At 41.4% G+C, this 121896-nt stretch overlaps 2 protein-coding genes across 2 annotated transcripts in view; both read left to right on the forward strand.

Moving 5' to 3' along the window:
* Positions 1–19406, forward strand: part of LOC308038616 (elongin-A-like) — a gene marked incomplete at both ends in the record, with an annotated part of 19582 nt that extends 176 nt beyond the window's left edge. Inside the window, 10 exons of the mRNA XM_080341394.1 lie at positions 7138–7194; positions 9338–9450; positions 10515–11211; positions 13017–13116; positions 13954–14118; positions 14707–14804; positions 15609–15789; positions 16276–16399; positions 19087–19205; positions 19345–19406. Of these exons, the coding sequence (XP_080197520.1) occupies positions 7138–7194; positions 9338–9450; positions 10515–11211; positions 13017–13116; positions 13954–14118; positions 14707–14804; positions 15609–15789; positions 16276–16399; positions 19087–19205; positions 19345–19406 (1716 nt within the window). The remainder of the gene's footprint in view (positions 1–7137; positions 7195–9337; positions 9451–10514; positions 11212–13016; positions 13117–13953; positions 14119–14706; positions 14805–15608; positions 15790–16275; positions 16400–19086; positions 19206–19344) is intronic.
* A 29518-nt stretch (positions 19407–48924) lies between these two features.
* On the forward strand, positions 48925–118384 carry LRRC1 (leucine rich repeat containing 1; the record flags this gene model as incomplete). Its single annotated transcript, XM_080341897.1, has 14 exons — positions 48925–49083; positions 63424–63541; positions 79356–79434; positions 82601–82690; positions 95581–95637; positions 97227–97290; positions 98050–98124; positions 100520–100664; positions 103563–103681; positions 104766–104849; positions 112529–112644; positions 113548–113720; positions 115250–115386; positions 117294–118384. 14 exons carry the CDS (start codon positions 48925–48927, stop codon positions 117450–117452), a joined length of 1575 nt encoding a protein of 524 aa, XP_080198023.1. The 3' UTR covers positions 117453–118384.
* Between the last annotated feature and the right edge of the window lie 3512 nt (positions 118385–121896).

Here is a 121896-nt window from a genome sequence, read left to right on the forward strand (position 1 = left end):
TGCACTCTTTATGTTTACGTGTATGATGTAACGCAGTAGCGGTGCGAGTGGCGCTGCGTGTGGCCGTGCCGTGGCGGCAGCAGCCGAGCCGCTGTCGCAGCCGCGCTGAGGGGCCGGGCCCCGCTGTCCCCCTGTGGCGGCGGGTGCCGGGCCCTGCCCAGCAGGAACGGGTGTCTGAGCCGGCTGGGCCGCCGAGGGAGAGCCTGTGTGAGAGACTTCGGCCCTGGGTCTCTGTTGTGTTTCCCTCCATCGCCATGGCCAGGAGAGGCTGGGGAGCGGTTTGGCCACGCGTGGTTATTTCGCGGGCTAAAGCTTTGTTAGGGTGTCCGAGAGGCCCTGTGTGCAGTCAGGTGAGGAGGACAAGGGCAGCCAGAGCTGTGTGTCATGTCGTTACATCTGACAGGTAACGCTGATTGTGTGAGGTCTTGTCAGCCTGGCCAGGAGGTCAAAACACAGCAGATGGAGAGCTAATTTCTGTGTTTGTAAACAGAGCTTTTTCTCAGTGAAATAGGTGTTTCAGCTTTGTTTTAATGGTGCGCAGCAAGAGCAGTGGGAGCTGTCGCACCCTATGCATTTGTTATTCCTGGTGCAAGAAGAACAAAGCTGCTCTTATCTCTGAAAGAAATTAACAATCTCTGTAGGATAGCGGGGCTGCTCTGTTAGCTGCAAGGACTAGATAAGGATTACTGGAAGCAGGAAAACATCAGCGGGGAGATGGATCAGAGCAGCCTACAGAAGCTGTGCTCAACACTCGAGGTACTGAGACAGATGGGGAGATAAGCACGGACTCCAGGGTGCAAAAGACATCCTTGTGCTTTGAGAGGCAGCCCAGGCTCTGAAGAGCCTGGCTCCATCCTTGTGACACTCACCCTTTACCTATTTATAAATGTAAGTGAGGGCACCCCTCAGTCTACTCCAAGCTAAAGAGCCCCAGCTCCCTCAGCCGTTCCTCATAAGGGAGATGTTCCAGTCCCTTAAACAACTTTGTGGCTCTGTGCTGGACTCTCTCAATCAAATGCATTCTGTACTTTCAAAGTGAATTCAACCCTCAAAAAAAAAATCTCACCGTTTTCAATACACCTTCTTCAGTCAAATGTGATTCATTGGTTTGTAAAATGCTGAGGCCAATTTGGCTTATATTGCTTTGCTTCTGCTTCCTTCAGAGCCTGGGCTGCCCCTCAAAGAATGAGGATGGTTGGTGTTGATATGCTGTTCTGAACAAGAGATTGAAAGGGGAAAGAAAGAAAAAATTCTAGAGGTAATTAATTTTTAAGTGATCCCAAAAGAATAAGTTTCAAGTGAAAAATGTGAATAGCCCTGGCAGATTTGGCTTTGTGCCAAGTGGTGCAACTGAGATGCACAGTTTTCATGTAGCAGGACTGTAAAGCAGGTGCTGCATAAAATGGGACTAATGGTGGTGCTGCAGCACTTCTGCTGGCTCTGGTAAAACTGTGCCTAGTGAAACAGATGTATTTATGGATAACAGGGTCTAAGGAGTGGTAGGGGAAGTGAGAAACTGATAGCAAGAAATTGGTGGTCATGAAATGCACTGCTAATAAAAGGTAAATCTAGTCATAGAAAATATGTGGTTATGTTTAAAAACAAAGAGGAAAGTTTTAGGTATGTGTGGAAAGAATAAGTCAATATTACAGATGTGTATGTAGGTAAGTGTTGGTGTTGTCAAATATTTCTGTTCCATACATCAGAGTAATATTTGTGTTAGCACTCTTTAATAGTTGCTAAATACTTTTTGATTTGATAGTAACCGCAGAAGATGTGGAATATTGATCATTCATGTCAAAAGCTTCTTAATGTGTGAGGTTTGATAGCAATCCCATTAGGTTTTCAAAGAATTGACCAAAGAATGAACAGAACTAATGATTTAGGTTTTGAACTATGTTCCAGATGCTAGGGAAGTTCAGCAAGAGGGGGGAAAAAAGTACTGTGCTATTGTTCTTATAGGTAAATGAAATAGGCTTCTTTCACATTGATCATGAAGGAATGTATTGAGCAGCTGCATGATGTTGCATATAAGATGTAACTGATGTAGAGTTAAAGGATGGTGCTATGATCCATGCCACTCAATGAGGCTTTATCTAGATATGTACTGCCCAATTTATCTCAAATTGTATTCAGCTGACACTAACTGTCATAAATACATGCAAATCTCTTCCACATTTGACTTCTGTATGATGCTGATTACAGTAGCAATGTTATGGGCCCGATGCAATACATAAAATGGATTTCAGTTGCACTCACCTAAAATCAGTGCCAGACTTTATCAGGAAAAAATGTTGATCTGTGGTTTTGGTTGTGGGTTTGTGGTGTGTGTGGTTTTTTTGTTTTGTTTTGGTTTTTTTCTGGAGGGGGTGGGCGTGGTGATTACGTATCTATTCTTGACATGATGCTGCTCAAATCTTTCTTAGTTTAGAAGACAGCAAGCATTCTAGGGAAGTGCTACAACTACTGAAGTAATTTGTGTAGATGGAGAGAGACTCTTCTAGAATCCAGCTTTGATCATGTGCTGGCTACAGTCATTTGAGCAACACACATTTTAGCATGGCTCAGTGGAAAGTCACAGCTAGGAGCTATGAATATAGGTCAGTCAGGATAGGAGACTGTATTTTGGAAAGCATTGACTCAGAAAATGATTTGGAGCTCTGATGTATTACCAGTTGAGCATGAAATTGCAGTACAATGCAGTGGCTCATGGAATAAATTCTCTCTTTGGGTAGCTTAGTGGGGTTATGTTATTACTGCTATATAGCATTAGAGGGACAGTTACAGGAATATTATGTCCTGTTCTGGGGACTGTTTTTAAAAACAACACTGCCAAGCTGGAAAGACAGTAAGACAGCCAGAGAATGGCTATAGGTCTGGCTAGCATAACTTACTGAAACTAAAAAAAACAAGGTAAAGTGTGTGAGTAGTGTTTACATTTCTCTGTTGTACAAGGTGTTTGAAAGAAGACTCTTTAATTAAGAGATCACTGGATTTATTAGCTGAAAACAAAGTTAGACAATTTTTTTAGGCAAATAGTTGTGTGTGGGTTGTGTGTTTTGTTTTTTTTGTTTTTTTTTTTTTTTTTTAAACTGAGGGCATATGAATGACTTACTTGGATATGTTGGGTTTTTCTGACATGTTGTCTTGAAAGTCTTGATGCTCTTTCAGATGAGATGTCTAGTTCAGCCAAAAGTTATGGACTTGGTGAAATTTCATGGGCTGCATTATAGAAGAGAATGAGCTAAAGAATCGTGGGGGATTGCTTTGAGAGATGCAGCTAGTGAGTGAGCAGCGAAGGAGAGAAAGCAGGGAAGAGTGACTGTGGTGAAATGTTGAGTCAATCCCTTGACCACATGTGACCTGGGGACCTGCTAATGGGTCTCATCCTGAGGGTCCAGGCTCAGCTAGAAACAGTGAGGAGATGTTACAACACTTGTTTAAGGGATAGTGGAGCAAAACTGGTCCAATGGGAAGAGACCAAACTTAGCACAGCTGGGATCTGTTGTTATTGTCACTTTGCTTTCAGTTTTACTCTGGAAAATTTTGTTTGCTCACATGGCTCTTACCCATTGCTCATTACCATTGCTCTCAGCTTTGCATACCTGCTTTCTCTCCTCTCCTTCATCTTAGCTTGCTCTAGCTCCTGTTGTCACCTTTGCTTTCCTCTCACACGGGTATGTATGTGCCAGCTCTCTTTGTCTATAAGGCTCTGACTCTTTCTGTTTACATTTCATAAAGATATGTATCTTGGGCTTGCTTGGAAAGTCATTTATTGGAAAAACAACAATCCTAAGGGCTTTGGATCATTCTTTAGAAATCAGTATTTAGGAATTATATAGAATAGCTCAGGGTCTCTATATAGAGGTAGCTTCTATGTTCCTCAAAGTTTTTTTATAAAGTTTGCCTTCTCTTTTAAAGTCAGAGTTTTTCCATGAGGGTATAGCTGATAGTGATATGTGAGGTTAAATACTCTGAAAACCGGTGGAAGGTTACATATATATTCTGTGTATATGGAAGGACTTGGCGGGGGTGGGAAATTACAGGATACAGTCCAGCAAGATAAGAAATGCCCGATGGGCTACAAATGCTATTGTACATGATGTGGTTAGAGCAAGGCAACTCAACAGTCAATCTTCATTTTGTTTTAGAAGGCTTGCTCATATAAATGACTTTTTTTGCCTTATTTTATGTAATAGTTGTAAGGGTGCACCATATAAATATAATGACACCAAAGTTAGTGTTTCTAACAAACTTTAGTTTCAGTGACAAGCTTTACTCTGTCTTACTCCTCACAGTTTACCTTTCTGGGGCCTTCACCAAAGTCTGATACATAGGGGAGCTTGGTATTTGTGCTTTAAGAAGCAAACAGCCCTTCTCAGTCTTAGATAGAGAAATCAGAACTCTCTAACAAATAGAATAAATACAAAGTTTCTCTGCTGTTACTGATGTTTGCTACAAATAAAATTTGCTTGTTTCTTGATTGTGCCTGTAAGTAGATTTGGTTCTAAATGCCAAGGGCTCGGAGATGGACGATTCCTACCAGCAGCCTGGAGGCTGCCACTTACACTGTCAGGTTCCAGCACAAGGCAGCTGGAGGTCTCTCTGCTTTGGTAGTCCTGTGTATACAGAGCTGCCCATCTCACTGCAGCCTGAGCTGTTCCCTGCTTCCCAGAAATCAGGATCACTCCTCCTAACAGGCTTGTCAGAGTGGTTGATCAATGCTTTCTGTCTTGTTTGTCTGAATTTGCTAAATGTGATATACAGGGTGTTTCAAGAAGATGGACCCAACATGTTAAAATTACACAAAAATTTACAAATGGTTAAATGAGTTATCAAGTTTTATTAGCATTTTTATAAATGCTCTAAGTTCCCTCTTCCTGCTGTATGGACTGTAGGAGTTTCATTCATGAGATATAGTGATTTTGAATTGGGTCCATCTTTTTGAAACACCCTGCACATTTCAAGGAAGCGAAATGAACAATGTGGTGTTTGGTGTAGAAAACTTTGAAAGTTTTGTCTTTTATTAAAATGTGTTGACTGCTTTTGGACATGCTGATGGTCTAGGTACTTTTGTGATTTAGCCTGTTGGTTTGAAGTTGTATGAATAGTAATTGCCTGCTTCCTGAATCTGTTCTTCTGAAATGAACTTGGCTTTATGCCTTAGTGCAAAACCATCAAGAGGAAACACTCAAAACCCCTATTCTCTTTGTAGCTTGTTTAAAACATCTTTTAGCATTCCACATGTAGGTTTGTCTCTGGCCTATGTGTTTTATTCCCAGTGGCTCGCACTGCTTTGTTATCTAGTCATCCTATATAGCACAACAGAACTTATCAGCAGTGGGCTACTTCATTTTTCATTGCAAAATAAGTTAAATGAGTGGAGATATATTTTTTTTTTTAGATTAAGTTAAGAAATTAACCTGACACTGATAACTGATAAATGTTGGAAGCAATTTTTTGGTTTTCCTACATAAGTATGTTTGCAATACATTCTTTCCCTGATAGGATTATTTTTAAAAAGTCTTAAGCTCATGAAATGTGTAGGCTGTACAAGTGAAGCATCTGGCAAAAGTTGAATGTTAAGCTTGTATTGTTCTCAGAAGGAAGAGTAGTTCTCTTGAGATGCAAAATTTATTTTTAGCTTCATTGCCTATACTGTTAGTTTGCTGGCTCAGTGAGTGTCTTACTATTAAATAGGAGATAAGCAGAACTTCTCATGGCTTTCATATTGGTTCTGAAATTTTGGTCAGGAAGCCTTTTTTGCAGGTGTCCTGCCATCTTGTAGTTAGCTGAAATTTTTGGCTGAGAGTTGATTTGCTACCTCTTGCCCTAGGTGTATGTCTTGCTGTTACAGCTTTTCTCATGTTTTCCCAGGCTGTGAAGCGTTTCTCCGGTACTTCTCTAGGTCTCAGAATCACCGCTGCAGGGTGGATGATTTACAGGAAGAAACGCATGCCAGGCATGTAGTTAGAGCCCACTATACACAGTGAAATTCAGTGTCAAGTCTGGGATTCCACTACTAATGCATTATAGGAACAGTGAAACTTCAAACAGTAGAGAAAAATATCCCACCAGTGCAATGTGTAAATTGTTTCTTCAAGTTGCTACTCACTTACTTTAGTGTCTCTTCCACCTCCTGCGACACCATTTCAGAAGCAATATCTAATATGATAACTGAAGCATTGTCACTTATTTAAGTTAGCATAGCTCTTGTTATAGTTAAAAAGTTTCTAGGTAGTGTGTTTTGCATTCCTACAGGTTCCTGTCATTGCATTTAGAAGTGGCAATGATCTGAAAAGTTTGACTAGTATTCCAGGCTTTGTAAAAACTCTGAAATGCTGTTGCTTCAGTTGCACATTAATTATGTCATCTATATAACACAGCTTCATGGCAGTTTGTGAAAGATATGGTGAATTGCTTGTGTGGAGTCAGCTTCAAGACTCTCGGGTACTGTATACCCATTGCCAAATAAATTGTATTTTATTGCCAAAGAAATGTATGCTCAGGTTATAAATGAGACTTTTGCATTGTTGAGTTTTGTAGCGGTTCTACACTTTGTCAGCATGAAACAAAACAGCCATTCTAGCTTGAGCTTATTTTGTTAATGTACAAATTGCAGATAGGTTTTCTAAACTTATTTTTTTAAGAGAAAAAACCACCCGTGTTCCCACCAGCTCTATTGTCCATTCTTGGCTCAGGCTGATGAAATAGTGATGCTGCCAACTGGGAGGGCTGCTGGGAGACTTGCTGATTTTTGCCTGGTAGTTCTGCATAATTCAGCTTTTCTGTTGGTTCTGTGACAAATGAAGGTCACTGCTGCACGAGGAGTGTCAGGACATATATGTAGTCTGTAGTACTGTATTGCTGATCTTTAATGTAATCTCTGTAGTGGTAAATTCATGCCTACTGGATTTTCTGGTCAAACTGAAATTAGGGGGTTGGCAAAACTGGTTCCCAGTACAGATTTCAAGCACAGCCCCGATGCGCAGTAAAGGAGTGCTTACATTTTCCTGGAGTTACTGGATATTGCTCTTAACACTAGTGAGTATTTTTTGTTTAAACATGTGAATGAGAAAAACAGAATAGAACTTATGAATGTTTGTTTAAAAAAATAAATTTAATGTTTCCTTCCAGATTGTAGAAACACTTAAGGTACTGCAGGATTTGGATATATCACTGGATATTCTAGTGGTAAGTAAAAAAATACTACATTAAACTCTTCCATAGTGAATTAGTGTGTAAAGGTCAGGGGTCTGCAATCCCAGAAACAGTGAACATGTTGTGTTTTGTAACTTTGACTCTTAATCATGATTTGTTTAGTGCTCTGTACAGGGAACCATGGAGCCTTTTCCAAAAGCCCGCTGGAAGCTGGGCATTCAACTTGCCCAAGGCCAACAGTGATCGTGCTGAGCAGGGGTCTGAGCATATAGAAAACACTTTGCTACACAGGGTTGATTTCTTCTCACTGTAAAACTGCTTTCAAGTCAGTATTTAAGACAAAATGCATATCTGTGAACCCTCCTTTAGGTCAGTTGTCTAAATCATCTGTCTTTTATTAGTAGCTCAATGTTAGTTTCCTGCATTTAAAGAGCAGACATCCCAAGTAAGTATACTCTTGACTTGTATCTTTATCCAAGCTGCATCCTATCAAATTTTGTGTTGGAAATTCTCACACTGATCTGTGAAGCTTCAAGTTACTATGAGCAATGTGTCTGTATTTTGGGAAGAGGCAAATGTGGGTTTTACATGAGGGTTCCACGTATTTTTAACACATTTGAAGAACAGCAATAGCTATAGGAAATAATCCCACTGAATTTCTTGCATCTGTTTGTAATACACTGACCCACCAAACCAGTATTGCTTAAATTATGTAGAAGCTAAATATCCTTAAAGTGAATTCAAGGAAGTCCTTTCTAAGGTGTGAGCTGATTGTGTGGGAGTAGCACATGTGTAGCTTTTGTGCAGACTTCACAGGAATATAATTTCAGTAGTCAGCAAGAGCATTAAGAGGTTGCTGCTAACCTAGTGAATTCCAGGTCTTGTCTACATCTTCATATAACTCATTCACAAATCAGAGCTACTTACTGATAATACAGGATTGAAAAAAATTACCTGTGGTTCTATATGCACTCAAAGTCTGCAGGATAGTTGTGCTTAAACAACACTCAAGTCCCTAGAGCAAGACTTGAAGGCAAAATGGTAATATGAAAATAATTGTACTGGGAAGAAAATGGAAAATGACAGATTTTAAATGTCAAATTTGTGTGGTTGTGTTGTATATGGATTTTTTGGGGGTGGGTTGGTTGGTTTGTTTTGTGATGATGGCGGTGTTTTCCCCTGCTGTGGCTGAAACTGAGGCTGAATTGAGCCATATGAACCCTGCTCCTTTGACCTCTCTAACCTATACTACTCCTGGTTGAGATGCATTTTCGATTACTCTCTGACATGTGCTCTCTGTGCTCTCTGACATGCTAAAATGTACCTGCATAAGCCTAAATGGAATTTGAATTGATTAATCTAATTCACTGGATCAGTATGTGTTTTGTGAGTTTTGAGCCAAGTGAACTTCCTGGAATACATGCATTTAATGGAGAAAAATGACTTCTCTTAGTTTTATGAATTAAGATTGCATTTTGTTCCCCACATTTGGTTATAAATATCTACCTTCAGTTCTGTTTGCAATATAAAGTATTTTAGCTGCCATAAGACTTCTCTGACTACTGGGATAATACTGTTTGTAGCAATTTTAGAGAAGGTTTTTTTGGGATCACAGAATCGGCTGGGTTGGAAAAGACCTCAGAGATCATCGAGTCCAACCCTTGGTCCAACTCTAGTCTGTTTACTAGATCATGGCACTAAGTGCCATGTCCAACCTCACTTTTAAAAACCTCCAGGGACGGCGAGTCCACCACCTCCCTGGGCAGCCATTCCAATGCCTGACCACTCTCTCTGTAAAGAATTTCTTCCTAATATCCAGCCTAAATCTCCCCTGGCAGAGTTTAAGCCCATGCCCCCTTGTCCTTTTGCTGACTGCCTGGGAGAAGAGACCAATCCCCACCTGGCTATAACTTCCCTTCAGGTAGTTATAGAGAGTGATGAGGTCACCTCTAAGCCTCCTCTTCTCCAGACTAAACAACCCCAGCTCTCTCAGCCTCTCCCCATAGGTCTTGTGCTCAAGTCCCTTCACCAGTCGTGTTGCTCTTCTCTGGACCCGCTCCAGCACTTCAATGTCTCTCCTGAAGTGCTGATGTGAATGTGAATGATGTTAATCATCATGTGAATGATGTTAATCATTATTTTTGTCTGCCTATCATTATTGTACTATCTGCAACAGGAAACTGGCATAGGCAAAACGGTGAACAGTTTTAGGAAACATGCCACTGCTGGAAATGTAGCTAAAACCCTGGTAAAACAATGGAAAAAACTTATTTCTCCAGAAAATAAAAGGTAGGTGTGAACTAACTTTTTTCTAAAAGTTAATTATAATGTAGTGTAACTTTATAAAATATAGCTTGGAAAGCTTAGGAAAATGTTTGGAAAGACAAATATGCATTTGGACAAATGTATAAATTGAATGGAAGAAATGAATCTTTCTTTTATAAAGTATCAGAAAACAAATCAGAGCAACCAGTATTGGTGCCAACCAGTGCTCTGATTTCAACTGCTTTTTTTTTCTTTTTATACTGGCAGCTGATACAAGCAGGGCTAAGCCAGTGATGGGCACTGCTCTGCTCTTCATGAGGGAAGTGAGAAACTTCTTTCTTCCCAGGGGTAGTGGTTAGATGAGGCAGCTCTCCAGTGATTTGGTTACACAGAGGGCTTTCCTTTAATGTTCTAGTGGACTGAGAGCATCTTCCAGTATTGGAGGAGTCACACAGAAGACGTGCGACTTCTTCTCAGAATGAAACAGCCACCACTGGCGTGGTGAGGCTGACTGTGCTTTAGATGTTTTGGAGACTTCTGACAATTTGAGATTGAGCTGAGAAAGCCAAAGGTTTGGATTTGCTACATAGTGCATTTTAAATATGAAGTTTTTCAAACAATGGGAAAGTGAAATACCAGAACTTGTGACAAGCAAAGCATAGAGGCTGACCTGTTGTAAACTGTCATAAATTCTGTCTTCTGGTTATTTCAAGTACCATGTCTGTGTTATAAGACATACAGGGAAACTCATGTAAAAAGAGGTGTCCAACATGTTATAAGCAAATAGTACAGTGTCGGGCATGTTTTCCTACTGCTGTTTATGTCCCTACTCCCCACTTGTACTGCTGTCAGTTCTTCTTGCAGTATTTAGTGGTGCTAGATCAAACAGCTGCTTCTCTGGGATTCTGTACTGATAACAGAAGAATAAGCAGACAGTAGAGCACTGTTCTGGATCTTGTAAAATTGTGACACATGATGTGATTTAGTGCTTTGAGTTTTACTAATATAGGTATAAAGGTTGGCTGTTCAAGAGTTTAGCATCAGATCAAGCATGGATGTGACTTTTTTTGTTGTTTTTTGTGTTGCAGTGGTCAAAGAGGAAGAAAACAAAATACTGAAAAAGACAGGACAAAATCTTCTGTTTCCAAGGAGATTAAGCCTTCAGATGAATCCAAAGCAACTGTACTGGCTTCCAGAAGTTCCAATAGCGTTCCCATTTCTAAAAAGTTGAATAAGCACCATACTTGTAGTGAAAAGACCAAGCAAAGTAGAGATTCTGAGTCTCAAAAAGAAGGTGATACTGAAGAACGTAGCAGGAGTGGTTCTAAGCATGCTTCTCAGGGTACCAATCCCCAAGCTAAAGAAGGTGACTTCAAAGACAGAACATCCATAGGCAGCAAGAAAGTTTCAGAAGAGCAGCATTCCTCTGTAGCCAAGAAGGATTCACAACCCTTGAAGGAAAGGCCTAGTAAGGATGCTTCCAGACAGGGAAATCCTGAGCATGGGAAGAAACCAAAACAAAAACTTGTCATAGAAAGCAAAGCCAAATTATCTAGTGATGAGGAATTTGAGCCCCCTACTATGTCATTTGAATATTATCTTAATTATGACCAGGTTACCAAAAACAGGAAGAGGAAGGCTTGTTCTACAGGTGAACGGCCAAAGAGCAGCAGTGAACAGACAAAGAGCTCATTATCACAGAAGACTTCAAAATTTTCTCTTGCAAAAGAGGGAGAGGAAGATTTAAGAAGTGAGGGTGATCAATCAGAAACTCCCAATAAAAAGGTAAACCCCTGCATGATTGAGACAAATTGGTGACCTTATTAATGTTTATAAATATATAAAGGGTGAGTGCCATGAGGATGGAGCCAGGCTCTTCTCGGTGGCAAACAATGATAGGACAAGGGGTAATGGGATCAAGCTGGAACACAAGAGGTTCCACTTAAATTTGAGAAGAAACTTCTTCTCAGTGAGGGTGACAGAACACTGGAACAGGCTGCCCAGGGGGGTTGTGGAGTCTCCTACTCTGGCGACATTCAAAACCCACCTGGACATGTTCCTGTACGACCTCACCTAGGCATTCCTGCTCCAGCAGGGGGATTGGACTAGATGATCTTTTGATGTCCCTTCCAATCCCAAACATACTGTGATACTGTGAAATAGCAAATAAACTGTAGAAAAACAAGTGCTTTGGACTATTTATTTTCAGTGAAATTCAGCTGTGTTTATTTTAAGCAATGAATTACATGGCTCTGATATATCAGCTGCATTGTAGCTACCAATAATTGCAGTAATGGGGGAAAAATGATTGTTCATTGCATAGTAGTAGTTTACAATAGACTTGTATATTTAGGATGATTTCCAATATGGCAATAGGCTTTTCTCCATATAAGCTAATCTGTCTTTACCTGCAAAGTAAAGGTACTTACATTTGGAAAGACATTCTTCCATTCTTGACCAGCCTGGTTTGTGACTGTAGCAGCTGTTTTTGTGTAACACAGTTGTTTTGTCAGATGCTGTCATTCTTTAATAGTGAATGCTAAGGTAAGCAGTGGAACTCAACTTTCTTCTTTTAATGCATTGAAGTAAACCATAGTATTGCATATAAAAATAGCTTATATATGTTCGTAATGTGACATATTCTATGCTCTTGAAGTGAAAGAGACATAAGTAGCTCCTCTGAGCCAAGATAGGTCTAAACGTGTGTATTAATTAGACCTTGTAAATGGAGTCCTTTTGTGCACTAGGAGTTAGAGGTCTCTTAAGTCTTTTATCTTTACTGTGATGTGAAAGCTCCAGGCTTTGATTGTGGGAGATCTGCAATGTGAATGTGGAGTCTTCTGTCCCCGATTGAGAAATATTAATGCAGAGGCTTGTGTATGATAGTTTAGTGTAAACTGTTTGAGGAAAAAACTTGGATGTTCAAGCAATTGTATTAAATTATTAAAGATACTGAAATGAAGTTTAGGGAGATGCAAATTTTTGGCTCTAAGTGCTTGGTTTACAATTGGAGGACACCTGAGACCCAATTTAGATGTTGCACACAATTCTGAGCATTTGTAGGCACCTGTACTTAACAGACTGCTGCATCTTTAAATGCCTTTTTAAGGGGTTATCTGTGAAAATTTTATGCTAAAAGGCTTATTGAGCACAACTCAGGAGACTTGATAGCACCAGGTGGAAAGCTGTCTCTTGTCTTTCAGGGTGGCATTTAGTTTGCCTGTGAATATCCAATTGTGGTTTTGTCATCTTGCAGCTTTGTTGCATTCACTGCGTGCCTCTAACCTCAATAGAGATTTATCTGAAAGCCTGTTAGCTGAATACGTCTATGCTGTTCTTTAATCTCTTTTTATGCACTGATTGCAGATGTCCTACTAAGTTCCTTTTGTGATGTAGTCTTTATAAGTAGAGTATGAAAGAGTGTGCTGGAAAATAATCCAGTGAGTAAATTTTAGTGCAGAAAAGCAATAATTCAAGTTATTGTAGTTAACTTTGGGGTTTACTTAGGGTTTATTTTTGTGTAACTTATTTTAAGCCTCAGTAAAGCCAAATTTGTAATGTTGAAGTAGTATTTCCTTGACTGTTCACAGACCAAGGTGGCATCCCTCCAAGATCTTCTTAATACTCCACTGCCTAAATTTCTGACAGGCATCTCGATCTCATCTCCCCCATATGCTGCAGACTTTAAAGGTAAGTAGTATGCAAGGCTAGTAAATGTGCAACAGTGCAGATTTTTACAGCTCTATGTAGACATATCTTTATCCACTTTCATAATAAACTATAGTAGCTCATCTGTCCATGGCAAAGAAATTCCTCACCTTCCCTTTCTCATATATAGAAATCATGTTGAAGCTGAAAGGAGTTATAAAGGCTTCTGTCTTCTGGCTTGTTGCAGAAAAAAATACTGTGGAAAGTTACCATAGATGTAGAGAAGGCATAGAACAGGCTCCATTTATGCTTACTCCTGTCTATACCTTATAGCATGCAAAGCCTTAGTAGAAATAAGCTTGGGTAAAACAAATAGAGGAAGCACTAGGTCTGTCTTTGTCATAGGAACTTTCTACCATCTTTATAGGTAGGTGACACAAAGTGCTGGTGGTTCACCTAGCAGCTCTTGTGAGCTTTTGGAGGTTTCATATCACTCTGGTCTTGAAACATTGCTGCTATTGCAGCTCCCAGCTTTAGGATAACTTGGGAAGATCGATGGTGTGCTGGAGACTGACAGAGTGATCTAGATGAGAAGCCAGCTCACTCAGACCTGAGCTAAATAGTATAAGGTGGGTTTGAGTTGGTGCAGCTTACTTGCAGTGTGCATGCTGTCTTGGTGTTAGATGATGAATGGACTTCTGTAACACATAATACATGTACGGGACACAAACTGTAATGCGGTAACTTTGTATTTCAAGAAAAATGAATATATGTATGTGCTGTCAGCTCTGTTTCTCTCAAAGTGGAATGTTTGAAGCATTGTTAAATATCAGAAGGTAAAGGAAAAGCTACCTGATGTGTTGTTTGCAGCTTCCGTAGCACCTGTGGTAGAAGCACCCCAGCAAGTCAGTGAGATGGTTCAATTCACAGGACGAAGACTGAACTCTAAAATGCAAGTTTACTCTGGCTCTAAAACAGTCTGTCTTTCAAAGATGCTTACACTGTATGAACAGTGCATCCGTGTGCTTCAAAACAATATTGATTGTAAGTACTTTAAGGTATTTCTAGCAGGCTGTTTCTGAAAGTATATCAGATTTCTTTTTTTCCTCTGTGCTGACAATTGGCCTACTAAATAATATTGTCTCCCCCTACAAACAGTAACTCAGAGCAGGTTGAAAGGCACTTTAAAAAAAATGGGTTTATGGCCATGCTAAAATATAGTTTTGTTTTGAAAGCTTACCCTTTTTTAACCTCCAACTTTAGTTAAAATGTAATGTCCTATATATTATAAGTAAAAAAAGCCTGATTTTTTTTTTTTCTCCTTCAAGATGTTTGTTTACATAATTTCTTGATCACACATTCTAATTTATTTATTCTGTTGCGTAGGCAGAGAGGGGAGTGATGTACATCAGTAAAGATGGGGCAATAGCTATTCCAAGATGCTTTCTTCATCCTCAAATATAATTGCCAGTCAGTATGGAACTGCTGATTTATAAATATTTTCATAGCCTGACTTCAAAACATGGTCTGTTAGTGCTTGCTAAAATTAACTTGTATTTCTAAACTGTTTGAGTGGTGTTACCCACTGAGTGAAATAAATGAGATACTGAAAGTACTGTCCTTTTTTTGTAGCACTACGTGAAGTAGGAGGTGTGCCCTTTGAAATTCTTGAGCCTGTACTAACACGTTGCAAACCAGAGCAATTGTTTCAAATAGAGGAATGTAATCCGGTAAATTCTACCTTGTTAAATTCAGGGATCCACGGAGGACATGAGGCATCTGTTTCTGCCTTCCTTGCACCCTTTTTGATAAAGATTCTCCATGGGTTACACTGGTTTTTCTGTCCTGCATACTTATGTCTTTGAATTCAGCTGTCATCAAGCCTCTATTTCTCAAGTGTCAGGATTTAAAGCATTTGAGAGAATTATTACAGATGACTAAGTAAAAGCCAGCGTGGGTAGAAAAGTATTTCTGTTTCTAAAACTAAGGAAAAACAAAAAAAACCAGCCACCACAGTATTTACCACTGAAATAGCTGGGCAAGTCATAATAGACCCAACTGTTTTCAAGTTACAAACTGAAGGCTGCAAAGTGAGCCAGTTGGGAAATACCTGGGGTGAGATTTCACGTGTGTGGTAGACTCCTTACCTCCACTGTTAGGACTTCAGCTCTCTGATGCATTTGGACATCGAGGTTCTGAGTGTGTTGAATCTCATAGTGCAAGTTGGCCATTTCTGTGCATGCCAAAAACTGACCGCTGGTGTGGCTGAGCCTGTGCTGGAAACACAAGAGCAGCCTGTAAGCATGGCTCATTAACTGGGATATGGAGCTCTGCTGTTTGAGGCTTTGTGATTTCTAGACTGAAGTCAGAATCTCTGCAAGGTGTTCCATGTTGGTTCCTGAGACAGCATGTATGGTGGGATTTGTTCTGCACCTTTCTCCACCAGGGTCTTGGTCTTTGCCTACAGGCTCAGCTAACAGGTACTCTTGAAAATGTTTTTTTTAACTCTTTAAGATATCTTGTGTTCAAATTAGACATTTGTAGAAGAGTCTGACCACTTGTGGAAGAAACACTGCCAGAGAGATTTTAAAAATGAGAGCCTCCTGGAATATGAGTCTTGGCGTGAAATGTACTTGAGACTGTTTAATCAGAGAGAAGAAAAACTGAAGATGCTTACAAAAAATATTATTTCAGCTCAGTCTGAGAAACCAAAAGGTAAAATCTGTGGTTAGCTTTTCTACTTGCAAAACTCAGTATCTTCTGCTATTTTTGACACTTGATATGTAGGGTTTAGTGATTTGTTTGCACTGAGCACTAATGCTGTACCTCTATAAGTCATCAAGAAAGAACTGTTACTTTTGCTTTAAAAGTTACTCAGAAATAAATACATGCATTAATACAATACATTAATGCATAATACTTGCAGCATGCAGTAGACAAATCTTACTTTACTGGTTAGACTAAAGATTCTAAGCAAAAATGCCAATGTAATTAGAAATAATAAAGTTAATATGAAGAAATACTGTATGCAGTATGTTGTTCAGTTACTGTTTTGGTACCAGATTCTACTTTTCTGATATTTTTTTTTTCTTCTTCCCTAATTTAAACCTAGAGATTGTCACACAACCATATTATCAGCTGAGCTTTGAACATAGAGGGCAAAAAAAGTCACATATCATCTGCTCCTTTCTTCTGTATTAGGCAGACAAGTAAAAATGGCTTACATGAACAGTGCAGCAAAACCACCCAGGAACATTCGCCGACAGCAAGAAATCCACGGCACAGCAGGACCTGTCTCCCAGCTTCATCCCATAGAGAAGTGCAGGTAAGTGTTCTGTACTAGGCTTTTAATTTGAGTTTAGCTGTGTGTGTTTGCTTTCTGGCAAACATTTTTGATGTTATAAATAGCTCTCTATTTTCTTTTTTTTTAAGCAGCTAGTGGCTAGCAATTAAGTTGCCTTTTAAGTCTTGTGTGCTCCTTTGTCATGTGTACATTGTCATTGCAACATTGCTCCAAAGTGCCAGTGATGAATTCACCCTCCTAGCTGGAGAATGAGTGGATGCTGTTGTTTTTTTCCAGGTTACACTAATGCTGCTTGTCATCCTGGGGAGATTACAGTGCTGATGTTTTGTGTTTATAAACCTGCCTAGTAGCCTCACATGTTCTCCTGTTCTCCTAAAATCCTGGTCAGCTGTCTGGGGTGATAGAACTGACCAGAGTGCATCTCAGCAACTTTTAGTACTCTTGATGGTAGGTTTCTGCTTTGGCAGCTTAAAGGAGTGTCTGGAATAGTCAGTCCATAGCAGCAGCCAATACTGATCACTGGAGGAACAGAAAACTGGGATTCCATAACCATTTACTTTGTACAGCACAAAGCCAAATTTTCTTTGTGACATCTTAGTTCAGAGTAGTTCAACAGCCAGGAGAACCAAAGCTGAGATGTGATGTTTGTCCAGTTTCTGACAGCCTAATGAACTCTTGTAGCCTAGAGGATGGCTGCGATAAACCAGCTGTAGCACCAGCTTCTACCTCCTCTTCTCAGCTATGTGGAGACAGACTGCTGGTTTTTAGTGTTTGAATATCTGTTCTTGTCTGAAAGAAAAAATCAGCAGTTTGAGTCAGAAGCCCCACCTGGATTGATGGGTCTGTGTGTCAGCCTCTGGACTGTAAAGGCTATGGAGAGTGTTCATACTGCCTGAACATGGGGTAGCTTAAGCTGTGGTCACTCACTCTGCTATGGCCACTGGTGCCCTCCCTTGTCCTCATTTCCTGTGGTCATTCCCATGTTGGCATAACTGCTCTCTGATTAGCTGTCTCAAAATTATCCTTTTAGGGGAGTGTCAGGTGGAATGCTTTTCGTTAATCTGAATTAGGGAACAGTTAAACATGTTGACAAATATGTGAGTGGATAATGACAAGTAGCTGGGAACAGGAAGGATGAAACTTAGGCTGCTGCAAAGGTGAGGCAAGAGTGATTCAGTGTAGCTGAACACGTCAGGAGAGTCACTTTAAGTTGTTTCTGTTATGCTGCAGTGCCTGTTGTTGTGCTGAGTAATTTCTAGTTCTTAGGCACATGAACTAGATAACTGAACTGACTCAGGTTTATAGCGGGGGGAAAAAACCCTCCAAAACCATGAAAAAGTGTGTTTTCTGTGAATTTTGGAACTTTTTGTTGAGCGGCCTTGATTTCCTGCTCAGGATGGTGGTGGTATGGGGCAGGAATGACAGCCTGGGTGGAGGAACTTCTTGAAGTCAGCTTTTATACCAGATACAATGTTTTTATAGCTGCAACTTTAGCTGGTGAAAATAGGAAGCTTTTTTTCCATACTGTTGCCATTTCAGTGTAAAGATAGTCCCTCACCAAGGCAATAGCTTAAAGCACTTTGAGTTATGGTATTGCTTTCAGTTGCCCGGTGGCAGGTTGTATCTGTGTTGTGACAGACCAGCCTTGCAGTTTAAAGACCAACCTTGCAGTTTAGGTGCTTCAGGTACAGTACTGTCAATGTCCTTTCTGCTCCAGTTATCTCTGGAGCAATAGCTGAATGATGTAGTCAAAGCCCCTATGTGTTGTGGGTTGTATGTAGGTGGTGGTGGCGGTGTTCTTGTTGTAGTTTTCTTCTCCTCAGGCATAAGTGAGGAAGAACTGTTGTGTGAATGAAGCTGTAAGAGGGTCATTGCTTTGCTTTCTTGAGAAACAATCATTTGTTTAGGCATGATGAGCTTAACTTCATTGCTTTGACGTTGTCCTCTGAAAACCGATTGGTTTTGCAAGCTGTGGAGTTTGAAATCTTCAATTAAGAAGCTGGTCTTGCAGGAGCTATAGAGGCCCCTATGGCAGTTGTGCAGATCCCTGTCAGGCTGCTGGTGGCAGCTCAGCGTGCAGCGATATGAACATCAGTGACTGGCTCTGAGGTGTATGAGGCTGCCCCGACTGGTGATGTGGTGCTGACACCTTAATGCTGTGTTGTTTAAAAGTCTTTAGCAGTAGGCATCAGCTCTGCGTCTGCCTCAGTCCTTGGGCCATTGATTGAGGATTCCAACCTAATACTTAGGGTTAGTTATTGTGCCTTTTAGCTAGACATTCCTATCCAAAAAAAAATAAAGTGGAAAAAAAAGAGCGTTTTTAAATTTACTTTCATGATCTGTTAGAGGGCTAGTTAGTAGTTCAGCTGTGTTCAAAGAGGAAAATAGGCACAAAGAGAACTAAAGCACAGGGCATTATGAATCACAATGGTATTGCTAAGCATTTTGATCTGTCACAAATTCTGAGCATTTGATTTTAAAGACAAATAAGATGCATCAAATCTAATAAATGGAAAACTTGTGCGAGCATAGAAATGAACCTGAGGACCACCTGAGATCCCTTCTAACCTGAATTATCTTATCTTTAAATGAACAAACTTTTAAGTGTTTATGATCAGGAGTTTTTGTTTTTTTTTTTTTCCAAAATGAACCAGAGCAAATGTTAATTTGATATCAAATTTTAACTTCTTCCTATTCTGTTGTTTTAGAAGATCAAGGATTGCAGAAGGTGGAGACAGAAATAACACATCATCAAATCCAATCTGTGCTAGCAACAGTAGCTCTAGCTCAAGCATAGTGACTCAAGATGGAAAGAAGCCTATCAAAAGTAAATTAACTTTTGTAAGATTATCAAGATAATAGATATCAAGTTAAAACAATTAATATATGCTTGATATTATGCTAATACCATTTTAAGTCACTCACAGCTGTAATCCTAACTGGTCTCTTTTTTGTTTTTATTGGAGAAATTGCACCAATCATGAAGAAAACTTTGAAAGCATTGAAGAGTAGAGTTGGACGACGATAAAATAAGGCTGCATATTTGAAGCTTTATTTGAAGCTTGTGTGACTTTATATATCATGCTACAGCTAAAGAAAGTTATGTTCATGTAAAATTCTTCAGTTTGACTCAGTTAAAATAGTTACGAAACATTGTATGTGCAGAGGATTTGCAATAAAAATTGAAACATCAGAATCCTTTCATTCTGCTGCTTTCTTACTCACTAATGAGGAAAACTGAATTGAAATCAGGTCAGTACACACTAATGACAAATGCAGGCTTCCAAAGATGTTTCTATTCGTTTATGTACATATTAGCATAAGCTTTTCATGGAAGCACTTCAGCTGTGGGTATATTTTGCCAAGGTTAATGTTGTAGAAATTGCCACTAGTTACACTTACAGTTGCAAAGATATCTTGGCATTTCTTGCACAAGTGTTTTGGTAACTTAGTGTATTTTTTTCGCTAAAGGTTTTTGTAGGGAGACTTTTATTTTAAACATAATTGGTTGGATTTTAGTTTTTCCTCTTTAGGAAACAAGACTGTTCAAAAGACAGTCCTGGAGCTCAACTTCTGACCTACTAGAAGTTGGCTGTGAAACATCCTTACTCAGGACAACACATGCTTTTAAGCCCTTTTACTTGACTTAGGAAATGAGCCTTTAAAGGAGAGATAGAAGACAATGTTTATATTTAAATTGCCTTTTTAAAGCAGGATTTCTATACTACTAGGGTAAATAGGGCAGGCCATGATAGTGAGTTGATGAAAAATAATGTGTTATTCAGGACCTCTGTCTAGCTGGAAAATCTTTGTTAGAATAATTAAAACCAGACCTGTTCTTTTGAAATGCCATCTAAAGGCATGAAGTCCTTGTGTGGGAGACAGTATTTTGGGAACAAGCAGAAGGGAGGGAAACCAAGAATATCATCAGCGTGGTGCTGTGGTCATCGTGCAGGACTCATGCAGAATAATCCATTTAAATCTGGAGATGAGAGAAAACTTGTGCTGTACTGTGATCTGCTGCTCTCAGCCTGCTGTGAAGAGGCTGAACTCACAACCTTGAACATCAGCCTTTTGTGTTCAAAGTGGAAAAGCTATTTGGTCTTGAATAGCTGTCCTTTCAAGAGTTGGGGACTGCTGCAGTTTGGTCTGTGAATGGGTTTGCTTTCAGAAATGAAACACTACTTTGTAGTTGCTGCATCTAAACCAGTTTACTTGTATGAAAATGAGACTGACTTTACCTTGAAGGCATGGCTTACTCTTTCTGTAGACTGCACTCAGTAGCTGCCAGTAGGTAGCTTCTTCCTTTGTGCTTCTGTAGGATTTGGCACCTTAGAACTCCTGAAGCACAGTGTAAGGGTAAGATCATTATGAAACCACTTGCTGCCTCTTACTTAAGACACCCTAAGTGTGAATTTCCTCCCCATCATATAAACTTTCAGGTAGATTACAAAAATACTGCTACTAAAAATGGCTTTTACAGTCATAACATTCTCACACATACGTAACAGCTTGTGTAAACATTCTATAGTGGGATTTTAAGCCAGCAGGTGTGCTGCTGTGTTTTGGTTTTCCTCCATGTGTTATGGTTGCACTAAAAAGAATAAAATATAAAAACAGGTGTGTTCCCCTGGAAACTCTGTGGGGAGGATTCTCTGTCTCTAGGATCAAAACAAGCACTGACTAGTAGGAGAGGTGGTGCAGTGAGGTACAGATCTGTGAAGAATGCTGCTGGAGGAGCTCAGGACTGAAAGCTGGCTGAATGGCCAGTGTGCCACCCTGTGTCCATCAAACAGCTCTGGTCAACATGTAGGTGCTGATCTGTAGCAGAAGTTTAATTTGGCTGGAGGTTTGTATCAAGTGTGGTGTGGATTATTCAAGAATTCTGGGTTTTTTTGCTAAATTGCTTTTATTTGCTGTAGTTGTTGATGGTATCCTTTTATGTAAGAAAAGATGAAGGCGTAGCTAAGCCCTTCTGCTGGACTCTGGTACTAGAGAACACAGGAGTAACCATTTGGGGCATCTATAGATGACAGGAATGTCCCTTTGGGAAACTGAAGGATAAACAGTTGTTTTGACTAGTAGACCTGCATTGTTAATTGAAGTAAGAGAACTCTTTTGCTGTCCTTGACATTGATGGCAGAGCTGTGTGCAGTGCAAATTTGACTTCATTTTCTCTTCTTGCTTTATTTTGCTTCACAGGCTATAGATGTATCTCTGAGAGAGATGCAGACAGTACCCACGAGATCAGTTTGTTTTCCTGACAACTTCTGCATTAGAAAATACTGTAGACGAGCAGATCTTTCTGTTAAAGTAGTTGGTGCTACACAGACTTTAGGCTAGGGTTTTTCTTTTGCTTCAGATGTGCTGTGGTCTGTTCCTAGGGACTGAATGGAGCCCACCTGAGGCTGCAGCATGTCAGGGTACGCTAGAAATGCACCTACCAGCTCGTTTGTGAGGAATCCTGTTATTGTGGTTTGGCACTGCTTCGTGATAGAATTCAAAGCATGTGTGGAGATAAATTCAAAGCTCTCTTCAAAAGCTTTACCCTTTTATCTGAACTGGAACACTAATGTAGATGCTTCTGCAGTCTTCTGCCTTCCCTCCCTGAATGCAGTTACTCAAGGAAAGAGGAGTTCTTGCTGGGTGTGTGTGCTCTTGGCATCTGACACACCTAACAACATGTGGTACTGGAGTATATTGTCCTGGGACAGATCGCTTTCCTTCTGGTGGATGCATGGAAAGATTCCTGATTGGTTTTGTCACATACTCCCCAGGCTGGTTGCCATATCCCTCTTTCCAAAACATCCTCTATCCTCCCATTGTGTGTTTGACTTGTTTTGTGTTCCAGCCTGCTGGCTCTGAGCTCCCTGGCGGAGGGCTGAGCCTGACTCAGGGCAGGTTGGAAGAGACCTGTGATCCTTCTCAGGTAAGTGGCGGTTTTCACAGAAAGATTAAAAGTTGTGAGTGCATGATGGCCTTTTCCTTAGAAACACATTGCAGCTCCTAGTCCTCCTGCTGCTTCTCTGTAGCCTTTCATCCCAGCAGCACAACTGCTTTTCCTTCCAGGTGATGAGCAAATTCCATGTTCATTTCTAGCAAATTAAATCAGTAATGGCAGAAAAACATGGTCACACAAGGAAAACACTGCTTTTGTGGAAAAGACCACAAATGGAGACTATTTCTTCTTGAACTGTCCATTTCATGCAGAGAAACCACTTTCCACTTCCTGCCCATGTTTGTTTCACAGAATTCAGGAACCTTTTCCATCCTGTTAGTGGCTGAGCCCAAGAAGAAAGCTCAGCATGACTGCCATTCCACTTGAAAAAGGATGTGTGATCTAGCTATGTAAACAGTTCCTGTGGCAGGAGGAAAAAACAGTTTTGAGGTGAAGCATTCTCTTTTACAAGCCCTTGCTCAGAAGGCATGTTAAGTACTAGAAGCTAAGCTCTTCTCGGGGACCATGTAGGTATTCAAATGCTAGGTTAAGTCCTGGCCAAAGCCAGGAAGGGGTTTAGGGTTTGGTGTGATCCTTCTGAAAGTGTTCGGAGACCTCAGCAGATGGCCCTATGGATGCTGTTGTCAGTTGTTGCTGTCTCAAGGATCGGTATTAGAGCTGCTGCTGAAGGAAGGCACAGCTGGGATCCCAGTCAGCACGGAAGATGTTACAGCTCTGAGCATGGTGCTGCTGGCCAGTACCTGGGGATTTCGGAGGATTTCTGGTAGTCATAGGATAATCTCAGCAGAGGGAGAAGAAATCCCCTCACACAGTGCAAGTCTCAGACTTGCCATCTCAAATCTCAGGAAAATGTCTGTGCCAGATTTAGTGTGGTGAAAAATGTTGGACTGATGAGCAAGGAGATATTCTGAAATACACTGTCCTCAGAAATGCCTGGATATGAGACAGACACCAGCACCATGCTCAGAGCTGGGACATCCTCCACCCAACAAAACAAAACGAATCAAACAAAACCTGCCAACCAAAAAAAAAGCACCCAAACCACTAAAAAAACAACAAACAAAAACCCACAAACACACACAAAACCCCCAAACAAACAAAAGCAAACAGTGAGTTTCCTGATTCTTTTATTTGTGTTATTTTTCTTCTCTGCCCTTCCTGTAAAGGTAGCAGAGGTCTCTGAGTGGATCACTGAAGGTTCGGTAGCCTGTCTCCTCTTGCAGCCCGCAGAGCTGCCCAAGCCAGTCTCCACAGCAGAATTATCAAGATCTCTTTCCTGCAATTGTAATCTGTTATTGCTGCCAGAGGAACAAGTCTGGTTCTCTCCAGATTTCTAATGTCTGCTAGCGGCCACCTTAATCCTACCAGGCAAGGGAGGAAGAAGGAGTAGTTTGTTCTCCTGGGAGAAATGATCTTTCTTCTTCACAGGCTGAACACACTGTGGATTTTTTTGGTTTTTTTGGCTTTGTCAGTAATTTTCATATGAGCAATTCTTCCCTCCAGCCTCCAAAGCATTTTCCTTTTGATCTGCTGAATCAATTGGGGAAAAAGAATGGTGATGTGTTCTCATGGTCAATCACATTTGATCCACTGTAGGGGCTGGGTTCAGTGTTTCTTGTTGTGATCATTTCCCTCTGGTTTTCAATGTGCCTCTGCTTTGGGTGGCATTGTTTAGTGATGAAACTCTTCAGGGAGGTGGTGGAATCATTCTCTGCGTGTGTGCTGCTTGGCCTGGAAATGGCAAGAAATCATTCTTCCTCCTGCTTAATGGAAGTGATGTGCAATGTACAGAGGTCTATGATCCTCCTCTCTTTTACGGTTTCTAGTAAACAGTTTTTTAATGTACTTTAAAAAAAATTTCTCTTTTGCACACTTGCAAGTTGCATCCTTAAACAACTATTGGTTCTTCTCCCTCAACTTCATAGAGCTGAGCTACGGTTTATTCTGTGGTACGGTAATTTCCTTTGGTAATATGCCTTGGGTCACTTTTAAAACTTCAACCTTAATATTTAGCAAAAAGGGGCCTCTGTGACTACACGCATTTTAGAGACAGAATTTCAGGCTTTTCAGGAAATAAATGTAATTTGTGGAGAGTTGGGATCAAAACCAACAAAGAAGTAGATGAAAACCAAGCATTTCCAAATGTGCAAAGGAATGTACTAATCCCAGAAGACTTGAGAAGACTGTTTCTGCAGATGGACATGCCAAGTCTCTTGGCCTGGATCAGGAGAAGCTGTGTTCTCCAAGATGGAGCATCCTGGAATCTGAGGTCTAACGGTCCTGTGCATTTACCTCTCCTCAATTTCCTCACTAATGTGACCCTAGACAAAAATGGAGCTTGGAATTACCAGGACTGTAGAATTAAATACGTGCTGAGGCTGTCACAGTTTTTCAGAAATGAAGCATCAAATATTCAGGAAATTACCAAATACTTTAAAGGCATAGACATCTAGTTTCAGAGTCCAAGTGTTGCTCTTAGATTCGGAAGAAGCACCTAGATGGGTCAGGATAGCGCAGAAATTTGGATATTTTTTTCCCCCTCAAATTGCAAGACTTTAAAATCCCTGCTTTAAATGTGAAACTACGAAGTCACGAATGTCATCTGTGTATCTTAAGCCCTAAATGGTGCGCTCACTGTGGGAAGTGCCGGTGGAAGCCTTCAGCAACGGATGTTTTGTCACGTTTGTTTACAGAGAAGTTGCTTCTTCTTATCCCTGGTGATGGACCTAAAAATGGGACTTGCTCAGCGGGAGGGCTGAACAGCTCTGGAAAATCTTACGTAGCTGTCCTCCCACAGAACTGCAAGTGGGTATCCAGGCAGTAGACAAAGCTCTTCACCGCTTCTCCAGGCCCTATCCCTTAATGTGTAAGGAATTTTTGAAGCTGCAGAAGAAGGGATGCTGCTTGCTGAAGTGTGCAGAGGCAGGAAAATAAGCTGCTCAGGGAGAAAGGAAGAGGGGCGAGCTGCTGCTTGCCTCTGGAAGAAGAAAGTAATCTACCCTGCAAGAGGGAAGAAAGTTACCGAGAGCTGTCCAGGAAGCAATATTCCTTCTTTTCAAGATGCCGACCTCTTTTAAGGGAGAAAGTTGAAGCCCTTGTCCTCCTGCCGCCTTGCTCCTTATGTTGCATAAGTTTCTTTCACCAGACAAGGCACTCTTCCTACCTAGGGCTCTTCACAATGCTTGGGGAGTTCTCAGCTTTTCTCCCCCACTGATGTGCTGTAGCCAGGCTCTCTGCAAAACACATTTTCCCACAGTTACCTGTGTTGGTGTGCTTTTCAATGCTTTCAGATCCTTCAGCCTGAAAGTTAGATAATTTGTCTGAAATTTAGATAAACACTAAAGTGGCGCATTGAAGTGTGACTTTTCAGAGCATTAGTATCATGCTGTAGCAGAGCTGGCAGCTGAGTTCTGGGCTTAGGCATTTAGAAAAGCGCAGAGAGAGTGAAATCTTTTAAAGAAGTCCCAAAGGCTTACGCACAAAGAACTTCTCTGGGTTTCCAGGAAGCCTAAGACCTGAGCTTGCTTCTGCAGCTGTGGGGTGAACACCACAGACCCTGACCAGAGGTATTGATCTCTCTATAGAGAAGGAGAAAAATACTCTTTGTGGCTCTGAAAATGCAAAATCAATACATTGGGTACCTCATTGTAACAAGGAGCTCTGTGCCCTAAGCCACGAGCTTTTGTTGTGACCTGGATGTTGATCACTGGCCAATTAATCAACTGGCATTGATTCAAATTCCTTTCTTTGGTAGGGGGCATTGCATCATGAGGAGGCTGACAGCCTCCCTGGCCTTCATTATTGTAGCAAAAATGATAGGTGCTTTAAGAAGGGGAGAAACACCTGACAGAGTAAGGCTGATGGGGTCCCTTGGGCTTTTCCATCTATTCTTCTCTTTAGGCCTCATGAACAAGGGAAATGTGCATTTTCTGAAACTTGTTTTCCTGGTGACTATTTGGAGAACAAATGCTTTTAGAACAGGTAGAAACTGGAAATGTCAAGACATTGCTTTATTCTAGAAGTCCTAATAGGTTCTTAGTGTGCTTTTGAATATGTTAAAATTTAATGTTTGCAGAAAGGTATTGGTCCCTAAGAAGGGAAATGTCCCCAGACTCTACTAAATGCTGCTTCCAGAAGTCTCCTGGTCTGGAGAGTTGCACTAAGCTGTACCAGTGTTTCCTCTGCTCTTTGGTACAGCAACATGTTTTTCATGACTGAAGGATCAAAGCTTTTTGGCCGGCCTAACAGGAGAGGCTTAGGGAAGCGCTTCCTCAAGAAAGACTTGGAGTGGGTCTACTATGAAGTTATTTAATCATTCAGTGTTATCAAAACTTTCAACACTAAGATGACAGCAGATCTTGATTCTCTGTAATCTTTATCAAGAGCTTTGTGGAAGAACTCATGCATAATGTATGAAGCATTTGTCTCAGTTGTTTGAGTAAAACTGAGCTATATTTTGCATTTAAGTCAGTGTTAAACATTGAAAACACAGTATAATTTTCTCAAAATTATGGTCCTTACAGCACAGAAAGGATTTTTCTGAGGATTTAGGGAAAAAACAAGGATGTGACAGACCATATTTTTGGTGCTGCTTTGAGTAGCACAGTGATTTACGTGCTGCTTCATACTTGGTAGTTAAAACCCACTGAGATCCTGAGCTTGTAGGGGACGAGTCAACCATTCTTCCTACCAGTCTTTTCTCCTTGGTCTGTAGCAGGAAGCTTCATCTCTTATCCATCTGTTATAACGATCTGTGGAATTATATTAAAAATAATGCCTGTTTTCCAGGGATGAATTGCTGTAATTCTTGAAGAGCGACAATCTCCCATGGTGCTACTGTTTCCATAGGTGAGAAGATGCTTTGGCTTGGGTGCTGACCCTCCTCCTGGATGCCCATCTACTACACCCAGCTTCCTCCTGGTAGTGACTGGTTCCCACCTCGTTGTAGCTACTAGTGTGCTGCTGCTGGGGGAAAGGGACGCTCTTATCTACAGGGAGACAGCAGTGGGCTGCATTTTCCTTCCTGTGCTCTCAGGTATATCCTGCTTACCTCATTTCAAAGTTATTTAGCTTTTTTAAGGTGGTTATACTGTGGTTTCTAGGTAATGGAATTTGGCGAAGTTTCAACAGCAGAAAGACATGGTGTCACTGTCACAGTGAGGGTGACAGAACACTGGAACAGGCTGCCCAGGGAGGTTGTGGAGTCTCCTTCTCTGGAGACATTCAAAACCCACCTGGACACATTCCTGTGTAACCTCATCTAGATGTTGCTGCTCCAGCAGGGGGATTGGACTGGATGATCTTTCGAGGTCCCTTCCAATCCGTAACATTCTGTCATTCTGTAAGGCTGTGGTCCTGAGGGTGGTGAGGAGTCAGGCTGGGGCTGAGCACCCCACCTCCTGTCCTTGAAGCGTGGCTCCTGTTTCTGCTTATCCAACCTTCCCAGTGGCTGCCCCACAGCCCAGGAGGGGTTATTACAGAGGGGTTGAAGTGCTGCAAGAAGTGGCTGTGCGAACTAGGTCCCTATTTCCTCCCAAAGCTGGGTATGGTTTGACTCTGTAACTCCCCCAGGCGATTATGAAAATTATGGTCCGGGTCATTTCCTCTTAACAACCCCTTTCCAGCATGCTGGCATGCAGCTTAGAGGTTTTTTATTCTCAAGATAGATGCCAAGCCACAAGCGTGGGCAATGTTAAAAATCAGAGAAACATCAGGCTAATCCTCAACTGCGAGATTAAAAATAATACACTGTTTTTTCAGACTGTCGTCCAAAAAGCTAATGTAGCTGTTTGTCTTGCCAGCTCGCCCTGTAGTGTCAAGTAAGGCGATTTTGGTTCTACCTCGGTCCTGCCCAAAGCCCGCTGGTGTTTCCAGCCTCTCCTCAGAAATGAAAGGCTCGTCAGCCCCTGCTGTGTCCTTACACCCTCCCCAGCATCTCCTCTGTCTGCACAGCTCTTGTGGTCTGTTTGTCTCTTCTCTTCATCACAACCCTTCCTCCTCCGGCTCCTGATGCACTATGGTAATGCAACGCCACATGAAGGAAAATCTCTGTGAGATGCCCTGATGTATATTCTGCCTTTTTTTTTTTTTCTTTTGTGTGTGTGTGTTGCACACATGTGCTTTTCTTTTCTCTCTCATTTTCAGTGGTGTCACATTAGTTCTCATGTTGAAACCATTCCTTATTCCCCCTCATGAATAATTTTACAAATGTATTTCCAGTGGCATTTTTCTTTTATGGAGCATTCCTACAGGAAGACAAATTTTCCTAGTTTCAGAGATGAAGCTGCTGCTGCTAATGTATCTCAAAATAATAAAGATGCTCTCAATGTGCTCAAAAATGAGGATGTGTTTGCTATCTTCAAGTGTTTGTTCATCCTTTTTGGTCTGCTAAATTTGTTTTCTTCACACTTTGACTTGCTGATTTCTCACCAAGTGCGAAATAGGTGCTTCTGTTCTCGAAAGCAGATGCTTCAAATTCAAGTTTAGAAAATCCAGTTTTGATGTCTGTGTTTGAAAATGGGACTTTTCAAAAAATTGAGCTATCTCTGTACCCAAAACCTGCCTTGTTCGTGAGTATTGCTCATGCACAGCTCTGCTTACAGGCTGACATGATGCGTGGGCTGTGCCTGTTTTGAAGCGAATAGATAAACTCACTGCCCTCTGCTCACCTAACTCTGCCTCTGATGCCTTTTGGCAGCTTTTTAAAAAGATGAACTATTTTCTTCCTTCTCTTTTTTTCCCCCCTGTGTGCTATTTTATCTGGTGAAGACAAGCTACTCTGGAGCAGTAGTAGCTGTGCTGATCTCCATACAAGACCACACATGGCTCCGTTGTCTGGAGGTCTGGTGGCCTCAGCATAGCAGCCTACAAAGACCAGAGATCAGCATCATCTGAGCTTGCATCTTTAAACAGATGTCACTTCTTTTCCCTACTGAATAAGAGGAAGATACGCCAGAGGGAAGACTTCCTCCAGTACCTTCCAAGAGCTCCATTGTTTTACATCTGGTCTACACAGAAGACATCCTTGTCCCCTTGTCACATCGTCCCCTGCAGAGCAGCCCGGTGGCAGGCAGTGTGGCCATGGCAGGCAGCAAGTCTCCAGATTTCGTTTGGGGTGAGTTAGCAATTCACTTGGGTGTGCTGCCATGGCCTGCCACTTCCCGATATGGAAAATTAAGCATGAAAGGTTGAAGGAGAGTGACATTGCTTTCAAGATGTGCCACAATGCATTTGTGTACAAACTATGAGGCTCGCTGCTTCTCTTTTTACAGGCTCCAAATAGCATCTAAAAACCTCTTGCTTGCAGGAGGCAATGCTTATGGCAAAACAGGTATTTCAGAAAGTTAGAGAAACACAATGCTGCCAGGGCACAGAGGTGGTAACACTTTGTGGGAATGTTAATAGGAGTTTTCCACTGACTTTATCCCCCAGGTTTGACTGGAGAATAAATCTGAGCGGAGCTGTTAACTCTAAACATTGCAGTGGATGGGTGGGGGAGGGCATGCCAGATTGAACTCAGAAAAACTAATTTTCCATTGGTTGGATAATCTCTTCAAAATCTGTTTTCTGAGCATCAGTGTGAGATCCTGTCTCTCTATTAATGCCTGGGTAGTGCCTGTGTTTGAGCAGAATGGGTATCAGTGGACGAGTAGCCATGGCAAACACAAAAGCTGTTTCTGAATCCGGTCAGCAGTCGATAGCTACAAAGCTGAACCATTTACATCTGTGCTAATATGCAGCAGTTGGGATTTATTCTAGAAAATTTACGCTGGAACTTGAGAAATACAGCAATATCCACACAGACCATCAGATGAATTGCTCAGTTTGCAATATTCACAGTCCATTAAGTCCAATAAAAAAAACACTGTCACCAAACTGAAAAAACAAAGCTCTCTGATATACATATCTTAGTTTTCAATACGGTAAATATAGCTGGATTCATTAGGACTTCAAGATTGCAAGTCACTCTGGTAAAAGTATAGATAAATCTCTTCAAAATCTCTTCAAAACACAGTATATTTGTCTCGTGATTTTCAAACTTGATCAGGAAACAGCAAGCAATTCTCTGCCTTATATTTTCTGTCTTACTACAGACAGCTGGGTTTGATCCAGATCACTGGCTCAGGCCGATGCAGAGAAAATGATGTTGTAGTATCTAGTTTGTTGAAAAGGGACAATATGGGATTTTCTTAAAAATTTTTTGTTGGTGTTGTTTGTTTTTAATCTGTGGGGTATGGGGTGTGGGTACTACGAAATTTTTTGAAGGCTTTTAACTGAAAACAACAGTTTTGATATCTTACAGCGTGGAGGAAGGGGAAGTATTTAGTCACCTCCACAGTCATCTGTTTGAGTCTACTGTCGATAATGGCTATGCAAATTTTGTACTACTAGAAAAATCAAAATATGACCTGCTGTTGTTTTTTTACTTACAGTACATATGTACACAATTTTTTCCCCTTATACTTGAAGTAGAAAGAAGGAGAATATTTTTGCCCTTATGCCTCACAGCTGAAAAGAGCCATTTGAAAGCAAATTAGACACATGAGAGAGAATTAATGTGGTTGTTTTGTTGTTTTCAACCTGCGTACAGTGGGGTTTCTGTCTTTGATGGGCCAGTGAAAGGAACGGAAGGATGAATTGCTTGTCACCGTATAATCTGCCAATGTATAATTTGTCAACATACAGTCTGAGGCAGCCTCTGGAGAAATAAGTACATGTTTTGTGGTTGCATTCATAATGAATTCAATGAAATGCAGATTTCTTTTATAAAGCTATTACAATCTAGCCGTAAGATTAAGCTGATTGAAAATATCTCTCTAATTTCAGGATAGAGTTCTTGCAAGCTGGTGAGGACTCTATGTCAAAAACTTTTCACAGTGCTGAAAAGCACCCTGAAGCTCCCAGGACTGATGATATTCCGTTGCTTTGTCAATTCTCTTGCATTACAGCACAGGTTACAGTATTGGAGATCCAAGTGACTTTTCCTTACCTGTCCCTGCCTGCTGTTTGTAATTAAGCTGCTCTTCCTGAGCTGCTCTCTGAGGTTTATATAATTAAAATTACCTTTACAGAGGAATAAAGAGGAAAGTCAGGTAATTCACTTTCACTGGGAACCTTGACTTGACTTATCACACTGATTTAAGCATCTGTTTCCAAAACTTTTACCAATAAATAAAATCAAATAAGTAGCTGAGTGTGACACTAATGTTCCAGCAAACACATATCAGAGAGGAACAGAACACCAGTTGTCAGGAGGAAAAACAACCTGAATTTCTCACTCATACTCTTTCTGTCCACATTGTAACACGTGAAAGATGACAGTTTATATGCTATAGCCAGCAGGCACGGCCACCTCAAATACTGCCTATCGTACAGGAACTTTTAATGAAGTGTGCGGACATCTGCGATGGGATTCTCATTCTGCTCTTCATAAGCCCCAAGCCAGAGAAGAATAATTTGCTGTAATTTTGTAATAGTCAGTCCTGAAAACTACAGCTCTCCTTCAGAGTGTAAGATCCTGGGAATGCCCAGCATGCTCGTTGCTCACCAATTTAGTTCTTAAAGGCTCTAAATATAGTTGCCAAATGATAAAGATGTAAATTCTTTAAGTGTAAAGTATCACAATGTGAGGTGATGAAAACTGGCATTGCCACAGTCTCTCCTCTCTTGCCATATGTTCCTGGCCTCTTTGCACCAAGTGGAGTGTTTTTCTGATGTAGCAGTGAGACAAATCAGTAAAAATAGACTCCTAAACTGCTGACCAAACATTTCCACCTCCTTTCTTGAATCAGATCTAGTGCTCATGTAGTATATGGTATGTTGATTCAACATTCAAAGCAAATGAAATAAAAGAACGCAGCAACCCTGGCTGTACATACAGACTGGGGGACGGGATGCTGGAGAGCAGTTCTGCGGAGAGGGATCTGGGGGTTCTGGTCAATGGCAAGTTGAACATGAGCCAACAGTGTGCCCTGGCAGCCAAGAGGGCCAACTGTGTCCTGGGGTGCATCCAGCACAGCATTGCCAGCCAGGCGAGGGAGGTGATTGTCCCGCTCTGCTCTGCACTGGTGCAGCCCCACCTGGAGCACTGTGTGCAGGTCTGAGCAACAAAGGATAGAAAAGATATTAAACTGCTAGAGAGTGTCCAGAAGAGGGGTACGAAGTTGGTGAAGAGTTTGGTGAGGAAGCCCTATGAGGAGCGGCTAAAGTCACTGGGTTTGTTCAGCCTGGAGGAGAGGAGACTGAGGGGAGACCTCATGGTGGCTACAACTTCCTCACAAGGGGAGGAGGAAGGGCAGACGCTGGTCTCTTCTCTTTGGTGACCAACAACAGAATCTGAGGGAATGGCAGGAAGATGTGCCAGGGGAGGTTTAGGTTGGACATTAGGAAAAGGTTCTTCACCCAGAGGGTGGTGGAGCACTGGAACAGGCTCCCCAGGGAGGTGTCACAGCTTTAAACCTGACAGTGTTCGAGAAGAGACTGGTCAGTGCCCTCAGACACATGGTGTGAACTGTGGGGTTGTCATGTGCAGGGACTCAGTGATCCTTGTGAGTCCCTTCCGCTCAGGGCATTCTGTGATTCTATGATCTGTCTTTTTGTGTCTTTCATACTGGTTTGGTTTCTCACTGATCAGGAAGCTTGATCTCACACCACTAGTGCAACGAATGCACAGGAAAGCTTGATGAAGGGAAGACAAAGAGGAGAACTTTTTTCTGCAGAAGCCTGCAACTGGAGAGGTCAAGGCTGTGAAGAGTAGTTTAGGATGGCCAAAAGTGAACTGATGCTCTCTGAGAGGTGGTCAAGACCATGCTGGGCTGCAAGAGACCTGGCAAAGCAGGAGAGATTGGCCATGCCAGGGAGCTTCAGGGCTGCACCCTCTCCTTTGCTGGTCACAAGGCATTGGGTTCAGTTTCTGACACAGTGGTATATGTTCCGTGGGATGGGGAACTGAAGTGGTTCAGAGAGCAGATAAAATTGCTAATGATGGCTGGACTGGTTTCCAGTTCAATCGCTTGCCTGAACTGGCCATAATGTGTGTACATGAGCATTAGTGCTGGCTAGCACAGGAGAAGGGTCATAGATTTATGCTTAAACAGTCCAAATTTAGGCTTAAATTGCAGTGAAATTATGTATCCAGAGCGAGTTGAGAAGCAGGTTACATCTCTCCAGGTGGAGACCTTGATGACAGCAGCTACATTCAGCCTAGATAGGAAAGAGCAGTGGGAGCAGAAGGTGAAGAGCACACGAGTCTCTATCCTTGGACCTGTACTGTGTGCTCCATGCCAAAAAGGACTGGTGGGAGATAGGAGAAGGTCTGAATGCTCTTATTCCTTCTGTTTGCAGCACTGGGCATTGCTGGTTCAGAGCCATGAATTGGTATGAAGGGCTACCTGACAAACCTTCAAGGGATTACTTTGGGGCATGGGGGTATAGACCTAAACAACAGTAGTTCCAATCAACTTCTGAGGAAGGTGATTTTTTTCCATTGGCCAGCCTTACCCGGTTCATCTTGGAAAATGCATTCAACACAATTTTGCAACTCTCTGCTGCAAAATTAGGTGTCTAATACTGGGTGAGATGTTACTTATCGCAGACAGTGATATTGTGTGGCCATTTCCCAGGAGAAATAATGGCCTGTAAATGTGCACAAGCTCCGCTCACCCGTTTCTTCTAGATGTGACTCTGATTTTTATATATTTTTATTCTATTTCTGGTATGGTTCATATAAGGCACAATATTCTTGTCCTGGGATGCTATTTTTTTGAGTTATTGGTTGCTGCAATTTCATGGCAGGAAAGCATGAATTTGTTCTATTAATATTTTAGTTTATCTCCTACAATATGTATTTGGAAATGCGATTAATTGCTACAATTGGTCTTTGAATATTACAGTAATAGGAGCTAGGTTTAAGTATTCAAACTGGTGCATCTGAGGCTAAATTACTAAAAGCATGGAGTGCAAGGCTTGCTGTACTGATTGGTTCCAGAGGGACTGGCTAGGTGACATGTTTATCCTCTCTAAATAAATAAGAGACTAAGAAACCAAACCAGAAACATGATGGGATTTGAAAGCTTTTTTTCATATATATAGCATAAATAAAAGCATCAGTCTATGATCCCAGGGAAGCAGAGAAAGAAAGGTGAAACAATATCCTTGACTAGATATTACTGTGTGATACTTACTGATCCTGCCTCAGTTTGTTACAACCATGAGCCCTTTAATTAATTGGAATTTACTCCAGTGCAGTGGGCTTCTATAAAAGCCCTCACTCCACACATGACCTACTTCAGGTCTCTGTGAAGGGCAGAAATTTGGCATAACAGGTGAGGTTCTGCCCCAGACATAAATCCTTGATGAAAATCCCAGTTATAACGTTCAGCCACTGGATGTCCTCATTTTCAAAGGTCTACAAAGGTTGATCAGCTGGAAAGCCACATGTTGTTGACAGTTTGCAGAGCATTGTGTAAAAATATTCTGTGCGTATTGGGTATTGCCAAACTCCAAGCTTACCACCCATAAAGCAATGGAATTGATTTCACTTCTTAAGGTAATTAAACTCCTACTGGATGCAGACTATGTATTTAATCTGCTCCTTTCTCCATCTTTCTCTCTTTTTTTGATGACTTAACTGCAATTTATGTAACAGCTTGCTTTGCATGACTTCTGCATTTCTAAACGCCGAGAAGTTCGCTACATTTCTTTCTTTTTCCAGTGCTACGTTCACTGCAGTTTATTGCAGTTTTTACTATCAATTCTGGCTGCAGCTTGGTTTTTCCAAGTTCCTGTGAATTCCCAAGGGCACATCCCTCTGCTCACAGGAGTCCTCATCTTATCCCACAAAGACTTTGTCAGCCATAAGCGACCACATCGTGCACATAGCTTGGACCACTCCTGCTACACCTGCCCAGAGAGCTTCCTTTGGCTTTTTCTCAGGAGGCCTGCTTTCTCCTGCAGCTCATGAGCCATTGCCACCCACCTTCCCTTTGCTGGAGGCTCCCCTGCCTGCACCATCACGGAGGGTGTTTCTCCACCTGGGCTTCCCCTGCAGCTAAAGCTCTCCTCCAACCTCCTCTTTCTTGGCATCATCCTCGTTGCCAAACATTCCTGTCTTCTGGTTATGATTTGACATTGCTTGTCAAACACTCTCCAACAACTTATAAAAATCTGAGCTGGCAGAAAGATTGGCAAAGGGATGTCTGTAGCCGCCCATGGATTTCATGTTTGTTCATGAAACGTGATAAACATGTTAATGAAAAACTACATTGCTGATTTTCTTCAGTCTGAAGTTTCAAGAAAAAAGAAATCTACTTCCTCTAGCTTTCTGCCTTTTAATTTCTCTACTTTAAGCTGCTGTTAAAACACATCGTCTTTCCAACAAGGGGGCAGCTTGTGCTATGTAAACACTTGTTTGAAATCATAAAAGAAAGTTTTGCCAGAGGACAAACTCAGTAGAAAAATTGAGGCTAGACTTCTTTCTCTCATAAAGGAAACACACCTTCTGGTATAAACTGACATACTTACACTAGATACATATGCTTCAGGTACCAGCATAGTAGTTTTGTTCCTACCACACTGGGGCATGAGGCATATGTCTGCTAGGAATTGACCTCTATAGCTGCTGAAGTCTCCTCAGGTGACTGGGGCCAGGCGTGCATTTATTTATCCACTTGCTAATGTCTATTTTCAGTGGTGCGGCGTTGCATGAGTGCTTCAGAAAAATAAATAAACATATTATTTTTCCACAGGCAGCTCTGCAGGACCAGTAGATCCTTATGGAAACTCGCTCACCCCTTGCACATCCTGTCGTGCGCACTGTGAGAGGAGAGGTATGCCCAGAGCTCCAAGGGGGCCAAAACCTGGGATGCTCCTGACAGGACACTGAGTCTCGGGATTTGCTCTCATCTCAGTAACTGTGCTGGTTTCCGGGCTCTGAAACAAACCTGACATTCAGGTGAGTGGGGAGAAACATTTGGAAGCTGGAAGAGAAAGAGAAAACCACCATGGCAGATCTGGATGGCATGGTGCTTGTCGCAAGGTTGGTACCTTAACCACAGGCTTGCACCGATGTTTCCGTAAGAGGGACAGCAGCAGAGCATGGTAGGAGTAGGCTGTTCTGCAGATACAGTGAGGACCAAGGGCAGCTTCAGAAGAGGACGTGTGAGGCAGGAGTCCTGTCCTGGAGGTGCTGTCAGCCAAAGAGCTGGCCATGGTTGACTGGAAATGAGGTCCCTCCACTCCTGGTGTGGGACTAACCAGGCTGGGAAAGCAAATTAAATACCATGTCCCTGCCCTAGAAACTGTGATACTGCTGTGAAATTTGCTTACCTTAGGCTAATGATGCTGACAGTGCATCTAAATTATCAGGTCTCAGAAAATTTGGCTTCTAAAATTTAGGAACTGGTGACAGCCTGCGGTGTGCTTAGCCTTTGCCTTCTCGGAGGACAGTTTATTGATCCTTTTCTATCATTCTAAGGGGTATTTTGGGCCATGCAAACTATGGTGGCAAATATGGATGAAGAAGAAACAGGGCTGGAACCCGACATCTGTGTTCTGAGGTCAGACACTGCCACTTTTCCCTTTGGCACTCATAGTCATCCTGGAAAAACCGAAGCCCACTGTGATTCGGGTTGGGGAATCTACCTCCTAATTCTTCTTGGGGCTTTTGAAGATTTCTTTGGAAAATTTGGGATGCCGCGTTTAATCATTGCAAAACTGAAGATTTGTTTTGGAAAGCTGAAAAGAGATTAAAGGTTTTGCAAGCAGCAAACCCTAGATTTACAGCAAACACAGAGGATTTTTCTTTCTCAGTACAAAAACTCAGACGCAGCTCAAATTAAAATCAATAATTGATCTACATCCATTTACAGATACATCTACATTTATGTAGGCTGGGAAACCTTATCCCTGTGTGCACATTTTACTTTTAAGCAGCTTGTACTCAGACTGCTTGCAAATATATCTGCTCACCAAGCGAACAATGCTCGGTCCCTTCTAGGAATGAGCTGGGGCCATATTTTTTCTGCTGGATGCCAAGAGGAGGACTGACAAGACAGATGGAAGCTGCTGAACTGTTACACAGCTCATTAGAGAAGCGCAGAGCCCTTTAAAGCTCAGGGTGCAGGCAGGATTTACCTCTTGAGAAATGACAGCAGTCCCCAAAGTAAGTAGCTTGCACGGGTAACAAATCTGCCTCAAAATAAGCAGCGTGGATGCAGCCTCAGCCTGTGAGGCTGAATTCAAAAGTAACCTGTTTTGTGGTTTTGTTTGTTTGTGGTTTTTGTTTGTTTTGTTTTGTTTGCTTGTTATTTTGCTTTGGTTTTTGTTTTTTGTTTTTTGGTTGTTTTTTTTTTGTTTTGTTTTTTTGGGTTTTTTTTTTTGGTTTTTTTTTTGCTGAGATGCTATAATATGGGACAAGGCTGAGTAAACATATTGTGACTCTCCACTGTTCGCTGCTCTGTGTCCCAGATCACTGACTATGCTGCCACGCCAGGCTATGGTTCATGTACCTTTTTTCCCTATATAGAGAAAAACTCCCCCTATGTTAACAACAAATCTGCAAGGAATTTCATTTTTGCTTCAGATGGTTAATGCACCGGTGTCTTGCTCTGTCTGATTCTTGCAGGAAGCACATTGCGAGGTCTCCTCTGCTCCAGCGCTGGGCTGGGGAGATGTCTCTGCAGTGGAGGGTTCCCAGAGCTGGAGAACACCCTGGCTGCGGGATCCTGCTGGGACCTCGCTGTGGAGAAGAGCCCTGGGATGCTCCCCAGGATGTCACCTGCTGCTGGAAACCCGGTTCTGGGGGGTGGCAGCTGAAGGCTGTCCCCTTCCCTCAGAAGGAGTTGCTGGTGACCCCCTCAGGGTCTAGCTCTTAAGGGCACTTTGGGGTCTGTGCCTCTGGAGACTGCCATCCCCCTTACCTTACTCCATCCCTTTCTTCCTCCCCTGCTGCTGCCCCCCACAGCCCCTGTCCCTTGTATCCCCCGCATTATGCCCTGTCCTCAGTGGCAGCAGCCACCTTCTCCCTCTGTCCCTGGGTGGACAGGCAGATCCCCTGCCCCCCCAGCCCTCCCACCATTCTAGGGGGTATGTGGGCAGCCCAGGCAGTGTGGCGCAGACCTGACTGAGTCCACAGAGGATTTGGGGATTTTTAGCTGCTAAATATTAGGCTTGTTAGGTGCACATATTGGTTGAGTCTATGTGAATTGATTTTTCTTCTTTTTTTCAGAGGAATCTCAGGCAAGTTTCATGGATGCAGCAGCAAGAGGCACACCAATGACAGAAGACTGATCTCTCTGTTAAGTGACCTCTTCTGCTAAAGGGACTCTTTTTTTTTTTTTCCTTTTTTCCAGACTAAATGATCTCGATAGCAAAATTACTGTGCATCTTTTCAAGGTATGGCATAATGTGTTTACCGGTGTCTTCTCAGAAACAGATAATTGTTTTAGCTGAAAACTTCTTTAAAATACCTTAATCTGAGTCAGAAATGCAAGGTAGAAAACATCCTGACATTTGGAGTCTGGGGAAGTTGCAAGCAAGTAGAAACTAGATCTTACAAAAGTACTGGGCCAGCTAACAATGGAGATTATTAGCTCTTCCCGTCATTCCTGATGACAGGGGAGCAAAGGTGCCCTTCTGCTTTCTAGTGAAGCTTCCAAACATAAAGAAAGAGGCTTTGTTTTCAGCTGGGGGGGATTTGGGCAGAGGAAGGTTAGCAGGAAAGCAAAGACAGGAAACATGGAGCAGTTGGGTATTGTGAGACAAGAAGCTGCCACTTCAGTGTTTACAGTGTGTCTCCAGTAGCTAGAAATGCCAAGATACTTTTATTTTTTGGCTTCATTTATAGCTGTTGTGTCCTCTCACCTTTCTGTCTTTTCAGTTTGCCACCCTGAGATTAATTCAGATTATAGCACAGAGCTTCCCACCTTCCAGAAAATAAATGCTGTGATGTGAGTCCTGCAGGAGATGGACAGGGAGGGAGAGGGAGACAAAACAATTGAGGAAAAACTGCATCATCCAGCCAGATCTGCATTAGGCCCAACATCTGTATCCTAGGATCAGATTTCTGCTGAGATTTCTCTCCAGGGCAGCTTGTCCTTCCTGCTGGGAAGAGACTGTTTTCCACAGGATGAGTGTGGCCGTGTTGGGGAAGTTGAGGGAAAAGCAATATAGAGGAAACCGGGCCCTGAGTTGACTCTGTTTCTGTGGGGGAGCCCCACATCCCAGCAGCATTTCCACCAATGGACAAGCCCATCGGTACAGCTCCTAAACCTGGAGGCACTGATGTATCTGGATGGCCTAAACCCAGCAAGCCCAAGACAAGGAGAGGGATTTCAGGCGGATCAGAGCCAAACCTTGACACGAGCCAGAAGAGCATGGCGCAGTCCGCAGCAAGGCCATAAGGACATGTAGACTGCAAAAGTACAAGCTGCTTCTTGGCAGCCGTGTGGCTGTGGCGAGTGCACTGAAGCAGAGCAGGTTTGCCTTTCACCCTCCTCTGGCCTCCAACCTCATCAGCCTGCGCCTCTGCGGGGTGTCAGGGTGCAGCACTGAAAACTGGAAATAGAAATACGGAATGAAATACTTGAATAAAATGTCCAGGCTCAAGATCTGTGCTTTCATGCTGGCTGAAGAAACAGCAGGTGTTTCGTAATGAAAGCTAAGCATTATCCACGGTGGGTGATGGTGTTTCCACGCGTGGACTCCCACCAAAACCAGGGGTGTATTGCACCGCTGGTATCAGGTGGAAGAAGCCTATTTTTCAGATTTGTGTCCAACAGGATCACCTGATTCTTTTTTGGTCCCCACATTTTCAAGTGTTTGCAGTCATCTCAGATGTTCACATAATCAAATTAATTCCAATACTTTCTTCAAATACAAAAGAGGCTTAACTCAGCACATTAATTGGTACCTGGCAAAACCTCTTCTCTCATGAAAAGACCAAAGATGGGATGAGACAGGATAGGATAGTAGGATAGGATAGGATAGGATAGGATAGGATAGGATAGGATAGGATAGGAGGACTGGTGGAAGTTCCTTGCAGTTGGGAGTTCTCTAAAGGCATGCCAGGGTCATGCTCCAGCCCATTTTGTTTTCATGCACTCCATCTGTCGGTTTGCAGAGCTTCTGAGGTGCCTGCATGAGCTTCCAGTTCACCACAGTATGGCTGTTTACCAAGTGTTTACTTGACCTAAATTGTTTTGAAAACCATGACAACTGTAGCACAGGCTTTACAGAACTGGGTACCTAGTTATTAAATGCTGTGACCTGGACCCACAAGCTCTGCCATTTTGTTATCAACAGTATAGGCAGTTATTTTTATATTTTATTTATTTTTTAATGTTAGCTGTTTTCTTAAACTGTATTTTTTCTCCCACTAGAAGATTGAGCTGTTGCATATATGCCCTAAATTGCTAGCTTACTTTTCAGTACTCAACACAATGTCTCTTCAGAAAGGTATTTAATTTTGAAGACAAGTGTGCTTCTCACTGAACAGTTACATCATACCTGGTAGCTCACCGGCTTCAGATATCTGCTTTTAACCCCAGTTGTTACTGTGACACAATTAAAGGCAGAAATAATATTTTAGCACAGCTGCTTACTACAATCTTTCCGTTCAGCTTTCCGAATAAATTCCAGTTTTATTTCCTTTAACTTGAGTCTGATTCCTTAAATGAGCAACTTTCACAGCCAATCAGTTCCTTTTGCTCTAAGGAGAAACATCAGAAATTTCTTCATTCTTTTTTTCTAAAGACACTTTTCTAACATGGTATTTTATAATTTAAAGAAAAAAATCTTCTATAGTAAGAGTTATTGCAGTACAACTGTCTAATTAACATTCATTATATGAGCTAAATAAGTATTATAGGAAATTAGTGAAGAGTAGACTCAACATTAAAGTTGCATTTATGAATACCAAATGTGGTATTGCATGTGTGTGTAATTGTAGATAAGACCCCATTTGATTAAACTTCTCTTCCAGCTAAGATGAGAGGAAGAAGGAAATGAGGAGCCACATGCCAAAAATAAAATTTGAAAAAATTAGGAGCCAGTCAAAATATTTTTCATTGTTGTCAGATTTATATTAGGCCTTGAGCTACTTGCTTCTACTTCCCATCAGTAAAACATTCTCCAGGTCCATCAATCAGTACCTGAAATGATGGGCCATAAGGATCTTCCTGATATTAATAGTTCACGGAGTGATGCTCTTCATCGCCGCCCTTGTACAAGCCTGCAGTAGCCTTGCTCCCCCAACAAAGGTGGTGTCTTCTCCTGACCCTCCTGTTGCTGAATGCAACCTGGTTCAGAGCTCACTGGAAGCTGGGGGTCTCTCATCCTTCCAAGGATAAAGATCATGAAATGACATGAAATGAAGGTGCGGCCTAATGCCTGCCAAGATCCCCAGGCTGGGCTGATAGGCAAGGTGGCCTGCCTTGTGCTGGTGTCTGCCTTTTCACTTCATGCCACATCCAGCAGCGTGGTTGTTTCTGTTGGCCATGGGAAACAGAGCACCAAACTACATGCAGTCAAGTGTTATTTAGCTGCATCATGATGTTGATTTGAAAAAACAAACATAGGCCTGAATTAATGTCTCTACTTGTTCTCTTCATGGTGGTTGAAGAAGAAAAATTTGCTGTGAGTGGTTGTATGTGGTTGTATTGGACCAGCAGAAAATAGTGAAAACTTGAAAAAATGTTTGGGGCTCAGAATTTCTCCATCAACTGTGACAATCAGTCCAGCAATTGTGAGGGAAAAAGCAAAAGAAGAAGGGAAAAACCCATTCCAGACATTGAAATTTCTCCTCTTACTTGCCAGAACACATCGCTTTGTTTTTCTGGCCAAAGAAGGTGATGGGTGTCGGCCCTTGAAAGTTGGTGTGAAATAAGAAACCGGAGGACACAATGCAACTTCATATTACTGGCCAATCCTTGCAAACCAAACTGAAGCAAATAGGATTAAATCAGAGTAATACCTCATGTGATTACAGCTCATTGTGTTCAAATAAAAGCTGACGTTATCGTGAGCAATTTGTTTGAGGGTGGGGGTGGAGAGGAGAAGAGATGCTACAGCTTTTGCGCACAGTGGTTGCTATTTATAACGCTGTAAAACCACAGTGAATGCGTTAAATGCACAGCCATGAGCACGTGCCGCTTAAGCTTGGTATTATGGCTGTAATAATTCATTGCAACTCTTTGATGTATCTTTATACTAGTAAGACATGAACATTGTTCCGTATCAGTTAATTCAGATGTACAAAAACTTTGTGGATGTGGCACTTGTGATGATGTAACCGTAATTTGTAACTCTGTAGTCAATATGGGAACACTTTATTGTCACACCTACCTGCTGCTTTTACAACCCCCTTCTAAACAACTCAAATAAAAGCTGTGGAGTAAATGTGACCAGAGTTCTCAGCCAGCAAAAACTGAGAAAAGAGGAGTATGTCAGTGCTAATTAACTCCAGCACCCTGCCGGGCCTGGCTCTCAGCAGCTCTGCGGGCTGCAGTACGGTTACTGCAGGTTCACTACTGTTCCCATTTAATTCGTTTGGAGGGAGCAGGTAACTACTATGCCAGTGGCAATTGACTGCTGGTTAGATTATTATCCCCCAAAGTGGTCCTATTGCCTGTAGTACTTGGGTGTTTCTCCCTTCTTTGCACTCTTCTTGTTTTGTCCCACCTTCTCTGTGCTCTGTAATTGCAACTCTTTCTCTCTAATGAGACCTGGAAAATCTGGCTGGAGGAGGGAAAATGTCCCAAAGGCAGAAAAGGCTGCAGGAAGTTGGCCTGCTTTATTTTTATGTATTGTATTTTCCTAGTGTTAATTTAAGTGGGTTTTGAACTATGAGCTTTAATAAACTACCTAAACTGTGCTGATGCTAAAAACTATTTCCATCCATTCTTCTTTTCTTCTCTGTCCCACAACGTACATGACTGTCAAGATCTGATTCTGAACATTACTCCTATCTTTGTAGAAGCACTAACCTCATCTATACTCAACCAATCTAATAGATATCCTTGCTTTAGGGTTTTTTATAAGAATCTCAACTTAAAACTTGATAGTGTTTCCTTGAATTGCCTTTGAACAGGCCAGAAAGCAATTCTGCCTGAGCCCTGCCGAGGTGCTCCAGTGTGACCTTGCTCTCACATCTTTCACACAACAACTTCCAGGAGTGCCCCTGAGATCAGCCCAGCCTTACCTGTGTTTTATATTGCCTTATCAGAAATCCTTAAAAGTCATGTAAAACTAATTTTTTGTTCAGAAGCACACAGGACGATGGTATCCAGAAGGAGAAACAGAGATTTTCAGCACTGGAGTTCTTGGCTACGTACCAGACCAAGCTGGCAGTGCCTGAAGGATGGCAGCTCAATAGCCTCACAGACATGAATTTTTCGGTCATGACCTGTCTCCCAAATTACACCTCTGATGTGACTGTGTGTAACCGGTACCTCTGCTGTCATTCCCAACAGAGAGCCCTGGGAGTGCTGACCCGTTCAGCAGGGCGATCCCTCACACGCAGCACTTCCCTGCTGGCAATCCTGCACAGGAGAGCCTGCTTTTACCCTGCCGTGTCTGTGCTGCCTGTAACTGGGGGTGCAACTGGCTGTCAGCAGTAAATCTTCCTAAGAAGAGGAATGTGTTTGGTAACAAATTCTCCTTTCTTTATATGCACCTTAACACTGTTTAACGGGGTAACAGTGTCTGACACAAAGCCTGATGTGGGCTGCCCCATCACAGTGTGAACCGCAGAGAGAAATGTGAACGGTGGTGGCCCGGTGAGAGCAGGTTTCATCTGTTCCCCTCCAACGCAGAGTTGGTAGAAGTTTGACCTTGTCCACCCAAGGCTAAGAAAGCAACCTGCAAGGAAAGAAGCATGAAGCTGGTCCCAATCTGCATTCATTGTTCTACCAAAAGACGTAATAGCATTACCTCTCTTACAGATTTCATACTTCAACTTGAAGGCTCCTGGCATTGTTTGGAGAGTCTAAAAAACAAAACTAAGTGTCCCAAGTGACTAAAATTCAGCCAACCAGGGCGGAGAAGAAAAAGTAGAAATGGAAAGATTTAAATAACAAAGCTCAAAAAAAAAAAGGCAGGTAAAGCAGACCAAAAGGTTATCAAATAGCAGTTTGGAGCCAGGTAATCCCCTGCAGAACTGGGAGAGCAACAGACCTTATTTTCTTCCACACACAAGCCACACCTCGGCTTGCTATGGAAATGTGTAATGCAGCAGAACTGCTATCAGAGAGGCAACACTTGTCCTACCCCTGGGGGACACAAATGCCCCAAGTAAGAAGTTAATCAGGTACTTGTTAGTTTGAACCTTGGCAATTTGCTGTCCATCTCTAATTGCTCACACCTTCTCCTGCATGCCTAGTTATAACTTCTAGTTACTCTATTGTACCACAATTCTCTTTTCACACCCATTTCCAAAGATCTCTCCCACCAAAACTTGACCCAACATGAGGTCACTTTTCTGGCTACACAGGGTATAGAATTGGTTTCTTCTTGGTTTAGGGAAGGGTCTTTTATTGCTGCTATTTCTTAGTGCAGTTGAACAATAGAGACGAGTAACTCTTTACACTGACTGGAGCTGAACAGGTTTATTTGCTCAGGATGAGGCTTTTAGCTGTGAGAATACTATTTCCTCAACAGAGGCACTGCTTTGCTTCTTGGCCTCCTTGATGCCCATTTCCATACCACAGCCTTGGGCTATATCTTCAGGTATGCAGTGGATCAGGTCCACTAGCACTAATTTGATGTCCTAAACTCACAAGTACTTTATCAAAGACCCTGTGACAGTAGCTGTCCACCTCAGAGAAGGGGAAGAGACTCCTTATATTGAGTGTTAGCTGGTGAAATCAGCTCTCATAAATAAGTATTAAGCCCTCTTGCCATCACTCTGTCCCCTGGACTTCCTGACACTCGTCAGAAGCAGTCAAATAGTTTGCCTCATCCTTCATTAAAGTACACAGGCTCACCCGATAGTCACTGTCACCCTCCTGTTACTGTCTGGACTTGTCACAGTGAGACCTAGGCATGAGAGACATGACAGCATTTGCAGAAGTGACACCTTATGCCCAACTTCATGTCCATGTCATGCAAGAAATGCTCAAACTGTTTACAGCCTCCACCACAGAGCAGCGTGCTGGGATCTGAAGCCCACCCTCTGTCTCCCAAATGACACAGATGATGGTAGGACAGATGGCATACCACAAGCTGGCATCAAATCCCTCCCACAGGGGCCACCACTGGACCTCTTGTCTGGTGTCAGGCTCAACTGTGGGACAATGTGGATGCTTCCAGATGAGTGGAAGGTGCACAGGGCATCTTCAGGTCCTGAAGTGACACTCATAACCCTGTTCTTAAGAGCTGGAGCTCAGGAGTCAACCTGTCCACCCTCCTGTTTGGCAATTAAGCAAGTCATATTGTTCTTCAATTTCAAATGCTATAATAGCATCATAGAATTGTCAAATAGCTTGGGTTGGAAGGGATCTTTACAGGTCATCTAGTCCGACCCCCTGCAATAAGCAGGGACATCTTCAACCAGATCAAGTTGCTCAGAGCCTGGTCCAGCCTGGCCTTGAATGCTGCCAGGGATGGGGCATCTACCACCTCTCTGGGCAACCTGTTCCACTATTTTACCACCCTCACTGTAAAAAACCTATTCTTCCTGTCTAACCTGAATCTCTTCTCTTCTAGTTTAAAACCATTGCCCCTTGTCCTGTTATAACACACCCTCCTAAAAAGTCCATCCTTATCCTCCTCTAGGCTTCTTTTAAGTACTGAAAACCAGTGCTTACTCATGCCAGTCTACCCCTATATAGTCCTGTATAGGACTGCATGTCCTACACATACTAAGTGCAGCCAGCTGCAGCCCTCCCTGGTTCACCTGCCCTGCTGCACAACTCCCCTCCAGTCCTGCTTCTGCAGAGGGTTCTCTAGGAGGAAAGGCACCAAGCAGCTGTAATGGCTGCTGAATTCAGGCAAGGCAAGTTTGGTAGCTGATCTTGGTTGGTCTCTACTAAGAGCACCGCATTGCCTCTGTCTGGCACGAGACCTCCTGTGACAGGGCTTGGGTTGGAACTACCAAGAGAAACTTGATTTTCTGAACCTGGCCCCTCTGCTTGCCCTCAGGGAGGACAAGCCTCACCAGTAGCTGGAAGAAGCCTGGTGGCAATGCCTGGCTGGCCACCAGCTGCGGCACATCCAGCATGATGGTGATGGTCCTCCTCTTCTCCAGTGCTGAGACCTGCTGGCCAGCCCCCTGTGTCCCTGCCTTTGCCAAGCTCTGTGCCCACGTGCAACATGTTTTTTGATTTTCTCCTGTCTTGTAGTCACCCAGATCCTGCCCTGGCTCTGGGAAGGCCTAGGAGTGCTGGTGCCCACCCTGTTTCCAAGCACACCCAAACGCGTTTATGAATGCTTCCTCCATGGGTCCTGCAGGAGGTGAGGAACTCTTTGTCCCAAAATATTGTAGATATTGTAGATACATCAAGAACACAAACCTCCAAGCCCTGATCAGAAGGGTAATCATTAGGTAATGATCTTCCTCTGAAGTGCAGGATGAAAAAGATCAATTGCTACATTCTGTTTGTGAGTGATATAAGTGGTTTGTACACTTACAGTGGATGACAATTACGTTCGAAATTCAGTTATGGTCCTCTGAGGTGAAATGCTGACATTTTGTCTCCAACACACATTTTTTAATTGTGGTATGGTCAGAAGTCAGATTGTTTCCCATGGCTTTCTAAAAAAGCCACAGTTGTTACCAGGTCAGCAATATTTACAGTTCTTTGCCGGTGGGCTAGCAGATTTCTTTACATACTTATTTAGTCATGTTGGGAGGTACAACATATTTTTTTGCAATTCCTGGATATTTTGATCAAAGAAAGGAATTGTAGGTTCTGATAGATTTTTTAAGGTACTCCAAGAAAATGTAAGGTTTAAACAGTTTTAAAAGTTTCTCATTTTATAGGTGAGTAAAGAGTGACGGTACACAAGGTCCTAAAATGTCCTTTATAAAACCAAAACCAGGTAGATCACTGCAATTCCCACAGAAATTAAACAAGTGTAACTTGCAAGATTTATCAGGTGATTTAAGAAAAAAACAACAATAAATGCATCATAATTTTATAAGTCAGTACTGTGCAGGGATTGAAGAAGAGGGACGGCTACAATAAACTTACCCCTCTCCTCTATTTCTGTATCTGCACCCTGTTATAATTATGCAAGAAATGAATAATATTTCAAGAGGAGCTCTGATGTTAAGTGCCTGTTTTGAAAAGTATTGTATGTCACTGTGTAGATTACAAAATTGCTATTATGCAACAAGAGAGACAAGAGACTCTGAGACTCTTTTGTCACTGGAGCTCAGCACATGGCCCCACTCAGGGAGGCATGAGTGGGGTGCTGGAGCCAGCAGACACAGGCAGAGGGCCGCCGCTGTATTTACCTTTGCTAACCCTTCTGACCTTACAATCAGCTCTTTTGAAAGCGGATTTTAAAAACCTTAGGTCAGAAAGCCTTGAGGTTGGTATATTGATTTTTTTTTTTTAATTTTATTTTTATGCCACAGCAATGTAGTTTGAGAGGAAAAACATCATCCACGGCCATGGTACCTAGACAGTATCCCATACATTTTATTACTTTACTTTCCAGATAGTGTCGTGTTCCAGCAATTGGAAAGAAAACGTTAGTGTGGTCTGTGCGCATTCTCGCTCGGTGACGTCTGCGAGCAGCTCAGGTAGGGAACATGTCTGAAAGTTGGTAAAACGAGTGGCCCAAACCGGTTCTCAGCATTCCAAATCACTTCGAACGGTGTGACACGGTTTGGCCGCAAGCAGACCCGTGAGTGCCCGCACCACCGCCCGCAGCGCTGGCAAACCCACCCGAGGCGGCTGCGGGGAGCCCAGCGCTGAGGGCGGCGGATGTGGCGCCCGGGATGCCCGAATCCCCGGCCGCAGTACCCCCACCTGCCCCCGGGCAGGGCTTCACACTTCCCACCCGAGGGAACTCCGTGCCGGCGCGGCTTTGTGCTTGGCAGAAAGTTGTGCGGGCGCCCGCCCCCGGCTGCCCGCGGGCGAGGCGGCGCCGCGGGGGGGTGCGGGCGGCTGGCCACCTCCCCGGGCAGGCCGGCGGGCCCGGGGCGGGGCGGCAGGGCCCGGCCCCGCTGATGTCAGCCGGGACGGGGGAGGAGGGGAGGGGATGGGAGGGAGGGGGAGAGGCCGCCCGTGTTCCGGGTCAGGCGCGGGAATGCGCGGCCGCCAGCAGCAGCGCTGCGCCCGGCGCCCCGCGATGCCCCTGCGGAGAGGGCAGCTAGCCGCCGAGGAGCAGTAGGGGGACGCCCCCCGCCCCGCTCCGGCTCCTGCCCATTGTTCTCCCAGGGCCGCCGCGCTCGCCCGGGGCCGCTTCCCGCCGCCGGCGGCGGCGCGCTGGATGCGGGTTGCCGCCGCCGACTCGCCGGGACCCGCGTTGCGCGGCGGCGGAGGGAGCAGCGGCTCCTGCGGCCGGCGGGGAGGAGGGGGCGGCGGGGAGCGGCGGCACCGCCCGCCCCGCGGCCCGGCCCCCCCCGCCGCGCGGCGGGGCGATGTTCCACTGCATCCCCCTGTGGCGGTGCAACCGCCATGTGGAGTCCATCGACAAGCGGCACTGCTCGCTGGCCGCCGTGCCCGAGGAGATCTACCGCTACAGCCGCAGCCTGGAGGAGCTCCTGCTGGACGCCAACCAGCTCCGCGAGCTGCCCAAGGTGAGCGGGGAGCGGGAACGGGGCGGCCGCCCGGCACCGGGGCCAGTCCCGTCCCAGCGCCGCCGCGGCCCGGGGCGGGGGCCGCAGGTGAGCCGGCCCGGCGGGGTGAGGCGCCGCCGCGCCCGCCCCGAGGCTGCGGTGAGGGGCTCCGGGACGGCCTGCGACTGCGGCGGCATCTCGGCGTGGGGCGGCCGGGGCGGTCAGCCTGGGGTAGTAACCCCAGGAGTTACAGGAAGAGCCCGAGTCTCGAGTTAAGGTTTAGCATTTCGTGGTAGTTTGATGGTAAATGAGCTTTCACGAGCAAAACCTGGCGTTGCGCGTCTTTTGGGAGAAAAAGTGCTGTTTGGAGGGCCGAGGGCTGGAGTCACAAGATGTGAAAATATGTTGTGATTAACATTCACGTCATTGGAATTACGAGACCTTGGAGGGTATTAAACCCTCCCCTTTTTTCCCCTTTCGATAGATACTATCTGCGCTGTACATGGGAAAACACAAAACCCTGTAGCAGATAACAACAGTGTTCCCGTTTCTGCTTTCCACTCCTGGAAACTTCTTCATGCAAACACAAGAGACGAATAAGCTCTTTGTTTTCCTCCGTGTTAAGTCTCACATAGTTTTGTTTTCCTTCTTGCATGAAACACATAGCAAAATTTTCGTACATGATACTTTTTGGTAGTGTTGTTACAGGAGAATTCACTTTCAATTCAACATGGTTTTGAGACATCAGGGTGGTACCTGCCAGCATGACTTGCTGGCTGGCACTTGCTCCTTTTGCTAGAGAAACTACATCAGAGCAGTTCCAGCGAGGCACTGTTCTACACTCCATATACACACAGTGAGTGGGAGGCGTGATCAGCTTTTGACTTGATGAACCGAGGGCATTTTTCAGTGTTTCCTCTTTAAACTTTGGACGCCTCAGAAAGCTTTTTGAGTTGTGGTTGGTAGAGTCTGACGCTGGAAGGGGAGGTGTTATCTGGAAGTTGCACCTTAAAAGTGTGTGAACTAATACTAGTTCTTGGAATCCAAGAAACTGAACTTACTAGCCAGAGAAATTTTCAAAAGCACCTTTGTTTCCCTCTGAATCAAAGTTGGTCTGTTCATACCAAAACTTAAACAGTCTTACTTTTCTTTTTTTAAACTCAGTTCTCTTGCATAAACTGTTTTTTTCAGTCTAGGTGCTAAGAGTAATCATGGTGGAGAAATTTTCCTGCAGACAGTAGCAAAAGATTTTCAGTTGAACTGATGGATTAAATTTGACTTTTTCATTTGAAAATCCAGGTTTGCATCTTGTTGTGACTGAGCTCTTTATCCTTCTGAAGTAGAGCAAAACTGGTTTACTTAGCCTCTGTGTGGGTGCTGTTTTTACTTCCAGCAGTTTCTGCCAGCTTTGTGCACAGACCAGACTTGGGAGTCTCTTTTTGTACTGGACTTTCTTCTTAGTGTTGGCTTTCAAGATTGTACACTTATTCCAGAGATATCAAATGTGCTTGTGACCAAAATCCCATTGAGACCTGTGACTCTGTTTTAAAAAAATAATAATAAATCCCCTTCAAACAGGTTTCTGTGTACAAATGTAAACCATGGGTGTAAATGTCTGTTGTTCATGGTACTATATTAAAGAAGTTTCCTAATATACGCTATTCATTTCTGCAAGTAGACTGCAACTATTCATTCTTTCTCCTTTTCCTTGAATTGTAATATGTGAAATAGCTTTTTTTTTTGTCCTGTGATAGCTAAAAAGACTGCTTCTTCCCATTGCTTATATTTGTGTGTATATGGAGTCCTATACATGTAAAAAATAGCTGAGGGGGTAAAAAAAAAAAAACCAAACAACAAAACCAAACAAAAATACCCTGAGTTCCTTGGCATTGCAGTGGAATCAAGCAAAAGTTGAAGTTAGAAAGAAGATTTTTGTATGTGCATGGATCAGATTACAGGAGTGCCTAAATATACTGTAGGAATACGTTTGTGGGTGTTTAGCTGGACTTGAAGGAATCTGATGAAATACAACCACAGAAACATAGTATCTGTCCTGAGTACTTTCTGCCTTGTCAGCAATGCAGGAAGGCATTTTTATGAGGGCTTCCTGCACAGACCTATGAACTTTTCTTGTCAGTTTCTTATTAATGTTTTCTGATAAATGGAATATAGTGCCATCATCTCAGGTAAGTGTCGACTCTGTAGGAGTTTTGGGTACAAAAATATAGCTGCAATCCTGGATGTAAAACTAATCTCTTGAAGCTGGAAATGGAGGGGGAGAGCCCTGTTTAACATTTCTACCAGCAAATGGTCTTAAAAGTTCTACTGTAGGAATCTGGCTCAGGAGAATAGTGGAAGTTCTTGCTGTGGAGGGTAGCTATAGGGTACACTGCTCATTCTCATTAAAAGGGTAGTGTCAATGCAAAATACGGATACAGAATTGGAAATAAGTACAAAAAGCTGGGGTACACCGTACCTCTTGTGGAGAAAACATGAGGGAAATCATTAGGGCATATAATTAACAAACTGTTAGGTCAGCATAGATCTTAGAGGTTGTTTAATCTAGTGTAATGCATTTTATTAGTCTTACCTCCATTAAGTTTATTCTCTATGTGCATAAAGGCGGTAACACTAGATCAAACTGGTTTTGGGCGCAGTTCAGGCCTAAGCAAGTCAGATGTGTGTAACTCTCAGTGGCTGGTTAGTTCGATGTTTTCCTGTACTTGATGAAGTCCTGAAGTTCACAGTGATCTGTGCCGGTTCCTGGTGAATCATCTGTGGGCTGCGCTGATGCCGTAATATATCCCGTAACACCGATAAGGTGTTTGTGTCACTGAGATGGTTGTAATCCTCCTTAGGAAACTGCTGCTGTAAAGGCTCACCTTGAAATAGTGAAGAGGAATCACCTTGTGGATTCTGTGACTTGCCAGCAGAACTTGTGGTAATTGGATGGAGGAGGAAGACCCCAACTCTGCTGCCCTGATCTTCATTCTAAGCACTGGTAGTTCAGACTTCATCTTCCCATCGTGGGCAAGTGTGGCCTGAAATGGCTGTTTCAGCAGGCAGGAGGTCTTGTAACACTTCTGAAACCAAGCAGATATTGGCAAGTTCTTTCCCCAGCTTTGCCATGTGGCAGGTCTGAGACACACGTGATGGTTTTATCTCTAGGCAGCTGCTTTCCTTCCACTTGCACATGTTTTTCATCCCTTCAAATGTAAAGCTTTCCGAGGTAGATAAATATCAGCAAGTGGCATGTTGAAATACATGGACTTGCACTTTTCTGAAGTTAATGGGGCAATTTGTGTTGGATGCACATGCTTCTTCCCTTCTTTCCTGTTTCTCCCTGCCCTCATTTCTTTTAAATAGCAATGAAAGATGTTCTTTGGTTAGTATGCTCCTTACGCCAGTAAAATAATACACTCTGGTACACTCTAAAACCTCTGTTTTGAGCTACAGAAGTAGTCTTAGGCTTTTTTTAATCTGCAGTCTTTGCTAGAATGCTGAAAACCTCTATTTATTCCAGAGGAGAGTAAAGCAAGGCCTATGTTAGGGTGCTGCCACAAAAAGAGACACACACGGAAGTCTCCTGAAAAGACGGAAGACAACTTAAAGAATTGTTATAGCATCTTGATGGGAAAGGACTATTGGGAAGACTCAGCAATATTGCTCTGTTGTACATTATGGGAGTAATCTGAAATATCCTGAATACACTTGAATTACTTTGAAATAATTACTTTATTGGGTTTGTTTTTGTTGTGTTAGCTGACCAACATGTATGGTAGAATTCTTCACCTCTTTCTAAGGGGAGAAGGGTTCATCTGAAAGACTTCTGAAATGTCCAAGAAGCAGAAGGAGATGCTTTTGGCCCCCATTGTTTCCACTCCTCCCCTTGTTTACTTCCTTGTGCATTAATGGATACATTGACCAGGAAAAGAATGGGCTAACTCGGTTTCTCTGACCCCCTGGTCCCTACAAATATAAATATATTTTTTTTTCCCTAAGCTATACCTGTAAGCCTCTCAGGATTGCAAGTTAATAATTTATATTTGTACAGGTACATACAAATTTTTTTAGGTGGTTTCCTATTTCAGGACATAAATTCTTTCCCCAGGTCTCCTTAACAGCTCTGATGGATCCCTGGATCCCTTCCTCAGCTGCCTGATGGAGAACTCGTGCTTGTGTTGACAGGGACCTTTCTCTGCTGTTACAGCTGGTGTCTCAGACTCTTTCCCCTGCCTGTTCATACTTTCCCATCCTCCCCCAGCCTTGATGTCCCAGGATCTTGCTTACTTCCTCCCACCCAAACAGCTCTGTCTGCCGTGTGTTTCTGACTCTCCGCTTCCTCTCCTGTCCCTTCTGTGCTGGATTCTTGACTACCCTTGTAAACTTTTTTTCTCTGTTTTTCCCACTCTGCTCTTTCCTTTCTGCTGACTCCCAGGTTCCCTCTTCTGCCCTTGCCCTTCCTGCAGGATGAGCCAGTGTGGTGGGATGGATGTGCTGGAGGAGCATGCTGTGAACTCTTCAGCTGCTGGTGATTTTCTACAATATTGAGGTCTCTCAAGCCTTTTCTGTGGCTGCTTTCCCACAGAACAGCAATTTCTAGCAGACAGCATGCTTCTCACCACTTCTGCTTTACAAGACAAATTAAGGAGCTGCACCCTTTGGTCTCAAGAGGAAGGACTTTGTATAGGACCAGTGGTAGAGTGTGGCTCTTAACTTGCTTAAATAATTCCTTCTCCTGTACTGGATCCCAAGTGTCTTCCCTTGAATATTTGGTGTACCTGATTTGATTGGAAAAAAACAGTGTGGTCACCAGTGTGCATAGAATGACTTAAAAAATGTAGCTTACGTGTTTTTTTTTCTAAACCTGGACCATTTTTATTTTCCTTAGAAGTGGAAACTTGGAGGCTTTTTCAACTCAAGCTGTAATGTGTAATATATAATTTGCTACATGTCAAAAACTATACTTCACCAAAGAGCAGGCTTTCTGGCAAATTGCTTTGATAGAAGAAAATAACACATTCTGCATGATACTTTTCAATAGGTTCTCTAATGAAAAGTGTCAGATAAAAATAAAATGCTTTCAATTCTATAGATCAGCCTGTAGTTGATTAAATGTTGTTTCCTACTCCTATACATTAGAATTTAAGGGCCAATGCATCCTGTCAACTTAATTGCTCTGTGCAGTACAAAACTAGATCTCTGCATATTTTTTTCAATATTTTGTAAGAAAAAAATATGGGTTTTTTATGAACCTTTGAATGCAGTATTATATTTTGGCTTTTACGTTCAATCACTAGCATTCTTTGCATTGGTGGGTGGTGGAAATAGCTTATAACTCTAGTTTTGCTGCTGTTATGTCTTGTGGCTGCTCCGTTGTTCTCAAAGGATAAAGACCACTTTCCCATGAGACTTTTTGCAGATGTTGTTTATGTGAAAACTCAAATGGCAAAAAACAAAATTTCCAAGTTTTGTTTATGCACTTAGTTAAGTTTAAGAGTCTGCTGAACTTTCTTCTTTTGGGGATTATTTTTATGTAGCGTTCTTAAACCTAATCTGATGCAACTCTGAAGCATTTTGCTTCTCTGAGCTTACAGATTGTATCTGTCATCTATAATTTTTCTTCTTTGTGTTATATGATAATGCTTCTCTGTAGAGTTATTTGATTGATATGAGACCCCTTCCCTGAGAGGCCTGGTTAAACCCTGGCCTCCTCCTGTGTCCCAGTTTTTGGTTTGGAGAAGCTGATGGTGTGCTGCTGCTTGGCATTTGTCTTGGGCAGTGCCTGGATCTCTTTATTGCATGTGGTGGTGAAATCCAGGGTGCTGTTATCATACCAAAATCTTGTGAAAGCTCCTTAAGAAAAAGCCTCTCTGTTCTTCCCATACCACACCTCTTTCTCACACGCAAAAACCAAAAGTGTGACCGAATCTCACTATTCTACTATGGTTTCACCCATTATGAAACCATAAACCTGGACGATGCTTCCTTGGTCAATGGCCAGTAGTCTGCTGTGGAAAGAGATGATATCATGCATTTCTCCTTATGGATTGTAACCATCCCTTCTTAAGGTGTAAACATGTAGAACTTTTATTTCCTTTTTTTTCAAATGTATGGATCTCATTGGGATCAGAGATGTGGTGAGATATGTGACATGACTGACGTGCTATGGTGGACGAATAGAGGCTCTCTAAGAATGGCAGGCCAGGAGGAGTTGCCCATCACATGGATGTGCAGGGATATGTGAAGCTTTGCTTTGGGATGCATGATGGGCCAGCTGAGAGCAGGTTGAGATTAGTGGGTAGCATTGTTTTGGGTGTCTGCTGTAGACTGGCTGATTGGGAAGAAGTAGTAGGTGATGCCTTCTTCAGATAACTGGAAGAAGCCTTATGTTCGCAGGCCCGGGTCCTCATGTGGGTCTTGAACTACCATGACACCTGCTGGAAGGTCAATGCAATGGGACATAAGCAATCCAGGAGTTTTCTGGAGTGTATTGATGACTTCCTAATACAGATGATCAAGGAGTCAGTGGACAGAGGTGCTCTGTTGGACCTCATAAACAAGAAAAGACAGGGTGAGATGTGAAGGTCAGGGTTGCAGTGGCTGTAGTGACTGCGAGATGGTGGAGTTCAGGATCCTGAGAGGAGGGACCAGGGCAAAAAGCACCATTATGACCCTGGACTTCAGGAAACAGACTTTGGCATGTTGAGGCATCTGCTTGGAGGTGGCTGGTAAGAAAGACGTTTATGCTGCCGTTCAGAGGAACATTGACAGGCTGGAGAAATGAGCACAGAGGCATATTATAAAGCTTGATAAAGAAAAATACAAAGCTCTGCATACACTTGGGGAGGCTGGGGGTAAATCACCTGGAAGGCAGCGTTTCAGAAAAAGGTCCTGGGAGATCTGATGGACAGGGTGACCGTAAGCCTCATGGCCAAGAAAGGCAATGGTATCCTAGGCTGTGTTAGGAAGAGCATTGGCAGCAGGTGATCCTTCTCCTCTGGCCAGCACTGGGGGAAACACACCTGGGTAATGTGTCCAGTGCTGGGCTTCCCAGAAGAGGGTCCTGGACATAGTGGACTGAGTCCTGCAAAGGGCCACAAAAGATGATTAAGTGCTTGGAGCACCTGTCATATAAGAAGAGGCTGAAAGAGCTGGGATAGTTTAGCTTCGAGAAGAAAAAGGTGCAGGGGGCTTATGGGTATAAATACATGATGAGAGGCTGTAAAGAAGACAGAGCAAAACTCTTCTCAGTGGTGCCCCATGACATTATAAAAGGCAATGGGTGCAGACTGAAACACAGGAAATCTCACCTGAAATAAGAAAACATCTTTGGTCAGACACTGACACAGGTTTCTCAGAGAGTTTGTGGAGTCTCCAATCTTTGAACAGGGGGTTTAGATCAGATCATCTCCATTGTTTGCTTCCAACCTCAGCTATACTAGTATTCTGTAGAGAGCATATCAAGGATTTTGCCTGCTTTAGCTTTGTTTTTAATTATGTGACTAGAATTTTCATGTTTTTCACTCTTCATTTACGCTCAAATATTGAATTGTGTTCTACTTTTAACATTGATAGTGTCATGGTGTTTTTATGCACCTTGCTGTAAATCCTTGAAGAATATGCACTAGATGATTTGAGCAGCATGTACCTCCAGTTAATATCAGAGAGAGAATTATGCCACTGTGTGGAATTGAAGTAGACTATATATAAAGACACAGTAAAGGTAGTTTTACTGAAAGTTTAAGAGGGTTTTTTTAAAGTATGAAAAATGCTATCTAAAATTCTTTCTAAGAAGACCTGCAACTTTACAACTGCAGTGCATTGAGCATAGTTAATTAGTGCTAGTGTGCAACAGATGCTTGAATTATTAAAATAAGTAATGGTTTGTGGAGAAGCAACATTGGGTCCTTGTATTAACATTCCTCTAAACATAGAACACTGTGTTGAAGGCTCCACATAAGTTTGTTACCAGATAAATATCCTTAGTTTTTCTGCTAGCTTTCAGATTCTGTTGTATTGCTTGAGACATAAAGAAAATACTATACCTTTTGACATCGCATTTGAAAGACCACCATCTGGGAGCAGAGGGAGAACTTAGTCTGGTGTCCCATATGAAGTCTGACTTTCATGTTAATGTCCGTGAGATTGTTCAGAAGATTTTGAAGTCCATATGGTTTGAAATATATTCTAGTGCTAGGTTTTTTTGTAGTCCAAACATCCCACCTAGTAACAGCTGAGTTCTGCTGATTTTTGGCTTCAGTTGGAAGAAAGTAATTACTTTTAACTTTTTTTTCTTTCTGTAAGAGGTGTATTGTTGTAGTAAATTGATAGCATCCCCTTCTCCATGTGATATGCACAGATAAGACAGGGTTTGTAGGCAGAGATTATACATCTGTAGTTCTAAAATAATTTTTATGATTATATCAATTGTTCTAAAAAAAGATACCACCTCTTTCCAACAACCTTGTATACTGGAAAAATGCATGCTGCAAATTCATTAGCGATATTCAAAAATGTGTGGCATGTGTGTTTCTTTCTTTCTTTCTTTTTTTTTTCCCCTCCGAATGGCAAATGCATTTAACTGCAATGAATCTATGTTTCATTGTAGAATGTGTTTTTTTGGCCAGTCTTAAAGGCAGAGATATTCCCTCCCACTACTGTACTCTAAGTACTATGGAATCAAGTGCTCTTTAAACTTTGTTGCCTCTACTGTCATTTTTGTTCTGTCTCCTGTAGACCCTTTCCCCACAACCCTTCTGCCTGACTGGTCCTTTGTGAAACCCTGTTGCCCTCACCAGCTGTCCCTGCTCGCAGGTGGAAGCAGGTGCTGTGGCATCTTGATGTTGATAGCAGGCTTTGTGGGAGATGCCAAGCTGATAGTTCCCGTACCAGACTTCACCGGAGTGGGTTTGGAGCTCATTACGCACTTCATGAATCCCAAATAGGATCCAGCTTCATCAGCATTTGATTGTGCAACTAGTTAGGATGTGCTTCTAGGGCAAGGTGTCCCCTTTGAGTGCTCTTTCTGTTTTTCCTCAGTGCTCCTGCTACTGGTGGGTGTCTCTGGGGTAGATTTTAAGACCATGATGTACAGGGTTGCATCCTAGAAAGAGTTTGTTGTTTACAAGTTAGCTGTGGCTTTTGGCTGGGAGCGCCTTGTGACTTGGCCGCAGGGCAGGGTGCGTTGCAGCTCACTGGGGGTGTCAGCGTGGCTGTGGTTCCCATCAGCTCCAGGCTGGTGTGGTTGACCATGGACTGTAACTAATGTCTGAAATCCCACTGGTTAGCGGAGGGTGTGCAAGTGCCCTCTCCTTTTGAAATCCTTAACACTGAGTGTACTCTATGGATGGTCATTCAGAGAGTTTATGACTTCTACAAGAGGAGGTGGGGAGGGAATAAGGAAAAGCTCACCCTTCCCTCTTCACCTTTGCCCTTCTGATAAATGGGCAGAATGTGTTTGTATGTACACCTGTAGGAGAGCCCAGTTATCAAACACATCACAGGAAGCAGAACGCTTGAATTCAGTGCTGCTTCTGCCTTATGTTATTTAATCCTTATTCTCCTTGTAGCGTCCTGACCACCAAGCAGCGTGTTCACCTGAAAAAAGGTTGGGCTTCCCCTGCTCTCTTGCTGAAGCCATGCAACAGCGCAGACAAAAACCCCCAACTTCTAGGGGCCAGAAGCAGGTGATTCTATCATCTAGTGATTGGGAACCTCGTTGGGGAGCTGGAGAGTGTTGTGTCAGCCGTGCTGCAGGGTTATTTCACGGATTTGGTGCCTTATCTCTTTCACTGCTTTGCTTACCAAGAATGAATTGCAGCTTCTGCTTGTGTTTGCCTGAAGAAAGACCTTTTTCTTTCTGAGGTCTTTGAGGCAGTATAAAAAGGGTGGGGAAGGACTGATTGCAGTTTCCCTTATCTGTCGACTGAAGGAGGACACGTAGCTGGTGAATGAAAATGAACAAATAACATGAACTCTTTCCCCGTTGATTTGTGTTTACAACGTAGGAGGAGAAAATGAAGCCTGAAGTAAGATTTGAGGCAGGAATGCATTAGGAGTTATGTTTACCATGTGTCACTTTTTAATTCTAAAGCACAGATATCAGTTAAAGATTTGCAAAATGGGTGAAATAAATATATTAAGAGATGGTGTTTAAGAAACAGGACATAGTAATGTACTGTGTCTTGGTAGTTTACTTAATTCCTGTTTGAATATCAAGCTGTAATTTCCTGAAGAAGCCTTAGCAGCTGAGGCAGCATGCGTATGTCGAAAATCCATTTTGGTGTCTGAGGGAAACTTGACATAAGAGCAAGTACTCACCAATTTGTAAGCTTGTCAGCAACAACTCAAGGGTCTGCACAACCCAGATATATCTGTCTATCTGCCCTGTGCAAATACAATCCAGAAACTAGAGTTACTTTGCAGCTTTCTTCCTTCTCTCCCTCGTGTTCTTATTTCTGCTGCTCATGCTGGCCAACCTTGAAACTTAGGCAGCGGATTTTATTAAAGTCTCTAGATTTCATTTTCTTTTCTGCTTGTAGTGGTCTTTTTATGGAAACATTTTGTTTAACACAGTAATCAGTTAGTTACTCTACCTATGCCAAGTGGGTTTGGAGTTTGATAAGTCTCTATCACTGGAAAGGCTTTAGCAGGGGGTGTTGCTCCTCCCCTTGAACATTAACTGCAAGTAGGTCTTCGTGCCCTCCTGTGGTTCTTATTTCAATTGCCTATTGTTTTCATCTATTTCCAGGTTGGTGTGGGGTTTTGGTGGTTGTTTCTTCCCCCAGCATCAGGAAAGGTGCTGAAACATTCAGGCAAAGATTCTTGTGCATTTCTAGTTTTGTTGCAGGAGTGGGCTATTGAAAGAAAAGCAGTGACATGTTGTTTTGGCCACTTTCATGAGAGAAAATACTGAGTTCTATCAATCCTACTAGTTTGACTTAATTCTGTTAGCTTTTATTTCTAGAATAGAGTGCCAATTGTAGTGATATTCTTTAAAAAAAAAAGCATAAAAAATGAGGGCTGTGGAATCACACTGTCTGTTTATACTTTTCAGTGAGTCATGCACTCATCTCTTTTTTTTTTTTTTTTCCTTCCGCTGGCTCACATCGACCCAATTTTGTCAGAATGAACTTTTTAAAAAAATGTAGTATGTGGCTAGGTGGAAGAGAGAGACTTGGTTAGTTTTCCAGTGAGAGACGGGCACCATTCAAGATGTATACTCTTAGAAAACCCATGTAAGAGAAACCTCTGTAAATTCTGTGATAGCAGGAAAAGCTTCAATTCAAAGTTCAGAATTGCCACCACACAGAAAGTTGTATGCTTCTTTAGTGCTGATGCTCGTGGAATTATTTGCCTCATCGAAGTGCTATTAATTAGGCTGGCTAAACTGAGCAGCATTAAAAGTGTTGCCAAAATCCTTGCAGAGACGTTGGGTCAGCAATCAAAACCCACTATGACAGCGTGCTGGGTGGATGTGCTGCCCTGGCCAGCAACCCCATCGCACCGTGGTTCATGTTGGAGATTTTCAAACAGAGGCTGAATTGTGTCTGATATATTGAATCAGGAACATGTTTCTGGTTGGCATATATTTAAGAAATTACAGATTTAAAAAAAAAATAAAATATATATATATATATATATGTTTTACATTTGTTGAACTCTATTCAGTAAACTCTTAATTCTTTTCTTTCCTGTGGTCTTTTTGACGGGTAAAACAATTCTGTTTCTTCCCTGTGGTCTTTTTGACAGGTAAAACAAATATGGCACAAAGGATGTGCTTGCCCCTCCAGTAGTGCTTTAGAGCACTAACGATGTGTGCCTCAGATAAAGGAAGAATAGTTACTGCAATGGGAGTAGCATGTACTAAATATGCAAGAGAAATTGAGTTCTGTAGTTTAAAGGAAGAAACAAACATGAAGTTCAAAGAAATGCCATTCACGTAACAGCATTTTCTGATTTTATCTAGGAAATGGTGTCATTCATTAAAAATTGTTATGCAAACTAGAAATAAAGCTCCCGATTCATTTTTCTTTTAAGCAGTCAGTCAAAGAAACAGGACTGTCTTTAACTGTTGTGTAATTTTGTCTGTTGCACACATGCTCTGCATGCTTAATAAATCTGTACAACACTGACATGTGGTGCGGTGAGGGCCTGAGGGCCTTCAAACCTTCCTAGGGATGCCCAGCTCCTGGTAGCTTTTTGATGACCATTTTGTCTTTTAACCGTGCTCCTCTTGTCTTTTAACTATGGTCTTCCTGTCTTTTCTCATTTGCCGCTGTAGAGCATCTCTAGCAAGGACAGCTGTTGCTTATGAGAAGATTTGTAGTGAAACATCAATATTTATAACTGTCATATAGTCTAGCAGCTACACACTGGCTGATGAACACTTTTTGGCAAGTATTTACTTTGGACAGTATTAGGAGAAATTGAGATCTCTTCTTTGGAGTGTACTCCTGCTGTGTTTTCACAAAAGGATCTTTAAGTGCTTTTCTAAGTTTGTGATGGATTCTTGGTTTAGTCATATTAATAAATATTTGGCAAAAGGGATGCATTTGTTTTAAAAGAGAAAAAAAAAGTTAATGAATGAAAATGCAGTTATGGATCTTGTGAGGTCAAGGTAGGATTAAATAAAACATTTGTGGCTATTTTAATTGTAATCTATGTATTTAGGGAGCTACAAATGTGAAATAGTTAAAATTTCAACTCTGTTACCAAAGGCCTCTAATACTTGGGGGCAAAGGGAAGAAGTGCCATTTTAACTAAAAAATTACTCTGAATTTTTGCATTCAGGTCTGGTGCATCTTTTGACCGCCAAGTGTTTTTAAACTTTTTAAAGATCTGTCATTTTTATTCCCTAAAAGGAACCCATGTTTTTGAGGGAAAGGACATTAATTTCAGTTATGTTTCATTCTTCTGCATCCAGAAACAACGACGTCTTTTGAAAAGACTGGTGCTGACGTTGGAAAACCTTGCACTTAAAACCTGATTTATGATCTTGGGCATAAGATGCTCAAACTAAGACTGAAAACCTGTGTCACAATGCAGATTCACAAGACCATGTTTTTACCTTGTCTGCTAGTACCATGTGTGTTTTGCTGCTGGTTCTTGTGTCAATCCAAGGTAGAAATGAGTGACATTCAGAGCACACACCCCAGCACCTAAAAAAAAAAAAAAAAAGAAGTAAAAATAATAATAAAATATGCTAATTTCCAAGAAAGGATTGCAAGTGATTCAACGTAAGGAGATATCCAAAACTTGCTAGCACCTTCCTGTTTCCCTGAGGGGCAGAACCCGTGAGGTTGCAAGCACACATGTATGCCGCACGTGGGAGAGATGCAGAGGTTGTGACTGCTGGGCAAAAATGCCTGAGCAGTTCTGGGGCCCACAACTTGAGGAGTTTGGTCAGTTATGGTCAAGATGACTTGTGCATTAAGTCGTTTAATTCTGCACAAACCCTCACTACTTGCAGTCACTCTCATTCAAAGGCCTGCCTGGAAAAGAGGAAAGCTCTGATGAGCTAAGGGCTCTCCAGTTTTCCTAGGGGCGCCTGCATCCTAAGAGGTTTTTAATGACCGTTTCATTTTCCAGTCACCGGTTGCTCCCAGTGCCTGGCATTGACCTGGCTTGCAGTTGGGCCCGTGTCCTTTGACGGTTTTGTTTTGGGGGGGTGCCAGACCCTCTGAGCCCATAACTGAGGGCAGGGACGGTTAGCAGCCTGTCTGTGTTGCATGTCCACGTCCTTGCCGTAGGGACACGGCTGGGCTGGGTTCCTGTGCAAGCTGAGGAGACCTGGAATAGTGTGTATCCCACTCAACTTTCATTAGTCCTTCTGAAACTGGGCGATGGAGCCCGATGTGTGAGGCTGGGAAGTCTTCCCGAGGGAGGCTGGCTTGGTAACCTAGTTGGTTGCTAGCGTAGAAGACCTTGGCAGCCCTTCTCTGTGGGTTTTATGGATCGTCCTTTAGAAGTGTCTCTCTGTATTAACTTCCTAATGAGCCCTGGTGTGTAATTAGGATGCTTTTAATTACCTTGCTGGGTAACCTCACCCATCAATGATTTTGAAGCAGGCACTCTGGATTTCACTAGTGCCTGTGTACTGTGATCTTTAATAACAAGCTTTACAGATGGCTTTTTGTAAAAATAAATTTTCATTTTAGGTAAAACAGATTATACTCTGTTTACATGTAGAACAAAGTGTTCATTCTGATGAAGCTCTGAAAGAGGTCTGCATAACTGATTTTAAGCAGTAACTTCAGTTAGCTCAAATTTTGAAAGCAGCGTCAAGTTATTGCTTATCATTTATCATGCTTATACGTGAGTAGTTTTTCTGATGTGGAATTTTTTTCTTTCTTTCAGCCTTTCTTCCAGCTTGTGAAGTTACGGAAACTTGGACTTAGTGATAATGAAATCCAGCGGCTTCCTCCAGAAATAGCAAATTTCATGCAGCTGGTGGAACTTGATTTGTCTCGAAATGGTAAGCTCCAATGTTAATTTATTTGATTCTATACTGCCCTGTGATGTGGTCCATAAAACTGGGTTATTGGAGTTTTTCTGTCTCTGAAGCTGCTGTCTTATGTCCTGCAGAATGCTTTTCCATGTAATTCATGGATTTGCCTGTGGTTCTAGACAAGGAGGAGGGAAAGAGCAGAGGAGAGCTGATGATGGAAACATAGTGATAAAATAATGCTTGCCTGTAGTTCTAAGTTTCTGAGAGCCTGCTCTATTTTTCAGTTTAAAGAATGCTTTACATCCTGTTTTTATGTATCTGTCAAGATGTTGATCTATTTTTTCCCCAAGTTCTCTGAAATGCCTAGCATTTAAGAAAAAAAAACCAACCAAACAGCTCCTTTCTGACCAAAAAAAGGCTGCCTATGGGTTAGAAGTCCAGTCCCTTATCTCTGCTCTCCCCTTAACCTGTGCTAAGCAAGAGGCAGAATGCTGGTATTTCTAGTTGTACTTCTGGAAGAAGATTCAGTCTGTTTGCAAATAGATGCTGAGAGAAACTTTTACAATATGCTGTTGGAAAACACGTGGGTTTGTAATTCGGTTGTAAAGTTTGCTGCTTATATTTTTCCGAGCTGTAATGGAGTGAAAGCTTTTTTTAAAATTTTGTGTGTGTGTGTGGCCTGGTGAACCAGTTCTGCAAGAAGTTCAGGGGCTGGTGGGTCACCTTTGCGCAGCCTTATGACCCAGTGATCTAGAAACAGCATGTTACCAAATTAGAGCAAATGTCAGCTATTTTTGCTTCCTTATATGCAGTGGATATGCACAAAATGCTCTCTGAGGTGTGATGGATGGAGTGGCAGAGAGCAAGGTTGGGTAACCTTGTAAATAAGGGAGGGAGGTAACAATATTTAATAGAAGAAATAGCATAATGGGGAGCCTTCTTTTCCTTTATGGTTTAACTTTGTATGGGCCCTTTGCCACTGAGGAATATTCAGTGACCACTTCACCCTCCTATAACTAGCTGAAATTTGGATCTTTGTTTGGTGTTTTTAATGCCATCTTTATCTGATAGTATAATTAATGAAGCGTAATGAATCTCCAGGCAGTTGCTGAAAAATTTATGTGAACCATATAATTTAATGCACATTTACAAAACCTTGTAAAAGAAGAAAACTGGGAAAAAATCTGAGAGAAGAAATGCATTGGTTAAAACATTTTAGAAATACATGAGCATTAATTGGTATTTTGGCTACCGAGTTTGGCTGAGTTGAGTGCTGTCTGTGACAGACCTTATACAAAAGGAAACACTCTGGCTTAGTAATTCTCTTTGCAAATGAATAACTAGCTGCAAAAGAGCTGGTGGATCAGAGCCATGTGAACTCTCCTCGGCCTGACTTGGAAGTTGGCTTGAGAACTCAACTGTAACGAGAACAGATGGTGTGAACATTTATGGCTGGGTAGATGTGTGTGTGCCATTAGAAGTTACTGCACAAGGAAGTGTTTTCTCAAGTGACGGGTTGGACTAGTGCAGATGGCAGTTGCTTTCCTATATCCAAGGTTCAGTGTTAATTGCCCATTTTATTGCATTACTTTCTCTTCTCCACAGTTCATTACAGAAGGTGACTGATGCTTCTTCCCTCTGCTTAATCACGTCACAGTTATTGCACGACTTGACTCTTCAAATGAGAAATGCACCGCGCAAGGTGGTGCAGGGGGGCTGTGGCGGAAGATGACTGATAGTACTTTCCGCTGTTTGATCATGTTATGGTTGTCTCGCGGCTCTTCAAATTAAAAGGCAAAACACGCACCATCTGGGATGCTGCAGGGGGAATTCTCACATAAGCTTTTGGAGATTGACAATATTTTCATTTCTTAGCTTTGTATTTTGAACCCACCTTTCAATATGTCAGGTTCTTAAACTGCCAAAGGTTTCTTCTGCTCGGTGGTTTGCACTCCAACAGTGTTTGTTTTTCTAAATACCAAAGTACTTAAAAAAATAATAAAAAAAGAAACTCTTTGTATTCCTTTCAGGCAGAGAAAAACAGCACAGCTTTTCAAAACGCAGTGTGCTGCATGAATAGGAAAGTGTGATGGTGGCATCTGAACTTGAGAAATAAGAGATCATTGTTCTGTGTTTTTTGTTATTTTAGCTGTCTGGTTTGGTGCACTAATTGCTTTCGTTTCTGGCCATTCTGTTTACTCAAGAGCTTAAAAATGCAAACATAAATTTATTTAATGTTCTCTGTGCAGGAGTAGGCCTTTGTCCTGGTTTTGTTAAAAAAAAGACCAATTCTCTTTTAGCGATTTTTTTTCTTTCAGCTAAGTTCTTCTAGGTGTCTGTACTTTTCTGAGTACAGACCTATTCTGAGTACAGATCCTATTTTTCCTAGGATGTTGTACTCGGTGCTGATAAGAGACCAACGGAATGCTGAAGAAGCTCATGTTTAGATTTATTACTATGGTAGCTAAGAAAGACTGATGTTTTCCCCAATTCCGTTGTTTGAGAGGCGTGTTTGAGGAGGGGTGGATGGAACAGGTGCCTAGAACTGACCAACTGAGGATCAACTGAGTATTCCATCCCATAATCGTCATACCCCCTATATAAGAGGGTGATCATGAAGGTCACTCTCTCTTCGCCCATGGCCGGCATCTGGAGAGGCCCCTGTCTGTCTGTCTGTCTGCCTGTAACCTAAAGGCGTCAGGCCCTGCATCCCGCACCCAGGTTCGGGTTTGCTGTGCAGTCCCGCCCGTGACTGCCGGGCCCTGAGCTGCAGCTGCCGGAGCCGCCATTTCCGCACACCCAGCTCTGCTGCCGGAGTGACGCCAGCTCCACATCCAGCACTCAAGATTGGTTTTGTATATTTTGTATATATATTCTCTATTTATTAGTAGCATTAGTAAAACCCTTTAAAACCTTCCAACTTGAAGTCTAAGTCTCTCTTCCTTCTTCCTTATCTTTCCTATTATCTTTCCGATCTAAAGGAAGGGGTGGCGGGAGGTAAAGGGAGTAACAGGGAGCGTCTGACATGGTTTATTGCTGCCTTGCCTTAAACCTTGACAGCCTTTATATTTTAACCTCTCATCACAGGAGGAGGAGCAGGAAGGGGTTTTGAATAAACAGAGTACTTCCATTTCATTTATCTCATGATAAAATGGTAACATGCCTTCCTCTCTCATACTTTCTAATTCCTTGGTCAGTGTATGATCCTTGAAGCTCTGTGAGATGATGGGTATATCATAGAATCATTTTGGCTGGAAAAGACTTTTAAGTTCATCAAGTCCAACTGTTAACCTAACACTGCCAAGTCCACCATTAAACCATGTCCCTGAGAACTTCAACTATACATCTTTTAAACACCTCCAGAGATGGTGATTCAACTACTCCCGTGGGCCTGTGCCTGACAACCCTTTCAGTGAAGAAGTTTTTCCTAATATCCCATCTTAACCTGCCCTGGCGCAACTTGAGGCCATTTCTTCTCATCCCATGGATGTGGGTGCATTTCCCAGGTGCCGTGGGCAGCTGCCCCTCATGCAGCAGTGAGGTGAGGCGTTACATCTGGAGGTGGGATCAGTGCCTGAGGCAGGATCCCTCCTGACTCTTTGGAGGTCGCTCTGGGTGCCCGTGCAATGTGCAATGCGGTGTTATGCGCTGTGTAAGTTGCCCTGGTTCATAGGCACTCAGGAAAGGTGAACAGGGAATCTCTAAAGTGTGGCTTTCTTAAATTCCCAAGTGTTTTAAAATGCTCGAGACACGCTAGGATATGTTAAAAATGTTCTACATAATTAATCCTTTAAGCAGTTTTTTGTTAATAAGTGAATTGAGAACTACAAAAATCCTTCTAAGTAAAACTCTGCAGTGGATGTAAACTTCATGCTCCTGGGTGTATGTGAGAAAAGTCTGGCGAGGGTAAGGTGGCAGCCTTAGTGGTGCAGAAAGAGAAGGATTTGGGTAAGGCTAGGAACCATATAATCTTATACTTTTCCTGGATTATTTGCATGTTGATGCTATTCCTGATGGCTCTGCAAGGCCTTGTGTTCATGCGGATTTCCTAGGAAGCATCCCCGCTGTGCTTTTCTAGTCTGGCAGAAGCTCTTATTTGAGCAAAATTGAATGGCTGAATCAAGGATGGGAGTATGAGAGGGCAGGGAAGCTGTGCTAAGAAAACAGCATACTGACGGCAAACACTGTAAAGCTTATTTGGCAATGCTGTTTATCTCTGCCCCTTGGTCTTAGGTTGTTCAAAAAGCTACTGTACTAGTTCTGAGACTAAAGAAAACAGACTCATAAGATTTCAGCAGTGGATGCCTGAACTTTTGAATTGCTGGCAAAGTGTGTCTGAGGCTTGGAGTATTCCTTTCCCAGATGGATGCTCAACTACTGTGTGTCTGACACTAGTGCTGGTTCCCTCAGACTCCCCAAGCCTTGGTAAAGCTTTTCCTGGATTCTCACATTGCTGGTGAATTCTGCAAGGACACTGGGTCACCGGAGCCTCCTTGCTTGACGTCCTTGAAGTTTGGGTAGGGCTCCTGTGCTTTACATTGAGTCTCAGCACAAGTGTTTGCTCCATGTGGTAGAGGAGAGATTCTGCTCTAGGCACTTTTGTGCTGTTGTTTTGTTTTTTTTTTCCTCCACAGCACTTGGGTACTCTCCAGGACAAGTCTGAAAAGACCCTGTGATTCATAAAAGAAGTGTAGTCTCCAAAGGAAGAAATATGTGCTCAAATTTCTGCAGTTTTTTCCTTGTGTCTCAGCTGGCACTTTAAGCTTCCCTCTCTCCCAAAGTGTATGTCACTTGTTGGAGATCCCTGGGAATTGTGGCAGGCTGCTGCCCATGCTGCTCATGCCACAGAGGTTTCCTCCAGTGAATCCCTCTCCCCTTTTCTTCTGCCCAACCCCTGGAGGCTGAATTCTTAGAACTTAGGGCCCTGCCATCCCAGCTTCATTAAAATGTTAATAGCTTTTCTTGTTCTGTAGCTTCTTCCAGACAGGAGGGGCGATGCATAAAGTTTCTGTAGTTTATTTAATGCATATTGGTATTTGGGATTACATATGTATGTATACTGTGTTCTTGCAGATGTGGTGATACATTGCTTTTTAGTATCCCTCTTCTTGGAGGGATTTTCTATTTGCCTTTGACAAGAATTAGATCCTGCTCATTCTGATTTTTGTTACAATATTGCATGCTCCTTAAAATGGCTCTGAGAGTATTAATTTAATAGTAGTATTTTTATTTGAAAGAAATTGCCGCCCCCACCCCCCTCCCCCCCACTTTCTTTTAAGCTATGTGGTGTGGAAGGCCTTTCACAGATTGTCAGCAGCTTGTTTCATTCAGCTCTTTTAGGATAAGAAGAAAATCACTGTGATCTTTTGCACTGGACAGTGGCTGCTGGGTGTTAGGTGCTGGGGTGGCTTTCTTGCCCTTCCTAGCTGCAGGAGTGCCATTTGAACATGCCACTGCCCATCCCCTCCTTGGATGAAAACTAACCCCCTTGCTTATGAAGATGAGCCTCTTGCACTTCTGTGTCTGCCTGCACATTGCTGCCTCTCTGTGATAAGACTCTGGCAGGCTTCTCTACTGCTGCTCTTCTTGCTTCCACTGAACGTGCCTACCAAGGACGTGGTCACACAGTGCAGTCGCTGTGTACTGGCAGATTTGCACTCAGTGCGGCAGCTCTCTAGCTGGCAGCAGGTGAGGGGACTCGAGTTGGCTGTTCCTCTGTGGAAGTGCTCTGTTACCTTGTGGTTTGGTCTTGTGTCCAAGCCCTGAGCCTCAAAACAGTGGAAAAGATGCAAGTGTGTGTGCAATGGGAGAATTAAATGTTTTTTTTTAATAGTCTTCATAGATGAATTCTGCTGCTTACTCCACTGCCAGCAGAGCTGAGATCTGTTAACTTTGTGCACTGTGGAGCAGTGGGCTCACTGAAGCATCTACTGAGGAAATCGGTGTGTGGGCAGATCTCGTTAAGCAATATTTGCGTCTGCATGATGCTTAATACCAAAATCTCAATGTGGTTCTTTACTTTGATATCCAATAAGAATAATACTGTTTGTTTAATGAGTACAGTTTCATACCTACTGTAGAGACAGATTCCAACTACATGATCTATTAGTTGCTACCCCTTTCTGTGGTTTGTGGTGAAACTGATATTAAGACTGTGTTGATAGTGCAGTTGTTCTGGACACAAGTCTTATAACATCAAGATGTTCTCGTTCAAAAATCCTCTCTCAACACAGTTATGTTATGGCAAATATGCTATCATTTATGTGAAAATGAGAACAGATATCACAGAAGATAAATGTGCCACGTTAGGATCCTCCTAACAGTAGAGGTAGTTCCTCCTCAACAGTCACAATGCTGCAGTGTAGGGAGAGAGCTGATGCTATGCATGGCTGGCAGTCTGAGCAGTGTCTGGGATTTTGGAGGTCACTCTTTGGCAGCTGCAGGCCGCTGTCCCAAATGCTCCCTGAGCCTCACTTTTACCTTTTCCATGCGTCCAAAATGGGTTATAGTTGCAGATTTAGAAGCTTCTGTTTTGTCTTCAGTTATCAGGGTACTTTGAGAAATCAACCACAACGGTATTTAACTGTTCTACTTTCAGTTGCAGGTGGTTTGATATTACTGCTTTTTATTTGAAGTGTTTATTCTGTTCATATGCTTTACAACCTAATTAAAAGTCTCTTTAGGGTTCTTAGTCATCCTCAGGACACCACATTCATTGCGTATTGCATGATAGGTACATTTTATTCAACAAGTCATTTAAAGCTTCCTCAGAAGGGCGGGTGAGCAGGTGGAAGCTGACGTGGAGCATCAGTCCGTGCCACTGGAGAGCCATGTGGAATCTTTGCTTTGCTTTCTGGGGCTTCAACTCACTTGTTTCTATCAGCGCATGCATGCTAATGCTTGCCCTTTTTCATTCAGCTATGTGCTCTCACAGATACACCTGGCATAGGTAGGATTACCTCCCTGCAGCCCACAAAGCAGGTGAGCATACCGCTTTTCCTCTCCCTCACCAAAAGCAGGATAATCAGTGTTTTCAAACTAGAAATACTGACAGAGGAAAGGCTTGAGCACTTGTTTCAGTTCACTCTGGGCTGGTGACTCAGCTATTTTACATTGAGGACATAAGCTAATTAGGCAGAAGCACTCTAAATCTTCTGATCCTGTTGTGCAGCCCCACATGGGCCCCGCTCTCTCCTCCTCCAGCTGCTGCCTCCTGCCCCGCGCTCTCGCCTGGGGTCTGGCTGCGCGCTCTGCGCTTCCACAGTCTCCAAGCAGAGACCTCTGCTGTGAAATCCTCCTCTGCTCTGCCTGACACCAGCTGCCCTGACAAGAGCGTGCTGGTACAAGTCTGGTGGTAAATAGCAAAACTCAGAATGCTGAGAAATTAATGTGAATTGACACTTTCTTGCTCAGTAGACAAGAAAAAAAAAAAAAGCCAGCAAGCTGTGTTATGAGGCAGTATAGTTGGTAAATGCATCTTTTTTGTTAACATGTGCAACTGCTGGATGTTGTTTGTTTGCATTCTGAACTGATTTGTGTCCAGGTGAGCACTTAGGGACAAGCAAGAATTACTCTCCTAGTCCTCAGTAGACCTGTCTTACCTGGGACAGGAAAGCATCCTGTGAATGCACTCACTGCAACCCTGGTAGTGAACACCTTAAAGCTGTGGGACATCTCACCAGAGACTATTGTGGTTTGTATGGTGGGAGAGAGCTACTACAGATGATCTTCAGCTTTTGCCTGAGTCAGGATGGTGGCTTTTTTTTATGTGTGTGTGTCAGTTTTTTGTGCTAAACAAAACAAAGTTGCCTTGTTGCAGACTTGAAGATCACAGAATTTTTCACTATTTTAGATGGTTGCTTACTAGCAGTTGTGCTGGGTGCTTTTTTCTTTTTTTGACACATCTAATTTCTAGTGACATATTTTATTTGTAGTATCTCTCATCCCACCATTGGTGTTAGTTTAAAACCTGTGTTTTAAAAACATTATCATCTTCAAAGCTTACACATGAAGTTTAGGGGTCGATGTATGAAGCAGACAGTAGCAGACTACTAATTGCTTTTAGATTCTGGAGCGCTGCAGAATCCCACAGATGTGTAAAATTCTTACACACTTTGAAGAAGTGATGGAAGAGTTGATGTTTATGAATCTGTGTTACTGAAATGAATTTGCTGGTAAATTGGAGGAGGAGGTGAGCTTTGTATGCAGCAGGAGAAGTAAGGTGAGAGAGAAAAGACCCAACCTCATCACCAAGCAAGGTCCTTCGAGGAGGGGAAGGAAGAAGCTGTAACTGCTGACTGATTCGGAAAGAGAAGATAAGTGAAATCTCATGATGGAATAATCTAATTAGAGAAGTTTAGAAGGTGTTATTTTAAAATGGATTACAGAAAAGTGGATTTTTCCATCATGGTATATTCTGCCAGATTTAACTGTTTATTCTAAGGATGACTTTGGCTGCCGTACTTGCATGCTTATCTAGCAACAGTGTCTGGCTTCATCCAAATGCAGGAGAAGCCTATGAATTTTGAAGTTTTTTTGGGGGGAAAGTTTGGAGATGTGTTGTGTTTGGTTGTGTGGTGTTGGTTTTTTTTGGTTGTTTTTTTTTTTTTTTAGGTAATTGTAGGTAATTGTTGGGCGATTGTTTTATTTTTTTAAATTTTAAATCAGCAGGACAAGTTGAAGACAGAAACCTTTGGCATGATGAAGTATCAGCTAAAGCGTTGAGCATCAGACAATCTATATGGGAATGACATAAATACTTCATTTTATGGATAATCTAGATTAGAGATCATAAAATAGAGATCTGCAAACAGGCTTTGTTAGTTGTTGAATCCACAGAGTTGCTTGGGTTTGTTTGTTTTTGTGGTGTTTTTTTGTTTTGTTGTTGTTGTTTGTTGAGAAGGTTAGATGCCATGACTATGAAGTTACTGAAGAATTAATCCAATGTATCTGTAACTTTGCTGTTAAAACACCTAACACTCTTTGTCATCCGCAGCTTCATAGGTTAGAATACTAGTTTTTACCTTTTCCTTCTTTCTTGTCAGGCTAAAATTATTCAATTCCTGCTAGCCTCGAGGCCCTTACATCCTTATAAAATCCTTATAAAAATGTCTCCTAGCCTTGTTTAACTCTTCATTTGCATGTATCACTAAAAAGGTAGAAGACCAGTTGGTTCACCTGGAACTGTTGTTTCCTTGTGATCTTGAGTTCTGCCCCCACCTTTTCATCTTGTTTCAAATTTACAGCTCCTGGTCCGCTTCTTTCTGCAGCAGAGAAGGGCAATCTGTTGATTTACCGCATCAGCCTGTTCAAAGACCAGCTTGTTTTTATATCCTCATGCAGTTTTTTTTTAAGTAAACTGTCTAATACCTGTGTATCCATGAAATGCAGTTTTGTGAGGGACATATCCAGAAGCAGTGAGGAGGAGGAATGAGATACATATGTTGCTTCAGTTTCTTGTTAATTATACAGTAAGGGACTTAGCTGAGAAAACCCAGCCTAAACCTGTTTGTGAATTTTCCTTGAAGTTGTAAAGACGGGTCTTGAAAGAGCCATATCCCTTGTATTTTGTATATCTTTAGCCTCAGAGCTTCAAGAGGAAAGTGCTACAACCTGTATAAAAGCCACTTAATCTCAATAGACTTTGCAAGAACTATGTAACTCCTATCACATTGTGCCCCAGAAATTGTAACATTTACCTAAGGAGGTTGATTGCTGCAGCCTTCAGACTAATAGCAAAACCTCCCAGTTTCTAGAAAAAAATAAGCCTGTCATATCATCGTGTATGTCATTATTTTAATGTGGAAATGAAGGGAGAGGATGAGTGACGTTTCTCCATCCCTTCTCCTTGCAGAGACAGAAGCTCTGGGAGCTTTACTTGGCTGCTGTGTGGAGGGTAGAGAGATGTGGTGGTGGCTGTGAGACAACAGCCCACTCAGCTGGGCTTTGCAGCTGAAGAGCCATTCACAAAGACAAACAAATTTGCAGCACAAATTCCTTCTTGCAAGGTGTTTGACTAACTGGGCAGTTTCCTCCTCATGTGTTTGGAAGGTGGAGGAGGTGGGAAGTGGAGTGGCAGAGCCTTCCCAAGGGCAGGCTTCTCTGAGAGACCTCTGCGCTGGGTGGCACCGAGGAACCTCTATGGAAGTGAGAAGAGAACCTCTGGGCTCATAAATCATTCAAGCACTGTAGTGCTTAATGCTTTAATAGACCTTGTGTGTGTGTGTGATACAATATCTACTATAGTACCTATGTGAGAAGAGGTGGGGGAAGATTCTTCTGTGTATTGAATTGGATGGATGAGATCTGGTTCCCTGCTGGTTATCTCTCTCCTGAGGAGATAATGTTGTGTGGATTCACAGAATGGTTGGGGTTGGAAGAGAACTCTAGAGATCATCTAGTCCTACCCACCTGCTAAAGCAGGTACACCTACAGTAGATCACACAGGAATGTGTCAAAGTGGGTCTTGAATGTTTCCAGAGAAGGAGATTCCACAACCTCTCTGGGCAGCCTGTTCCACTGCTCTGGCAACCTCAAAATAAAGAAGTTTCTCTTCATGATTAGATGGAGCCTCCTGTGCTTCAGTCTGTGCCTGTTGACCCTCATCCTATCATTGGGCACCACTGAAAAGAGTGTGGTCCCATTCTCCTGACATCCACAATTGAGATACTTATAAACATTGATGAGATCCCCTCTCAGCCTTCTCTAGGCTGAACAGACCCAGCTCTCTGTCTCTCCTCATAAGAAAGATGCTCTTGGACCAGTCTTTGAGTCTAGAATGGGCTTCCTGGGTATAATTTTTGCATAAACTAATAAACCGTTTAGGACGTTAGTGAATTACTAATCAGAGTGGTTGTGTTGTATGTACGTGTTGGTGTGCCTTCTGCTATGACTGTCTAGATTGGGACTATTCAGTTGACTGTTTCTGGGGTGTATGTGGTGTGTCAGCTCCAGCACTTTTCAAGCACAGTGCTCTGTGTTGCCTTCATAGCTGGAAAATTTAACAGCACCCAGGAGTTACTCCCTGAAAGACTATCAAAGATTGTAAACCCTCTCTCAGGAACATAGCACATGTCTCATGGCTGAGACTTCAGCCAAGTTCTTGCAAAAATATTTCTCACTTTTGAGCTAGAGTCCACTGTCTGAGTAATTCTGGTCTGGTAGCCCTGTGGCAGCCTAGGACCTTCCTGGCCATTGCTGTGTCAGTATTGATTAGGTATCGGAAGTTATGTTCACTATTGCAGAATGAGTAAAGGGTGCTGGCTATGTAGCATTCGGTAGGCAAAAAAATACTGTCAGTTCTTGAAATTTCTTATAAATGCTGTAGAAAAATGTTCCATTAAAAGAGTTTTATCAGTTCAAATGAAGGTAGTCTTCTCCCTGACTCTCCCAGCCATCAGAAGAACAAAAGTGGGGAAATGGCTATTGAGGAGCACTGCTGTTGTAAAAATCTTCAACAAAATATGCTTTAGTGCCATATAAAAGGATTTTTAGAAATAATATTCTCGTTCAGACAGTACAGAATTTCCTTAGTGTCAAACTTCCCTCTTAAGGCACTTGTTAGAAAATTCTTGTACAAACTAGAATGATAAACATCTGAAGAGGTATTTTGAATGGGGGGGGAAAATGCCGCCTTATGTACGTGACTGCCAAGCTTGATTTTCATCTGCTTCTGCTGGCATGACTTCTTTTTTCTGCCAGTGTATTTGTATTGTCACATGTCACAGGGCTTATGCTTGGTTTATAGCCTTATTATTAGCAATGCTGTACAGTCTGTATGCCAGAACATCTGGGGCATCGTGTAAACGTAGAACGTTCGTCAGTGTGTAGCATTAGAAGAATCCTAGATATTTAAGTAGGATTTGAGCTGGTTATCCAGCAGTGGCAAGAAAAGCATTCAACCTTAGTGCTGCTGAAATTGGCAGAGATGGATGTGATAATGTCTGTAATGAAATCTAGTAGTCAGCAGTAATGGTGAAAGCTTGCTTAATCCATCAAGAGACAGAAGGACTTCTTTATGTATTTTAATATTCTACACTGCATTTCAGTTTATTATGTCAATGCTTCTATTATGAACCATCATCTTCTCTGCTATAATAATCACTCCAGATTTTTTTTCATATGCTAAAAAGCTTTTTGGTTTTCTCTTCTGAATTCATTTGTTCAATGCAATGTTACAGGAGTCTTCACATGTAGTGGCAAAATACCTGCTCATAACTTGGTTGTGTTTTGCCTGAGAAATCTTGTTAAGATGCCTTGCAATTAAAATGAGTTATTTCAAATAGTTTTGCTAAAAAGACATTTTCTATTTTTTGTAGCCCATCATACAGAAGTATAAGTTAAATTATTTGCAGTATGGCAATGAAACTATACATTGGTGGAGGAAATCAGTAGCATGATCAGTTTCAGAAACTTTGTTACTGAGGATTTAAGTGTATCTTCTTCTATATGTGTTACATTTTTATGTGTATAGATTTATTTATATATTTATTCCCCCTCCCCCCCAAAAAAAAAAATTAGGACAGTTACTTGTATTTGAGCTTTGATCCCCCCGCCCCCCATAAGAGAATGATTCACATGCACAGAAACTATGTATCTTTTTTGAATGTGAAAGAGAGGGGTGTGTACATATATGTTCTATAAAAGTTAGGGACACTGATTGCAGAGAAATGAGTTATCCTGAGCCCTCAGAAGCTTTGAAATATTGATGTCCCTTTCAAGACTTTTCCAGCTGGTTATCCAGGGAAGGACAGTGTGAAGACTAGGCGGTGGATGACACACTTCTTGACTTGCTGCTGGTTCGAAGAGCTCACTGTTGGTGTTTGTCATCACTGTACTGCAAGGCAGAAGTAACAATGTCTATTGAGTGCATACAGGACCTCTGTTTTCAATAATCCTGTAGTACAAATTCAGTCTTCTGCAGGCATCACTCAGTCATTGGGGACTGGAATGGGTAAAACCATCAGCTTTGCTGTTTGTAAATGCAATTTTGATTTTGTTTTGATTTTATCTATATTTCTACATAAGGAAAAGGAAGGTTTTCATTTCTGTGTACTGTTTGTGTTTCTTAGAACAGCCTTTCAAAAGTTAATCCTTCTATATGAATGTTTAATTAAAAAAAAAAAGGAAAAAAAGTAGTAGTTTATATGTCATCTGTTTTACAAGGCAGAGCAATGTCCCTGCAATGATATCAGTGCTTTTACTTTCTGAAGTGTTGGTGACAGGCAAATGCTTTTATGTACTTAAAGTGTTATAGGAATTTATCACTTTAAGGTTGAGAATTTATCACTTTAAGGTCATCATTTAATCACACAATCTTAATGATACTTTTAAAATTTGTTTGAGTCACTCAAATGCCACTCTTCAGACCTGTTTGTCCATTCTGTATGAGAGGAATAAAGTGTGAGGTTTTGAGTAGTGAAGTGAGGTTAGCAGAGATGCTTGTGAATGTGGCTCTTTGAAACAGGCTGGTTATTCAAGCATCCCCGATTTAAATTTGGGAGCCCTGTGACTCCTGCAGTAGCTTCATGGCTACTTCCAAGGTTCTTCATGGAGGATATACTTGTCGACTGGATCACTGGTGCATGTTGTTCTGGATTTGAGCTTGTGAATGGAATGAAGACTGTGAAGAGGTTTGGGGAACCCGACCACATATGGCTTGGCTCTCCTGGGCCTTATGTCCCTGTGCAGAGTCCTGAATTGTGACCCGCGTACCTCTCTGGTCCTTGTGCCAGGCTGATGTCCAGCTGTGTGGTTTGTTCTTTCTGTGAGGTAAGCTGCCGCAGGGGAGCCAGCTGTCCTAATCCTGATTTGGGGACTTGGGGGTGACCTGTCCCTTCTAACCTCAAGGGCTTCACCTCATCTTTCACTCTGAATTTATCTTGTTGATGTTAGATTTCTGGGAAAGATAACTGTTTCCCCTCAAATACCAAAGCTGTTATGAAGAAGTGGGTGGCTAAGAACATAGAAAAACATCTCTGATGGAACTCAGTCTCCGAAGTCACCTATTCCATTTTTTGAGATAACCTCTGCTGTTGATGGCCAATAGGGTTTGTGCATGTTTAAAAGTAGTTTGTTGTCCTTCACGAAGTGTACTGAGAGAACTGTTTGTGCTGTGCGCACCACTCCATGCAAACCTTGCCCTTTGTGGCTTTGTTTGGTGGTGTGGAAGCACAACTTGGTGGTTTGATGCCTCACAATGTGGATTTTCACTGCTCTCATTCATTATTTCGATATTTAGTAACAGTTAGTATGTTTCTGAATATACAGTATATTTCTGGAGTTAGTGATTAGATCACTCCAGAGCTACTTATAATCATTAGGAACCATCTGCTCTGGCTGTTTTCAAAGCTGTGTCTGGTGGGTGTACTGGGAGCACTGGGGTTTGATAAGCAAGAGGAATTTGCTTCATTTCCAAGAGGAAGCACCTATTGGGATGGAGTGAAACCCATTTGAGGGTGCCCATCTCCCTTCTTCCATCCAGCTCTTCCCACTCATGTAGGAAACATAAGACAGTTCTGAGGAGATGCTCCTCTACTCTACTTTTATTGACCATTCACAACTGGTGACCTATGGGTTTGGCAGAGGTTCTTGCTGGCTCTGGGTTCAGTTCTGAGCTGGGAATCATTCAAATTAGATGCATTTGCTCAGATTACCTGTCAAGAGATGAACCTGATGAACCTCTCCCTCCTCTACTTTCCTTCCCTCCTCCTGCCATTGCACCACTTTTGGGGAGGAGAGCTGACTGAAATACATGGGTACTCAATTCTGAGTTACTCAGCTAGGTAGGAATAGGTCTAATTTCCAGTTATTTTTCAACATGTTCAGATCACTGATGGCTGCTGAAGCCAGTGGTGTCAATTGCATGAGGGAAATCTATTAAGACATTTCCCAAAATATTCTTTATGATGAGAACAGCAGGAAGAAGAGGTGGAGTAGATGCATTGCTCTGTAGAAGCAGAACTTGGAAACAGAACTCTGATTTTTACTTTAAGATTCACCCTTTTAAAAATTATTTTCAAAATTAATCATAAAAATCTAAGTTGTTAAACAAGGAAACCAAAAATGTTTGTTTCATTTTTCCTCAATCCTGATGACCTTAAACAAGGACTTACACAGAAGACCCACAGCCTATTCATAGAAATAGAGCTTGATATAAGAGGTTCACAAGATAATTTGGTTTTAAGATAGCATGCCTCACTTCAGTGGGTAAATGTGTTATGTTGAAGATACTTGAAAAAATAAATCCATTTTCACATAGAAATATCTGTGATTACTTTCTGGTATTCTGAAATAGTGTATTAGCACGTATTTGGGACCCATCAGTTTAAATAATATTTTCAAATTACCTGGCTTTAGTGTGATGGAGACTGGTTTTGCTCCCATGAGTGTATATTACAGGTAGAGAGACTTGCACATTCTCTTCTTCCTTCCCTTGTTTTCCCTCCCCACGTACTTTCTGCCACCACAGACTGGGCATGTATTGATGAAATTGCAAGGGGTTCAGATTTTAATTGATTATTTAGGACAGTCATAGCACACAGAGTCTGTTTTTATGATGGGCAGAGGCTGGTAAAGATCAGTCCAAGGACAGGTGAGTTGTCTAGAATCAGGAAGATGAGCAGGGAGGGGAAATGGGATGTGAAAGAGCACAAAATATCTCTACTGCGATAGCCGTGTACTTGGACATGAAGCAGTCTTGCACGTTGAAATGTCTTTAAAGATGCTAAGATAAATCCTTGCAGTAGCACGTTACTGAATGTAATGAGGCAATAATTCCAGTGTAGTTGCAAGTACAGTTGTTGACAATTTTACTTTTTTTTTTTTTTTTCTTCTTCTGCAGATATTCCTGAAATACCAGAAAGCATCTCATTCTGCAGAGCACTACAGATAGCAGATTTCAGTGGGAATCCACTGACTAGGTAACTTCCACCTTCTTCTTAGTACTTGTCATACCAGAATTACAATCTTGCTGTAACAATTACAATTTTAAATAAGCCCTTAAAAATTGTGATCTAGGATCTCTATGAAATCTTGCCAACAGTGTCTGTCTCTGGCAAGGACTGCAGCAGAAGTTCAGATTTAAAAAGTGATGTGGATCTCCTGGGAGGGGGTGAAATTTTTTAGTCAAGCAGGAAAAATGTAAATCTGATTGTCTCTTAAATAATTTTCATTTCTCTTCTTAAATGCGTAGGAAAACCATGCTCTCAGTTGGGAGAGATAAGGCAATGGTTAGCACGAATGCACTGGCACAAACCCAGGTGCCTGATGGTTTGGAATAGACTTTAGATCAGCTACTGCAGATAATGGCTTTTACTAATGATTAAAGCTTGGGCTAGCATTTCCTTACCCTTCCATCAATTGGGACACAGTGACATGCAGTAACATGTGGCAGAAACGTGCTGCGTGTGTCTGCAGTTGCTGCCGGTCTGCGTTTTGATGAGCTGAGGCTTGGGGATTGTGCCCAATTTCTAGTATAGAAGAGGAGTTTTGTTTACGTTTCTTTGTTCCATTTGCTGAAGAATTTGGAATTTTATCTAGTGAAATGAGGCTGGAGATAGCAAAGAGGCGATCTGCGATCTGCTCGTTAAGGCCTTTGAATACCATTTGGAGAACCATTTCCTAAAGCAGCCTGTGCCGCAGAGCTCCTTTGTGATGCTGAGCAAGTCACATAAGCCAGAGTGTTCACAGTGGGTGCTCACCGACCTCCTTTGCTTTGTGCTGAGATGAGCTCGGAATACTTGCAGGATGAGCTGGCTGGGCTGCAGGAGAGCTAACAAACAGCAGAGTGTCTGTAACATCTTAAGCTGCTCCTGGTTTTGCAAGACAGCTTCTCCCACACGTGCAGCTGGGATTCTTCAGAAGTGTGCTTTGAACATCACCCATAGTGCGTCCTAAGTTCTCTGGAAAGTCACATCTCTGAGCATTAAAGGGACGCTTGTGATCTTAATCCCTGTGCCTCTGTAGCCCATTTATGTAGTGAGGATAATAATACCACAAAAATCTGGTAAAGCAAACTGAGGCTGAGCTGGTGTTCAGATACACAAGTGGTGAGGGTCACTGAACAGCTTTTTCCCAGGCACCACTGTGCAGTACATGAAACTCAGAGCTGCACCTTGTAGTATTGAAATAAAAATTGTAGCATTGCGGTAGCTATCCTTCTCTGTTTTGTGTGTCGAATAAGGCCTGGGGCCCAAGTAATGTGTTTCCTTAAACAGTAGTTGCAATGTACAACTACAGCTGAGTGGAATTAACAGAAGAGATGAAAGGCTTTTTAATGGGGTTGAAATAGATCTCATAACTCTTTGCCGACAATTTAAGGAAATTCAAAAAATTCTTGATAAAGTGGCTCTAAAGGGTATGTGTGTCCTGGAAAACATCACCCCAAGCAGTTTATTAAGTTGGAAAACACAGATACCAGAAGCTGTTTACACACGGTTGCCAGGTATTTTCTGTGATGAAATCCAGAATTTCAGTTTTATCTATATAACAGCATGTAGATTTTGACACTAATTTTCCCAGGCAGAGTGGGGAAAGTCTAGTAGTGATTTTGTTTTCAGTGTGATATCCTGGAACTTTTTTAGCCATTGATTCTTGTCCTTATTTCCTCTAAGCGTAAAAGCCAGTTGGAGATTTTCCCAATCCATGTCCTACCACTAATAAATACAGTATGCTGCCTCACTGTCAAACTTAATAATTGATGAACCTGCAGCATTAAAAGTGGCTGTCAGACCATTTTCCCAGCTGTTTTCAGGTTTATATTAATAAAAGTAGGTATGTTTATTGTACATTAGATGGGAAGTCCACTATATACTATAGAGAGGATAGAATAGAATAGTTCTATGACTCCAGTTGTAAGGGACCTACAACAATCATCTAGTCCAGGTACCTGTCTACTTCAAGGCTGACTAAAAGATAAACAGATCATTTAACTCTGGTCTTAAACCTGTTAGAGCCTAAATGGTGATGAATAGTTACAGTGAAGCTCACATTTAAGAGATACTGACCATGTCTGTTAATAAGGTCCATAAAATGCCACACAGTGGAGGATGGAGTTGAGCACATGAAAAACCCTCCCTGCCTGCCCCCTCACTTGTAATTTGTCTTTTTCCCTTTCCCCATCGTGCAGAGTTGTATTTGTCTGGAGGGGTGCGTCTCCGTTTGGCTGGTTGTCTGCAGGTCATACCATGTGCCTTGAGCGGAGTGATGGGGAGAGCAGGAACCAAACCAAATGATACAGTTTGAGCTTAGCATGCTCTGGGGCTTGAGCAGAAGTTGGCTGGGCTGGGAGCTTCTCTTCTAAGTCTTTGCCTGTTTTACCCAATCTGTCTCCTGTGTAACTGCAAACTGAGCTGCTTTGTGCAACCCAGCTGCTAGCGAGCCTAAAGGCTTTGAAAACTTTGGGACTGTTTTGCATATGGCTGCATTTTATAGTGTAAGAAGGGAGGGATTACATGCTGTTGAGTTGTGAACCAGTAAATGTGAAATGCTGTAACAGCAGAACATTGTCTTTGCAGTGAACAGACTGTTTCTTCAAAAAGCAGCAATTGAAGAGCAGCCCAGTAGCTAATACAAAATGGCCATGCTGCAAGCATGTGTGTGACTGAAGCCTGGATAAAAGGAATTCATTTAATTATTTTACAATCTAGGTGATAGAGGAAAATAATGGTAAAATGTTTGATTTCTAAAATTTGTTAAAATGTCTAAAACGTCCTGTAGGTTTTTAAAGTTGCAAACTGGGGTCAGGGAGGAAAAGGGCTAGGGAACAGGGACATCACTTGTGCTTTGACACAGAAGAAACTTTAAAGCTTTTAAGTCATGTGTCTGTTGGGGTGTTTGTGGTGTGGTGTTTTGTTTTTTTGTTTTTTTTTTATTCTTTTTGTGTGTGTGTTTGTGGTGTTATTTTTTTTTCTTACTATGATCCTTGGAATTTTGTGAGAGTCATGCTGCAGTCTGGGCCTGCCTCCCTCTGTGTCTGTTTGCTAAATAGACTCTTGTTTTCAACTACATGTTCTCTTTTCCAGTATATATTGCATGAATGTGAATGCTTCTGCTGGAAGTCCTTGATTTGAATTAATATCTCCATAGGTTGCCTGAAAGCTTTCCTGAATTACAGAATCTAACGTGTCTTTCGGTAAATGACATCTCCCTGCAAGCACTACCTGAAAACATTGGGAAGTAAGTTTTTTTCTTTATTACTATCTGGATTTATTTTTTCTTTATTGTGATACCCATTATATAAATGACTTGCATTATTCTATGTAATATACTGCTGAAGTTATTTACAGATCTGTGCTTATCTTTGTATTCTTTCCAGTGTGATTGATCTATTTAAGAAAAATCCCTTTGCATTTTCATTTGACATTATCTGGCTAATGCAGAACCTGAAGCATGGGTGTGCATGTTTCAACTGTGTTCTCTGGCATTTGTAGTAACTTGGAATTTTAGGTGCAAAATAAATAGATGTTTTGTGATGCAGATCTGACCTTTTGCTTTCCTTCATTGTAGTAGACCATTGATCCATTCTTGTGAACATGTCAGATGGCTTGCAGCTTAGCTCAAAACCAGGCAATTGTTGGCACAAGAGCAGCTGGGTAAAAGCCGGGTGTGGTGAGGATGGGAATTAGAAGGTTCCTAACTACAGGAGCAGTCTGATTCTGAAAAACACTCCAGTGGGAGCTGTAGAGATGAAAACACATGGAACAGCTCTTAAGATGATATTTGATGAGCTTTTAAAGGTGTGTTTGGTAGTTCTGGAAGTTAGAGCAGGGTTGCAAGGACAGAATTCCGAAGTGGAGACATTTGGAAAGTAAACTGAACATTATTTATCTATGTCATTTTGACTGAAAAGAACATCCACACTTGCAGAAGGGAAATCTCTCTCCTCTTAGTGGAAAGACAGGTTTCTCTTCCAGTTTGAGGGAGAAGAGGTAATTCTGTGTCTCCTCACTTGAGTATGTGAGAATATCTGTGCTGATTCAGATCAAAGGCTCATCTAGCCCAGCTTCCTTCTACAGTTGCAGTAAGCAGATGCCTAGTGAGTTTTCAGAAGGAAACCATGTGTTTCATTACTCCTCTTTCCATCCCCTGACTGTTTCTGGTTCAGAGGATTTCCTGAGCTCTGGATTTTGTTTTTTCTAATTGGTATCCCATAATGAATCTCTTTTCCACTTACTTGTCCAGTTTCTCTTTGAGCTCATGTAGACATCTATAGTATCCTTCCCTGGCAAATAGCTGCACAGGTCAATTACCCATTGCACTGATTTTGTTTCGTGTGTGTGGTTTTTTGTTTGTTTGTATTGTTGGTTGGTTGGTTGTGGGTTTTTTTGTTTGGTTGTTTTTTGTTTGTTTGGGTTGGTTGGTTTGTTTGTTTGTTTGTTTTGAGCCTGATTCTACCTACCTTGCCTATAATCCCTAGTATTGGAAGAGGCAGTAAGCAACTGTGCTCTTGATCTGCCATCAATGCCTTTAGAGTTTTCTACTGTATCCCCGGGTCCTTTTTTTCCAGGCTGAAGAGTTGCTATTCTGACTTCAGGAATAGTCTTCACAGAACTTAAATATCTGTCCTTTAGCTCAGAAACGCTAGTGTTTGTTTATTTTGCTCAGAAACATACAATTTCAGAACATTTGACATTTCTTGCATCACCTGATTGTTTGCTGTCTTTTCCCTCACCCCCCCCTTTTTTTAATCTGCACCTGTCTTTATGGTTACCATGCCCTTATTGCTGTTTTAAGTTGCCGTGTACTGAACCACTTCCATTTTTCTTCAGAAAGCTACAGTAACTCAGATTTTGAATCATGAATATAAGTAGAGGCCTATTAATCTTGGACTGACTTTCTTAAAGTGAAATATTTCTTACATGTATTCTTTGGGGAGTCAGCATAGTCCATGACAGTAAAACTCCACTGTTTCTAAACAGAGCAGTCCTCCAGAAAGGGATCTTATTATTAAGAGCTCCTGCAAAGTAGTCAAGTTCAGACTGGCATTGCTTTCGCCACTTCCCATGGGTATGAATGCTGTCCGCTGGCACGACTCCAGAAGCAACAGAAGTGGAAAATGCCTCTTGAAACCTTCTGCAAGCACTAACAGATACAGCTAATGTGTGCCCAGTGACTATGGCGAAGTCTTACCTAAAACTTGTATGAGCCAGGGCGTTTGCGATGATCTTCCTTTTCTGTAGAAGTTCACAAAACTTTTCACGCAGCTTTTCACAGCACTGGCAGCTAAGGACTGGCTTGTTCAGACTTTGCAGTTACTGAAAAACAAGGCCAGAAATCTGGGATCCTGCCTGGTTCTGAAAATGAGTATGAGAAACGTGACAAGCTGAAACAATTCCCAAAATATGAGGTGGATGACTGCTTTGCAGACAGTAGCCGGAGGAAGTTGCTGGCTTCCTTGGGAGATCACTGCCTGTGGTGGCTCTGGCTTCTTGCTTGTCCTGCCTGTCATTTGGCAGTGTGAGTGGTGATAGCCTCTGTTTGGAGAAAATGAGTAGAAACAGCTTTGGTTAATGTGGGGATACCAGACATTTGTAGAGAAGTCAATATGTGGAGCTGTGCAAGAATAAGGGTAAAAATTTGCCGGCTCTTGATCCCAAGCAGTCCAGAAGAATGCTGTGGTACTGTTTCAGCCCTGCATGAGCTGTTGCAGAATGGAACAGCGTAACCCAATTGTCCCTTAAAGTCTGTATCCGATTCCTGGTATTGAAGCTGAAAACCAGGGGTCCTCGCTTGCTTTGGGAAGAGCCATATGCTTGTCCTGGTGGTCTTGGTGAGTTCTCCTGGTGGGTGAGAATTTTACTCAAGTCTGACAGACCTACTTTGATCTGGGAAGTGCTCCCAGGTTAGCTATCTAGAATATGAATATTGTATTTTTGCAAAAACACTTTTACCCTCATTAGTAGAAATTTCTGATATCAGATTTATGCTTGAAGAAGCTGAGACAAATGTGTGGGGCTGCTGTCTTTGACTCATTAGGTGTTCATGATAGATGGCAATATGGCAGTTGGGAAGTCAATGGTAAGCTTGGGTAAAAGATGCATGTTTTCCAACTCAGAAGAATATTAATGTAGCATGAGGTAAACTCATGGTGTGTCCACTCAAAATTTAACTGTTCCTGAAGTCATTTGGGGAATGTCTTGGTGACAGAGAGAAAAGTATCTTGTGTGGTTCCAGTTGGAAATTATTGGGAGGTCTTGTTTGTACCAAATTAGAACTGCAAACTCAAGTCCTTATGGGTCACTTACCTCTGAAAATGAATTTTATCACATATTTAGTCTGTCTACCAACAAGTGCAGCTTTCCTTTTTTAGTTCACAAAACTTTCATCATTTATTGCAAGTGAATTTGATGGTGCAGCTGACTGCCATCTGTTTGGTAAAAGCAGTGAAGTGCTCTGTGGTTTCTCCAAAAGTTGCTTTCTCATGCCCTTCATTCCCTTCTCTGTTCTTCCCTCTGTGTTTGCTGGGACCCAAAAATTGCTAGGAATTGGAAAGTAATGCTAATTGTGTCTTTCTGGCTAAAGAGACCAAGCAAACCTCTTAGAGGTGTCTGGATATGTTTGCAAATGCCTTACCAGAGTTTCTATGTGCTTTGAATAATAATCTGCGGTGTTATTTGATGGAATAGTCTGGACCTATGAGCTCTGTATGAGATCTGTCAAACAGCGAGCAAACAAGTATATACTGGTGATTTATTCTGCTACAGTTGGGCTTTGTTTTCTTGAAGTTCCTGTGCTTGCTGCTGGTCCTCTGAACAATACCTTAAGTCGAAACTTATGGAAGTGCATCCTAAATTCTTACAGTCTTATACTCTTGTCTGGGACACTACCCAGTGCAGCCAGTGAAATCTCTAATTCATCTTCATGTAGTACAGTGATCAGTATGTACTTAGTGTCTCTAAAGTCTTGTGGCACTGCCAATTTACCCTACTGTCTTGAATAGGGAAGGTAACAAAAGTAATGGCAAATATTTTCCAAACAGCAATACTTGGAAGGTTAGTTAGGAAGTTCTTCCTAAAGACAGATAATAGACTTTGATTCCCTTGGGAGGGACCAGTAATAGAAGGGTGTCTTCCTCATGAATTCGGATGTTCTGTCTTTTTTTCTCATGGACTGGTGTATGAGATGACCATGTCCCAGGTCAGTGTTTGAACTTATTCAAGCTTTTGATATATAGAGTTGCTGTTTATATTCTTTTGTATCATTAAGGATTTTTCTGCATAGACCTTTTATATTTTTATTTTCTTTTCTATTGCCAAAAAGAGTATATTTAAGAGACCCAAGTGGATGTTTGAAGAACATAGGCAAGGCCTCTCTTGAACCTTCTGTCTTTTCTCTTGCTTGTGCATAGCCATGCTCAGTCGCTGTCAACTTTTCTTCCCTGGGACCACTTCCAGCTGCTTATCCAGTGCTGGTATATGCACGGAAAGTTTTCTCTTGTTAGGTGAAACATTCCTCTTTTAAGCTCACTTATTGTTCCAGGGCATACTAGAGAGATGTGTGACACACTGCTTTAGGACTTAATAACAGCCTAGATGTGTTAAGATTGCCAGTGCTACTTTTTGTGTTTCTCTGTGGTTTGTGTTCTCTTAATTCATAGTGTGGTTGCTATCTGGAGTAAAACAGTGAATGCTAATGCGTGTGAAATATTTTAGCTAATAATTAGGTGGGTGCAGCTTGGAGTAGGAGTTGTCCTGTTGGCTAGTTGAACTATTTGGAGAAACAAGTTACACAATTTAAGCTGTGAGTAGGAGTGTCTTTATCAACATTTCTCAGTCTAATGAGAGCAAGTCCCATTTCCCTGCCTATGCTGCAGGTTCACGTGTGTCTGCAGAGCTGCCCAGCCAGCAAGCATAACCTGCTCCTCTCATCAGGGACAGCATTTAGGAATTTCCTGTTGTTTCCAGGACTTTTCTTCAATACTCCAGAGGTTTTGAGTTTTCAGTAACTTCTGAACTTGGAATCTTTCATGTTGACCTGAATAGGAGTAGCTGGAGAATAAAAGGTCTTCAAAGGCAGGGATGTTGCACTTGGTGCATATAATCCAGAAGCAGATCAGAATGGCACTATTTTGATGATGGACAGTCCTTGACTGTATTTTTCTTACTGTATGCTACAATGCCTCAAGTGTAGATTACGCATCTGGTAGCATTGCACAGAATGGAAAATGCTCTTAAAAATGTGTGTAGCAAGACAATGTAATTCTGTTTTAAGGTTTGCCATAATAATGTCTGATTAAAATACAGTCTTATGTGATACAGCAAAAGTGATAGAGAGGCTTATCTTGCACATACGTAGAAGGAAGACTGTTTGTAGGTGGTCTGGCTAGGCTGATATAAATAGTATTAAAAACTCTCACTCTAGCTTATCTGTATTTACCATGACAAGTAATATTTACAGAGTTTGAGTAGGTAGAGCATTCAGTGTTAATCACAGCTGTTTGCTAAATGGCAAAACTGAATGTTAAGGAACTCTAAAGCTTATTTCAGGAACACTATTTAACCATGTAGTAGTGAATGCAGTCCCATCTGGCCTATAAATAAGAGATGTTGCATCCTGCATGTTACACAAGTAAGAAGTCTTTAACATATGTTTAGCTCTTTTTTTAAAAAAAAAAAATAAAGTAATCCCATTCTCTAGTCAAGTCATTGAAGACTCACATTGCATGAGTAGAATGGAAGGTATTTGGAAATTGAAATCTTATTGTAATAGTGAATTGGCTTAGCATACCCAACCTGTTTCAGTAATCTTGATTAGCAAATTAGAGAATGTTCAGCTAAAGCATTCAAAAGTGGACACCCTGAGCTGTAATTACACATCTCTCCTACTGCATTTCGAAGGTCATATGGAATTTGGTGTTTCTGTCTCTATTTTTGACCATACTTGTTGCTGTGTGTGAGGGAAAGAGTGTAGAACTGATTTCACCAACCTGATAACCAAGTTTATGTAGAAAACTAGTCTCAATTAGGAGCTTAGCCTACCTGTGTTATAGACTTAGGGAATTCCTTGGTCAAACTATTCCTTGGTCAAATATAGTTTGACAAACTTGGTCAAACTTGGTTCTATAGTTTATAAAATTTGTCTGTTTATAAAATTTGGATGTGACTTGTGCCACTGGCCATCTGTTTAGTCTTTCCTCCAGTTAGTGGCTGATAAGATACTTATCCTGTTTTCACTTATGGAATATCTGTAGCTTTTTACAAGCCAATCAATAGAATTGATTATTCAGTTCAAGTAACTGACTATGCAAATACTTTCAATGGCTTTGCTATTTAAGATGACAAAATTATCGACTTTACATTCTTCTGTGCCTATTTGAAATATTCCAATGAAGGAATATTTTGGCCTCACAATTTGTGTCCACTTTTCCCAGCTCTGTTGAAAATAGCAAGTATTAGGAACATAATTGTTACTTTCAGATTTTCTCACTAGAATACTGTCCTGCTTGTCAAACTCCAGAAATGGATTGCTAAGGAAAGCCTCATGTGCCTTTTCCCTTGTATGTTATACAATTGAGAGGAAAGAATAGTGTTTAATTTGGAAGCAACTTACTTCGAGTTGCTTTGCCTCCAAAGAGGAGGAGAGGGAATGCTCTTAAAAGTGCCTTTTGGAAGAATTGTCTTTAAGCATACTGAGGAGATGTAAGATTTCATCAATACTCAATCTAGTTAACTTGCTTTGCAGTTATTTTTACAGCATCACTTACATTCAAAGGTAGGCCTACAGGACTTCACACGTATGAAGGTAGTTTGCTTTGAATGGATGAATTTGCCCTCATTTAGGAAATTAATATATCCTATAATTTCTGGCTCACATAAGAATTTCTAAGATATGGTAGCTACGAATGTACGAAAGTCGCTCTCCCCTGTTTCATGGTATGGGCTTAGAGTCTCTGTCTTTTAATTCTGTTGTATTAATTTTACAAAAATTCATTACTACTCTATCATTCACACTATAGAACAGGTTTCCACAACTGAAGGGTAACCAAAGAGAGAGGCAGGATGGTGTTTAAAGCTGACATTTGAAGAAAAAAAAAAGCTTTAAACTGAAGCTGGAATTTTTGAGAAATAAGCTTCTTGAGAAAAGGAAAATAGCTGCAATTCTATACTATTTGTAGGTTACCACATAATGGATATGAATTTTAAGGATCTTTCATGATAACTTTGTATATTTATATGCCAGCATTAACCAGTAGTTGAAAGCAAAATGAACATAGTGTTGAACCTTTTAAAAAAGGGAGGTAAAATGCATATAGACCACAAATTGCATGGTTTTGTGTTAAGAGAACCTTAGGAAATGTATAATCCATCCCTGTAAGGCTAATACTGCTTTTGTTGTGTTGGAAGTGTCATTACTCCAAAAACCCACATGGAGCTGATTCTTCAGGTGCTGAGGAAGGATACGAAGCTGGCAGGTATAGTAACTGTGAAGAGCGTGTGGGTGAAATAAGTCAGACTCAGGGAAGAACTGAAGTGGTAGTTAATTCTGGTAAGGGCTGTATTCTATGGAAGGTCTTGAAACCATCCAAATTTAAGCATCTAATTTCATAGAATCACAGCAGGGTTTGGGTGGGAGAGGATTTTCAAAGACCTTCTTGTCCAACTTCACTGCCATGGGCAGGGACATCTTTCACTAGATCGTGTTGCTCAAAGCCCCAGCCAAGCTAGCCTTGAGCAATTCCAGGTGGGGGGCATCCACAGCTTCTCTGAGCAACCCATTCCAGTGTTTCACCACTCCCATCACAACAAAAACAAATCTTCATTGTATCTACTCTACATCTACCCTCTTTCAGGTTAAAACCATTTTCTCTTGTCTTGTCACTGCAGGCCCTGGTAAAAAGTATCTCTTCATCTTTCTCATAAGCCCTATTTATATATTGAAAGGCTGCAATAATGTCTCCCCAGAGCCTTACTTTCTCCAGGCTGAACAATCCCAACTCTCTCAGCCGGTCCTCATAGGAGGGCTGTTCCAGCCCTCTGAGCATTTTCGTGGCCTCCTCTGGACTTGCTCTCAACAGGTCCATGTCCTTCTTATGTTGAGGGCCCCAGAGCTAGACACAGAAGGTATGGGTCTCAGCAGAGTGGAGTAGAGGGGCAGAATCACCTCCTGCAACCTGCTGGTCACACTTATTTTGATGCAGCCCAGGATATGGTTGGAAGTAGGAGTTGGTGTTTGGAGACTGATCTCAGGCTGTTTCTGCAGTCTATGATACAGTCAGTGAAGAGAGGGTGAGAGAAAGAGGCTTCTTTAGGGAGTGAGTTGGAAGAGGACCCCATCCCAAAGGTATGTGCTGTACCTTCAAATACTTATGGTCTGAGTTAAGTGGCATTTTGACAGCTGTCTGGTGACTGATTAACCCTGTCATTTCCTTGGGGAAAAAAGGCTACTAAATGTCGAGTTCTCAGTGAATTGTGGGATGGGAGTAGCTTGAGAGGAGGATCCTGTCAGATGAGTGACTAGTCACCTAACTGGTGTGTCCTGAGGCAGGTTCATACATGTTATTGGTTGTTTTATTTGGTCAGTGGGGATTTAAATACGACTAGTTTCATGCATTTTGTATGCTATTATAAGAGTATATAGTTACCCTCTCATCTCTTGAAAGACCCTTGACATACAGGAAGACTGGTGCTTTCCTTTTCTGCAGAAAAAAAGATGACTTGCCTAGTTTGAACTCCCTTCTCAGTTTATATTGCATTGAGTGTTTGAAAGTGTATGTGCTGTGTAGGATACAGGGGCAGGACATCATCAAAGTAACAGTAATGTTTAGATACTGGTTTAGTGAGCTGAAGTCCTTTGGAACTGGTAGAAATAAACAGAATGTGGACTTGATAATTGCATTTCTGTATGCAGCATCCTTGGACTGTGTTCTGTAACTATGGCTACTGCTGCTGCAGCAAAAAAGTAATACCAGACCAAATTCAGAATCTGTACTGATTCTCTCTTTAGCCAACCATATTGTGCAGGACCTTCCCTGGTTGTATGTAAATGTGGGAACCATGCTTGTTCTGTCTTTCCCTTCTCTTTACAGTCTTACAAACATGAGGAAAAGATCACTCTTTATAGGTTGGTGATCCCAAAACTAAATTTGGGATTTTTGCATTCCCTTAAGCAGCTGAAACTTGCTGGAAAGAGTGCAAATAGGGCCATGTGTTTCTGCAGGTGTTTTAGATCTTCCTCTCTTCCAACTCTGTTTTGTTGTTTTCCAAAGCCTGACCTATTGCAGGCTCAGCTGTGCTGTGCTATTGACATGAGGTCAAAATGTGTGAGATCCTCATTACTTAAGAGGAGACTGTTGTCCAGTTTTTAGTTGACTTTTGTCATCTATCTTCATTTTCTCCCAGCTTTTTCCACATTTCCTTTTTCAACCTTTGTATTTTTCACTTCATTTTTACAAGAAAGTAGCATTTATCTCACTGTGCTTCCCAGTGCTTTCCTCAGAAGCATTTGCTGTTGTACCCCAAGCGCTTGGGTGCCCCCAGTCCTGTTGTGGGCTGGATGGAGATAAAATGGGCCAGCTAAGGTTGTCTGTTGTCACTCTTAAGGCTGACTTTCCATCTCCTTGAAAAGGGGAATCATACAGCTGTCCTTGATAAAGTTAAAGCACTAGGAAAACGATTTTCAGTTTTGTATTTTATAACTTTATAAGGCAGAGTATATTTAATGTATATAGTAAACTGAAAAGGTAATTTCATCCAAGGTAGCTAGAGGACATTTCTCCTTGTCTGTCTGTTGTTGTTTTGGTTTTGTGTTTGTTGTTGTTTTTTGTTTGTTTGTTTTTCCACACACATGCTCGGTGTTCGGGGGTGTGTTGTAGCATTTGTGGTGAGAATTATTACACTATTAATCCTTTTTACAAGTTTCTGTGAAATAGCTTCTTATTATGGTAGTCTTGGAAAAGTATTTAGGTTTTTTTTCTTTCCTCTTTAGAATAGAGATTTTGTTTATACTTTTGTTTTTCTAAATGCAATTGGTGAATAGCCTCTGGCAGAACCATGACTCCTGTCTGAGTAGGCTAGATTGATGTTGCCTTTGTGTTTTATAGATTGAAACAAACAACTAACTCCCCCATGACTGGTTTTCTCTCCCAAATGAAAATTAGGATTAGGGAAAGACTTGGAAATTGATGAAGTATGACTTCTTTTAGTGCCTTTCAAAAACTTCAGAAAGACTTAACTAACAGTGCATCCACAAAATAAAGGGCCGAGGGAAATGTTTTGACTAGTGTATTGTGAAAAATCTTTATTTGCAGTTGAGAAGAGGAAAAATTACACTTTATGAAGAGAATGTATTAGTATATCAGAAAACATGTCTGAAAAATAGCAAGAAATCTAGAATTCTGCTTGCAAATGACTGAAAATCCTGTCTCTTAACATACCTTAAAAGCAGAAAAATGTTAGTGAACGTAGGATGTGTTAAGAACCTGTTGGTAAATTTAAGGAAGAGCTTTATCTTTTTTCTGTAATGTGTCAGAGATCGATGCTTCAGTACATGAGTGTGCCTTTTCCATTTTTATCTGTATTCTGTACTGTAACTGTCATGTTTTGCCATTTGAAATTGCAGCACATGGCTTTAGAGGGAGCCTCTTCTGTAACTAGTTGAAATTTAAGAGTAATGAGTTAAAAGTTTCTTCTTATTTTCTGACCTCTACTTCAGATTGATCCACCTTTATACTTCAATCTAATGGGGCAGCTTTGCTGGTGTAAACTTCATAGACTTATTCTCTATTTTATATTATATAGTGGGAAATGTTATTTTGTCTTTTGGGTTCCCTTTGCATTGCATTTGGACTGGAGACCTTGGAAAAAGTAGAAAGGATTGATTCAAGTGGTGGAGGGCAGCGTCTTTATTATTTTTCTTCTCCAGAAACCAGAGTCGTTAGAGATGAAAACATAAATGCCCCCCATAAGAAGAGAACCTCCTCCAGGACCGTGATCAGCCACGGTTGGTTTCTGAAGCGTGTGGTAGGCGGTGGGATGCAAAGACAGCTCTTGGTGGGTGTCCACAAGGTCACCGGTACCCAGTGGGTCCCCATGGCACTGCTGGCTGGGGTGGTCCCTGCGCCTTCTGTGCACCTTTCTGGCAGTTGTATTGGCACATGTGTTTAAGGTGGTTTATTCTATGTTGGGTTAGGGATCTGCATTATTCTTTTTTTGCAGGGTTATTTTTAAGCAGGATCAATTTCTTGAGTCAATACACTGGCCTGCCCCAGTGTAGTGATACGATGAGGATGGTTAAGGTGGTAGTTCCCAAGTTCTTGCTGTTGAATGTGGTTTTGCTGACAAAGATTTCTGTGTAGCCACAGCCAAAGTGGTGTCTGATGTAAGAAGAGCAATTAAGAGATTGCACTATTTTACTAATCGACACTTCAGTATAATGGGGAGGGAGATAAGTAAATGCAAGGTGATCTGTAAACACAAGATTACAAGGCAGCTTGGCAGTGTGTGCATCCCTTTTGTATTCTTTTGTTAAAAGTGAATCATGGGGCTCACATAATACAAGCCTGAAGAGAAAGTGTGAAATTCTAAGGAAGATTGGAATAGGTTTCTGGAAAACCTGTAAACAAAAATGTAAAGGCAGTGTGTGGGTGGCAATGTGAGTAAGAGCAGACCTATGTTCCTCTTGGAGATAAACTGTTCTCCATCACCTTTCCCCTTCCACTGATTTGGTTCATGTGAGAATGTCAGATACCATGTGCCACCTTGACTTGTGTTTTGTAGTGTTAAAATTTTTATATGAGAGCTCTTTCTTGTGTCATTGAAATGATGGCTTCCTACTACCTGGTTTCTGTCAGATGATTTTGAGTGGCAGTAGCTGAGTTATTCTCACTTATGTGTTAATTGTATTAGGCTTCTACTAAAACATCTTCACCTATAAGGTATGTTGTAACTGTCTTTCTTCTGGAGGAATACAGAACCCATTGGGTAAAGTTTGTTTATTTTAAAAGGTAGGGAAGACTGTTGAGGCTGTAATCAAAGCTCCTGTGAGATTCCATTCACTGTTCTTTAAATGCAGTCTGAGATCGGTGCTTGAAGTAACGATCTACTTTTTAGATGTCATCCAAAGCAGTCTGTGAAAAATCTTCTTTCCCTTTTAATAACTCATTACATCAGTTATGTTGCTTTTCCTGCTTAAATAACTGTATTGGAGTTGCAATATGAAGGCTTTTCTTTAGTATTATTCAGGTTAGCATCTGCATTTTTACTGGGGCTAATTAATGATTGTGTGATTCAATATGCTTGTATTGTTTGAAGTGAAAACAAATATTTCAATTTTATGTGTTCTCACTCTGTGGTCCGTCCCCCCACCCCCTTCAAAGGTGTACAAACAAAAACATTTGGGGTTTAAATTTATCAGGTGTTTCAAATTTAGTGGAATTCCTGTTTTAATCTAGATTTTATTTAAGGCCTAGCACCCTGTCCCTCTCCCCTGCGTACCATGACGAAACATATTCTCTTGTAGGGAACTATTTATTTGCAGTCACCATATCTGATTTTTATTTTCCCCTGGGATGCTGGAGGATTAGAGCAGATTATAGTGCTGGGATAATGTCTGACTCCTTGTGTTCCATTTAGTCATAAATAAACCCCTGAAAAATCTGAATGTTGCTATGGTGATGATAGTAAAAGCCTGGGATATGGAGTAAATGAGCTGCTTAGAAGCATAATGTCACTTACAGTAATGAGCATGCTGTTAGAGTAGTGATGGGTTTACCTGATGCTCTGTAACTTTGCTAGCCCACACCAGATTCTGAAAGCGAGCAAATAAATGCAGTTCATTTGAATATGCTGCCTTCAGTAACTTACAGCTACTGACCTTTTAACAAATGCAAATTTGTGCTTTGTCTGTTTACTTTCTGGCTTTAATGTGTTGAAGTATCACGGAGAACCATGCAGAAACATCCAGTCTTTGTATGCTGCGTTTCACATGATGGGCTGATTGAATTAAAACAACAGAAAAATCAACTCACAGCAATTCTATGTAAACAGACACTTTCCTTCTCTGAAAGTGTGGAATATGAGGAATAAGATTGCATTAAATTGTGGTTTGCTCCTTTTATTTTTTTTTTCCAGTCTATATAACCTGGCTTCACTGGAACTTAGAGAAAACTTGCTGACATATTTACCTGAGTAAGTGACATTTTGTGTGTTTGATTGTGTTAACATAAAATCTGCTTCTTAAAATTTGCTAAGATTTGAAACTGAATGACAGTTACAAAAAATATTCAGTGCTGACTGACAACATCATTTAAGAGATACAGCTTTGTTTTAGCAACACCTGGTTACATCCATTACCTCTGGTTCCACTTTGTTAGTAGCAAGAACCTGCAGTCTGTGTCAATTGGTTCTGATCTGAATAAGTATTTTATATAAAACACAGCATCACCAAGCATTTCTTCCCAAACACAGCAGGAAGTGAGGATACTGATTTGGGTTGTTCTCATGCTGAAATTTCATAACTGTGAAAGTAGGCTAATAGGATCTCAGACATTTCAACTCCAGACCTTCAGAGCATTTAAATAAGCATTTGCGTTCATGGCTAAGTAACCAAAAGCTTCTAAAACCTGGAAATCAAAGCCTTGGTGACAAACTAGGCCTACTGATGTCTAAAATCTGACTCGACTCACTGTGATTTTGGCAAGAAAAAGATACCTAGACATCTCTGTGTTGTCTGTATTTTGGAAGAGGAATTGGTGGTCTTTTGTAAGATTAATCAGGTATCTTATAGTTTGGGGATCCTTTTTGGCTGCCTTGAAGAAGCCTCTTCTTTCTCTAATGAAGGAATTCCCTTCCTTCACTACCTGCTGCTTCTTCAAAGAGTTTTGGTGACTCCTATTCTGCTTGTTTAGATAATCTAATAGATACTGTAATAAATTTAACCTATTTTAATCAGAATCTCTTCCCCAGTCACTTTGGGATCCTTTTTCCCTGTCAATCTACCCAGCACCTCAATTGCGGCTGTTTGTAGCTGTGAGCCACAAGGCACTTTAGATGTCAGTGGTCAGAAGATAAGAATTGCTAGCTAGGTCTTGCCATGTGGTGTCAGAATTAAGCTGTCACAAATGCTGACAATTTTATTGCTCCTGGAAAATTCTGACTGTTAGTAATGTAGCTGATGAGTCTGGCTGGCTTTCGTAGTACTGCAGCTTTGGACAAGGTAAGCAAGAGCTCTACAGCAGGCTGCTTTTGAAGTAGAAGGATGGACCTCTGTGTCTGTTCATATTCTGAGAACTTCTACATCTTTCTGGGCTTCCCTCTGTTTGCATCTTCAAATCCAACCCAAAATACTTCAGAATCTGATAGATCAGGTTGAGAAGATACATGATGGATTTGTTGAGTCTTGAGTCACACTGTTACATGTGATCACTGTGGGGAATTTTTATCCAGTTGCATAACTAAATTTGCCCTAAAAATAAACCCAACCAACTATACTAAACTATGTGGCACTGTTGACCCTGAGGGACTGATGGTTAAAGTAAAGAATAATGATTTGATTGCCTATAGTAAGTTTTATGTTTCAAGAGCATACAGTTACACTGACAAACCAAGTTACTTTTTCAGTAAGATATTACTGCAAATAGTCTATGCCCAGTAAAATAACTGTCTGTCTACAATACGTTGTAATTTGAAATACAAGTTTCAGTAAAATGAGCTCATTCAAATACATGGGGTTTCTGTTGGTTTAGTCTGATGTGGTTTTGTTTTGACTTATCTCATAGATCACTTGCCCAGCTGCAGCGACTAGAAGAACTTGATTTAGGAAACAATGAACTTTATCACTTGGTAAGAGAACATGCCACTGATAGTGTACGTTGGCCTTGTTTTACGCATCATTTAGGTTAAATAGGTTGTAGGATGTCCAAAATTGAAGAAAGAAAAATATGCGGAGGGTCAGTCTTTCTGTATGTACAGATGAATTTTGGCAGTGAGTCGATGCTTCTCATATCTTAGTCTCATTCAGTACAATATTTCTTTGCCCAAGAAACCACAGCTGATCTCTAGAAAATGAGAGCACTGCACAGACGTTTTCTGCTGAAAGAAAAAGGAGTGGAAGGGCACAAACTCTTTTCTGCACTTCCGATTGCCGTGAACACATGGGCTGCTGCAGGGAGCTGGGTGGGCTAAGCACAGATGGGAGCTCAGCGGTTTCCAGGGTGGGAACAGGAATCTTTGGGAGGGGGCCGAGGCAAACTGCTGAGCGCTGCGGTGTCTGACATCGTGGCAGGTAGATGTACCAAAAGGTATCAGTCATCTCCCTTAAGCTAACTCAATTAAATGTTGGATTTGCAGTAGATTAAGAGTGTGCAATGCAGTTTGTTAGTGCCTGCCAGGTAAAGTATGGTAGCTTGTTAAGCCATAGAAATTAATTTGTATGATGGAGTTCCCAAATGCTCACATTCACCCTTGCTGCATTTAACCATGGTACTTCTAAATAGTGCTTGGAGTAAGGATTGGTTTGCTCAGACTGTAATTATGGGGTAGCCATTTGTTTTTTACCTGAAGCTGCTATGCTACTTAACATTTTTACTTTTTATATTATAGCCAGAAACGATTGGTGCACTTTTCAATCTTAAAGACCTCTGGTTGGATGGAAACCAATTAACCGAAATACCTCAGGTAAAGATGAGCTCTACTGATACTGTTTTGATGATGCTTTTTAAAGAAAACCTTTTTATCTGTACCTAAAGGGTGGTGATCCAAAATGAATAGTTTTTCTCAGTTCGTTTTCCTGGGGTTTGGTTTTGGATGTGTAAGGGCTTTCTCTTAATAAGTTCCTCAGTAAGGCATTGTACATAGAATCATAGAATGGTTGGGGTTGGAAGGGACCTTAAAGGTCATCTAATTTCAACTCCCATGCCATGGCCAGGGACACCTTCCGCTAGACCAGGTTGCTCAAAGCCCCATCCAACCTGGCCTTGAACACTTCCAGGGATGGAGCATCCACAGCTTCTCTGGGCAACTTGTTCCAGTGCCTCACCACCCTCAGGGTAAACAGTTTCTTCCTTGTATCTAATATAAATATACTCTCAGTTTAAGGCCATTACCCCTTGTCCTATCACTACATGCCCTTGTAAAAAGTCCCTCTCTGGATTTCTTGGAGCCCCTTTTAGGTACTGGAAGGCTGCTGTAAGGTGTCCCCAGAGCCTTCTTTTCTCCAAGCTGAACAAGCCCAGCTCTCTCAGCCTGTCTCCCTAGGAGAGGTGCTCCAGACCTCTGATCACCTTCGTGTCCCTCCTCTGGACTTTCTCCAACAAGTCTGTGTCCTTCTTATGTTGGGCCTCTAGAGCTGGACTCACTGCTGTAGGTGGGGTCTCACCAGAGTGGAGTGACGTGCTGACCACACTCCTTTTGATGCAGCTCAGGATCCCGTTGGTATTCTAGGCTGCGAGGGCATGTTGCCAGATCATGTTGACATGACATCAGATGTTGTCAGACATTTTCTTCAAAAAATTTTGACAAAGGAATTGTTTCCTTATAGGCACATTGTTCAATTTATAGGATGACACATCCTCTGTTTATAGTCCTGGCTCAATGATCAAGGAGCCACTAGTTGGCTGAGCTAACTCTCACCTTTTGTATCTATTTTTAAATTGCCGTTTTCACAGCTTTGAAGAGGAATCATTAGGTTTTTTTTGCATTGATCTTCTTCTATTCAAATACAGCGTTTGGGAGAAATACAATCATAGAACTCTTGCCATAAATAGAAATTTTGATTTATGCAGGCAAATCCCTCATCTGACATCAGTCATGGGATGAAGTGCCTTAGAATTTAAAGCTTACAGCACTCCAAATTCCCTTTCTTAAGAACTGTCATAACATGTGGGATTGTTTCTTTCCCCCTTTTTCCTTTAGAGCGAAGTCAAAACCTGTTTTCCCCTCTTCCTTGTTCAGTTTGCTGTTAGTTGCTGTATTGATCTCATTGTCAACAGTGTAATTTGGAAATTAGTTACAGTTTAGTGGGTTTTGTTGACTTTGTTGTTTGCTTGGACTACTAATTCTTTAAGTAGATGTAGTTAAACACTGATTATCATTCATAAAAGGTCAAGTGTGACTTCAGCAGCTGTTTATATTTAAGCTGGCTGTTATTGTATATTTGGTCTAATGTCCAAAAGATAGGATAAAGGGTGTGTGTATATGTGTTTAATGAGAGGCCCTCTTGAGGGACAAACATTTCTAAAATTAAAGGGCTGGTCTTGTGAGTTAGGATCAAGGCTGTCATTGTGCGATGATTTCATATATGTAAAAGAAAAGGACATTTCTGCCCTAGACATTCTGTTCTCTGGAAGATGTTTTGGATGACTAAAATAGGAACTATTCTAGAGCGTGTATAGGGTTGTCTGTATATATGAAATGGGAGGGTGCTGTGATGGCTAACAGAAACAAAGGCATTTCTCTGTCAGACTTTTAAGCTAATTGGCAGATTACCACTGTAAAAAATTAAGTAATCATTAATAATTGTAGATGATGGCAGTAGAACTTGGCAGTTAAAATATGCTTGCTAGAGCAACACTCCCAGTTCCTATTTCTACATTTGTTGCAGTTGGGAGATGTGAAGATATGAAATCCCTAGATGTCATGGCATGTTGCTGTATCAGCCAAAAGAAACTAATCCTAATTTGCCTAGGGTTAATTGGGAGGGGCAGACTTTAATTACATGGAGGTTGATAATCTGTAGTTCTCAAAAAACAACTTTGCAGTCTTTACTTGGGGATAACTCCAGTTTTGGCTGATGCTTGCCTGGGTGTGCTTGGCATACCTTGTCTGACTACTGAAACCAGTCTTAATAGTTAGAATAAGGAACTGTGTCTGAATCGCTTGGTTGGTTTATCATATGTAAAATATGATTGTTTACTTTTTTCTGCATTTAGAGGTCAGAGAAAGAATGACCAATTTAGAAGTCATAAAGAGAATTGTTTTTCCTTCTGGAATTTCATTGCAATGGTACATTTTTCAAATTGCTTTGTTACGTGTTTGGGCATGACTTAAATTTTTTTTTTGTCTTGTATCGCAGGAAGTAGGAAACCTGAAAAACCTGCTTTGTCTGGATGTTTCTGAAAATAAATTGGAATGCCTTCCTGAAGAAATTAGTGGTCTGACTTCTTTAACAGACTTGCTTGTTTCTCAGAATTTACTTCAGGTCTTACCTGATGGCATTGGTAAGTACAAGGTGAATGCTGTCAGACAGAACCGTTTAGTCCACCGTAAATTGAAAGTTGTTTGTTTTCAAGTCTTCTGAAGTCTTTTTGTGCAAGAGATGAGCTTGTCTCAGCTATTATTTTTCATAGTATGAAATGCATAGCTCTATTTTCTCATTTTAATTGTGTACATAATGACTATCTCGGACTCCTTTTTTGGCCTTCACTTAATACTTGCCCAACCAAAAGTTAATATATCCTCTCAGTTCATACTGTGTCCATGTCACTGTTATAAATCTTTACATTTTAAAAGTCTAGCTTGTAACATGCTGTAGGTCACTTGATAATACTGGCTGACAGTATCACTACAAAAAAGACATCCTTTTTAGTAGGCATATGTAATTATCTTCAATTGGACATTCTGATTAATCCTATACTGAGCCCAGTGGAAGGCTGTTCTGGCTTCAGCACATTATTCCTCACACTCAAGTATCCAAACTACAGCCTTTCTGTGTCTGACCCCTTAAAACAGCTTTAATAACCGAGGAATGTTTTTTGAAGCAGTACCAGTGCCTTTTTAAAGGTAAATGTGTTTACACCTGCAGCAGTTGTGAAAAGTAGTCAGTGAGGCATTGTTTCTCTGCTACTCATCAGCTGTTTTTCCTGACAGTCTCATGTTGCAAGACCATGCCTTCGCCTTGCCAGGTTTGTTTTTTTTTTTAAATAAAGGTGTAGGAGAAGGAGGAATGTGGGAAACAATGGGCAGACCTTCCCCCTCCCTCCATATGGTATGTGAGCCTGAGAAAAGAGCAGTGTTTTTCTAGAAATTAAACTTGGGAGAGCAGGGTGACTACTGTGCGTCCTACAGCTGGCTAGCACGTGTTTGGCAGAGGCTTGCAGCAGCCCTCTCTGGTGACCTGAGCTGGCCAGTACAGGTGTTGCACATGAGAAATGGAGCTGTACCTTCTGCAAGGTGACAGCCCACGCAGCCTGTGCCAGGGAAGCTTGGCTTTAACACCAGCTGCTGAGCAAGAGGAGCTGCTGCTTCTCGACATCCCTGTGAAATGGAGTTGCTTTGCTGGGGAAGGTCATTGCAAAGGGCCAGGCCATTTCAGGCCAGGTCTAGTTTGCCTGTGCATTTTGTAACGTTTTCTGGATGTAATTTTGTTACAAAGACAAAAAAAGAAAAAAAGCTACTTATTTGAATATAATAGCTTACTTGTGTTTGTAAACTTGGGTAGGGCAACAGTATATATTTTGTATAATACTGGAACTTACTGCGTGAAACTGGGGAATTCTGGTGTTGTGGTTGAAGTGAAACTCGCTGGTCTCTGTGGAAGCTACTGGGAGGGGCTCAGCTGATCACTGAAATGCTGGTTGGACTGGTGGATCTGTAGAGCCCTCGAAGCAGGGCTGTCACCAACAGTAGTGGGTCAGGTCAACTGTGGCTGTGTCTCACCAAGTCTCTGAAGCCCCTCACGGAGATGGCTCCAGCATCCGTGGGCAGCCTGGGTCAGAGCTGTACCACCTCCCACTGAGGAAGCTTCTCCAAGTGTCCAGCCCATGCTTCAGTTTGTGGCCATTGCTGTCTCACCTGCCACTGCAGAGAGGAGTTTGGCTCTGTCATCTCTGTAACTGCCTTCAAGTAGTTGTAGGCTGTTCCCAGATGCCTCCTTGGCTGCTGCTTTGCTGGAGTCAACAAAGTCAGCTCTCCCAGCCTCAGCTCACATGTGCTCTCGTCACATTGGTAGCTTTGTGCTGGACTGCCATCACCATCTCACTTGAATTGTGGAGTTGTGGGGGAAGACGGGAGAGGACATGAAACTGAGTATGATTTCACAGGTGTGGCCTCACTGGTGCCAAGTAGATGGGATATAGTAACTTCCATTGATCTACTGGCTGTAGTTCTAACATAGTTCAGCCAGTGTTTATTTCTGGTGAGAGCTCACTGCTAGTTCATGTTCAGCTTGGTGCTCACCATAGCCCTCAGGTCCTTTCCAGCAGGGCTCCTGTACAGCCCGTCACTTCCCAGCCTGTGCTGGTGCATGGGTTCATTCTGCCCAGGTGCAGAGCTTTGCACTTTTCCTTGCTGAACCTTGAGTTTCTCTGTAGGTTGCTATCTTTCTGTGTATCAGATGTCTCTTCATGATTTAGCATCATCAGCAAATTTGGTGTGCCAGCCTATGACAGCTCTTTTGGACCACGTGAGCATGGGCTGGGACATGTCAGCAGTCAGTGGTGTCTCCTGAATTCTCTTGTCTTGGGTTCTGCCTGGATCAGCTCCTCTTGGCACCAAAGATCATTCTGGTAAAAAGGAGCAGAACAAAGTGAACTTTCTGCTCTGAAATGGTATTTTGTCCTTTCTGGGGAGAAGACCTTCAAAGAAGTTTGATCTGTAGTCTGTTGGGTTTCATAGCTGACTAACTGCGTTCTATATTAGGATAAAGAGACCTTGATCCTGTTTAGTTTTGGGCTGTCACTTCGGTGCAAGCCTTACTTACTCTGGCTGAATAGGCATAGATGATCTTCTGGACACTTCTTTATTAATAAACATTGTATGATTGAGGAAAAAATAGATCATTTTGCCCTGTTTATAGGCCTTTGGGTAGACATGTCCTTGAATGGGTACCATTCAGACTGCAACTTTAATACAATTTAATATTCTTAAATATTGGATATGAATATTTATATTGAATATGAATTTAGTGATGTTATAAACTTGTAAAAATAGTGCAAGCACCAAGAGAAGCAGTGCTTGGTTTTTTTTGGTTGTTTTTTGTTTAGTTTTTTGTTTACCTGAAAAGAAATTTTCACTGTGTTAGAGAATTTCTAAAAGTTTTGCAGCAGTAAAATTTTCTGTAATTAAAGCAGGCTTTGGAGAATACTAAGCTAAACAAACGTGTTGTTCGTTCTGTACAGGAAAACTGAGGAGGCTCTCCATTTTGAAGGTTGATCAGAACAAACTTATTCAACTAACGGATTCAATTGGAGACTGCGAAAGCCTTACTGAACTAGTTCTAACAGAAAACCAACTGCAGGTAGGCATGGCCAGGGCTGCTCAAATGGCCGGTGGTAATAAGACCTGCTGCTAAGTGCTGAGTCACTTAACTCATCAGGTTACTCACCATTGCTACTGTTAAATAGTGAATTTATTTTAAATGTGTTTTATTTCTAACCTGTTAAGTGAATGCTGACAATCAAGTTGTGTGTAGCAATTATCCTCCTTTCCAAAGGCTTACACAATTACATATTCACTCTTGAATCTTTCATGATCAGTGAGGGAACTGGAGCACCTGGCCTGCAGGTATCACTTGCTTTGTGTTTTTAATGTGGAGTTTGTGGCACATTGCGTTGTTGCCAATTTTTGATGTGCATTATCTGGATCAGACTTGCTGGAACTGAATAAGAGCCCTGAGCACTGCAGAGCTGCAGTTGTACCATTCCTTCCTCTGCTGCTCTACTCCAGCTAGGTATTAAATAGGATATGTGGTCAATTAAAATAAATCTCACACTTCCTTGCATTAGATGTTTCCTTCCATTATTTTGAAACTGTCTTCACATGATGCTGACACTTGGAGAGCAGAAGTGTTGATAAAAGTCTAGATTTGAGCATTTCTTAAGTTAGGCTGGTGCTTGGTTGAGTTGGGAGCTTCAGGCTATTGGAAAGACGCCTTTCCAGAGGTCAGTTCATAGCACGTAAGTTAGAAACTTGGCTGTCTATTATCTGTTTAGGAACTCTAAAGTTATATAATATGGACATTCTGCATACATGCTTTGGTACATGGCTGTTGTGCATCTGTCATCTTAGTGCAAAATCCATGAGTGAATTTATATCAGAAACTGATGTTCCTGGACATTACTTCTGCAAGATAAAACCTTGCATGTCCTTTGGAAGGCCTGGTAGTGATGAGGGTTAACTACACTCTGATTTTGAAAGTGGATCAGTCTGTTGATTCTATTAAGCTAAATAAATTTTATTAAATTAAATAAAAAAATCTATTAAATCTATAAATAAGTCCGTTAAGTCTATTAATGTTAATTTATTTTAAAGTGGGAAGCTTTGTTCCAACTCCATGAATTTACAAATTCTGTTTGCATATTGTTTTGTATTTGTTGGAACAGTCGTTGCCGAAGAGCATTGGAAGACTAAAGAGGCTGAACAATTTGAATGCCGATAGAAACAAATTAACATCATTGCCCAAAGAGGTAAGTTTTGTGCAAGTAAGTCTCACAGATGTGATTATACAAAACAAAAAACTCTTGATTTCAAGTGCCTACAAGAAGTATCAGACAGCTTTGCTCCACTGGCTGTTTTTCGCAAACTGATCATAACCAGAAGCTTGTCCATTAGATCTGAGCAGCAGCTGTGGTGGTTTGGTGGCTTGGAAGTGCAAAATGTCTTTGCAGTTGAACACGAGGGTTTGGGTCTAATTAGTTTGTAACTAGTAATTCCCAGTGTGAGTGTCAGGTCACTACTTGAAGACTGGGAGTTCTGTTAGAGCGAATGCATTTAAGCATCAATATGCCTCTTCTGTATGTAGTATGAAAGTATTGCCAGAGTATTCCTCGCCTCACTCTTGTGAGCAATAGCAAAGGGAAGGTTTCATATTCTGAAAAATGATTCAGAGACTGTTTTGACAATCTTTTTGTTTTGGGGATCTCAGGACTAATTTTGCCTTTAAATATGTGGACCTGATATGATAAAGATCACTGATACCTGAAATCTTACAGTGATGTTCACTAGGGCTTCTTGTCTATCATAACAGTATAATGGAATGAAATGAGACTAGAATTTCTGTTGTGAAACTAAATGTAATGAAGGCCTTACAAGTTTAGTTCAGCAATAAATTCTGGAGAAAGACTGGGGGAAGCAGCATCTTGTGATTAGAGCATGGGATTGAGAGTCGGCTCTGCTCGCACTCCTGTTTTTGTCCAAGTAGTTCTCCCCCTTAATTTTCCTGTTTCTAACGTGTGGCTCTGAGGCTGTAGCTTTTGTTCACCACTCTCAGTCACTTCAGGAGCAGGAGGGGTTTGTACTCAGGTGGCAGCTGGTGGATGGGAATTGAGAGGAGTATCAGCTCTGCCTCGTGAGACCACACTTCTGCTCAGGCCTGCTTACTTACAGAGCTTGGACTGCTTGAAGAGGAGGTGTGAGGAGGGAACAAAGTGGCTGGGAACCAGGATCTGAGGAAGAGCCGATGGTCTGAAGAGGAGGGGTTGAGCAGGGGCAGAGGATGCTGCTGTAGCACTGGCAGCAACAATTCCAGTGGCCCAGGTCTGAGCTGCCACAGGTCAGTTGCCTAGTTGAGGCTCCACAATAACCCTTATTGCTCCTTTACAGATTGTCTTGAAAGTGTATGTTTGACAGGGCGTAAGGTAAGGGAGGGAAGATGAGAATACTGCAGCACCTTTAGCAGGATAGCATCTCCTCTGCAGAGGTGCTGCTGTTCTGCACATAAAATTGCAGAGAGTGCACCCAGACAGGTTGCATAAAAGCTAACAAGAGGCAGGACCTTGGGAAAACCATGTTTCTGGGTATGTAATGGCAATTTTGATCTTGTACTTATTCAGCAGAAAACTTTCCATGTCTCTGCAGAGAACTTAATACATTACACAGGTGTCATAGACTATCTGTGCTTGGCACTCATACAGTTTTGTGTTTAGTGCACCTTTAAGCAGAATTGCTCTGAGTTTGTTATAACATGTAAGGTTTTACGATACACTTTCCTGCCAGATTGGCCATTGGTAGCTTAGGTAGTGTATGAGCACTTTTCTTAGTTTACTTGAGTTCATGATATTGGAGACAGTGCATGAGGTGAGCAGCGTGGCTTGAAAGGAGCAGGGAGAAGGGCAGGTAAGAGGAGGAGGCTCAGCATCAGAAACGAGTAAAAAGAGCTGTGCATTTGTGGTCTTCATCCTTATAAGAAATAGGTGTGGGAGAGGCCTTTGCTGGTTTCTGTTGGAGAGGAACAAATGCATACAGAAAAGATGGGGGCTCTACTAGGGAGAAGAGTACACGTAACAAATATATCTACTTGCTGGTGTCTCTGTCCTTCCCTCCAGAATTATTCGTGTAGCAAAGAGAGCTTTTATGGATGTGATGGCAGAAATTATGTGCCTCCTCTAATATACCCTGGTGAAATTATGAGTTCTAGCTTTTCTTTGTGGTGGTGTGGGGTTTTGTTTTGTGGTGTTGAGGTTTGTTTGGGGTGTTTGGTTGTTGTGTTTGGTTTGTGTTGTTTGTTGGTGGTGGGTTTTTTTGTTTGCTGTTTTTGTTGTTGTTGTTTTTGTTGGTTTTTGGGTTTTTATTTTGGTTTAGTTTTTTTGTTGTTTGTTTGTTTTTCATTTTTTTGCTTTCATTTTTTTTTGTTAACAGTTTACTAGGATTGGATTTTGGGTCAGCCCGTCAATCCGTTACATTACCAGATTGTTTTAATGCACGTTTGTAAAACCAGTCTCTACCTTTTGGTGTAAGACTTGTTAACCTGGGATTATAGAGGAGTTCATATGCAAATAATGCTTCAAAATTTCCTGGTTCAGAGGTTCTTCTGTATCTGGTGCTGATATATAAGGGAAAACGTGGAGCAGCTGAATGTCTGACCAAGACTTGAGTCACTGACAGATTTCATCTTCAGTATCGCATCGTGCAGCTCAATCCCTCTCTCACTGAACTGAGTGGCGAAACAGATTTGGGCAAGAATGGAGAATGTCTAAACCTGTTCATAGTTACAAATGTTTTTCCCCTTAAACTTGAAAGACCTGCCTGGTGACTCTTCGGTATTGAAATCCCACCCTGGAACTGAAACGCTGGTGAAACTGGTGTGTTGATTTTGGCACTTGCATAAATAACCTTCTTGGAATGTTTTCCAGTACATGTGCTTTTGTTAATGAGTCTCTACAACCTGCAGAGCTCTGGTATTGTGTCCTTCCTGGCTCTCAGGTATATTGTGGCTGAGAATTATTACTACAGTCGGTAAAACTGCAGGGTTGGCTTTTTCCTTTTTTTTTTTTTTTTTTCTTAGCAAGTTGGGGCCACTTTGTTGTTTCTGGTTTTAACTTCTAATGTGCTGTCTGTTCCCTCATTTGTGTGTCTCAAAGGGGGAAAAAAGGTACTAGGGAAAAATGCAGGACAACTTGTCTTGAGTCACAGGGCAGAGAAGCAATATTGCTGTGCTCCTCCCATACTATTCACTAGTGCAGGAAGTATTAAAGTGAGTTTGCAGATTTTCCTAGCCAATTTAAAGTTAATAATAACTGAATAATAGCTAATATTAGTGAATTGGGCTGTTCCTTCCACCTCTGAATGTATTCTGTGCTTGCAATTAAAGAATTAATCTGTTTTATCTGAGGCCAAGGAAAATTCTGACTTTATTTACTTTGAATCCAAGCAAAATTTTGGTTATGACACACTGGAAAAGATTTCACAACAAAATAGGAACTATGTTTAAATTCTCAGTATATTTATCAAAGTTATATAAACCTTGTAAAAGTTCTTGATGCTGACAGCTGTATTAAGAGTTGAATAAATGAAATGTGTCTCTGGACTTCTAGTCACATGCTAAAGATTTATCATGGCAGTATTTGTCATAATGTCAGGGTTGCTTTTTGGGTTTTTTTTGCATTGCTTATACCTATGTGAAAGGTGCTAACTGGTAGAGGACAGCAGAATTGTTTTGTAGCTTTTGAGCAGTTAACATATGCTGAGATCAAAAGATGTTATTCAGCTGATGTAACTAGAAGGTCTTCTGAGTTCCACACCTTTAACTTGTGTTTTGGCTTTAGAGCACTAACAAGGTGACGATGTGCCACTTTAATTGCTGAAATTTGGTCTGTGATGATGAATGACTGCAATTGACAGCTGGGCTCAAGAAAGGGAGCAAATGGGATTTTTTGGGAGAGAACTGAATGGGAAGAGAGGGATGAACCTGTACCTCCAGATAGCTACAAAGATGTAATCAGCAACAAAAATCAAATGGCAGCCATCAGGTTATTGTAACAGATAAGAGTGGTAAAAGCTGGGTGATCAAAAATACACCGCTGATGTGGGGGTCAGAACAACACTCTGTCTGCAGCAGAGGAGTCATCAGAAACATCAGCAGAGAAGTGATGTGGTAAGACTTGCAGTTCTGGAGCACTGTTTGAGATGGACCAGCAGCGGATTTTGAATATCAAAAAAGCAGGAGGCTGAGGTGGTGGGCACTGGTCATGATCAAAACACAGAGGGGAGGTTTAGCAGCCAAGCTGACATCGTCTGCATGTGTGCCCAAGTCTTGCTGCTTCTCGTTGACAAGAAAGCTGTTAGAAAAATGAGCCTCAGGCTGAGATAGGGGGGGAAAAAAAAAAGCAAAAAAAAAATCCTCCATAAGGGTAGAGTTTTGTGTGGAACCCAGAGGGATCCTAGTGACACTCATTGTCTGAAGCAAGTCCACCTGAATGCAAATAAGCAGTTTTATTCAGATTTTGCAGTACTGTAAAGTCAGTGATATCAAAATCAGCACTTTGTAGTAATGATAATTTTCTGTCTGACTGATGTGTGTGGTGGGATTTTATTTGTGTGTGTGGCTTTTTTTTTGTTTTAATCTGGGTTGACTGTTCTTTGGGGATGGTAGGCCAAGACAAGTGAATAACCCTTAAATTAAAGTTGCTAGGATGAAGTAATTCTCAGGAGTATGACTTAGACATGTCCGACTCATTTGAGACCTTTTCCTGATGTCTAGCTCACTACAGAAGAATGTGAGGACTTCTTTGAGCATCCAGTCTTTGGAATAGTTACTCATGTGCCTAGAACTGAGCACATGCTTGTCCTCATTGATTGTAGTCTGTGCTGGAAATGAGCTGTGTGCTTCACTGTTCAATGGGCTTGTGGTCTCAGCTGTGTAGTTGGTGCCTCTGCGGTGGTTTGGCAAAGTCTGTGGTAACCATGTGATGAGACCCTGGGAAAGCATGGCTCTCTGTCAACTAGTGACCCTCAGCCAAACCAGCAACATTCTGATACCCTCTTACTTCATAGTGGTCACAACGATGGTTTCCTTTCAGCATGGCGTTTCGTGTCTGCACTTTGCCTCAGTGGTACCACTTTGTGTGTAGGTTTTCAGACGTCAGACCTGATGTCTTTCTGTACTGTGGGATGCGTGCTATCTTTTTTTGAAATGCCAAAGATTTTATTTTCTTTTTTGAGTGTCAGCTTGTCTTTTCTCTCTGTGATATCTTACCTGATGCTGCTTGTTAGATGCTCCTTGCATTTTCTAAAAACACTTTTATGAAAAAAATTCAGTATCTGTTTGCTCTCTCCCCCCACTACCCTATTAAAAAAATAATAATTAAAAAAAAAAGATCTTTGCTACCTCTGAATGAAACTGAATCTTTGAACAATTTCCTATTGTCTGATAGAGCAAAGTTAAAGTAACTTAGGAGTTCTAACCCTCTTTGGCAATAGAAGTATGTATGTTCTGTCTCCATTTGTTGGCATGCTCTTCTCCAGTATGGATAAAGAAAAATAAATTGAACATCTCTTGTATTTTCTTAATTGTTAGCCGCTTGGAAAATTATGGGTCAGGTAAATTGATAACCCTGTAAGTATTATTCAGTCCACGGTTCTACTGTTACCTTTCATTAAACTGCTTTAAATGCATGATGACTCAGGCTGGCCCGTTCCACTGCTGCATTTTTCCATTGTCATAAGTATGGAAGTTTTAGTCTCATCAGGGCTGCATGGCTTTCCTTGTTTGTTTGGCAAAACTGTTTGGATCTCTGTGCTCCAAGACTGAATAACGCAAACTTCATTAATGGAAACGCGAACACTTTGTGTACGGTTAGGGCATCACTTGCCGGCTCATCAACGTTCACTACTTGTATCTCTTGCTTTTCACAGCTCCTCATGTTAGTTACACCAATTAGACACTTAGTATGTGTGTATATATATGAAAAAAATATTTTTCTACATGGTGCTGTATTCTGCGAGTGTGTCAAGGCACATTATCTAAGAATCTACACATGCTTTAAAGTGAATAGCAGAATTAATGCACTAAGAAATCTTTGTTCATGATTTGATCTTTGGTTTCTGAAGGCTTTGATTCATGAGCTAAAATGGCTAAGGTTGCTGCTCCCAGCATATACACGGGGCTGGGAAAGCTGGTACTCAAAAATAGCTGTATCTTATAGTGCAGTGATTTAAAGGAAACCATCCCAGATTTTGTTTTATCAAGAAAATGTGCTGTAAATCTGCACTGTAAATAGCTTGTGAATCAGAAGCCTTGAGCAGCTGATTGCTGCTTTTTTCCCTTAAAATGTATTTATGATACAAAGGAAGGTAAGTGGGCTATTAATGCTCTGCTTGTTTATTTTCGAATTCACAGTTGCATCCTTTTAAAAAATAGCATATTCCTTGGTCAATAATGTAGGTTAAATCAATGTGATTTTCACTTTGACTAGTGGAAAAGCTTTTGTGGTATTTGTCTGTAAGGTTAAACTTGGGTTTGGACTGAATTGTGGGTTTTGAAAGGCAGAACTGACAGTTAACTAGATCACATAAATAATTTCAGCTCAGATTTGGGGACTCTTTACTAAGGCGTAGTGGTATGTTGGCTGTATTGTGGACAGAGAAACCTTCTTACGTGTGTATGGCTATAGAAGTCCTCTAATTTTTGAACTAAGATCCTTCAGTAGATTTCCTGCCTGTAGTTTGGTTCTAAGTCCACTTAACTTGAAAGCTTCAAAAGGCTTTAGGATATTCTGCCTCTAATACTTAGAATAAGAGAAGCAACATATGGGGTTTTTTTTACCCTTCTCACTGTGAGTTTTGGAGCAGGCAAACAAACAGCAGTACTTTTTGAAGCTCAGTATGATAAGTGAACAAAGGTACATTTCCTTTGTGAATAGGAACAAAAAGTTACTTGAAGCAGCTTTGAAGTTGCTAAAGCTAATAAACTCACTGTTTATAGGAGCAGTAATTGCCATCTGGAACAGAAAGGTGGAATAGGTTTGGCTTTATCTTAATCAAATGTAGAGGGTTTCATTTTCTGAAAACATGTACCTTAGCCAAATATTGATATTTTAAGAGTTAAACTGAAAACTCCTATCTTTTGCACCCCAAAATTAGCGTGGGAATGCAAATGCGTATGTTTGGATAAATTGTTAGAGACAAAGGATACGAGATTAAATCAGCCAGTTCATATGGGAGTTATCTTGAAATTAGACTCTTCTAATAAACCAGAGCATCAAAGATGTTACTCTTGAAGTCTTCTGCTTTTTGTGAACTCTTGATTAGTTTTCATGGATTCAGTAATTGCTGGGAGTTGATTGGTTTATTTAGCATTTTGCCTTGCCTAAAGCCTCATTGCTCTTGGTCGTATCTGAAGTTACGAGGAAAGAGAGAATTAATATGTAAAACACAGAGCTAGAAAAGCTGGAAAGTGACAGCTAATATTTTTTGTGAGGGTTGTCTACAAAGTGACATCCGTGTGGTTACTGATCTGTTCCTGGCTTGGAAGGCTCTAAAATAGGGGTGTAAAACTCATTTTCACCTACATTTATATAGTCCTAAAATTACATTTGGCCTTTTGAAGGCAACTGCGAGGCTGATGTGGCCCCTGGTGAAAATGAGTTTGACACCCCTGCTCAGGTGGATGGAAGCCAAGGTATTTGTAAAGTTATACATTAGTCACAGGTAAAGCTCTTCAAGAAACAGCTGCAATGGCCTCGCTTCAGGTCAGACTTTTAAGCCAACACTTGTTTGCAGCCTGTACCTCTGGGTGAGGTGTCTGGCAGACGGCGTGACCAGAATGTGCTCTGACATATTACGTGACCCGTACCGCATGCTTTTGTTTATAGTATCGTACTGCAACAAAACCAGGCTTTTTTTTTTCCTTTTCTTTTCTCTAATATAGATCGGGGGGTGCTGCAGTCTTAATGTCTTTTCTGTACGTGACAACAGATTATCTCGAATTCCCTCTGAAATTTCACAAGCCGCCGAACTTCATGTCCTGGATGTTGCTGGAAACAGGTAAGAGATGTCTGTCACTTTTTTTGCTGGATTTACTTAATTCATTTTAACAACAAAAGATGTTAAGTCTAAGAATGAAGTAACAAAAACCAATTATGACTTTTGTGTTAGTGTTACTTTTGAAATTGTCAAAGGAGGCTTCCCCCTTGGCCCAAAGTAGCAGAAACTGTATGTTGTCATGAGTGTGTTTTCTGGGTTGCTTTGATCCTGAGGGAAAGATAGGATTTTAAAAAACCCTCTGGATTTGTATAGTTCTGAATTAAAAATGAGAACCTAGGCAATTCGGTAGAGCTTTAGCTGAAGCTACCACCAACCTTAATGTCAAGTAACACTGACTGTCTTATCTTAAAGATACAGTGCAAGTAACAGATCATGCCACTTTGACTTTGCAGCTTCTCGTGAATCTTAGTTGCTATACTTCAGTCATCGAAGTGTGAAAAGGACTATATGGAAGAGCAAACCAGCATATTACTTCAGTTGCTTAGTAGAAAGTTAAATGAAAAGAAAAAGAAAAGCAAATGGCATCTCATCTATGCAATATAATTGTCTCATAGGCTCTTACATATTTTTGTTCTGGCAATTGTGTCTATATAAGGCTCCAGAGCAGAAGCAGCTTGTCTGCCTTCCAGGGCATTTTACTGCAGTAGAAAAAACTCAGCATTGTGTTATCTGTTATTCATAGCTACAGTGAATTATGGTATAAAGCTAAGCTGCAGATTCTTTTTAAAAGAATGGAGTAGTTGGAGTTGATGGCTACTGCAATGCTTTCTATTAGAGGCATTAATTTCAATCCCATTTCTTCCAGCTCAGGGATATATACTTGAGTCAACTTCATGACCATCTATTAAATCTCCTAGAGATTGTCCTGACTTTTTCACTTTTCTTTTTTTTTTTTTTAACTAGGCTGATGTATCTTCCCCTCTCCCTGACTACTTTAAAGCTGAAGGCTTTGTGGTTGTCTGATAACCAGTCCCAACCTTTGCTGACGTTTCAGACTGACTCAGACCCTGAAACAGGAGAAAAGATTTTAACATGTGTATTGCTTCCTCAAATGCCTTCTGAGCCTGGTTGCCAAGGTAAGTGCCTAGAGTCAGTTTTTCATTATGTACAAAAGTACTACTTCTTTTTTTACTCTCTTGTGTGTTCCATAAAGGTTTGTAAAGTGTGCGTAAGCTCTAATGAGCAAATTAGCAAAGTTCTGGTTGAATTTTCAGTTTTAAACTTTTTTTTTTTTTGGTAATTATACTAGTTTTCAGAAGACTTGAAAAAAATATGTTATTGAAAATACAATTGCACCAGCAACAATAAATAAAATACAGACCTGGAAGAATACTTATATCATTATTCAGAAACTTGCTAGTGGGCCAAGCAGTGGTGTCCATATTTGTGTACCTTGATTATACATCCTAAATACATATATATTTAGTGAAAATTGGTGGCTTTCCAACTTTAGTGTCTTTACCATAAAAATAATTGCATAGCTATTAATAAGCAGTAAACATTTTACTGTTTAGCAAACTAATTTTCTTCCAAGAAAAAATGCTGTACAGTAGCTATTCTGTTCTTCAACAAGTATAGAATTGGAGTATAAGTTGCTTTTACCTCTTCTGCTGAAACTTGCCTCTGGGTCAGGTGGAGCTAGAAACTCTTTTTCACTGTTGGCTGGGGTGCTGCTCCAATAACTCCTGGATGTTTTTTGTCCTCAAGCTTTTACAGCAATGTGTAAACATACAAGGGGATTCATGTGAGCTAATATTTAAACTTTTGCTGTAAGCCACTGGAGAGTAATTTATCCCATCCAAGAACAGGCGTCTTAAAGAAATCATGTGGATTCTTCTCTGCTGAGTACAAAGGGGGCCTGAGGAGAAAAGCTCAGCTGTAGTGGTCTGTATTGTAGGTACTCAGACTTACCTAGATTAATTACACTCTTTCAGTACTATGCAGCTGGAGCAAATAGAAACCAGTAAAGCAACAGAAGTGTAGAAATGGCTCTGTTTTGTGTCAGCTTCTGCATTTTAAGAATACAAATTGCATTAAGATTTAAAATAAGCAAACGAGTGAACCCCTTTGTATTTATAGAAGATTAAGCTAGCTCAAGAAGAGTAACTGAGGGAGGCTGACTTTCTCTAAGGCCTCGCTACTAGAAATTAGATTCCCTCCTCTCCAAGTGAACTCATGGCTTCAAGGGCAGAAGGCTTGGAATTAAGATTGTTGAACGTGTATGCCCAGCCATACTAAAAGGATGAGGTCAGTAAAAGCCATGATCCTGTGTTATGGAATGCCATTTAGGGAACTGGCTAATGTCAGATGGCAGCTGTGATCCAGAAGAAAAGCTTGTATAGTGGCAAGTATGTTAAATTACATAATCAGTATGCCAGAAACCTGAAACAGTCCAAATAGAGAAATTTCTCATTTATACAGAAACTATTTATTGTGTGTACTTGATAACAGAAAATTAGTGCAAGTTCTGTTTTCTATTAAAAAAAAAAAAAAATAGAAATAGCCAATTTTTAGTCTTGGATGACTGATTGGTTATTAACAATACAGCATACTGATATTTTAGATTTGCTGTGGATCTTTAGTTATGTTTTCACTGTTCTAACAGATAACCTACCACGATGTGGTGCACTGGAGAGTTTGGTAAATGAAATGTCAGATGAAACATGGAATGAGCGGGCAGTGAATAGAGTCAGTGCAATTCGTTTCTTAGAAGATGAAAAAGATGAAGAGGATAACGAAATGGTATGTTTTCCAAGCCTTTGGATACCCGCAGACGCTGTGACTTTAGTGCAAAAGTGTACAAAGTATCTGAGTTCCCTTGCTATAAATATTTCAGCTGTGACTGCATGCTTTTTGCATACATTTGTAGCACAAACTGTTCATGTTGACTGATGAAACTTTTCTTGTTGACTTAAAATGCCTTTATATTTTTTTTTTTCTGCTTTGAATATAACTTTTATGTTCTGATTCAGTACAGTCTTTGTTTTGCTTTGTTTTCCTGCATCTGCTCAGGATGTTTTCTTTCAAGAAACAGAATAGGATCTTTCTCTGCATCTGTGAAGCTTTACTGCCTGAAAGTATAGTGGGTCTAATTTAGAATTCCAGCACTCTGGCTTGTCTCTTCATTAAGCTTGCCATTGTTTGTTTGTCTCTCTAATTTCTATTTCCAATCTCTTTCTTTCCCTTTTTATTTATTTATTTATTTATTTATTTTTTCTGCCATTTGCATTGAAACTACTATAGTGGCCATGAACAAGAATGTTGCTCATTAGTTTCCCACCTAAACAAAGGATGTGGGAACATCTGTCACTGTACTTATAAGACCTCTCCATTAAGTTGGGCTCTGCATGCCCTGAAGATAAAAGTGCAATGGGATCTTTTGCTTTACTAACTTTCGTTAATAATTAAAACTTTCTGTAAAGATTAAGACTACTTCCGTCAGATTCTCAGCATGCTTCTCTGATGGTCTAAAAACTTGCTGGTGGTCCTCATTAAAGCTCAGCTTGAGATTCCTCAGGGCACTGTCTGGATTGTACCACGCTAGAAGCGTGGTCTTACTTTCAAAAGTGACTATAAAATTCTGAGTTAGTAGGGAAATGAACATTTACATTTTCAGTTAAGGTGGCTGCTTAATCCAAAGCAGCAGAAACTAAATGTCCCTGACCAGCATGGTTTGTACACTGACTGATAAAGGAGTTCAGAGTGATGCTTCTTAACAATGGTGCCAACTCGAGAAATTCCATACAATAACGAGGGCTCAGGTGTGAATGAGAACAGCTTTCAGTCATGGTATTACAACCTGGCTTGAGGGAAGAACCTTCTTAGGAGAAAAATAAGTTTATGATCCTACTGGTGAGGAGGAAGGGTGGATTTTGAAAACAGTCTTGACCAGTGCATCAATTTGTGGGCCTTCAGTTCTGCTGTTTTCTGCACAGTTTACACAAACACTACTGAAAAGTAATTGCATGTATATATGTATTATACTGATACGTATTTGTGCAATTATTCTTGGTGTTATGTTTGTCTCTAATTTGGATGCTAACTGGAGTTTTCATAGATTTTGTTTTCATTGTAAAGGTTTCAGCACGATGGTGTTAGACGTTCTTGCATTTAAGATGGAGAGGGAAATGCTCCCTCTTTTTCCTATCTAGACATTTGTCCTCAATTGACAAGAGAACCAAACTGTGTGGTGGGGCTGGAAGGCATACAGAACCTCACACAAAAGTGCATTTGACGCTGGAAAGAGATCTAGTGGGATTCTTTCAAAGCCAGCTCGATGTTGTTTTTTGTTTGAAATGTGATCTTAATCACTTGGACGTTTTTTGGGGGGAAAAAAAATCCCAACTACATATATATATGAAAGAATCTTCTTAACTTGTAATTGTACTTCACTTGAGTGGCTTTCAGATTAGTAGGTCAAGAGAGGAAAAAATCTGCTTCTAGGCAGTTCTTAAAACCTCTTTCACTGTCTTCATAAACAAGTAGCTATGAAAATAACATTCAATATAGAGTATCATAGTTTGAAAAGGAAAGGGGGGGGAAAAAAATCGATACCTAATATTTGGTTTGTAAATGCTAAAGCCTTGAAAGTGTATGTTGTTTTTCAAAGAGCCAAAGGCAAAACCACTTATTGCGCTGTTTATTTTTAGAGAACACTTCTAAGGCGAGCCACTCCACACCCTGGAGAATTAAAGAACATGAAAAAGACAGTGGAGAATTTACGGAATGATATGAATGCTGCTAAAGGACTGGATTCAAACAAAAACGAGGTCAATAATGCCATTGACAGAGTGACCACTTCTGTGTAGAGTTTCATCTCCAGGTTTTACCTCCTGTGTCTTCCCCTGCTGTTGAAATGTTCCTGTCGTCTTCTGGGACCTCACTGAGCCCCTTTTTGTTTTCAACCAGAACCTGATTCATCGTCTCCATACATGTGAAAAGTGCTGCCCACTGGAAGAAAGTGCCTTATTTCATCCAGGCAGTGAACCAATAATTTCCAAACCAATGTTGCAATTTTAATAGTGCTAGGCTTTTTTAAGTAAAATACACTACTGTATGCAGAATACAATATTTTTGTCTTAAACACAGGGGAAATGATGCTTTTCTTGTCCAGAGTGCTGGGATATCTTTTTCCCAGTGGCTGGATGTGCTGGTGAGAAATATAGTTTTGTGGAAAATTGATACACTTTTTTATTTTTTTGGCAGCTCAGATGGTGTACATTTTAAATCTTTGTATAGGACTTGCATAACAAGATGATGTATTTCATTTTTAAGAGAAAATTTATCTTGAGCGGTACATATTTTAGTATTTGTGGAAGAGAACAAGTTTCATGGACAACTGTATTCCTTTGTTTGTACCACCCGTTGTGCCTTATTGTGTCTTTTATGTCATAGTAGTCTTAATTATAGCAATTCTTGAGGAAAGTGAGTAGCTTTAAACTTGGTCTCCTGTTTTAGATACATCTTTCTTTTTGGACAGTAATTTGTTGGGATTTTTACAGCAGAGAACTTATGTTTATATCATGGGATTTTAGGTCGCGAAGCACAAATGTTAGTTTTATTGTAAACAGAATTAAGATTAAAATGGCCAAACTGCTATTGTTTATTACATAATGCACTCACACTTTAACTTAGTTGTAATGAACATCTTGTTTTGGATGCCGTGTTGCATTGCAGTCACTAGAAATTCATGCTTCCATTGTTTTTTTTTTTTTAAATGTGCCATCTGTAAAATAACTTGAAAAACAGCATGATAAATTTCAGAAGCACAGTATGAAACTAGTTTTATGTATTACACAAGAAAGCATGATTCTTTAAAGTGCTTTGGTGGTTTTATATAAATATATAAAACCATAATAAAAAAAAAATTGAAAGCTTCAGAGGATTTCTTGTATCATTAAAATAGCAATTAAAATATGCATGAATTAATACTGGAATTTACTATCATTGTTACTGTGTTGCACTTCCAGTGGTCCAATGCTGATTTCAAGGTCTTATTAAATCTGTGGGTTCTGGTTTCTTTCTAAAGGTAAGTATTAACTGAGTTGAATTCAGTAAATAACAATTTTGCAAAAGGCTGATAAAGATTGATTTTAGTGTCTCTGTGTTCTGTACGTGCCATGAGCTAACGAAGACCACTAACTTGTTCAGTGCAGGGACTTGGGCAGTCTGAGTCGAGAGCAAAGATTTGACATATTTAGTGTGAACTAATGCAATGAACCCAAATTTCAACAAAATGAAAGACCTGACGCTTCATGTGTGGCTGACCACATCCCTTCCTCTGTTGAACATTTCTTCCAGTAAGCATTGGTTATATGAGGATATCTGCGAAAATAATGGAAAGGAGATCAGGGAAGTCATAACTTTTGTGTTAAAATTAGTAACTATGATATTTGATAATTTTTGTAAGTTAATACTTGAAATTTTGATCTGGAGCTTTTAGAAAAGGCACTGCTTGCTTTTTGGTGTTGAAAAAGTAGGTCTTGCAAGCCATCTGCAAATATGCAGCTCAAACACGGCAAAATGCACTAATTCTTATGATTTCTTCTCGTCCCAAAGATTCTTCTTTTAAGCTTCAAGGCAAGACCTCTTTGCAGAAGATGCTTCAAGGTTGATAGGTGTTGGGTTAGTTCAGGGGTAGTGCAATTGCCTTCTTCCCAAGGCAGAGTTCTCTACGTTGTTCTTGGTAAGCTACTGTTAAAATAAGACAGTAAAGAAAATGAGGTTTTGGTACAGCTGGCTCCGACCTTGGGTAGAAATTTCTTTTTCAAGTAGTTAACTGAAACTGACACAACAAAAGTTTAAAAATGTAGGAAACTCTGTACCCAGAGTCAAAGTAAACCTCAGCAAGCCCGTTTGACATGAAAATGAGTTCCTAAAAAAGACAGACCAAAGCCAGAGGCAGCAAGACTTTGTGCTCTGTGATGACAGTTTTTCGTCTGCAGGCTGCGGTTTGTTTTGTTCTTAGCATCTGTTAAGGAGATCTCCAGCAGCAAGATGAAATGAACATGTAAAGCCTGGATTTGGGCCTTGCCTAATGTGTGACCAGATGAAAATAATTAGCTGCCCATGTTCACCTGCTGCCTCCTGCTGAAGTCAAAACACAACGTGACTCTTGTTACAGCTCTGCTATAGGTGCTTTGTCACAGGGTAGTTGCTTTTCGTACTCTAGCAGGCTTGTGGAGATGGTGCTGCAGCCCAAAAACTAGCCAAAGACAGGTACTACTTGCTGCATCGGCTTTAACCTGAATGAACTGGTCAGCAATTGTTTTAGGTTTTTTTATTTCAACAGTGGAAGAAATATTTGGTTTGGTATGTTTGGCTAGAAAGAAATGAGTGCTTCAGGTTTGTTGCCTTCATTTGGGACAGTTTGGTGTTCCTACACCCTAGGGTGGTTGGTATCATCTCCTTGTGGTCATCTCAACCAAAGACAGGTGGTATGAATTGCTTATTGAAGGTGTTTGCCTCCATTCATTTGTAAAAGAAAATAAACTGAGCTCAGAATAGAATCCATCAGTTGCTTGAAGAGATCTTGAAGGAGCTGAAGTCCATCATCAGATCATCCAGCTACTATCCCCAAATGAGTATTGGTGTTCCTCACCTTTCACTGCCATCTGTCTTCATTTGGTGAATCTGTGTGATGAAAGTCTGGATTTTTGCTATGTTTTTTCAGCAGGTATCTGGGGAGCTCTGAAAGAGGAGGTGTATTTTTCAGTCTTTAACACCACATAGCATAGTATTGGTTAATGTCTTTGTTTATGCTCTTTGGGTGAGGCAATTTGAGATTCTGCTCTGCTGCCAGTGGTTCAGTGGAATATACAATTTAGTGTGGGATGTTTGAATCTGGCAGTAAGTACATTTTTCCAGGTTTGTAAAAACTTGAGGTATGACAATAGCTGCTGGTAGCGTGGAATAACAGCAGTTGGGGTGTCACTTGTTTTCCAGGCTGAAAAGATGCTTGGATACCCCTGTGAAAAAAGTGAGAAGTGGCTACCCCTTCTCTGTCCCCTCCAAATCCTAAACATCCAGTTCACAGCACCTTTGTTGTGAAAGACTGACTTGTGTGTCACTCCAGCCGGTCAAACCTCCAGCAGCCTAGATGCCAGTAATCCCTCTGACCTCTCTAATGGTCTGTATGTGTGGTGTTTTATAGGGTGGTTTAGGTACACTTGTCTTCCCAACAATGTCTTTAGGGGTTCAAGGCAATTTTAACTATTTTATAGATAAGGAAAGCTGATGTATGTTATGCAGAAGTAGTGCATGTTCTCAAAAGCATGAGCCCTCCCTTCCCAGTCTTTCTTAGGCTCTTTTTTCTTGCTGATGCTTTGAGGAGCCTGAATGGTGACTATAATTTTGTAAGCATGACTTTTCTTTTTTTGTCTTCCACTTTTTTCAGTTACTTTGTCAGTCTTTTGGGAGGTGAGTGTAAAGCAAATTGAAAACATTGTCATACTTGCATGCTGCTGTATTAGCTAAACAGGTAATCGGGGAAAACCAATTGACCATAGTAGTGCAGTGGATTTGATATTAACCTGTCAGTTACTGCATGTGAGTTCTCGTTACTGGAAGTCACAATTCCATAGTCTTGCAAGAACAAGGAAAACAAGAAAGAGCATTCTCTTGCTACCATTTTTAGAGTAGCAACCATTTTTTCCATCACCTCTGTGTTGCTCCAGGCTTTTTCCACAGCTACCATGTAATTTATGTGTTGAGATTGTTCTTCTGGCTTGCATTCCATATTTTTGATAATCAGCATAATGTGGGAAAGCACTGGAAACTTGCATGCCACTGTCCTTTCCAGCGAATGGCTTGTTTGTACCCAGGACAGGCTGATCAGCCTGCTTCTTGTCTGATACTAGTGCTTTACTAGTGCTGGGTGAACCATTTTTTAGCTGATTAGCTGCTTAACAGGTTTCACTACCTGCTGCTCATGAATTCAGCTTCTGAAAGGAGATAATGACAACAGGAATTTAATTTTTTAAAGTCTATTCTTTAGGATGCCAGTTGATCCTGTCCTGATTCACTGTAAATGTTTGCTTCCCACTGAGACTGAAGCATACTATTTATCAGAAATGTCTCAACCTTTTGTTAATGGAGAATTCACTGCTGTTCTTTGCCTTGACTCTGGAAAATAAAATTACTTAGTTTTTCAATTTGATAGGAGTGTTTCCCACCTTCATTTTCCATCAAACACACAAATGTGTTTCCATGCTCAGGTGTGATATGATGACAATGACAAAAGCGGACTGGTTT

Source organism: Nesoenas mayeri (assembly GCF_963082525.1).
Source record: "Nesoenas mayeri genome assembly, chromosome: 3".
Lineage (NCBI taxonomy): Eukaryota > Metazoa > Chordata > Aves > Columbiformes > Columbidae > Nesoenas > Nesoenas mayeri.